Genomic DNA, 144,179 nt, shown 5'->3' with positions numbered 1-144,179 from the left:
CTTTTTTTTTTTGGTACCAGGGATTGAACTCAGGGGCAACCGACCACTGAGCCACACCCCCCAGCCCTATTTTGTATTTTATTTGGAGACAGGGTCTCACTGAGTTGCTTAGCACCTCCCTGTTGCTGAGGCTGGCTTTGAACTTGCAATCCTCCTGCCTCAGCCTCCCAAGTTGCTGGGATTACAGGCATATGCCACCGGACCTGGCTTAGAATACTATTTCTTATGTGCTTAATTAGGAGAACATGTAGGAAAATGTCCTTTTGAGTGAGTCTGACATTTTTATGAATCATCATTTTTTCCATTATAATTCTAAAATTCTGTAATTATTTCCATCTTATAATTTTCCGTTATAATCCCCAAATTCTATAACTACATTTGTAAGTGCAGAAGTATCACTTATGCCCAGCAGTAAACTATTGTAAAGAATTTACCTTGGCCCTCATCATGAAGAAAATCATATTAAATTTAAGAAACAAAATATACAGTCTGAGACAAGAAGATTGATTTCTCTGGGATGATCCATTTGGAGAAGTATTGCTCTTTACTTTGATTTTTTTACATCACGTTGTTAAAACAGAAATTGTCCATAATCAGATTGTGAAATGCCAAATTCATGAATAATATGATCTTTGAAGAAAATGCTTTTAATATTGTATTTTAAAAACAATGCTTTTCTCCGTCTGATTTCTGTGGGAAGCCTGAAGCCAAGGTCTGTGTTTCTTAAAGGAACTACTACGTCAGGGCACCTGGTGTGTGGGGAGGGGGTGCACAGGTACTGGATGCACCTGGGACCCCAGGGTGGGGCCCAGGCCTCTGGATTCTGACAAGTCTTTGGGCCAATGCTGTGCACATTTAAGTTTGCGCATCTCTCACGGGCTCCCTTTGTGAGCACTGCTGTTCACCTGGTGGCAGGTGCTTGATAATGAGAGGAATAAAAAGTCTCTTGATCTGTCTTGATCTGCCGGGGCCCCAGCCTGGTTTGCAGCATCCATCACGGGACTCCCAACAGGAGACTCCGAGGACGCTAACCCTGTTCCACACCTGGATGTAGATTTTGGGACTGCAGGCTGTGTCCTTGGAAACAGGTCCCGTCTCTTCCCGCCTGTTCCTCCTGCCTGAGACTTTGGGAGCCCGAGTCTCTGTGGGTCTTCAGGGGCCTAGTTACGGGGACCCAGGAATGAATGCAGGGAGGACAAGGTGCCCAGTGACACATGACCTGCCTCCTGCCGAGGGCTGCTAGACAGAACGCAGGACACCCAGTAAAACTTGAATTTCAGATCCACAGTGAAAAATATTCAGGTATCTGTATGTCCCAGATATCGGGCAGGACACACACTAAAAAGAGTGAATCCGTGTGGACCCACACCCTGTATTTGTGCTCAATGTGGCATCCACCACTTCTTCAATGGGTAAACCCAAAAAAGTCCCAGATTTTAGTCTCCACTGTCACAGACCCTGGGGAAACAGGGTTGTTCCAGAATCGCCGTAGGCCAGGAAGCTGTGGCCACATCCAAGTGCGACCGGAGCTGAGTTCAATTTCCACTTCCACAGGACATCTACTGCACTCTGGTTTGGGTAGGACTCTGCAGCCTGTGGGTCCTTGATTGATTCCGATGGAAACTGTTTTTCGTAGCTTTCTTTCTCTTTGCCACAATCGCAACCTGTGCTAATGGAAGGCTGGGCTGTGACTGACCGTTTTTCCCTCTGACAGAGACGTGGACATCCCGGACTGCAGTTGATCAAGCCCATGTTTTTAGCCCCAGCCAATTCTTCAATTAGAAGGTGGAGATAAGCTAGCCGTTACCTAGGACTTCTCTCTCTCTCTCTCTCTCTCTCTCTCTCTCTCTCTCTCTCTCTCTCTCCTTTTTATTTTTTATTTTTTTGGTTTTCATTCATCCCTCAGGAGGATATTTGGCATTGCTGAAAAGGGCCTTCCTTATACCTCAATGAACCATTTCTTTGTCTAAATCCATTTTGATCCTTATAATGTCTCGGCTTTTTTGAAAAGTTCCCTGAAGTTCAGAATCATTAGCAAAACTCAGAGGAGAATAAATGAAACATGGGAAATGATCAGAATGCAATAATAATAATAATAATCTCAAGAAGAAGATAGACCGGGGTAGTAGCTAAGATATTATAATCCAAACAATGTTATGGGTAATTTTCCCTTCGTAACCCGAGGACAAGAAACTTTATTACTATTTAAACTTCAATATTGCACCAATTAAATTTCAGCTTAGAAATCAGAGCTTCTGGTCTATGTTCCATTAAAAAATGTAGCCTTTCTTATGTTCCCTAAAGAATCATAGAAATAACTTTTTTATTCATTGCCATCGCTCTTAGTTTTAGCAATTAGGGGGGAGAGGAGAATATTAACTGCAGATGCCTGCTCACGCGCTGGTGATGTGGTGACGAACACATCTTAAACAATACTGTTTTCTTACAAAAAGTGGGAACGACAGCAAACTCATGGGCTTTTTTTTTTCTCCTTGTCGCATTTAACTTTTCTACCTCACAGCCCAGATAGCTTTTTTTAATCAAAGCAGGTAATGGAAGAACAGTCTGTACCCTCAAATGCAATCACATTTAATCATATTTAATATCCTTATTTCTCAGCTGATCAAACTTTAAAAATCTGTACGCTTTGGTTTGATTTAGAACTCTGAGGAAGTCTAACTAATGAAGAAGCACATTTCTTTGTTGTTCCATGGAGAGGGATGTGTGGGGAAGAGGCTTGGGCCTTGGGTCTGGACTCGGTTTGTCCCGGGGCCTCTGAGGACCCGAATGTGCATGAGCCCCGCTGGCCTCCGTTGGCTCAGATGTGGACGGGCCGTGAGAGTGCGCGCTCTAGGTTCCTTTCACTGTCCCTGGATGGGTGAATGCTTGGTGCGTGGCTCTAGCTGCCAGTGAGCAGGGCGCCCATGGGCTCTGGGACCTCTGTGTGCCTAGCAGGGGGCTGGCATACAGCAGGTGTACCATAAATGCATATGGAGCAGGGAGTGGATGGAATATGAGAACCACTCGGTGGTAAGTGTGATGGAGATGGACAAGGATTGACAGAATGCCAGGGGGAGGAGAAACAGCCGCTGTGTTTCAGCCACGGTCACAGCTAGTCACCGCTTCTTCCAACAACTTGGTGGTCCTGGTACCACTAGCACAGGGGGGTGTGGAAGGGACACACAGGCCATGCCACCCAGCGGCCCATGGCAAGGTGGGGAAGGCGGGAGAGGCTTAGGGCGTAACAGCAGCATGTGCAAGAGGCTGGGGAGCCACCGGAGGGCCCCCATGTGGAGAGGGGCATGCTGCCTGGGATGACCTTCTAAGGACACGGTGACGAAGGAGCAGAGTCCCATCAGATAAACACAGAAGGGAGAAGAGAGAGAACAGGAAAAAGATGAAGACAGCTTTGGGGGTGTGGGGGGAGATAGCAACCGAAAGCCAAGTTTCCAGATAAAGTTAGGGTGCTTGACAGAGTCGGAAATCTGTCCTGGTGCCTGGGCAGCGGGGCTCCTGACTGTGGGGTCTCCACGGGGAGAGGGTGGCATGTCTCCCCTCCCACTCCATACGGCAGGATGGTGCTGTGGTCGGTGTCGGTGCCTGGCTGAGGTTGCTCGTCTGTCCTGGGGGACAGGTGAGGAAGCCCCGGGCTGGGAGGTGTCAGCCCCTTGGTGTCAGCCCCGACCAAGACAGCAATCTGGTGTCCACCTTGCAGCTGCCCCCGGGTCTGCTCCTTACTGTTTTGTTTGTTTTTCTTTAAAAAATGGTTTCCTAGCTCTTCCTTTGCAGCAGAAGCCCAGCACAGGGGCTTTTAGAATCAGACAGTCCTTGATTCAAACAGAAGCCCAGTCCCTTGTTTCTTTGACCTTGGACAGTTGACTTTGCCTGGCTAATCCTTTTTTCTCATTGGAAAGACAGAATGAGATTACCCGACCTGGGAAGCTCTTCTGAGGATTAAAGGAGAAACCAGACACACTCTCCATGGGCTTCTCCCCACCCCCAACAGGACACAGGTTCTGTGAGCAGCCACCCTTGACCCCAGGGAGTTTCAACGCTGGGGACCCACAGAGTTTAGTCTCCAGGGGCTGAGGAGTCCTTCTGTGATCAGCATTTACTGAGCACCTACTGTGTGCTAGGAACAGAGGTGTCCAAAACAGACACTCGAGCCCTGTCCACGAAGGACTCACTGCCCTGTGTCCACCACACATTTAGGGGAAGGACAGGAAGGACTCAGAACCACACAGCTCTGACACTGAAATCTGCTCCATGTTTTTGATTACTTGACAATAAACGTGGAGTGATCCATCTCTGATTCCCTAACACGTATTAAAGGTCACAAACAGTGATTTTTTTAGAAGTTTCTTTCTGTTCTCTTGTACTTGGGGAAGTCTGCCTGTTATCTGCATGTTTCCCGGAGCTCACACGCTGCTTGGACACCAGGAAACAGGATGGCCCAAGGTGTTTGAGATCCGCGTCCCTTCAGTGGGCGTCTGTCCGCAGGCTGTGTCCCAGGTCACGGCGTCCACTCAGGTCCCTGGAAGCCGTCCCAGTGACCTCTGAGTGCCTGCCTTCCAGCGGTTGCTTCCGTGGTGGCTGGGAGGGTAGTCGGGACTTGGAATGTGAGCTCGTGGCCACAGAACGGCAACTAGGTCCCTGTCACCTTGTTTGCCTCCTTCACAGGGGACCTTGCTAAGCTGCCTAAAGTGGCTTTGGTGGAGGTCATTTCAGGCCATCAACTTACCCTGTGCTTGGGCTTGCCCAGGGCAGGAAGCACACGGCCTCTGTGAGTGTGCACATGTGTGTTGGTAGAACCCTTCTAGAAAGCTCTCCCTCTTTGTTGCTCATCCGTCCACTCCCACTCACTCCTGCACTTAGTCCTGCCGTTGCCCTTCTTAGCCCTGAGTGGCTTCCCACTGCCCCTGGGGTAGAGCCAACATCATGGGACTGCCCACTCCTGTCCCGCCTCCCCTCTCCGTCCCCAGTGTGCCACCTGCATAGCTTTCTGCCTTGGTTCTGCCTGCTCAGCCTGCCCCGTTGCCCTGGCACCTGTTCTGCCTTCTATGGGGAGTGGCCACACCCAGGTCACTGCCTTTGGGGTCTTCCGATTGGCTCTCTTTGTGGCTGTCCTCCCTGTGTGGTAGCATCAGGTTTGGGTGTCTGCATCCTCTAGGAACATGAGCTCAGATGGGGAGGGGGCCCCAGAGGAGGAAGTGGACTCCCTGGAGCTCCCCGAGGACCCAGGCTGGCTGTCCTCGTCATACTGGGGCTAGCAGAGCCTGGTGCTCATCGTCTGGTTTATGCAGTCACCGTGCAAGACTCTAACAGATTGGGTCTGAGTTTACACCAGAGGAAAGGGAAGCCCAGAGAGGTCAAGCAACAAACCCAAGCCCACACAGACAGTCACCCTGGGAGCTGCGAGAGCTTCACAGCAGGTACTTGAGTTTGTCCAGTACGGTCTTCTCCACCCCATGTGGACCCTGCACGCACTGACATGCTTTACATCAGAACAAAATCACTTACATTAAGACAATGGAAGTTTCAAGAGCCTCATCTTTTGCGATTCCTCTCAAAGACATTAGCTTGGGAAAATCTCATCTGGGCCTCATGTAACTTGACGGAAAGGGGAAATGTGACAGCGCCAGTTCTCTTGTCAAGAGGAGGCGGAGAGACTTCCCTTGCTCCGCGTCTGGGTGTGAGGATAGTGCTACAGAGCCCACTTCAGCCAGGGGAGGGTGGGTGCAGAAGGTGCCGGCCGGCTGCACGTTTTAAAGTGAAATATTTAGATAAGTGGAACCTCGTAGGGGTGAGGTCCTAAGCCCTCCGGAGATGGAAATCACCGCTCCTCACGCTTCTAACAGAGTCAATTATGCTACCTAAACGTAACAGAGCCCAGGACCTCGCTCCGTGGCTCTGTCCCTTTCTCTCCAACACCTTTGTCAAGGTGGGGACTTCCCTATAGAAGTGGAAGATTATTTAAAACGCTTCAACATGGTTCTATAAATTGGATGAAATTTTTTTAAAAATTCAAACCAACCCGCATGCTTTATTAATGTGATTGGCGGGGAGCGGCGCTCCGAGAGCGCGTCACAGGAAGCATCTCCGGTATTCCTGAAATCATCTCTATTAGATTATGTAGATAGGATCTATGAAAATACTTCCAAACCTAATCTGTCGAGACTTCAGAGAGCGGATAAGCAAATACTTAGATTTGCATTAGATTCTTGACTTTGAAATCCATTACTGTAAGTTACTTACTGACTTTGAGGGGCACCTGCTACCTTGGGGGCGGCGGGAGGGGCCACATCTGTGTTTGCAGGCGACTCCACGGGGCGTTCTCCAGGCCATTCAAACCTCTGCTGAAGGTCAAGTCCATCTTTTCATTAGGAAATGTGCACCCAGCGAGGAAGGCAAGCTGTGTCCCCACCAACTGTAGCCGGTGGCTCCCTGGTCACTCTGGCCATTTTCAGGATACAGGCTTTATCATATTTTTGTTTGGTTGAAAGAATTGAATCTGCATCCTCCCCCTCTCTCTCTTTGAACTACTTCACTTGCATCTCAGACACGTAACTATTTTTTATATTTACTTCTTTTTTGTTCCTGGGGATTGAACCCAGGGGTGTTTAACCACAGAACCACATCCCTGGCCCTTTTTAGTTTTTATTTTGAGATAGGATCTTGCTAAATTGCTTAGGTTCTCGCTAATGTGCTGAGGCTAGCCTCCAACTTGTGATCTTTCTGCCTCAGCCTCCCCACCCTCCACCCCGCCCCGGGGGTTGCTGGGATTATAGGCATGTTCCACCACGTCTAGCAGATATATATTTTTAAAAGTGTGGTGGTGTGTGTCCATAATCCCAGTGACTTGGGAGGCTGAGGCAGGAATATCTCAAGGTGGAGGCCAACCTCAGCAACTTAGCAAGATCCTGTGTCAAAAAATAAAAAGGGCTGGGAATGTGGTTCAGTGGTAGAGCACCCAGAGGTCAGTCCCCAGCACCACACACACATAAACAGTAAGATAAGGAAGTCTGGGGGTCCGGGGTGGTAGTGAGTGGTAGAGTGCTAGCCTCACGCATGTGAGGCACTGGGTTAGACCCTCAGCACCACATAAAAAATGAATAAATAAATAAAACAAAGGTAGTGTGTTCACTTACAACTAAAAAAAAAATTAAAAAAAAAAGAAAAGGAAATCTGACTGCTTCTTATTGATACAGGGTGCTTATTTATTTATTTGGGAGTGTGGGTGCACTGAGTTCTTCATTGGTGATCTGCTTTGCTTTGTTTAGTTATTCAACACTTAAAATAGTTCTCTACCCCAGTGCCAATAGACTCCTCCCTAGGGTCAGGTGCCACATATTGTAGCCCTGTGGGCTACAAGGTCTCCATCCCAAATGCTCACATCAGCCCTCTCAGTGTGAAACAGCTGAGAAAATACGTCCACAGAAGGGTGTGACTGCGCTCCAGTCACCTTTGTTCATGCATCCTGAAATCTGAATTCCTTATCATTTTCAGGTATCATAGAGTGTCATTGCTAAAGAGGTCATTCTTAACTCAGCCTGCATGGAAACAGGCTGTGGACACACCCAGCCCTGGCAGTAGTCTGGTACCCCTGCTGTATAAGTAGCTAGAAACACGACTTTTCTATAAAATATTTAAGGTCGATAATGGGGCTCTCAAGTAGTTCTGCTTCAGAGTAAAAACAGGAGAAATCAGGCAAGTCAAGACTGGACAGTAGGGAAGTATTCTGACTCAGATACAAATTGAATCCATTACATATTTACTGAGACTTTTTCTGCGCCCAAAGCTGTCCATGGGGAGCACAAGGGCATTGCAGGATTACTTGAAGTTGTAACTCTCAAAAGCAGGAAGGGGCTTGCAGAATCATTTCTGTGGCTGTGAAGACCCTTTGTAACAGATGTTAAAGGGAGGCAAGAAAATCTGCTGTGGCTAGTGGAGGGGAGGAGAACACTGTTCCTGCAAAGGTCAGGACTCTGTCACTTACGGACTTGGGCGCAGGCCGGCCATCTCCAAGTCACCCATGATACAGACCTGCAAGCTCGGTCTTGAAAAATAACTCAGTTGGCCTGGCAATGCATAGTAATTGAAGTGGACCTTTGTTCACTTAAGTTCATTCGAACGACCCTCTAAAAAGTCAGCAGATGAGGGCTGGGGAGATAGCTCTGATATATGTAGAGGTAGTGGTTAGAGCGCTTGCCTTGCATGCACAAGGCCCTGGGGTCAATCCCTGGCACCACAAAAAAAAAAAAAAAAAAGAAAAGGCCAGTGCCTGTGTGTACCAGTAATCACCACCACTGAGACGAGACCATGTCTAGAGCCGGACCCTGAAATACTACCCCGGATGTCCCATTTCACCCCATGTCATGCTCTAAGTCATGCTAACTCTCCACAGGGGCTCATGGGGCCAAAGCCCTGGGGACAATTCCACACGCAGCTCATTAGGAGACCTTGAAATGTTTCTCTTTTGACTGTAATTAAATGTCTAGGTGTCTCTTCCACCTGGAGAACTGTAGTCAAAAGCTCTGTCTAAAACACATGAGGTAGCAATATTTATAAAATGAAGATTCTGAGACCCACATGCATTTACATCACAGACCAATATGGCAGATTATAACATGCCCATATTTTAGGACCTACAGACTTTTTTTTTAATAGGAGGGATTTTTAAAGAAATGTTTCTTATAAAATAAGGACCCTAGACAGATTGAATTGGCCCAACGAAAGATGCAGAAAAGACAGAAGGAGACCTATGACCACATTAGCAGTGGCTTTCTGTGACAGGTGAGATTGTGACTAGGTTTGGAGTTGCCAGCCATGTGGAAAAATAAAACGCCATGAAAGACACCTTTCTGGGTGCCGGCGATTTGTTTTGAAGTGGCCCCTGGAGGTGCCTAACACAGTGCCTGATTGGAACCCAGAAGGCACGTCGTGATTTTAAGCTGGCTGTTCTAGATGGCTTTCTGTTTCTGTAACAGAATGCCCCAAACTGGATATTTTATAAAGAAAAGAAATGTGTTTCTTACAGTTCTGGTAGCTGGGAGGTCTAAGGTCAAGGGCTGCGTTTTGCTGTAGGAGTCCTGAGGTGGCACAGAGCGTCAGTCACAGGTGAGACGGAACAAGCAGGCCCAGGGAGCTCACTTTCATAACAAAGTCTCTGCCTCGGTCACCCGTCCATCCTGCGTGACCATAAGGCTCCCATGGCCAATCACCTCCTCAGGCCCCATCTCCCCAAACCAGTAACATCCCATTTTGGGGATTAAGCTTCTAACACCTGAATTCCAGGGCACCAGCCTTCAAATCATAGCACCAGTGAGGAAATAAGTAAATCCATGAGCCAGGTCAGTTGAGCAGGCCGGGGAGAATTCCACCACAGCGGCTTGATGGCCAGAAGGTCCATCCTCAGAACTGACCTCATTCCTTGGTACCTTGGGAAATTCAAGATGCTTCAGAAACCAGTTTTGAAGACCTTTGATCGAGGGGGATGGTGACTCCTTCCCAGGTGACGTGAGGGTCGAGTGGGTGTCGCAGGTGAGGTTCCTGGTCCACCCTGGGCTTAAGAGTCCCCATAGAGTGCCTTGAATCAGCATGTTAATATAGGAGAATCTGCCCACGGAGAAGTAGTCAGAGGGTTCAGCTGAGCACGATGATTTCTCCATGGCCACGTCGCGTGATTGTTCACAGTAGGCTTCACATTTCCGCATTGCCATGGTTCTGGGTTCTTGGAGTCACCCTTCAGAATTTCTTTTTAATGAATGAAGTCGAATATGATCTTTCAAATTAATAATGTCTCCGGAGCCTCAGATTACATTTTAAAATTCTATAACATGTGTCGTTTTTCATCTCATCTATTTCTGAGCTTTACCTTGTGTGTGTGTGTGTGTGTGAGTGTGTGGTGTATTTACCTGAAGATCTAAGAACTTCTTTTCTGTCGGTTTGCGAGGCCGGGAAACGGCCCTGAAGACCCTGTTAATGAACTAGCCGCTGCTTCCGGGCACCTCAGCCGCGCACGGCAGTTGCCGCTTTGGTTGTGCATTTGGTCATTGATTCCTGGTGGCTCATTACCTGCCTGCAGCTGAGAGCCTGCAGCCACTGGGTCCTGCCATCCCAGCCACTGTCCCAGCTCAAGGAGGAGGCCCTGGTGCCGTGGTGGTGGCTCAGAATTGGCCAAGGCACAAGTCAATTTGGGCCATGGAAGTCAGAGGGACTTGCCGAGGTCTTTGGGAAGTAAACTTCCTCAACCTTAGCACCGCGGGACGCTGGCTTCTGTCGTTTGCTCTGACTGTGACTGAGAAAGCGTGCTGTCCCCATTACTGTGGGCAGTGTCTGCATCAAGGGATACAAAACCCCTGGAGGACAGATCCAAGAGGGCAGAAGAGAGAAGGACACGAAATCCAGCCACCAACAATGTCCCTGATGGGCCAGGCCAGGTACAGACCTCCTTCTTTCCCCCATAGCCCCAAACACCTCACCGATCCGTCCTGGATAAGTCACCTGGAAAACACGTCCCAGGTGGGGGGTGAGAACTAAATGCTGGGACTACACAAAGCCCAAGATGGCACGGTGTGCTTGGAAGTGTCTTGCCTAAGTGACCTTTTCTTTGACCTCTTCATACTGCAGGGAAAAGCCGACCTCGGTTTTTAATAGGTGGAGAACTCACTATAGAGCGATCTGCAGAAGGGTGCCAGGGTGCCCCATAAGATTCGATTGTAAATAGTAGCTCTCTCTTATCCACCAAGGATACATTCCCAGTGGCTGCCTGAAGCCTTAGACTGGACTGATTCTATGTATACTGTTTTTCCTATCTGTACATACTTATGATAAAGTTTATGGATAAGGTATAGTGAGCACTTAACAATAACTAATAATAAAATAGAAGTTATAACAATATTCTGTAATAAAATTGCCAGCTTCACTATCCTTGCACTTTAGAGCCATATATAAGTCAAAATAAGGGCTATTTGAAAACAAGCACTATCATACTGCAACAAGATAGCTACTAAGTAACTCCCTGGCAGGTAGCATACACACTGTGGATACACTGGATAAAGAGATGATTCATGCCCCAGGGAGGATGAAGCAGGATGTCATTGCACTTCATCATGATACTAAGAAAGGTCTATGATTTAAAACCTTCGAGTTGTTTATTTCTGGAATTTTCCATTTGATATTTTAGACCACGGTTAACCATGGATAACTGAAACTGTGGGAAGCGAAGCCACGAATAAGGGGTGGAGGCCCAGGAGTTCCTGTGACCTGTTCAACCTATTTCTATATTTTTCATAGAGATCAAACATGATTTCCTATCTTATGGTATAGTTAAAATTGTAGTTTTCAGATTTTTTTGATCACCAATGAACTTAACTTAAATTCTATAAAATGAAAGCCATGCAAAGTTTTCTAATCTGATTCAGTGATTTTAAACCATGATATTAAAAAAAAGTATCCCTGGCACTTATTGACCTTGATCCTGTGTTTGTGTGAGTGTTTGTATGTTTCAAAAGTCGTTCTTGCACGAGCAGGAGTGGGGAGAATCCAGGGATACCAGCGAGCAGTCCATCTCCCTCCCACCTTCAGCTCTGTGTCTCTTGGATTCACGTCTATCTGAACATTTCCATGACAGTCCCACTTAAAGAATCAAGAGGCTCTTTATAGGCAGGTTCTACTTTTGAAAGCATCAGAAGGTCACTCTTATATTAAGTCCTCAAATCTGATTTTAAAGATTCCTGGTTTTATTTGGGTTGGAAGCAGACCTTTATCTGGCTCTTTCTGCCTGGAGACAGTCAGGACAAGAATCCGACAGGTGGACACGGGTGTCTCCCCTTCTCCCCTCACTTTTTCGCAAGCTCCAGGAACATGTCCGTGGCGGCTGGATGGGCTTCCTGCCCAGGCCGAGTCCTCGTGGCATTTGTCTTCCCTTGACACTCAAGGCCCTGCCCACCTGAGTCTTGTCTGACTCTCCAGCTCTATCCCTCACCTTTGCTCGCCACGAGATCCCTTTCCCCAAATCAGGGTGGTGCCACCTGATTCCACCCCTGGCCGAATCCAACTCCACCAGCTCAGTTCTCTCAGTGTCCCTTATTTCAGGTGTTACAAAGGTGCCCATCTATAGAGAGGCATCTCTCATGCCGTGGTCTGTTTTTTAGTTCACTGGATGATCTTTTATCCCCTTCAGCGCCTGCACAAGGTGTGGTGTCAGATAGGACAGGCGGCTTAGTCAAAGGTGATAGACCAGGTCTCGGGCTGGGGATGTGGCTCAGTGGTACAGCACTTGCCTGCAGACAAGAGGCCCTGGGTTCATCCCAGCACCACAGTAAACTAACTAAGTAACCAACTAACTAGCCATCCAACTAACTAAAACAGTAGTAGAGGTCTCAGATCCAATGCACCTTGAGAGTGGATTCCGGCCAGGCCACTGCTGGCCGAGGTGAGCCTAGGCCAGGGGCTGTCACAGACCTCTGTTGGCACTCTTCCACATCACCCTCTCTCCTCCTCTGACCACGTGCTCATCACTGTGTCCTGAGTGCCACCCTCAGGTCCATGGTGCCAGCCAGAAGCTCCCCAGAGAGAGAAGGTGCCTGACTTTGAATCCCTCACGAGGGCCAACTGCTTTCTGGCCCCCAGGCTCACCCGGGCCCTGCCTCCTCCTCTGAGTTGACCCCCTTCTCGTGGCAGGGTTCTTGCCCAGGGGCACGAGGGAGTGCTGGGTTCTCTACTGGCCTAGCTCCCCCTAGGGCCACCTCAGGTCGTCCTCAGTTTCTCTGGCCTGTCTCAGTCCACTTCATGGATCTCGGTCACTCAAGTCCAGAGCCCACCGACCAAGAGCTGGTGCTTCAGTGACGGGGAAGAGCAGCCTCCCTTTCCAGGTCCCTCTCCCCGCAATCCCCTTCCCATGTATGTTTCTATGCAGGCGCCCAGAGCCTGGTAAGCAGCTGATGTCCCCATACCTGTGAGCATCCATCCCACAGCCCCTCCTGATTCTGGAGGGTGTCCAAGTGGGAAAAGGAGAGATGTGAAAGAGATGGTGAAGGAGGTTCCCATCTACAGAGAAGCTGATGTTTTAGGCCGGGAGTCAGAACACAGCTGACGATCTACCCTGCCCTCCTGGGAGAGGACTTGAAAATGGAGGTCATGTGACCATAAGAGAGTACCCCCACTGGCTCCTGTCAACTGCTCTTCCGTTCCAGTCTCATCCGCATTTTATAAGGCAAAGTTTTGGAAAGGAAGTCCCTGGCTACCATGGGGTGTAGATGCTGCTGCATCCAGGGGCCGCTGTGTCTGGCAGGTGAGCTCTTGGCAGGTGTGAACTCAGAGCTGATGAACGGCCTCCATCCTGATGCAAGGTGAGCTAGAAAGGACAGGAGCCCTGGCTCTGGGTGCAGCCTCTGTCACCTGTGGGCAATCCCTTAGTGCCTCTAAACCTCATTTTTTCTCATGTGTTAAAGGGGGTGAGGGAGAAAGACCAGTGGCTCCTGCCACATCCCAGAGAGCCTAAATCTCAAAATCCTCTGCTCTCAGCAGACCGCCAGGCAGCAAGGGCACACTTACAAGATGCCCATCTGATGCTCGGATGGACACTTGATTCATTTCCAGAAAAATATACCGTGGTTCCATGGTAATTTCTAGACCTGCACCTCATGGCTGTAATCATCAGATACGATTTCCACAGCAGTCCAGCAGAGGTGAGCCTTCTCCATCCTGTGGTTTTCTAGCAGGTCCGCTTTCCCCTCCCTCCGGACCTGACAGCAGCAATCCATTCCCCGTCGGACCAGATCACTAGGAAACGCCATTCCTAATCTTCCCCTCTATCGATTCTGCTCAGTGGGTATTGGCAGCTTAAAAAGATTATGTTTTAATTGGGGACCAGATAGATGGCGTTTTAAGGTTTTAAGTTTCGCTCCGAGCCGTGCTATGGATTATTTGAGAGGTTGTTCAACACAAGGAGGACAAAGATTAATGTGTTGTCCTTTTCTTTGGGTGACCCTGGGTGCAAGTGTAGCTTGGGCTAAAGTGACTGAAAATCTTTTTCTATCGCGGGGCTGAAAAGGTTGACTGTGAATTCATTAGTGTTATCTTTGTTTAGGGTATAAAATCTCCACACCAAAGGCTAATGTGGAGTGCACGTGTCCTCCCGGCTCAGCAAACTGGGAAAATGGGTGGCAGGAGTGGGGGGCTGGTTTTGAGTGAGCAGTTTGGGGGGCATCAGTCAAGGCTCTAGAAGCTGCAGCTTCCTGTTTCCTTGTTCTTGCAGGAGGGTATGACAGTAATAATACTTAGCTGGGGACAAGGTGGTGGGGAAGATCAGATAGCATCTCTGCAAAGGCTTGGTAAATTGGGAAATCAGAATAAAACCTTAACGGGAATTTGTAGAGTGTTTACTTGGGAACCAGCCATTTATGTACAGGGTCTCGTGTTAATTGTCATAGCTGGTGGCATACCTCTGAGTTGTTATCCCTTTTCTAGCAAAGAGGAAATCTGGGTTAGAAAGTTTGACTAGGGAGTGGCAAGAGAGTAACGGCTAAGTCTGGTCTCTCCTGGAAGCCCTGGGTCTTGTCCTTTTCCACTTGGAAGTTTTGTAAGTATAACTGTCCCTTGGCTGTCATGGTCATGGTTATCAGCCTTGTGTGAGTCTGCTATCGCGACTGTAACAGGGCACATCACCCGGGGTGGCCTAAGTTTACAGGAATGTATCGTCTCACATGCTGGAAGACAGATGTCTGAAGTCACTGTGTCGGCAGGGTCCAGCCCCTGTAAGAGCTGTGACGGAGAACTTGTCCCCACCTCTGGCCCGGCTTCTGGTGGTTGTTAGCAATCTCTGGCACTCCTTGACCTGTAGACGCATCACCCATCTCCACCTTTGTGTCTGCACAGGGTTCTCCCTCTGCCTCTGTGTCCAAATTTCCCCTCTTTATAAGGACGTCAGTCATATTGGGTGAAGACCCACCCTAAGGACCTCATCTTAACTGTAGGATCTGGATCTGCAAAAACCGTATCCCAAATAAGGTGACCTTCTGAGGGACTGGGGATCAGGAAGACACGATTTAGCTCCTAACAGTCCTCATCTTCATCATCACTGCCACTTGGTTGATGGGACGCTCATCTGGTAAGTCCTGGGTCCATCCCAGTCTGCTGTGGCCCAACAGCACACCTTGATTTCTCACAGTTGTAGAGGCTGGCTGCCAGTTGATTTGGTTTATATACAGACTCTCTTCCTGGCTTGTGGATGGTCACGTTCTCACTGTGACCTCCAAGGGCAGAGCTTGCTCTCCTTCTTCTCAAAAGAACACGGGTTCCCATGCTGGGGCCTCATTGCCTCCCCAGGGCCTCCCCTCCAAATATCATCCCACTGCAGGTGAAGGCTTCAACAGCTGGATTTGGGGAGGACACAAACACACAGCTCTGAACCGTCTCCTCAGACTTTCCTCTGCCTTCTTAGTGAACCAGCGGTGCCTGTGGAACAAGATAATGGTTTGACAAGGTGTGTCCAGGAAACTAGTTACTATTCTCTCCAGTTGACCAGTTTCCACCAAAAATTCAGCACAGAGCCCCTGGCTGGCATTTGGCCTTCCCCAAATAGGTGAGCAGTTCTGAAGAATGGAACCGTCACTTTGCACAGCATCATGTTGAGGAGTGGTATGAACAGAAATTGCCCCACGATGCCTCCTCCCAGAGCAGACAGACACACAGTGTGCAGCCTTTGTCTGTGGGTGACCTCCACATGCACACCCTTCCCCTGATTCTCAGCCACTGGTGTTCAATTTCTTTCTCTGAGGATTCTCGCGAGACCTAGAGGTTTGGCTTCCCCACTTCCCCCCAATTTTCTTGGCATCTGTTTAGTCTTGCGAGAGCTGGGAGAGTTCTCTGGGAATTCTTGTCTCAGCACCAGTTCCTACTTTTTCACACAGGCTGTGATGGCTCTACTTTCCCTCATATCAGGGAGCCTCAGCGGACCTTAGGGCTGTCCTTTATCGGACTCCTTCTGTGGGTCACTGGACCCTATCTAAGGGAACCAGAGAAAGCAGACCTCCGTGGTGTTGCCAAGGGTTGCCATCTTGGTTTGCTCTCTGAGCTCTCTCTGCTTTACCCATGGAGTCCCCTAAGGCTCCTCTGCCATCTCGGTTCATTCTCTGGTGTAACCCTGTTGCAGTGGCAGGCTTACTTGGACACATGTCCATAAATCCACAAGACCTGGCGCTTTGGCATTTTCTGAAATATTCAATTGAAATCACTGCTGCTTTGCCACAATTGAGTTTCCATGATGGATAAGGCTTGCACAAAGACAAACGGAGAAGAGGGGATGAGAGAAGTCATTTCCCATAATGCAAACCTTGTGGTTCAAGAAACAGCTAAGCATAACAAGCTATTTATTCAGGATTAGCTGTAGTCATGGTTTGTTTCTATCCTCTCAGAGTTTATATGACATTTATATAATGTGCATAATATAATTACATATTTACATGAATTTCTCTTGTCTGTATTCATATATTTATTGTGAGCACTGCAACGTGCATCTGATTAATTTAAAAATAACATTCATGGAAATCCTTTTGCACCGGGCGACCCTGTTGGATATTCAACATTGGAGTGTGCCTAGCTCTTCTTTTTTTTTTTTTTTTAAATAACTTCTGAGGAGATGGTAAAGCTCAGTCCGTTTGGAAACTGTCAGAGCAGAGGTTGCTGAAGGATTTATTGGTGCAGTCTTTTTATTTTACAGACAGGGAAAGTGAGGCTTCAAGAAGAGAAGCGATCTGCTCCTGGTGTGTTGGGATTCAGGTCTCATGGTCTCTAGTTCAGCCTAGATACACACACATGCACCTCCATCCCTGAAATTCATGACCAAGGGCTTGTGTTCACAGTCTCAGTTTTTATCTTTGTGTTTCAGCACCAAGTTTGTGTTATTGAATTCTTTGCAATTTATTTAGTCTATTATTGCACAGCTGATTTGTATTATCATCATGGTCATTATCATCACCATCATCACCACCATCACCACCCTCACCACCATCTTCATTACCATCACCACCACATCTTCATTACTACCATCACCACCCTCTTCATCACCACCATCATCACCATCATCATCACCACCATCACCACCAACCTGACCACCATCACCACCATCACCACAATCACCACCCTCTTCATTACCACCGCCACCACATCTTCATTACTACTATCAACACCACCATCATCACCACCATCACCACCAACCTGACCACCATCACCACCATCACCACCCTCTTCATTACCACCGCCACCACATCTTTATTACTACCATTACCACCACCATCACTACCATCATCATCACCACCATCACCACTAACCTGACCACCATCACCACCATCACCACCATCACTACCATCTTCATTACTACTATCAACACCACCATCACTATCACCATCACCACCATCACCATCATCCTGACTACCATCACCATCACCACCATCATTACCACCATCACTACCACCAACATTACCACCATCACCACTATCATCATCACCACCATCACCACCATCCTTACCACCATCACCATCATTACCACCATCACTATCATCATCACCACCATCACCATCACCACCATCACCACCATTATCATTACCACCATCACCATCATCCTCACTACCATCACCATCACCATCACCATCATCATTACCAACATCACTATACCACCATCATCATTACTACCATCATTACCACCATCATCACCACCATCATCATTATCAACATCACCACCATCATTACCATCAAAGGAGTTATGGAGGAACTTTGTCACCTAAAAAGCTCTGAATCCTTCTAATTATGAAACCTCCAGAAATCCATGATTACAACCACTTTGTCACTCTCTTTTGAATTAATAAATTGTATTTTTGTTTTTTTCTCTTGCTAAGTATCTGTTTGCCATCTTATTTTTTTTTTTAGTTTAGAATTTTAAAAAGGCAATGTGAAAGTGTAAGTAAATGTAAAAAAACAATGCAATGCTGCACACAGGACACAGGTTGACTCTTCCCCGTGTGCTGGGTGCTTTTTCTGCCAATGCCATCTTATATTCTGTCTTCAGCATGTAACGTATACTCCATGAATATCTGATGGGGTCTGCGTTTCCCCATTTGGATAACATTTCTAATATTTGTTTTTAATTGTGGTGGAACACACATAAAATTTAATCATATTGAAATGTACCTTTCAGTGGCATTAGGTACAGTCACACTGGGCTCCCATCACCACTATCCATTCTCAGAACCCTCCATTTTACAAAACTGAACCTGGGTATCTGAGCTCCCCTCTCCCCCTCTCCCCCCTCCCTGGCTTCTGGTGAGTGCTGTTTGCTCTCTGACTCTCTGAATCAGGCTGCTCTCTGTGAGTGGGTCGTGCAGCACCCTGTTGGGGCCAGCTCATTTCACTCGGCAGAGCATCCTTGAGGTTGAGCTGTGTGGTAGCATGTGTCAGAATCTCCTTCCCTTTTAAGGCTGAATGATATTTCTATTATGTTTATGGTCCACATTTTGTTTAGCCATTCATCTGTCGATGGATCCACCGTTATTTTAATGGCCAAGTTGCATCTTACTGTTGCATTAATGTGTCTAGACCATTTCTTTCATTTATTCTTCTTTCCACTTAAAGCTCTGTCTCTGTCTGGTTTTCATTCCTCTTAAACTGGACTCAGGCAAGGTCTGGCCTTTCAACGCCTTCCTGAAATCTTGGAGCGTCCACCATGCGCCAGGTGCCGCACGGGGACTGGAACAGCAGGATTGGGTGAGGTGTGGTTCTCGCTGTAGAGGACCTCATGGTAAAGAGGGGCAACAGGATAAGCTAGTTGACCAGGGTCATCGGGGCCTGGAACATGACAGGCAGCCTCCCCGTTCTGTGTCCTGTTGTCACTTTTCCTCTCTGCGTGGCTTCCCGGGGTGTCTGCCCCTCCGTCTGGCACAGACTGAAGCCAGCCTTTAGCTAGGTGCTTGGCCCCTGCTACCTGGGCTCCAGGGCGCTGTCAGGAACCGGTTTGGACTGTGCAAAGCCGCGGCTCCCACACGCCTTCCCAAAGCATCCCGATGGACCCCGACGCGAATCCATCACTGCTGAAAGACGTTTCCTGCTGTTGTCATTGTCTGCGCGGCTCCAGCGACATGTGCTGGCATGTCGAGCCCCATTTAATCTCACTAATGCGTCCTTTTCCACAGGCAAGTCAAACCCAGGCCCATTCCAAATGAGCCGAGCTCAGCCATCACTTACCATAAGGAATCGCATTAAAGGCTAATGGGCACCGCAGACCTCGCGGGCTGGCTGAGCGATGGGCCTTCCTCGGAGGGCCTGGTGATAGCTTCTGCCCCCATTCAAACGAGGTGACGCTCCCGGCTCTTGACTTGAGGCTCAGGGGTTCCAGGGGATTCTCCACTGGTTCCGAGTACAAAGGGCTCTTCCCAGCAAATATCGGCAGGAGGCTGCCTGGGACTTTGCTCTATGTGCTCTCTCTTCTAGAGCCTTCTAGAGCATTCTAGGGTGGGTTCCAGTTTTCCCTTCACTGCTCTCTGATGTCAGGGGAAACACAGACTTTGGAAGCACAGTGAGCCCCCTCTGAGCAGATGCGTGTCTCTCTCTGTTTTTCCCTCCTGTGGCTGTGGAAGGACGGTTCTGTCTGCGAGGGCCTCCCTCAGTGGGAAACCAGCTGAACAGGGCCAGGAGAGAGAAGTGGACAGTGCAGCAGTTGTTTTTCTGTCCCACGGGGCCTACAAGTCCCAGCAGCCTGTGCCACGTAGTCCAGAAGGGTGCGCAGGCACGCGCGTGGCCAGGACAGCACTGGAGCTGGAAGCCCTGGCCCGAGTGACAGCCCCTCTGTAAAGGCGATGGGCATCCTAACACGCGTGGAACAGATCTGAGGAACACAGGGTGTTCTGCAAACCCACCTTCCCAGCAAGCCCTGGGGTCTCCCGGGGGTGGGGGATTCAGGCCCTCTGAGCGTTGGCAGTGTGAGTGACGGGAAGGACCCTGAGGCCAGGAAAGTGGCCTTATTCTGGAGTGGGTGTGGGTGACCACAACGGGAGAGGCAGGGCCAGAGAGTCAGGGGAGAAGCAGAAGAAAGATCCAACGCTGAGTGGGACTTACCTGCCGAGGAGGAGAGAGTGGGGTTGGTGGGGGGTCCTGCGGGGCAGCAGGCGGAGGCGGAGGCTGAGAGCAGAGCGCAGGGGACGTGCCGCAGAATGAGTGGAATCGCCTTCCGTGGTCTTTAAAAGATTTCCAAAAAGATTTAGATTCTTTTTAAAATTATTTCTGGCCACCAAATGGCTGTTTATTCACAGGCTACTCTATGCAGAGGCTGGACCTCTGGCCTGATTTTATTTGGGTTGCAAGTACTCTAAGAAGCAGGGTAGCCCATGGCACAATGACATTAATAACTCTCCTCTCTGAGCCACTACTGCCCAGCAGCTAGTTTTTAAGCTGTTTCCTAATTTAATTCTCATAAAGACCTTCTGAGGACAGTAATATTTCCTTTGCCTCAGAGAGGCAAAGGGACTCACCCCAAGTCACACAGCAGGGAAGTGCCCACAGGTGTCAGGGTGAGGGTTGCATTTTTTGAGGAGGATTGCATTTGATGGATGGGTGGGGTCTGCCAAGGAGAGATCAGGGCTCCTTCTCTGGAAAAAGACCTCAGAAGAATGTGGCTGAAGTGGGGGTGCGTGAGGGTTTCATGCCTCTCTCCTCTGGATGGGTCAGGACGTTAGCCTCCCACCTTTTCTTCAACCTGGGTGCTCTTGCTGCCCATTGTCCCCTTCCAAGTTTGGGGTGGGGGATGGAGTCAGAGGCGATGATCTGGCGAGAGCAGCCTTTAGTCTAGGAGTTAACTTCTTCAGCACGGTGACAGCTTTGGGACCAGCCTTCCACACATCCCACCACCAGTCTCGTGGCCATCAGCACCCCGGGGCCTTCCTTGGGAACTGAGGCTCTCAGGCTTTCTTCATCATGGACACTGACCATCACAGAAACGAACCCTGTCTGTCTTCTGGTTAAGCTCTCCGCTTACAAACTGGGATACCTCGGGGCAGGAACCTGTCCGACCTGGTCCCCTGGGTTGGAGTCTCTTCGTGGTGCCCTGACAAAGGGCTTTGCAGACTCTCTGCCCTTAATGGAAGGGCGACTCTACCTGGCATTGACCCAAGTAGGCAGCGCTGGGCCTGGAATGGCGGTCCCTGGCTGCATCGTGACCTCCTTGTCAGCGGCGGACCCTATTCACAGTGGAGGTCCCAAAAGACCATGTGAAGCTGTGAGATTCCAGTCACCTAGTGACATGAGTGGGCAGCCTGTTCCTCGCGTGCCGTGGAGGTGCTGGGGCATGGCTGGTCACAGCAAGTCCAGCACATGCAACTCTGGGCAGTGCCGACACTGCTTAAGGGACACCTGGTGGCCAGCCTGTGTGTTCACTGTGCTGACTTCCATTTTTCCCTCAGAGGGTACTCCTACTTAGATAAGGGTGTCTACTCTAAAGCCAGCGTGGGCCAGTTGCCGCCCGCAGGTCCTGGTTTTCACACATCTCGATGGCATCATTTTCTCTTGTGCTTAACTGACCCGCGTGGTGTTTGGCCCTCCCTGGCCAGGGGAGCAGGGGGCAGCGCTGTGTCCTGGCAGGCCATACAGTCTGGGGGCAGCAGGCCACACCCGCTGGGTCTGGGACACATTCCCCTTGGAGCAGCTCCTGATCCCATAGGAAAGAAGCCTGAGATCAGAGAGGTGGGGTGGCTGGGCCAGGGCCACGCCAGCCCTTGGGTGGGACCATCAGGTGCCCACGCAGAGTGAAGGGCCAAGAGGGTGCGAAGTCTGCAGCAGGTCACGCCCCACACCCCGCCTTCTCCTTCCTTCTTCTCCTCCTCCTCCTCCTTCATTTCAAAGTTACCCCTGATGTGACTGTGAAATAGCTCACTGCGAGTGTTTGAGCCTCAGAACAAGGTCATAAACGCTCTGTGGCTGGAGCCTGGGTTTCTTCATCTGTCCGTGGTCCTAGAGAGGAGGCTGAGAACACAGTGGGAATGTCACTCCTCAGCACCAGGCTGGACGCAGGCCCAGCTCCCGGCTGCCCCACCCCGAGCCTGGGAATGAGTGCTTGGCCTTGATGTGGCCATCTGTGAAGTGGGGACCATAAGTCTGCTCTGCAGGGCTGCGGTAAGGATGTGAGGACACGTCCCGTCCATCATCATACCAACTGACATACCAACATCATCATACCACTTGACTTTTGAACAGACATTCAATGAAAGTTACTATCACCATTGCTGCTGCTATTCAAAGTGTGATATCCCCAGTCTTCTATTTTAAAATGGGAAATGTCTGAGAATTTTATTCTGTGTTCCTTCTCTCTCCTGTTTTAGGGTGATCCAAGGTCTGGGTCCCTTCATCTAACTTTCAAACCTGGATGCGGCTGACTCTTGCCTTAGGTTAAGCAGGCCCCACGAGGACCGGCTCACGAGGTCCCCAGTCACTCTCAGTTATTCTGCAACTCCCTCCCGCGTGTGCCAGGCTCAGGGCCAGGCCTGGGTGTGCAGGGACCCAGGATAAACCCCTGCAGCAAGTGGTGGGCTGGAGCCAGGGGTCCATGGCCCCCGGGATGCCAGGTGGGAACCACACTCAGCCTTTTCTGAGGGAGGCCCGCTTCCTCTTGGTCCTCAGTTCTGTTGTAGTGGACCCAGGCCCGGTGTGTTCAAGAGCACATGGCTGGCCCCTTCTGGGGTACTTTCTCACTCCGGCTATCCCTCCCACAAAGCCCTCTACTCTCCTGGGAAGGAGAGTAACAGGAAGTGAGTTTGGGGGCAGGCAGGGGTGGGTATGGGCTTGCTCCCTTTCTGCCCTGCTCAGGGCCCACTGGCTGACCATCTCTCACAGGACAGGGAGACAGAAAGAGCACAGCAGGGAGCCCGGGAGACAGTGGAGAACCAGCCTTCTCAGGCCCTGCAAACCTTTCTCACCCTGTCCTAAGCCTTGGGGGAAGAGAGCAGATAGGTTCCCACCACCACTTATCACAGTATGTGGGACAAAAATAAAAATACCAGCTTCATCAAGCTCCCACTGTCGCTGGTCCTGAGCACCTCACCTGTGTCTCAGGTATTCCTCACACTCATCCTCTAAATTCTGTTATTGTGAATCGAGGCTTCCAGAGGTCAAGGGCTTTACCTGAGGCCATGCAGCTTGAACTGGGATTTGAACCCCGACTTTCTGGCTCCCTGAGGTTGGGACTCTCTGCAGGGGTCAGGTCTGAATGGCCCTGGCCACCGGGGCCTCTGTCACTCTGCAGTCTGCATGAGGTACACAGCTTCTCGAGGCCCATTGGCCAGGAGGCCTTCGTCCATCCTGGGAAGGGACTACAAAGGACTGTGGTTTTGTTTCCTTTTGAGTTTTGCATAATCAAGACGTGGGAGCCGTCCCCACTGTGCGGGATGGGAGCTGGGGTGATTTGGGGAGAATCCACCGTCACCCAGGGAGCCTGGAAGCCTCAGTTGCATTTGGATTCAGAGCACTTTGCTGCAGCCAGAGTGAACCGTGTGAGGCTCAGTCCTCGCTTTGTGAGTGTGAAAGTCTGGTATCTGTCAAATCAGATGTCCATGGCAGATGAAAATACAGATTAAGGTTATAAATACAGGTGACAGGACAGCGGTGAGATAAAAAGTGCTTCCCTGAGTCAAGAGGCGAGAAGGAACAGCGTGGTCAGGAAGCACCCCACGGTGAAGGGGCATTTGAGTGGGGGTTTGAAGGGATGAACAGGAGTTTGCTGAGCAGAGACTGCATCAGGGATCGGCTCCGGTCTGACAGAACGTCCTGGGTGGATCTGCATGCATAAGAGTGGCACTATTTTATTCTCTTTAATCAAGTGCTTTCATCAAGCAGCCTCTGGAAGTCTAGATGAGTGCTCTGAAAATCCAAAATATTCCTCTCCTTAAGTTCCCTTAAAATCTCTTTTTAGAATCAGAAAGGAGCCAATTCTGATTGATTTAGAATTCCTCAACTGCAGATGATAGTGATGGGAGATGCAAGTGTGGAAACTGAATGTGAGGTATCTGGGCTCCTTCAGCTCTGTATTTCCTCAAAGGTGCAGCCTGTGAGGGTCCACCCCAAGACAGGCCGCATCACGCGTGGGCGAGGGATCTCTGCATCAAGCGTGCCCCATGCAGAGGGCAGACCTGTGGGGCTGCCTCATACTACCCTTTCCTGAGAGCACCAGCCTTCGGCATCTTGCGTCTGCAGAAGTCCCCAGAGGTGCTGGGAGGAGGTGGGCAAGCACATGGCCTCTAAGCCTGGCACTACCAGGACTAGGTGTTTGCGGTCACCACAGGAAATTCCAGAACATTCCTCCGGCCCAGGTGAAAAGCCTGTTTGTGCTGCTGGCATCTGCATGTGGTGTTTCCTGCCCTGGTTGGTCAACAACCTCCAGCCCCGGGCTTTCCTAGCACTGCCCTCTGTCCCTGCTAGAAGATCTGTGGCCTCCTGCCCAGGTGATGACCAACAGGGCCGGGGTGGGAGAGAGGCCCAGCCCGGTTCGGCTTCCCATATGGACCTGTGGACATGTTCAAATCCAGAGGTTGAAACTCTAGTTGTCACTGGTTACTTGGCCAGTGTCCAGGTTGGCCCGAAAGGAAGCTCACCCAATGATCTTGGCACCCTCAGTGTTTGCATCAGGACTGCCAGATCCCTTTGGTGCTTGATTATCATGTCAACCCCTGGGCATCAGATGGCCTTGGTTTCTCTGGAAGACAGAGGTGAGCACAAGAGGCCCATCTCAGCTGGCCCGGCTCGTGGACTTGCTGCCCAATTAGGAAGACGCAGCCTGCTTCCTCGTGCACCCATTACAGGGCCCTTGGGGCATGGGGTTTCTGTGTGACTGTCCAGGGAACAGGGCTGTTGGAGCCTTAGGACCCCTTGTGTCCCTCAGTCAGTTTTTTCTGTGGTTCAGCCACAGGTTGGTTTCCCATCTGTGCCTTTGGCTAACAGAGATGTCCTGGAGCCCAGAATGGCCTGGAGCCAGGGCTGGGCCATTAGACCCCACTCCCCCAAAATAACTCCCCAGGCTCAAGCCTTCGATACCAGCAGAGGTGGGGTGGCCAGGGGGACAGTAAACAGTAGAGGTATCCTATGTGTCCCGTAAGCCAGATCCCTGCTGCAGACAGGCACTGCCGCCCTTCTCTAAATCCACTCCCTGTGGTCCCATTGTGGCTCTCGACCCTGTCTCATGCTCTCTGTCCCTGTCCCCTAGCCCCCTGCTGGGCCAGGGCAGTGGGCACTGTCAGGGCTCCCCTGAGTCCACAGCTGTGGCCACCTGCTGGTCCAACTCGAGGAGACCCACCCACAGGGTCTCTGTTGTGGCACCTTCTCTGCCTTCTGTCCTCTCTGCACATCCACCTGTCACATTAGACCTTTCTCCTATAATCCTGTGAGGCTTTAAGGCCACGACTTCAGCAAAGCAGGGACCTGCTGTGACATGGCTCTCACCAGTCCATGGGGACAACTGGGATTCCCATACTGCAGGTCCTCGCTGTGAAGTTAAGAAAGGTGACATCCCCAAAGAGCACAGAACTCGGACTGCTGGTCCAAGAGCCCGGGTGGGCGCACACATTCGCCTTCCCAGCCTCCTGGGTCTGCTGCAGAGCAACCCATGGAGACCTGAACCGGAGACCCCGCGAGGCATGCAGGCAGGGGAGGGGACAGCAGCAGGGGTGGCAGTCCTTTCTGCAACTTGGGGAGGCGTAAAGTCACACTGCCAGGGTGGGGGCCGAGGAAGGGGGCCGAGCAGCCTGGGCCTTGGGATCAGAGGGAGCGCCCCTGAGGGGTAGTGACCGGGAGGCTGAACACGCAGGTGTGGTTAAGGGTGGAAGCACAGTCCCAGAGGCAGGTGGCCCCACCATGTCACTTCTAAGAAAGACGGGGACACCGTGTCCTCAGAGCGCCCTGTCTGGAGAAGAGGAAGTAAGGGCTGCTTCACCTGGGGCTCAGGGGAGCCTCCCCCCACGGCCAGGACGGCCTGCAGGGCAGCTGACCAGCCCCAGAGAGGCCCCAGGTAAGGACACAGGGATTCCGGGAAGCAAGCGCCCACACAGACCACTCAGAACGAGTGTCCCCTCTGCCATGTAGCCACAGCCACAGGCCACCAGAGGGAGGGACACAGCCATCAGAGAAAGTACCTAAAGTGAAGCCGGCCTGTCTCATGCTCTCTGTCCCTGTCCCCTAGCCCCCTGCTGGGCCAGGGCAGTGGGCACCGTCAGGGCTCCCCTGAGTCCACAGCTGTGGCCACCTGCTGGTCCAACTCGAGGAGACCCACCCTGATACTTTTCTAAGCATCGGCAACAACCAAAATTATCCATTTGCTTCCAATTGCAGAAAAAGGATAAGACAATAAACACCTCCTAGAACCCCTCCCCGATCACGAACTGTTCAATATGCTTCCAGTTAATCTTTTAAATCCCAAACAAATCATCAAGAAACACTCAATTAGTGATATATCATTACTATTTTTCAATGCCCTTAAATATCCTCCCACAGTTTGATTTTTTAAAATGGTAGCATGTTATCTCATTATACAAATGATACACTTGTAATAATATATTTTTAAAAAATTACTTAGGTAAAAGAGGCTTTGAGATGAACACTTGGAAAGCATAGACAGAAACAAAAATAAAAATAGGGTCATTCATACCCCTACCAACCCAAGGATCATGGCTAATATCTTGGTATAAATAAATGTGTTGAAGACATGTAGATTATCAGACTGTGTGTACATACTGTTTTATAGCCTGAATTCAAACTAATGTCATTTCGGACATTTTCCTATGAAAAAATTGTCTTCTACAAAATGCCTTTAATGGCTGCAGATCTTCCACATCATAGATGAACACAACTTCTCAGTTATAGCTCATTGCATGCAATGAAATTGATCCCCAAATTCTGCTTTTATATAGCTTGCTGTGATAAGCATTATTGAGCATATCTCTGGTTGTGTTTCTGAGTATTTCTAATAGGATAAATAAATTACTAGAAAACTATTTGGGGCTGTTGTTTTGCTTTCCCATGGCGACCTTAACAAGTCACTATGAAGTTAGGGGCTTCAAACAACATCATCTTACGATGTTACAGTCCAGGGGGTCAGATGTCCACGATGGGCAGCGATCGAGCTGTGGCCGGGCCCTGTCCCTCTGGGAGGTTCTAGGGCAGCATCTTTTCCTTGCCTTTCCCAGGTTCCGGAGGCCACCTGCGCTCCTTGGCTCCTTCCTTCACTAGCCAGCCATGGCCAGTCCAGTCTTCCCATCACGGCATCTGAAACTGACTCTCTGGGATTACACTGAACCCTCGGGGATCTTCTAGGATCATGTCATGTTAAGGTCAGTTGATGAGCAGCTTTGATTCCATCTGCCACTTCAAGCTCCCTCTGCAGAGTCACATGTCACATTCACAGGAGCTGGAGATCAGGATGGGGCCATCTTCTGTTTCTCTCTGCCACAGGCCTGGGCATGAAAATGAAAAGATCAGCCTCCCCAAATGGTGTGACCATCTACAATTTCTCCTCACAGTACGTGTGACCATCTATTCCCTTCTCCTGATGCCTGCATTGAATGTCACCATTCCCCCAAACCACTGCCTCTTTGAATGTCTGAAGCAGGCACCTCGTTTGTTAATTTTTACTTCTTGATGATGTGATATGTAGATTTTTTTCCCCAAAGAGTATTGATTGTTGAGATTTCCCCATTGTGAATTGCTTGTTCATATCATTTGCTCATTTTTTTTTCTACGGGGGATGGATGATCATCTTTTTCATTTCAATTTATAAAGGAGTTTTTTTTTTTAATGTTAAAACGACCAACTCTTTATTTAGATCTATAGACAACATATTTTGTCCAGGCTTGAATCTGACTTTTTTTTTTCTTATATTTGAGATTCAGAATTTTAAAACTTTTCTCAAAAAACAGTATTTTTTTCTTATGGTTTCTTCATTGATTTTGTGGCTAATCATAGTTACCACGATGGTCCTTACCCCTTGTTACATAAATATTTGCCAATGTTTTCTAGTTTCCAGTTACATATTTGGCTCTTTAACCCACCTTGGAATTAATTTTAGTTAGGGATTGAAGTCAAGGGCCCCCCGTGTCCTTCCTCCTCTTGTTCTGGACGTGCGCCGTGCCCCTTGGTATTTCCCTCTCTGGAGCACGTGTGTTGGGTACAGAGCTTCACATATTTTTCTTTCTTTTCTTTTTTTTCTTCTTTTTTGCACAAAGGCACGGCTTTGCTGCCAAGATTTTGTTTTCTTTTTTGTCACAGGTGTAGCTATTCTACCAGCTTTCAGGGCCAACAAGTGCAACCCGTACCCTGAAAAGTGGGGCAGAGCCTTCCAGAAACCGCTGGGGGGAGGAGGAGAATAAATGTCCTGATTCCAGCTCTGTGGCACCGCGGGCTGCTGGGAGGCCATAAAGCTTTTTGGGAAGCTGCTCGTTGTTTATTTCCAGTTTCTTCCCCAGTGGGGACAGCGGGGAGAGGCTCTTCTCCAGGAGCGTGTGCCCAGTGTGGTCTTGGACAAGTGCGTCTACTGGACAGATGGTTCTCAGGCACAATAGCTTGGTGCGGTTTCCCACGATTGCTACTGTCCACGGTCACCACATCAGCACCGCTTTAGTTCTCCATAGTGGACAATGACAGGAGGAAGGCAAGGGACCCCTGTGGCCCAGTTGTGGCCTCACACCCTGCACCTGAGCAGAGAGGAACGCTTTCCTCACCAGGGCTGGGACCCCTGGTGGCCCAGCCCATCCCTGGGCAAGAGCCTTTCTAGCAGCTCAGATGTCCCTCATTCCTGTCCTTATTCATTCTGTGCATTTTTATAGACAGAGAGAAGGAAAGCAAAGATCCCTGTGTCATGGGACTCACGGTGGGAGACACCGGGAGGAATCCAGGTGGGGGACTCCAACGTGGTGCTAAGACAGAGAACCCTGGGCTTGGAGAGCCACCTTGGGGTGGCAGGTCTGGGAAGGTGTGTTGCCCTCCCGAACAGCTTCTCAAACAGTCAGGCCTTCCGTCCCTCTAGCCTGCTGACCTGGCTCCTCAGGTCTTAGTGCTAGAGGTGAAGCCCACAGGAGCCTCTGCAGGAGGCACCCTGGTCTCCCCCACCCACATCCCGCGACCCCATTTCATCTGGAGGATATGTGGCCCTGCAGTTGTCTCTCATAGTCCCTTCTTTATGGACACATGGTCTGTCTGCTCCCTAGGAACAGAAGGTCCATGTGGGCAGGCACTGAGCTCCTCTCGCCACGGTATCGCTACCAACGAGCATGGCCCCTGGCATGTGGTGCATGCTCAGAAAATATTGATTGGACAGATGGACAATGGGTGTCACGGAAGAAGCAAAATCAGTCAAAAGCACCCAGAGGGTTTGGAGCCATGAGCCCCAGTCCTGGGATGTGTTAGTGGAGGCTGTATGGGATTGCTTCTAGAAGATTCTACTCTCAACCAGGGGCCCACCCCAGGAGAGGGCTTGGGCAGCTGACTTGGTACCAGATGACCTCATTTCCTTGGGCGTCTCTAGGCATTTGGGATTGCTGATCACCCTGAGAGGGCCGAGGCTGGGGTATTCTGTTACAGCAGCCCAGAGAGGACGAAGACACAGCCTCATCCCGGATTCCTGTCCCTTGAAAGACTGAGAGAGGGAGAGGAAATATAAAGGGCAGCAGTGAGAGTCCGAGGAGACAGATGGCAGGTGGGAGCTTGTGAAGCAGCTCGCGGGCCTTAGGTGATACTGCTTGGGGTGAAACAGAGTCTTCATGGAACGATGTTGGCCCCGATGAAATCTAACTGGATTGAGCATCCTGGTCCTGGACTCCACTTCTTGTCGACTGGTGGTTCTCGGGGATGGGGGACACCTGGTTTCCTAAATAGAATCAAAAAGTTGAATCTCAGGTTTCAGGAGTCCTCACAAGTATTCGACAAGGGCCACTCGTCAATCTAGTTGGAAGGTTCTTTACAGGGCACCAGAATCTCTCCCCGAGTGACCATTTGGATCTTTTCCCCTCCAGGACCCAACTCACCTGCTCCTTTACCCACTTGGGTTGTGAAAAGGTGCTGAGAATTCCCAGCGGGCTCTTCTCTGTGTGCACACCCACCTGGATGCGGCCACGGGACAGGCTAGGCTGGGCGCCATGTACAGTGACCAAAAGGCACAGTGACATACCGAGACACCAACTCCTCCTCTTGCTGCACACCCAGTGGGTGGACTCTGGGTCAAGCTGTGCCCCTTTCACTCTGGATTCAGGCTGAGGTGAGGACTCGACCTGAAGGTCCTGGCCCTTGGGATAGAGGGAGAAGAGCCCAGTGGCATCGTGCAGAGGCTCATAAACTTGTGTCCAAGGGTGGTGGACGTCAGTCCTGCTCTCACTGGGTCCATCCCTGCAGTGGCACATGGCCACACGGAATCCAACAGGGCCAGGGCAGGGAGCCCGCCCTCCAGATTCCCACATTCCCTTCCTTCAGTGGCAGAGCCCCAGGGTTGAGAAGCCCCTGCGGTTCAGGAGAAGTTAGGACAGTGAGTCGGGTTGCATGGTGCTGTCCTGCTCTGAGTGCCGTTATCTGTTTCTACTCCGAAGCCTCCTCACTTAGCTGACCCTCACCTGTCACTCGGCATTCCACCATGTCATCTCCTGGGCTGCAGCCTGTCCCTCATTCTCCTTCCTTCCTCATTTGCATCTCCCTTTCAAAGTCACCTCCTCTAAGAAACCCTCCTGACCTCCTGTCACAGAGCAGCCAAATTCCCTGTGGTTCCTCCCGGCCTTAGCAGGATGACCATTGCCCATCTCTTTGGCTAGACCACATATTCCCTAAGAAGGGGAAAGTGTCTGCCCTGGTCCTTGGTACTTCCCTTGATCCAAGAATGAGGTTCAACCTCATTGAATGAATGAGTCGCCAAAACATCGTTCTTCATCACAGAATATAACTTTCCTGCAAAAAAAAATGTTTTAAACCAAAAACTGGTACTTCCACTGTGTGTCCTCCACCTGGATACCCTCCAAAACTCGACTCCTCAGCCTAGAAACCACCCAGACCTCGCTCCGTGGAAACATACACCTACCTGTGCTCACACGCGCTCCCGAGCGCTTTTCACACATTGCTTTTCTTTTATGTGAGCAGAATTCCCCTGTGCCTTTCTTTTATGAATTGGGCCCTTCTGTTTTATAGCCAGTGCTATGGCACTTACTGCACAGCCATATTATGGCCAAAGAGACTCTGTCTCTCTCTTTTTATTCCTTTTTACAGTCCTGAAACACAGGCCCCTGGAGGATGCTGTTGAACAGAGCAACGGCCAGTAAACCTGGCTCAGGCGTCGGTGGAACACTCCTCACAAAAGTGCATCGACACACGTTCTCACACATTGTTATCCTTCACCTTAACAAGCACACCCAAAAATAAGCCCTCTGGTTTCTACGGCTTGTTAGGTCTATCATCTTTTTAATTAATAGTGTTTTTACGAAGCCGTCTGAACGGTGTCATTTCCATTATCAGAAACGCACTGCCATTAATGAATAATTTTCATTTCTGATCCCTGGTATCATGCTAGCTGGTCTCCTGTTTCCATGCCTTCGAATGATAGCATCGTTTTCTGCCCACGATCAAATTTAATTTGGACTCTGATTATATTATGCTGTTGCGACTGAAGTGTCAATTTTTGTCAGGCAATTAGGAGCTATAACCTGTGAAGTTAAGTTTGATAGGCATTGTAATTGGATTGTTACAGTAATAGCCTGGAACGTTCCTTTTCCCCCTGCTTCTTTGATTCTTGATGCATACTCTCATCGTGAGAACAAAGACATTTGGTTATTATACAACCTCAGGATGTTTGAGACAACAAGATTGCAAGTTGAAGTTTTTGCAGTGAGCATACTTGGCTCTAACTCGAAATGTGGGACGCACAAAGTTTGAGGGACTTAGAAAAGAGCTGAACAAAGGGAAGGGATTACGAAGAGCATCGGGCAAAGAAAAGTTAACGAGCCTCAGAAGTTAGCCTCAAGTTTGAGGTTAAGTTGCAAAGAGAGAAACTGCAAAGAGCTTAGAAGCACCTCTCTTTTCCTCTCTGCCTGTCTCCCTTTCCATCTCCCTCTCCCCCACCCTCTCCTTCTCTCTCTCTCTCCCAACATACATTCCCAGAGCTTCTTTGCTGGGCCTGGCTCTATTCCAGGCACAGCATGAACAGAGGCAAGTAGACAATTTCCTGCCCTCCTGGCGGTCCCCTTGCTGGGTGGCCATGGACAGACTGACATATCTGAAATGCAGACAGACGTCCTGATTGCCGCGGAGGAAAGAGGCAGGGCAAGGAGAGCTCTATTTTCTTCTGAATAGAGCTCAGAAGAAAAGAAGGGGCCAGGCCACACGGACCTTTGGGGAAGGGCATTCTGGGCAGAGGGAACAGCAGTGCCCAGACCTGAGCAGGTGCTTGCCTGACCCATTCGAGAAGAGCCAAGAGGCCAGAGCAGGCAGAGCACCAGGGGACAATAGCGATGAGGTTGGGGGACCAGATGCATCTGGTCTGAGAGGCTGCTGGGCTCAGAGGGAGAGAAACGACACCCTTGGCTGCCAGAGGGGAGCGATCTGCGGGGCCGGGATGGAGGCAGCGTGGTGGGGCAGGCCGGCTGGGCTGCAGTGGTGACCGCAGGGATGGGGGCTGGAAGCAGGGCCGTGGCAGAGACTGCGGTGTGAGGCTCACACGGGAGAGGTGTCCAGGCTGCCTCCAAGGCTTCCACCTGCAGAGCAGCCAGTCACTGGGACAAGACCCGCAGAGTGAGCCTTTGTTCTGTTTATGTGTTTGCATTGTTTGGGGATCAGGATTCTGCTTCCTGCATATTAAGTTGGAGCTTCCTCGTGTATCAGGCGATGGTGTTGACGAGGTCGCTGGGTTGAAGGAGCGAAGCCCTGGGAAGTAGTAATTTAGAATCCTCTCTAAAGACGGAGCATCAAAGGCCGGGGGATTGGAGGAGATCACATGGGAAAGAGCAAAAAATTAGGGAGGCGGTGGCTCGTCGGACCATTCCATGTAGTTACAGTGTCCTGTGACTGGGGACAGTTCACAGTGGCATTTTTCACCCCTGGACTCCAATTTTCAGGTTTGCACCATTGACCGTGACCCCGATTAAAAACAGCACTGTCTGTTATCTCTCTCTGTAGGTGTCCTACGTACGTAATGCCTAGCACAGAGCTAGGCCCAGGGAAGACACCAGCTGTTGACTTTCCAGTGCCATTTCCAGCATGCCAAGACTCAGTCTCCCTGTCTCTGCCTTCACCTCTCCTGGCGGGGCCGCAGGCCAAGGGGAGGCCAGCAGCCTGCAGACCCTGAGTCCCCCACACCTGAACGTCACTCTTACGGTCTGGCTTTGGGCTCTCAACGCTGGAGGACTAGGGAGAGGTGGTGGTGAGGAGGCTTCCAGGAAGCAGAGCGCGCTACAGAGATGGGGGCTGGGGAGCAGGAGCCGCCTGCGATTGGCTGCACGGGCTTCGGAGCGCGGTCGGGGTGGGCTTGCATCCTGTCCCCACCGCACACGAGCCACAGCACCTTGCCAAGCAATTTCTCATCTGTGGAATGGAGAGAGTGGTGACCCCCTTACATCATGTCTGGTGAGAAGTGGACATTAGTGAGGTCACTGGGTCTGCGCTGGCACTCGTGATGCTGATCTTCATGACTCCTGCTCCATACCTCAGGGGAGGCAGCCTGGCCTCTGGCTTGGCCTACCTTTAATCCACACCCTTCTTCCCCCAAAGACATGGCTTAGCTCTGCAGGTCCTGGGACTGAACCAGCTGCGCACTCCGAGTGAGAGAACCCAGGCCTTCCCTTCATGGGCTCCTTGTGTCTCTGCAGTGTCTAGGAGAGTCTGTTAAGAGCCTGAGCAAGGAAAATCATGGAAGGCTTCCCAGAAGAGGTGCCAGAGGCACAAGGTTTTGCAGTGAGATAAGGGTTCTAAGCCTGCTCAGGCTGCTATAACAAAAATACCATAGACCTGGTAGTTTACAAACAATGGGACTCTATTGCTCACAGTTCTGAGGGCTGGGAAGTCCAAGGCCATGGTATCAACAGATTCAGTGTCTGGGTGAGGACTGGTCTGGTTTATAGATGGTGATTTTTGATGTGTCTTTTCATGACCAAAGGGCCCAACAAGCTCTTGTGGTCTCTTTTTAACAGATACTAATCCCACTTATGAGGGCTCCATCCCATGACGTGTTCACCCCCCCAAGTCCCTGCCTCTTAGTACCATTGAGCTGGGAGCAGGTTTTAATCTGTTAATTTGGTGAGGGGGGGGGAGGACACCCGGATCACAGCAGAGGGGAAGGTTAACAGTTTGATTCAGGACCCTAGGGAGTCAGGGAGGGCCTGTCAGAAATAAGCAAGGGCAAGAGAAGCTGGAGTGGCCTCCTACCCTCCCTTCTGCTGTGACTTGCAGCCGACGGGCAAGTCCAGTCCACACCTGGCTTTGCTCAACTTTTGAGCTAAGACTAGTTTCTACCAGGAACGTTTGCAATTGATTTGCTGATAGGAAACACCACCAAATATTAAACATAATATCTAAAAGAAAACATAGAATTCCACCCTCCCCATGTCTAGGCCTGTGTGACAATAAAATCATAACTATGATGTCTTTAATTTCACTAATAAAAATTCAAGAAAAAATTTCCTCTCCTTGTTTTATTTTTGTTCATTTCATTTATTTATTTATTTATTCGGTACTGAGGATTGAACTCAGGGGCACTTAACCACTGAGCCACATCTCCAGCCTTGTTTTATTTTTAATCTCAAGGTACGTTTTCACTAAGTTGTTTAGGGCCTCCATAAGTTGCTGAGGCTAGCCTCAAACTTGTGATACTTCTGCCTCCGCCTCCCGGGCTGCTGGCATTATAGGTCTGTGCCACCATGCTGGGCTTCTCTCCTGCTTTATAAGTATTTTATTGGTGTGATATCTTCGATTTTTGCTCTTTGACCTGCAAAAGCCAAACTACTTACTATATCTGGCCTTTTACAGAAAAAGTTGGCTGTCTGCCAACTTAAGCCCTGGGAGAAGAAAGCATTTCCGTTCGGGGAACGCCTACTGTGGGTGCCGAGGACTGGGCCAGCATGTGCAGACGCACCCATATGTTTTTACTCTCTTCTTGGACTTTGCAAATCTCACAAATGCTGAAAGGAAAGGCTAAGAAGTCAAAGAGCCTTCTAAAGTCACAGGGCGGGAGACGGCCCAGGAGGGATTTGAACCAGCCCTTCTTGTCCCAGAGCCCACCCTCGGTCCACCCCTGCCAGCTCCCCTGGGACCAAAGCGAGGCCACTCTAAGACACGTAGATGAGGAAGGCCACGCTCCTCTCACAGGCTGCTGTGGGATCTTCAAGCAGCCATTCTGGGCCAAGTCCCCGGGTGCCTCTCGGGTCTCCTGTTTCTGCCTTGGAGTTCGGATGTGGCCAACTTAGCTCTCAGCACCACTTCCTGTGCTCCCTTTAGAGACCCTGGTCAGAACAGAATCCTGAAATCCCCTCTGCCCACTGTAGACCTGGCTGAGGGTGGAGGAGGGCCCGAGGCCGAGCCTTCAGTGGCACTCGGGGTGGCCATCGGGACGTTGGTGACCTTGGCCACTCAGCTGCCAGCCCTCAGCCTGGGGTGGAAGATGCCCCCCGCCCCCCCCTGGCTGGGAAACAGCCCCCAACAGGACCCGAGCTGCTGGACCTGCAGTTTCCCCTGTGACACGGCCAAGCCAGAATAAATTTGAGAAAACCTAATGGGAAAGGAGAGAACGCTCCCATTAAGAAGACAAATCCAAGCGCCTTGGCGCGCCTGGGATACCCGCGTGACAGTGTGGTCATCTTTATTAACTTTCCATCCCGCTCAGATCTCCAGCGCCTGCACAATTATCATAGCCAGGCGATCGATACCTCATTAATGGCGAAGCTCTGGGGAGGACTCGCCAACCAGGCCCTTCTGAAGTGCATCCCTCTCTTTCTGGGGTCTCTTGATGGCTTGTTCCTTCCAGATAAGCAAAACCCTCCAGAGCTGGGGGTCTCGTCCCCCAGGGCGTGGTCAGCTCTGCAAACCCAGCACCCTTGCCCTCCCCTGATGAACAGAGCCTGTCCGATGTTTCCCATTTCTCTCTGATGTCAGAGATGTTTTAACCAGCTGGGGGCAGAATTACATTCTGGAAATTACAGGGGATGAGGGAAAAAAAAAAGTGGATATTACAAATACAGTAGTCTTTCGGATTCTGATCTTCACTATTAATGCATTATAAAACAACTTTAAAAATCCTATCAGGAGAAGTGATGTTTGAAGCCACGTTATATTTTAAAAGTGTCAGGACACGGGCAAGTTTACATTTGACAAGCAATTTAAATATTTCAATATATTTTATATCTTTAAAAAAAATTGCCAGGATCAAAACCTAGATGGAACTCTTTCATTTGGTACCTGGGTAGGAAAACATTGAGTTACAAATCTTTTTGACAATGTGGAATCCTGGGCGTTGCATAACCATTTTTAATCTTCTGAAATATTTCATTGCCTGGGAAAGCAAATCAGGATCTGGTATTGTGTGCTTTTAAATTCATTTGTCTTAACACCCTTTCACTTTCTGCTTCTGCTTTGATGGTCTGATTACTTCTCTACATAAATACTAGCCTGAATTCATTCCGGGTATAAGCCTTATCTCTTTTCTCCGTGGTGATGCGGGACGCAGAGGGCTTTTCCCCCCTACGCTTTAAAGTGAATTTAGTAGTGAATGGTGTCTACTGGCTCAGAAAAGCCCATTTGTTTTTCCCTATAATCAGAACAGCGCAGACAACGGAGCCTAGCGTTAGCTCATTTCAGGTTCAGATTTATTGAGCACCTACTACGTGTTAGGTACCCTGTTGGAGAGAAAAGGTACACATTGCTGTCTTTCATGGCTCGCCTCTCTGAGCTCATTTAATGGGGCTTGTTGCCTGCAGTAGGAAAGGTGACCTGGCCCCTGCACAGGGCAGTAGTTGGGGTTGGACCTCTGGTCCTCTGAACCCAGTTCTTCCTTGCCCAGGACCTGGTGAGGTAGCAGTGAGCGGGTTTGGGAAGGAGAAGTCCCGTCAGGTGTGGTAAGAACAGAGCTGGGGGCCCTGGAGCCTGAGGAGTGGGTGAGCAGTGTGTCCCGTGCTTTCTGTTTCCTCCTGGGCTCCCCTCCAGCTTGCTGCTGGTGGCCGGGCTGCAGAATGTGCTGACTCTGCTTCTGGGTCACTCTAGATTGCCCCTACAGTCATTTTAACTTTTCCAAAACTTCCTTTGTGAACCCTTCCCCTGATTTTTCCTTGGCACTGTCAACAACCAAATGGTCTCAAAAGCAAGGAGAGGCCCCGCCACCCAGGTTCCCAATGCTGTGACAGGGCAAGGGGGCCCCAAGGACAGCCACACCTCCTGCAGCAGGGACACTCTGAAGAGCTGCCCCAGGACACTTTAGCCAGGGCAGGTCCCAGGTGGCTGTGGAGCTGCAGACAGAGAGACATCATGTTTCTGGTCACCTAGCCGCATCCTGGAAGCAGAACCGTTCCACCTGGAGACGTGCTGAAGGCAGGACGGCCAATCTTGGCAATGAAAGCGCAGGACGTTCAGCTCCATTGAGTTGCAGATGTTCAACTGAACTGCAGACTGAAGAACTTGCTTTGTGCAGCTGAAATTCAACCTTAACTGGGCCACCTTCATTAGATCTGGTTCCCCTATCAAAGGGGCAGTTCTACTTTGCTGCCGCGGCCGGTGTCCTAATGGGGCTCTACTCTGATGCAAAGGACTAGATAGATCAGCCCTTTATTGATTTATTGTTTTGGTGGTGATGGGGGTGTTTATTGATCAACTGATTTTCTTTTTCAGCACTGAGGATTGAAACCAGATCCTTGCAAATGCTAGGAAAGCACTGAACTGTATCCCCAGCTTTTTAAATTGTATTTTGAGATAGGGTCTCCTTACATTGCCCAGGCTGGCCTTGAACTTTCGATCCTCCTTGTTCAGCCTCCTCAGTAGCTGGGATTATAGGCATGTGCCACCACTCCTGGCTGGCAGAGATTATCATTATTTTTTACTTTTTGGTTCTGGGGATTTAACCCAGGGGTGCTTTACCACTAAGCTATGTCCCCAGTCATTTTTTTTTTTTTTCATTTTGAGACAGGGTCTTACTAAATTGCTTAGGGCCTCTGTAAGTTGCTGAGGCTGGCCTTGAACTTGTGATCCTTCTACCTCAGCCTCCCCAGTCGCTGGGATCACAGGCCTGCACCATCCGCATGCAGCAGCTGTCAGAGACTATTTTAACTGGAAGGGTGGCTTAGGGGGCTTTACTACCCAAACCCCCCCCAATTTTTCAGCACTCCAGCCCCCAATCCACTCCAAAAAAACATGTAAGATCACGCTTCGCTTTGGATAGGTTCGACAGCTTTAAAACCACACCCCCAACCCCCCTTCCAAGCAGAAGGCCCCTCCAAATCTCTCCAGAAATTTTGGAGTCTTGAACATGAAAATTCTAGTAGGAGTAGGTCTCGCTCAGACCAGTTCATCCCCAATGGGTGCACCAGGCCAAGGTCCATGGCTGCCCACAGTGGACACAGCCAGTCACCGTCATGGAAGGCTGCATGAGCACATTCGCCCGGTCACAGACACTGCCAGAGGACCACTTGCTCACGCTTGCCCTGCGGATGCCAGCTGAGGTGCTCCTTCTAGGAGGCTCCTCTCACCCCCCCACCTCCGGGCTCCTTCCTGCAGCCAGGACGTGGAAGCCCTCCCGGGGCCCTCAGCAGGCTGGGCGACTTCCCACCAGAGCTTTGGCCTCCCATGTGATTGTCTTACAACTGGCCTCTGCCTGTCTCCCTGGACTCTGGACCTCGAGGGCAGGGAACCCTCCTGTCCAGCGCTGTGTCCCAGAGCCTGGCAGAGGCTGGACTGGAGCAGGTGCTCAGGGGACACTTGCCAGTGACCAGTGGAGTGAAGGAACACGGGAGAAGGGCGGCTCAGCAAATGGGGGCATCGTAGAGGCTTTTAACGACACCATAAAACATTTTTGATACAATCTTCGTGAAAAGTTCTAGATCCCGAATTGTACCCACAGAAAAACTTTTTTTTTTTGCAAAATGTCCGTGCAGGCAGGCCTTAAAAGTCACTAAGGGACCAAACTCACGTGCCAAGGCAAGGACAGCTATGCCGAACCCACTCCTGCAGGGCCAAAGGCGAGCAGTTCAGCGCCCCAGTGGCAGCTGCCCTGTGCAGGACTCGGTCCAGCCAGACCCACTGCTCACGCCTGCAGGCTCAAGTCACAGGTGAAGACCCCGGACGTTCTCAGAGGTGCCCAGGATTCTTTACCTGAGGGCTCCTTGGTTCAGGGTGAATGCTGAGTTCTCACACCCAGAATGACCGTAGGAAGGTCAGAGCGTCAGATGGCAGGTCATTTTCCCTTTCCTGACCACTGCCACTCCTCGCCCCTTTTCCCACAGGGAAATTCTGGCTTCTGTGTTTGCTCAGCAAGAGAACGAGCCTGGGGCCCCCTCCCCTGCTGACTTCCCTCCTCGCTGGGGACCATCGGGTTCTGATCCCTTTCCCCCAGCCTGGAGGTCATTGGCTGGCTGATTGGGACAGCCCTGGAGGCCAACCTGTGGCAGTGGTGGCTGCTGGGTAGGCTTTGCCTGGGGGCTGGTGTGTCTGTTCCGAGGTCTCACCCAACCTGCTCCTCGTTTCCCCTCAAACCTGTTGGGCCCCACTGTCCTCCACTGGAGACTCTGTCCCTTTGTTATAGAAGGTAGGCAGGTAAGTTTCTGCTAATTTAATGAAAATCAGATGCACACATGGATTAATTGGGTAAGCAGGCAGCCACTCCTTGGATCCTTCTAGAACCTCCAGTACCATGCACGGAGGCGTGGCCTGTTTCCACGTCCCTCCACCCTGTCTTTCTCTGACCTTCGCTAGGTGTGGGCCAGGCCGCAGCTGGTGTGTTTCTCAGCCTGCTGCCCAAGGACGCAACCTTGCCCCTGGTTCCGTAACTCCCCGTCTCTTTCCATCATGGCGTCCACTGCCCCAGGCTTTCCCAGCCTTTTCCTGTGTCCTCACGCTCTGCCTCACCGTCTTTCAAGAACTTGCCTTGGCCTGTAGGCCAGTGACAAGCCCTAGCCGGGGCCCTGGACCTGTGCTGCCCGTCACTGTCCCAGGCCTGCTGCCCGTGCCTTCCCCTGGACGCCTGCTCCTCTGCGGCCCATCTCGTGCTTTTCACCCTGAGCCGGTCCATTCCTGCTCCGTCTTCCAAGATGCTGGTGTCCCTGACAGATCTGATGTCCTGGGGTCTGTGGTTCCCCTCGGTGGGCTCTCGTGGAGCCAACACACCCCACCCCCTGCTCTGCCAGAAGCAGTGTCCTCTGTGTCCTCTGCAGAGCCTGGTAAGGGAGGTGAAGCCAGCACCCAGAACAGGCACCTGCGACCCACGGCGGAGGCCACAGCGCCTGGGGCGGAGGCGGGGGCTCAGGCCCCACAGGGACCACTCTGCTCTTTGGAGTCACCCTATTGGAATCTCTTCCACGTGTCAAAAATACCAGGGTCCCAGAAATGTGGCCTGGACGCCAGCAGCTGCAGGCAGGAGGCCCGGCCCCCTGCGTTCCTGCCGTCTGGCCTCGCACAGGTCCCATCTCCGTCCAGGTTCTCTGGGGCTGGGCGACCTTGACCTTCTAGTTTTCTTTCTTCCCTCCTTTTTAAAAAAATCAAAACACAAGAAATTCAGACCAGAAGATGCACCCGAGGCATTGAATACAAGCTCCACCCGTGATGGGGACAAAGTGCCCTTTAAGGAGCACCTACTGCATACCAGGAGCTTTGTACCCCTGGCCCCACCTCATCCTCAAAACAGGGCCAAGCGCGCCTTCACCCGCCGTCTTGCTGGAACGTGTGGTTCTTCCACTCAGAAAGTGCACCGAGGCCTCCACAGCGCCACAGAGCCCTAGGAAACCGCAGGGGGTAGAGGGTCCCCCTGTCACCAGGAGCAGGGGACCTGGCTGCATCTACCCGATTACCCTGCAGGCCACCTCCTTCCTAAATGCACAGAGGAGAAAACTGACCTTTGTGCAACTGGCCCGATGATGCTGTGAGGAAGACGGACGTCATGGTGGCTGGGAGGGAGGCCCCAGGGTTGAACGAGGTCATTATTTGTGGGGTCGATTCCATATCAAGTCGCCCAGGATCAGGTGGAATTTATATTTTGGCTCCTGAACTATTTCTCTTTAAGGCTGTGGCCATCGAGTGTAACAAAAACCCCCGTCGTGTGGTTGAGGAGGCTGCGGACGTGAGCGACCCCCAAGGCCTCAGGGATCAGCCTTCGTCCCTGCTAAACACAGAAGGCGCATATGATTGCTGATGGGAAACCTCCTGCCCTTTGAGCGCACACAGGAATCAGAGTTTTCTTGAAGAACAAGGTGGAGGAGGGTCCGCCGGTCGCCCCTGTTCCTGCCCAGGATGCTCAGCGAGGCCCTTCAGGGGTGAGGGTCAGGGCCAGGCCCGCAGTCAGCCTTCCACCCAGTCTGCAGGGATTTCCATGGTAGAAACCCATACATCTGCCAGTGCCTCTGCCCCTGCCCGTGAGTGTGCAAAGCTCTTGCACACCTCTGTGGCTTGTGCTCACGTCTTCTACTGATTCTCAAGCATGGCCATACACAACTGGCCTCTCAGGGTTTCCTCTTTCTCCTGTGACTGGTTCCTCCACTGTCCCAAGGTCCAGAAGACAAGCTGGCATTTAACACCCATTAATAACTACCAGCAAGGGACGGAAAAAGGGACAAACACAGGACAAACACGGGTCCCCAGGGGACTCCATATGTGGACCTTCACCCTGCACATTGCTTTAAATGTCATGTCTGACTTTTATTTCAGGTTCCTACAAGCCATATGATGCCACTTCATTGCTTCCTGCTCAATGTCTAACTTGAAATATTTTATTCAGAGTTCAGAATGAGGAAAAAGGCTGTCTCTCCAGGGAACTGGCAGGGTTTGTGGCTTTCAGACAATACTAGTTATTTACTTATTTTTGTTTCCCTTTTTTCTTTGGCCACCAGGAAACTCAGAACCCAGTGCTAAACTGGGTCATGGCAACCGTGATGAGGCTTGTTTGTTAAAATCACATTTTCTTATTTCAAGTCCTCTCTTATTAATCTTTTTTCATGTTGGCCATTTGAGCTGCCTCAAAGCCTTGTGTAATTGAAAGACGCAGAGTATAAATACATCTGATGAGTACATTTTAAAAATAACCTCATGGAAGAATAACACTGTGCTATTTCAGGATTCGTGTTCTAGGTTACAGATTATCTGAGCATCTGGGGTTTCCTGACTATCAACAACGGGGATCGGAGCCTTCATATCTGAAGCCACTGTGCCCCTACCTCAGGTCCCACTGAGTGGTAGGTCCCGTGTCCATGCAGGATGCCCTGACCTGCCTTCTGTCCCTTCACCCCTGCACGGGCCACGGGCCAGGCTGCAGAGGGCGTCTGCCCAGGGCCACGGCTCTCCAGAGCTCTCTCCTCAACGCCCAGGACTACGTGGAAGGAGAGGCAGGGGGGAGGCGAGTGGGAGCACAGCAGGGCCCTTGCCCCTCAGGAAGCTGGGTGGCAACGTGGGGTCTTAACCTGAGCCAAGCCCTCTCTCTTCTCCTCTCTGTCCTTTCCCGGCTGCTCCCATCCCTGTGCATCAATCATGTAAAACTCCCTCTTCTTCAAATGTGGAATTCCCTTTCCTCCATTTCTGGCTCCATCCAACTCCTATTCATCCTTTAAAACCCCAATGACATGGCATCTCTTCCCCAGGAGACCCTGCTGCTCTCGTCTCCTCCCTTCTCCTCGCCTCCCCTCCCCCTTCCTTCCTGTCCACTCCTCCCCTCCCCTCCCCCTTTTCCCTCCTCCCTCGCTCTCCCCGCCCCCACCCCCCCCATGTTACTGGGTATTGAAACAAGGCCCTCCTGCCTGCTAGACAACACTACCACTGAACCACATCCCCAGATGTTTTTATTTTATTTTTTAAATTTTGAGACAGGGTCTCACTAAGTTGCTTAAGGTTTCTGAGGCTGGCCTTGAATTTGCAATCTTCCAGCCTCAGCCTCCTAAGTCACGAGGATTACAAGCATGCACCACTGTGCCCACCATTGTCCCCACACGTGCACAGAGTGATTCACTCTTTATTATTATTAATATTGTGCCTGAAGAATCAACATTTCCGGTATTTGGATGGAGCAATCAGCCTCTGTGTGTGAGGGAGGATGGGTTTCAGAGCCTGGCCACCCAGAGTGGAATCTCAGCCCTGCCACTTAGTGACTGGGCAAGGTGTTTGACGTCTCTGTGCCTGATGTCCACACCTGCAAGATGGGGTAACAAAAGTGTCCCCCTCATCCGAGCATGGAGAGGCCCGTGTAGCCCCTGGCATGTGATCCCTTGGTCCTGCTGGCTGTCCTGATCACCTGCTTCTCCTGGACTCTCAGGGTGGGGTCGCTGTCCCGTGTGCTTGGCTTCTGTCACCCTTTCCAAAGGTGGCTTAGTGAAGTTCCAGCAAATGGCCACCGAGTGCATCACCGAGTAGCGGCTGGATGATGAGCCGTGTTCCCTGGAGGGAGAGGTCTTTCCTTCCAGTAAAGAAGCCCAGCCTCGTCCTCACCGGGCCCAGGACAGGACAGAGCAGCAGGAGCCTGCTGAGTGCCCTCTGCCCTTCAGGCCCCCTTCCCACCTGCAGGATGAGCCCCGGTGACAGCTCCTCCCAGGTCCCGCTGCATGTGCCCTGGCCAGGGAAATGTCCCCGACGTAGCCAATGCAGAGATCTCCAGAGAGCAGGGCCATCGACAGAGGAGAAGCCAGTGGCTCCCTTGAGGCCTTCAGAGAGGAGACGGATGTAGAATCGATGTGGGTTTAAGCTGCAGGGGTGACGGCCGGCTTCCAGCACCCTCCCGCCCAGTCTCTCCCCCACAGGGAGCGTGGCTGGGCCTGGGACCCTGAGGACCAGGACGCCCATCCAGCATGGACTGAGCTGGTGTCAGCCTCACCCCTGTCCCTATGAGCCCATCCAGGGGTGGAAAGGGAGAGAGGGGTGGCTCCGTGGGCAGCCGCAACCCACCATGTGAAATGTGCAGGCCGGAATTTCCCATCAAAGGCGCCTCTGTGGAGGGAGGTGCTGGGACAGGGACGGGCTTGACCCTGTCACAGGGAGCACAGAGGGCCTCCTGGAGGAGGTGGAGAGTGGGAGTCGGCCTCGCTGTCAGAAATTTCTGAAGGAGTAAATCAACCACGTTTGTAAACACTTTCCAAGTTTTTCTAAATGTCCTCCGTTTGGCCTTCCCAATGTGGATCCACCAAGGTATGGTGGCTTCTGGCCTTGCCCAGGGTGGGAGTGGGTCCAACTGAGGCTCAGAAAAGCCCTTGCAAAGGAACCCAGGTGCAGACCCAGCTGCAGCTCTTGTGCTTCAGAATCTACTAGATTATGGGCGTCGCAATATTAGGCTCGTCCAGTGATTCACAGCCCCTAAAATGCCCCCCTGGTCCTGATCACAATCAAAATAGCATCTGTTCCTCTTACCTGTCTTGCACAATGTTAAAAAAAAAATCTAGAAAGATTTTCCTTGAAGTGAGCTCCCCGATGGCTTTCTGCACCAGCGTCCCCAACACGGAACTTCTGGGGTGGCAGAGAGTTTCTCCTTTATGCTGTTGGATCACAGATCATCACTTAAAACTGTTAGAACAAGGAGTCCCCCAGCCACCGTCAGAGCCCCGGTGTTTGAAGAGATGTCCTGCCTGTGCGTTTTCCACAGCTGGAACAGATCTCTTTGGGAAGGCTCTCGATCCTCGCTGGTGTTTGGAAAACTACAATTGAATTAGTTAAAGTGTAATAAAGTGTGGGGAAATGTCGAGATATAAGAACCGAAAATAAAGATAATTTAATCATTAAAATTGGCTCTGGTTTTGAGGACATTCATTGCTATGGAGATGGGAGAGCAGATTCCAGCTTGCATTTTAATGGTGAACTTAAATAAATCCGAGTCCTGGAGAGAGAAACTGCTCGTGAAGCGAATCTGAGCTAATCAGCGAAATAGCTCCGACTTGGAGTTGAAGCCCGGTCGTCGTTTGCAGAGAAGAAGCGGAATTATCCAAGCCCTGTCTGGCTTTTGAATTTATTTTCAAGTTCTTTGATTTTTGGAGTGAAGCCCAAACTCTCTCACCAGGCATGCGGGGCCCTCCACACTGAGGGACCCACTTCCTTTCTGTGTTCCCAGAGCCTGGACCATCCCTGCCCTTGGCCCACATCTCCGGCATGGCCCATCTCGAAAGCCACCGTCCCCCATCTCTTGGTAGCCTGTGCTACCTGGGAACTACTGAGGGGGGTAGTATCAGGAGGTGACAAGGAGCGATGACTCTGCAGGTCAGACCACCTGGGGGGCGAGTCCCAGGTCTAACATTGGTGAGAATCAGTTTCTTCACCTGTAAAATGGGGGGAAGAGTGGCATCTGCCCTTAGGGTAGGTGGGTGCCCCTGTGAGGGGCCCGAGCTTCCCCCCCATGCTGGGAGGCTCTAAAGTGCTCACTGTACATTGCCCTGTGACGCCCCTTCTATCTCACAGAGGGCCATTCATGGACACGGTTCATTTTCCCACTGGATTTAGCGGCTTGTGCGAGGAAAAGAGGACTTTCTTCTCTTTGCACATAGTAAAATGTTGAGTGAATGAGCCTAGTCAATAAATAGATTATCTGCTAACAGCAGCCCACAGAAACCCGAGGAAAGTGAGTCGTTTCTCTCTGTATATTTATGCATGGCTCTCGTGTTCTTTCTGGTCTGAGGATAGGGAGGACATTCGGAGTCCCTGTGTGCCTGGACTTGACATAAGCACTATTATTTGCATCCTCATCTGCTCCTTCATGAGCCAGAGTAATGCTGCCAAGGATCCCAAAAGAAGGTTTCCAAATCCCCTGGCAGTTCAAGGTGGTGCTTGTGTCCAGGACAGCTTCCTCCACGCAGTGACTCAGGGACTCAGGTTCCTTTCCTCTTATGGCTCCGTGGGGGAGGTGGACGCGGTGTGCAGGGTACAGCCTTCTCCAAAGCTTCAGAGACAACGAGAAAAATCAAAATTCACACTGGAACACAAGGTGGTGGGGGGCTGAGTAGCTCCTTCTAGGGCCCTGCTGGTGCTGGCTATGATGGGGATCAAGAAACACCCCTGGAATCTCTGCCGACCTCCATGTCCAGTGACATCGTGCTGGTCACGGCCATGGTGACAGCATTCGGAATACACAGATCAAAGCTTTGGTTTGGTTTTCAGTGAGCTGGGGGAGCAGCCCGCTTCTGGCCTCTTTGCAGTGCTGGGAGGGGGACGTGAAGGTGGAAGGGCAGCTGCTGAAAGGTCCAGTCAGGACCCTGCTGTAGGAAGAGGATCGGAGGCTCCGGCCTGCTGCCCACCTGCCCTTCCCTGGACACAGAGCTGGCAAGAGTGGAGCTGGGAAGGGCTTCAGGGCTCCTGACCCCAGCTAGCGGGGCCGGCCAGCTGCCTCCGGAGCCAGGACAGGGACTTGCAGGATGGTTAGAATTCTGTTTTAATGTACACACGTGCCTACCCTCCCCCACGCTCCTTCAGAACGTAGGAGAAAAGAGGGTGATTCCCCCCCCCAACTCAATTTGATTAGAATCGAAGCCACTTTATTTCCTCTTTGTCATTATTAAAAATAAAATTTCCCTTCTTTGTCCGCGAATGGTTATAGGAAACATTGTTGAATGGGATCCCACGGCTCTGCGCATTGTTCTAGGACTATTAAGGCCCAAACAGCATTCTCATTTCCTCTCTCAGAAAATGTGGTGGCTGACTATTTTTTACTGAGTATTTTCCCAGTAAATCTCACTGCTAAATTGGCCACTTTATTCATGATGATTTCTTCAAATATATCATTCTTGTGGCACAATATGAATAATGAAGAGGAATATTTTCACACACATAGAGGCTCTGAATAAAACGAATGGGCGAGGCTTTACGCAGAGCCCAGAGGGGCTGCCTCCGCCCTCGGCTTGCCTCGGACCGACTGAGGACCGCTCAGCCTGGGACTGGGACCCTCAGCGCTGGCAGAACTTTCCGGGTCTCTGGCCTCTGTTCCAGAATCCAGCGCTGGCCTGAGCATGGAGACCACCTGGCTGGCTCTCCTCGCCTCGCCTCAGGCAGCAGCAACTGACCTGTGCTCAACCTCTCCCTGAGAGGCAGCCGGAGCTCCAGCTAGACACTGTCTGGGAGCCACTGCCAGGATTTGAACCCAGCTCTGTGAGGCCCCAAGGAAGCTAACTCACCTCCCAACCCCTGTCCCCTCACCTTGAGAACGGTGCTAATTGTAACTGCCAGAAGCACCCATCTGTAACTTGGCAAACTGATGAAACTCCGCTGGCAGGTTCTGAGGGCCTGTGTGACTTCATCCCAATGATCATTATGATCATCACCACTGCTGTCATCTGCCACCTGTCGGGAGTCCATGTGGCAAGTCCAGTGATGCCCTTTGGTCTGCTATCCTGACCTTGCATGAGACGGGTCCTTGCTGTGGCTGATGTTGGGACTCCCCGCTGGCTCCCCATGACCATGAGAGGCTCCTTCAGGACACGCTGCTCTTCTCTTCCTGCCCTGAGAGAGGCGTGGCCCCAGGAACCAGGAGCACATCCTCCAGTGACTGGCACTGACCCTGCAGGAGGGCCTTGGAAGTCGTAGGCCAGTCGCTGCTGACGAGCGGCCCCGTGGCCCCTGCACCCCCACATCTGCTCCCAGGTGCTGCCTTTCTGAAGGTGCATCCTCTGGCCTGGCTGGGGGTGCACTTGAGCAGACATGGTGGTCACCCTGGCTCCTCCAGAGCGATTATCCCTGGTGTCCCTGGAGCAGGTGAGCGTGTCATGGACCCTCCAGTGTGAGCCCTCGGGGACCTTCACTGACGGGACAGGAGTGTTTCTCCAGGGTCCAGAGGGAGCACAGTGGGGGCCAGAGCATGGGCCACACACCATGCTGCCCCTCCACCACGGGGGGTGATTGGCCTCTGGCACCCTGTTCCCTGCAGGTGTCTGTAGGCTGCAGAGTGAGTGGCGCAGGGAGCCGAGGCCCGTGCATCTGCCTATTGCATATTTGCTTTGTATTCTTAGTCCCCAAACCTTGACATGTAGACTCCCTGTGCTGGCTTGGGCAGCAGCCTGCCAAGCTTCCTGTGAAGCCGCTGCTGCTCAGCTTCCTCAGTCTTCCTCCAAGAGCAAGTCATCCTGCAGCAGATCCGCTGGAAGACCAGAGCGTGGCACGCCAGGCAGGGCGAGTGACGAAGGAAGGCCACCACCTCAGAGCCGCCTCCAGCAGGTGGGACGTGGACACCAGGCCTCCTCTTTGGAAAGTCCTATCATCGCCATCTCTCCTGGTTCCATGACACACACATGTGCACACATGTGCATGTACACACATGTATGCACAATACATGCCTCACATGTCATGCACAAACATGTCTCACACACGTACACACAACTCCACACATACATATACATACCCACACATGAATGCATATGTTCACACATAAATATATGCACAGCTCTACACATCCACATGTGCACACACATTCACACACATGCAGATACTTATCTAAACATGCATGTGCTCGCTCATGAACACACATGCACACTCACATCTATACATGTGCACACAAGTGCATACACATGTCCACAAACCACACACCTGTTCACACACATACATGTACAATATACATACACACATCTGCATATGCATGCACATGCTCACACATACACATGTCCATACTGGTGCACACGTGTCTACACACACGACACACATGCTCACATACATGCATCTGGGCAGAAGACACAGCACATGATCCTCTTTTCTACTTTACAGCATCCAGGACACCTTTCTTGTTTCCTAATTTTTTTTTTTGAGTTTAAAATTCTTAATAGCACGGGAAAGGCAAGGTCTCTGGAAAAAGAGCAAAACGCCTCAAGAAAAAACAAAAGCAGGCTGACATGATGGAAAAGAGGTAAAAATAGAGAGCTGGAGTGAGACAGCAAAGGGAGGAAATCAAACAGAGCAGGATGATGCACTTACGTGGATTTTAGGGTAGAAAACCACAAAACTGACATTAAAGAAATTTGAATCAGTGATGTGAAAACACACATGGCCATCATCTGAGAATGAAGATTCAAGGTAACAATCATGGGAGGGTGTTTAGTCAGCTCTGTGTCACCGTGACCAAAAGACCTGATGAGAAGAGGGAGGAAATATTTACTTTGGCTCCTGATTTCAGAGGTTCAGTCCGTGGTCGGCCAAGTCCATTGCTCTGGGCCTGGGATGAGCAGAGCATCATGGCGGAAGGTGTGTCAGAGGGAAGCGGCTCAGGACAGGACAAGACAGGAAGCAGAGAGAGCTCTGCTCACCAGGGACAAACTACAGACCCCAAGGGCACAGCCCCAGTGACCTATTTCTCCTGCACACCTATCTGCCTACAGGTACCACCCAGTTAACCTGTATCAGTGGATTAATCCACTCTAGGTCACAACTGTCCTAATCTGATCACCTCACCTCTGAACATTCTTGCATAGATGAGTTTTAGTTATAATCACAAGATGATAGAGAAAAAGATCAATTATTACACCTTTTATAGAAGAAACTGAATTGATAGAAATAGAAGTTATAATAAGGATGTTTGGAGAAATTTTTTTGATCCTTCTTCTTTTCTTTCTTCCCCTCCCTCTCTTCTCCTCCCTCCCTCCCTCCCTCTCCCCTCCTCTCTCTCTCTTTCTCACTTTTGTGGTGCTGGGGATGAGACCCAGGGCCTCATGCATACTGGACAAGCACTCTACCACTGAGCTACACTACCTGCCTAAAATTTTTCTTAAACTGGAAAAGAAAACTAAGAATTCTTGTGATTTGGTGGCCTTGTTTTAAACACATTGATATTGAGAATTAAGATCAAGAAAGAAAAGTGACTTGGTCAAATGTGGAAGCTAGGAGGTTGAGTGGTACTCTTTCCATTTTCTTACCTGTCTGTGGTGTGTGTGTCGGGGGCAGGGGTGGTACACACACATGTGCACATGGTGTGGGAAGAGAATGGGAGATGCAAACGGACCTAGAGGAAAAGACTCCGCGGGAGACAATGATTCCAGGGTGCAACAGGCCCAGGGTTGAGGATCAAGACTCCAGGTCCAGCACGCCTTGTGTTGGCTCCATCAGCCAGCCAGGCGACCCTGAGCACACCAGCCCCCTCTTGAGACCCAGTTCTCTCATACACGTGACAGTAAAATATAGACTCATGGGATCAGGGCTTCTTTATAACCTTCTCCCGAGAGTTCCATGAGATGACACGTGCACAGCTCCCAGTAGAGTGGCAGGTGAAGACTGAGCACTCCAAGGGGGTGCCTTCCATTACTGATGTTAAAAATGGCGGTAGTGGGGATTGAGGGAGAGCAGGGCTGGACGTGATGGTCTTGGTTACAGAGTAAGACAAGGGTGATGTCACCTGGGAAAGCCACACCCAGGATCTACCGTGGAAGGAGAAGGGTGTTAACTAAACATTCAGCCTTTCTAGGGCTGGTTCTCACAGCTGGCAAGCTGCAGTGTTGACTCGAATCCAGACCCCAGGACACCCAGTCCCACACATTCCCTACTTAGAGCAGACACCCTGTTGGCCATTCCAGAGGGAAAATTCCACACACTTTTCGTTATGTTTATATACCATTACTCTCTTCTAAGTTAATGAATCTTTAAAGGGTATATCAAGAGTGAATGAGTTGATTGATAAATGAGCAAATGGATGCATAAATGAATGAATGGATAAATTCTGGAAGAGATAAAATAGATATTTCTCATTAAAATTTCAATGACCTATTAAATGTGGGATCTCTGGAGTCTTGTCCTTCCAGCTGACCTACAAAGCAATGAGGACATGCCACTGTAGAAATGCCAAGTGGTATCCACATTCTCCACTCTCACTTATCTGGTGGCTTTAAGAGAGAACATCAAGACTGAGCCACTCAGGAATCTCCCCTCACCTCTTATGATTATTATACGGGACATTTGTAGAATTATGGAACATCTTTGTTGGAAAAAGACCACAGGAGCTTTTCTTCTCATAAGGACACAAGGCTGGCACCTGGTGTGGCACCAACAACTAGGATTGGAGGTCCCCATGGGTGTGATTGGAGGCAGAGTTGGGAGGATTTAAGAAAGGGGCATGTATTTTATGTGACAGCTTCTGCAAAGAACGTGTTAGTAGGCGTGACCTGGTGTTGAAGAGGGTTTGAAATTCCACTTGCACGCTCCTGTGCTTAATAATTTTTGATCATCACCTCTTCCGTGAAGCTTTCTCTGAGGTCTTTGCCCATCTCCACCCTTGTTCAGACCAAATTGGTCACAGCCTACACTGCACCTGATAATTTTTAGATAATTGCAGTGTTTTCTGAAGTGTCCATACAGATACCTTGGCAACTGAAACTGAGTCTGCATGATTTTTGTAGAAGAGAGTTTACCAGAAGGCCAAGGTAGGGCTCCATGAGCTGAACCACAGAGTTTTCAAAGGTCAGGAATCGGGGCAACTCTGGGGGCCTCGGTGGAGGAACTACTGCTGTTGGCATGTGTGAGCTTGGACCGCTTTCTCTTTGTGTCACCGCACAGATTGTCTGTACCTGCTTGAGTCACCTGCCCTTGCCTTGGCAGAGACAGCAGAGTCCCTCTCAGGCCTGACTTCTCATCCAAACCCCCCATGGGGAACCCATTTTCCATTTGCAGAAGAGGGGGACAGGCAGAGAAGGGGCCTGTGCTGCTCCATAGCGTGATTGCTGACATGCAAGGGGCTGTGGACGTCTTGGGAGAAGCTGTGCCTTCCTCAGACATGGAGTTAAGGCAGCAGAAGAGCGTGACCAAGAGGACGGAGGTCCTCACCCAGCAGAAGCAGATGCCCTTTCCAGTTGTCGGTGCCAGATGCCTCAGGAAGCAGATGTGACGCCCCCAAAGAATGGGAAGACTGGTACCAGCCCAACAGAGCTCATCCCCCTAAACTCCTTCTGAGGCAGAGACGTTGGACTGTGACATTGCAGTGTGACACCTTTTGGTATCTAGAAGCAATGAGGGGAGGTTAGAGTTCCCAGAACTACCAAAGCTAGGGTCTCTCTCTCTCTCTCTCTCTCTCTCTCTTCTTTTCCTTTCTTTTATTTTTCCTGCTGCTGAAAATATATTCCTGGTCATTAAAATTCTGCTCCTACCACTTGCAGCAAATGACAGGGAGCCCCAGGTACGGTCTGCGGAGAGCCTGTTTGTGAGAACCCTGGAAGAGCACCTTCCAACACTTTGGGGCTTTATGAATGATTTACGTCTGGTGCTAAAGTTCACAAATGAAACGTGGGGAAGCAGATGCTTCATTCCTTGGCTGGGCCGTGCCTGCCCGTGCTGATGGGGAATTGAAAACAGCGAGGTCTCGTAAATCAACAAAAGCTATTTTGGTACCTCTTGATCTCCATTCTGAACATCGGAAAGGCGTCCAGACGAAAGTGGTGAAGTTCGTCCTCCAGAGGCCCTGTAAGTTTGGGAACAGAGGGGACACGTCCACAAGACAAGGAGAGAGTGAAGGTGGGCTGAGGGGAGGCACGGGCCCCAGAGCTGGTGTGAGCGCGAGGCGGGGAACCCGATGCTGGAACTTCCATGGGCCTGGTTCCGAGGAGCAGGGATGGAAACCAGGGGCTGGGCAGGACAGCCTGGGCAGGTCCAGCATTGCTGGGGCTGCTGTGGTTTGGAGAGTCGATCTGGGTAAAGGGGGATGTGGAATTGCAGGTTAAACAGAACCAGCATCTGGAAACGGACTTGAGCTGGTAATTGGAAAATCATGGTAAGACTCGTGGAGAAGACAGGGGTCCGGAGTCTTTGTGCTTCTTTGCCTTTCTCCCCCCCCCTCTCTTTTCCCTCCCGCCTTTCCTTCTTTTTCTTCCACACAAAATATGGTCTTAGGAGAAACATGGTGGTTTTCCCTGCAGTGCTGGGGATGGAGCCCAGGGCCTCACACATGCCAGGCTGGCACTCTGCCATGAAGCCACACCCCCAGCCCTTGTTATTTTATTTTGAGACAGGGCCCCACTAAGTGGCCCAGGCTGGCTTTGAACTTGCATTCCTCCTGCCCCAGCCTCCTGAGCAGCGGGGGTTGTAGGTGTGTGCTTCTGCACCTGGCACCGGGTGACTTTATTCAAGAAACTACAGCTGTCTTCAGGGCTCTATGTTGGGCCAGGCCTATGGAGTAATAGTCAGGATTATTTTTTCATCTGGGAATTCTTCCCTCTACCGTGGGTCTGATCCTTTGGAACTTCTCCTCTGGCAACTATGAAAAGTCGAGTCTGCCACCCCAAACCTGCGTCTTGCCATCTTCCATGTTTCTTTTGTTGCTTCACACATTATTGGATCAATAGAATTTCAGATTTCTTTAGGGTAGAGGCTTTGGGGCAGATACTTGGTCTTAAGAGCAAAGACTATTTTTTGTGGAGTGAGGTTGCAAAGCCTAGTGGCCCCCAAGCATCACGGAAGGGACATGGTACTGGGCTCGATCCGTTCTCTGCAGCCCGCAGGGATTTTAAGCATCTGGCATGAGGGAGGAACTAGAGTGGATGCCATTGAACTTGATAAGGACAGTCCCTCCCGGCAAGGGACTCCCAGGGACAGGACCGGCTGCAATGATGAGGGGGAGAGCTGCAGACTGGCTTGAGATTCCAAGCACACTGAAGCCCAAAGATGGGGGCTTCCTGGAGGAGGCGCCGTAGAGCTGGGCTGGGGAGAGACCCAGTTTAGGGAGCTGGTGATTGGAAAGGCGGGAGACACACTGGCCAAGACAAAAGCATCCCTGGTATTTGCATTTCTTCTCTTCCAGCCAGAAGAATCACGTTTGCTATAATGAAGCAGAGATTTCCTAAATGAATTGACTTGGGCACCGTAAGAGTTAAAGTGCACCTGACTCTGCCTAACTTACATCCATCGAGGAGTTTATTCATTCACAGTTTCTAGCTGGTTGACTTTTATAAATGAAGCAATAAACACAACAATATTAAATATGCATCTCTAATATTTCTTCACATTTATTTCCATTGCCGTCTCTCTGAAGTACCCGCTGAATTCTTTGTTGAGGTCCCCCCCTCCACAACCCGCTTTGTATTTGATCTTCTCTGTGCTGGAGACTTTGATTTACAGATCCCACTGTACTTGGTTTAATAAAAAAAAAAAAACAACCAAACCAAACCAAACCAAACCAAAACAACAACGCCATTTCCAGCTCCATGTGGGAGCCTGGCTATGTTTCTCTGAACACGAGTTCTCAGCCCATTTTGAAAACTCCAAGCTGGAGAGACCACAGTCTTCTAAAGTCAGCCAGAGTGGGACATAATCTGTATGGCTTGAAACACCTAAGATGAACTATTGGATTAAAAAAAAAATTACGCAGCTGCTACAGTAGTAAAGGAAATGTGATCTGGTAATTTAACACTTAATCTCCTGATAGTTCTCTAATATGCAGACCCCGTCCAATTTTCCTAAAAGAAAAATCTCAGATTAAAAAAAAAGTATGTATATATATATATCGTTTGCATTTTACTATAATTAGGAAGTTTTTTCCTGATCCACGGAACACCCTGCACCCCTCTTTACCCAGGGAAGTTGTTAAAAGCAGAAAAATGAGGCTTGGAGTCTCTGTTAGTTACCATTCTGTTCAAAATGTGTCCCCACCTCGTGTAACTTGCTCGTGTCATAAAATACAAAGGAAAGTACTTTTTATGCCAAATATCAGAGAAGTGCTCTCTTCTCTATACTGCACAAGTCACGGGAACGATGTGTTCATTTTAAATTCCATTCATGTAGGTTCTAATAAAAGCTATTATAAAATACAATTGTGTGGAGACAAAAAGAGAGATAATATCACTATAGCTCAATATAAAATTTAAGTAATTAAGACATGAAAACTATTACACAATTTACTACAAATGCAGCAAGAATAATAAGATGTTTAACCCCATCCCTCCCAAGTCCCCTCGGTCTCTCCCTCTTGAGCACCTAGTGGACACCCAGGTACTGACATGACGCCACGTGGCTGTGGAGCGGGTGAGGGTGGTGAGAAGAGAACATGGCTTTTTCTTTTCCTTTGTCTATGGAGTGAGAGGCGGCCCTTCTAGAGTGATGCGGTCTCTGCTGGGACCAACTGATCTGATCTGGAGAAAATGTGACATCGCCCCTCCTGCTGATCAGCCTCGCCAGGCCACCATTAACCAATGACAGGCTACGTGACAGCAGAAGGTCCCCAGGTGTGGACGGAGCCTGACCTGAGGCCCCACAGACCCGAGTTCAGATCACTACCTCACCCTGTTACTGCCTGCCAGTGTTGTGACCTCAGGTGACTTTGAGATCCGCCATTCTCCAGCGTAAATGGGCAGTCTGAGGACTTCTCTGCTTTGTCAGGTGCTAACCCGGCACCAGGACGGTGGGGATGGGAGATTCTTGCTTCATGGTTGGAACAGAAGCAACGCAGAGGTCTGGGAGCCTGTGTTCTGGTTTTCCCTGAGGGGTGGCAGGTGTCTGTCCCACATCATTTAGACGGCACCAGAACACTCACACCATGAACCGGAGAAAGAACATGTTTTCTAGATTTTCTGATATCCTTAATGAGAAAGGGCCTGGGTCATGTGAGCAGGTGTCTGTCCTGTCCCCAGCAACTTCACCCATGGTGAGACTTCTGAAGGGAGAGAGCTTGGGCTGGGTGCCCCTTCAGACAATGATATCTCAGGAGAATATAAGATTTTTTTCTTTTTAATTGTATTTACTTTCCATAAAAGGCAAAGATGTGGTTCTTCTTCTAGGGCAGTGTTATAAACTTTCCTTTCAAAGTAAGTTTACTTCGGATGCACTTCAGAGAGGCGGGCAGAGAGCCTCTTGCTGATGTCACTACACTGCCTGCCACAGAGAAGGTGCCCAGGAAATTTTTGGTGAACAGGCAAAGTAACGAATAGTATGTGGATCTGGACAACACCCCAGGGACTGGTACTCATAACTGCTTCCTATCACATGCACTGGAATGAGCTACTTCTATTAAGATTGTTGGACGCCGAGGGTGGGATTCTGCTGTCTCCTGAACATGTGTCTGTGCTGTGGCTCCTATGCCTGAGACCTCTTTCAGCACGTAAGGTCCTCGTCCCGGCCTCTTCCCCCGACAGAAGTACCTTTTCTGCGTCTCTGTCAACTCCCCATTCTCCAAAGCTCACTCTGGGATCTCCTAGGGGTTCACCTCTGGAAGCCAATGCCAGTGTCTTATGCTAATAGTTCACTGTCAGGGAACTTGTAGGGTCTTCCTGAGCCCCTTGGCCCCAAATGGTAATAGGCAGAGCTTAGATTTCAACTAGACCCCTCTAACTCCACCCACCTAGGTTCTCCCCTATATCTGGGTCACCATCTTTATGAACACCATTGGGCACCTACTTTGGCATCCCAAGAGCCTCTTGGAGGTGCTCAGGTCAGAGTGAAAGGTGACACTAGGCAAGATCCCAAACAGTGTATGTGTGATATATCCAAAATGGCACCCCAGGCTCCCACGTTACAGCCTGCAGATACAAAGCCCTACCAGGATAGGACCAAGGTGCAGGAAAGACTGACAGGGGCTTCCTCCTCCTGCTCTGTGCTCTTGTGCACGACTGTTTGCAGAGTTACCCAGGAAAGATGTGGCTCCTTAAAATAAATAGCTGTTGTTCCTTGGAGGAGCAAGGGATCACCCGTGTGCCAATCTACCTTGTCCTCGGAAGTTGGAGAATCAGAGGTACCCAGTGAGCGACATTGTCAGTTACACATTCTTACCAGAGGGTCTTTTTTTTTTATTACAATGTTGCCAGTAGAATCTTGAGAATTTATAAAAGCATGAAGAAATCATTTTTGATCCTACATTCCCTTATCACTCCTTCAGGTGTTTGTGGCTATAGCCATGGGTTTTTTTTCCTGTGCTTATGTAAAAATAAGGATATTTTTAAAAACCTTCTGACCATGTTGCATGTTCTGCTTTGGAATCTACTAGTCATCCTTAATAAATTATATAGAGTCTTTTAAATTATTAAATATTACTGTACCCCCTACCCATAACTTTCAAAATATGTTTTAGTTGTCAATGAACCTTTATGCTATTTATATATTTATTTGTTTGCTTGTTTGTTTATTTATTTATTTATATTCGTGCTAAAAACTGAACCTAGTGCCTCACACATGCTACCCAAGAAAGGGCTCTAACATAGAGCTATGACCCCAGCCCCACAACCCATAATTTTAAAGCAATTTCCTATTCATTCTATATTTAAGTGCTTTTGTTTTTTCTATGGATGTTTTAAGCTGACGACCCCTACCCAGCCCTTCCTCCCCTTCTTCCCCATGTGACTGAACTGCATTGCACCAGGGTTTGCAGAACCATTCAGGGACACCTGTCCTCCTTTGGCATTAGCAGCCTTTCTAGCCGGTGTCTGCTGAGGTCTCCACTGGGCCGATGAAGCAGGGAGTGGGCAGACCCAGGAGTCTACCCAGTCCTGCGTCCCTACTGGCCGGAGGCCAGGAGCCAATCAGGTGGGGTCTCTGACAGACCCTTTTCTCATGTAAGTCCAAGATTGCTACCTGCCCCAGTGACATCATGCAGAGCACTGTGACCACAGCGTGCTGCGCTCCCATCACTAGTTGGAGTGAGGCTGTTTCGATGCTGAGTGCGGTCGGTCTGGAGTTACGATGGGACTGGTGCTGGAGGGCTTTGCTCTGGGCTTTCCTGCTTAAGCAAGGCCAGGTTCTCCCTTTGACAAAGCCACGAGCTCCAGTTCCCTCCCTCCCCCTTTCAGCCACCAGGCCTTCCGTCGGCCGGCTTCTTGGCTCTCTGGGCACCCTCCTCTTTCCATTTGTGCCATTCGACTCCAACCCCGACGGCCTACTGCGAGCCGTAGAACCTGGCCACTGGCTTCACCCAGGTCCTGCTCCACGTCCCCCAGTCTGCTCTGCCCCCACCTCCAGGCCATCCCATGGGTGTTGCAGAAGAAGGGACTCTTGCCTGCTCACAGCACTGCAAGAGGAGAAGCCATGCGTTGGTGGCCAAGGCTCTGCAGCATGACCAGCTGCACACTACGGTCACCTGAAAGCCTTTTAGAACTCACTGTGGACCCAAGCAGCCATTTTTATTCCAACTGGGGAGACATGAAGGTGAAATTGCAGAATGAGAAGCTCAAGGTGCTGGGACAGGAAACTGCTGTCAAGCCCCTGCCCGTCAGAGCTCTCCAGCTGCGGTCTCTGGGCAAGTCCAAGGGTCTCGCCTGTTTTATTTGTGAAATGGGAATATTAGCAAGGAAACAAACAATTTCTTGAGGTGCCTTTTAAATAGACTCTCCACATATGTAAGCACCTAGGAAGAGTAATAATTATATCTCAGATTGATAGGCGTGTAGAATAGGTATGAAAAATACAATTTTTGGTGCATGATGTCAACAAACCCATAAGGTGCTATATCAGCTAAGAGCTGTGCTCAGCTGTTACAACTCAAAATAACGGTGGCTTTAACAGTTTAGGTGCTGTTTTCCTTCCCTATTGTATGAACTCCACAGAGCTGTATTGGTAAGTTACACTGAGTCAGTGGCCCAAGACTTTTCCAACTTTCCGCTATTCTGCCCTGGAGTGTGTTACTTCTGCTTCTATGGTTTCCTCATGGTCACAAGATGGCTTCTGAACCCCTAGCCATCACACTCACATTCTGGGAAGCAGAGAGAAAGAGGGGAAAAATGCAGGGACAAACCTCCCAGTCTGCTTGATGCCCAGACCCCACCAGATATTGTCTGCCTATGTCTACGGCCATTCCATCTGCAGGAGAGGCTGCAGAAAGTAGCATCTGCCTGGACGCTGCTGCCCTCAGTAATCCCAGAGTTCATCTGCCCTGGGAGGTGCTGTTACAGACGATCTCACAGAGGAGTTAATCAGCTAAGCCACTTACCAAGGTCAAGGTCACCTAGAGAGGGAGTTCAAGGTCACCTGGAGAGGGAGTTCAAGGTCACCTGGAGAGGGAGTTCAAGAGTTGAGTCCAGAATCTGGCCACGGCTAATCCGGACGCTCCATGAGCCTTCGAGGACAGAGCTGTTGCAGTTCCAGCTCAGCGTTTGACCCACCCACAGTGGGGCAGGAGGCTGGGGTCAAGGACTGTGGAGGGTTAGATGAGACCACCCATCAGTAGGCTCGACGGAGCATAGAGATGCTCAACAAGCCAGAGAAGACTCTGCCCGGTCTCCTTCTGTTCTGTACCACTTCATTGGGCAGTGACTTCCTAACAGTGGAGGACCTTCTGGGCAGGGGGCGGGGGCTGGCCATGACTCGTGAATGACGGGAGAAACACTGCTTCCCCTTCAGGTTTTCAATGGCACGGCTCTCCCCTGTGTATCCCTGAGGGGGACAAACCCGGTGGCAGAGGGGCCTTGTGATCTGTGTGCATACGCCTGTGTAAGTCTGTGGGCCTGTGGACACATGTGTATGTGCATGTCTGAGCATGCTGCTGTGTACACGTGTGTACCCAGGTGTCTGAGCATGCTGCTGTGTACACGTGTATACCCAGGTGTCTGAGCATGCTGCTGTGTACACGTGTGTACCCAGGTGTCTGAGCATGCTGCTGTGTACACGTGTGTACCCAGGTGTCTGAGCATGCTGCTGTGTACACGTGTGTACCCAGGTGTCTGAGCATGCTGCTGTGGACACGTGTGTACCCAGGTGTCTGAGCATGCTGCTGTGGACACGTGTGTACCCAGGTGTCTGAGCCTGCTCCTTGGGGAAGGCAGTGTAAGAATTTCTCAAACCACATAATTCAGGTTAAAGCACTTTCAATTACTTCGAAGTGGATGAGGGGAAACCAGGAACATCTTTGATATAAGCAATAGTTACGAAGACACATGTTTTGTTTTGAGAAAAAAATAATCTCCCACCAAGTGCTGCTAAGAGACACAAAGCAAAAGACAATCACGTAATTCTGAGATGTCCATGGGGTGGCAGGGAGGGCTCCCCCCGAGATGTCCTCCAACTGCCCAGATGTGATGCTCTAGACCCACAGCCAGGGCATCTGGGTTGGCTCAGCTAATCCTGATACTCACGGTTCCCAGAGGTGACCAGGTGAAATGTGAGGTGGTCGGTCTGGGTTTCTTTGTTTGCTGGAGACGGCCTACCTACCCAGCAGGCAGACGAAGGCAGAGTCCCTCCACTCCCAGCTGGTCCCCTTGACCAGAACCCAGGCAGGAGCCTCAGGGCTGCTCCCAGGTGGGCTCTGCCTTCCTGTGTGTCCATGCAGGACATAGTGGTGGAGCCTAGCGCTCCTGTCCTCTCCAGGCGCGGCCCACCCCGGGGTCTTTGCACTGGCTCTCCCCAGCCTGCAGCCTCCCTGGGAGTTCTAGGTTCTCCTCTTTGCCTCAATCACATCTCTCTCAAAGGATCCCAACCCCCACCTCTTTCTTTTCACCTATTCTACAGGCAATGTCGATGTGCACATTGTGTATAAATAATGTGTATATAACACGTATGGTACACCCTCACACGCACAGGGTCACTGCTGCCTACAGCACGATGCATTCTGAGAAATGTGTGGCCGAGTGACTTTGTCCATGTGTGGCCATCCCAGAGTTCACTTACACAAACCAGTTCTTACAGGTCACTGTCTTGATGTCTCTTGATTTCACTCAGAGACGCAGTGATCCCGAGGCACATGAGGTGGCCATTGAAGAGAGGTGGTGGACGTTCACGGCACCTCTTCTTCTAGCAGAAGGAGTGCCCTCTAAAGTGATGGGAGTGGTCTGTTATCACTATCGGGTAGCAGGTGCTGTACATGATTGCACGTGCTATCCTTTTACACAACTGGTGTCACAGTGGGTGTGTTTACACCAGCATCGCCACAGAGGTGTGTGGTCATTGTGCTAGGTCATTGCAATGCCAAAGGTGTCACTAGGTGATAGGAATTTTTCATCATACAGGGCCATCATCGTGGGGGATCATACACTCGTGTGTGTGACATCTAAATACACGTACCTTCACCTGTCCATTTCTTTTCTGTCCCTCCCCTAGAATGTCAGCTCCACAGGGCTTGAATGTGGGTGAAGTCACTAGCAATACCCGGCACGGCCCTTCTGGAGGACTCCTCCAGTGGGGACGATACCCACCACCATACACGTCACCTGTCCTCACAAATGCACCTGCCTCGCCTCTTCTTGGGACTCTCGGCAGGCAGGCAGCCAGCTCCTTGGAGAGCTGTGCCTTCCCGGGGTGGCTGAGTCCTCTCTGATGGTGCTTCTGTGGTCAGGGCCAAGGCTGCTCTCTCCACAACCCTCTTGCTTCTAGTGCAGTTTTGCCTGAAGCTCAGGTTCATTCTGTGTGTGCGATGGGCTAGGCTCTGCACAGAGGGCACGGCGGGCATTCACTTTGCTACTTTATCCCTTTTTTTGTACTGGGAATTGAACCCAGAGGCACTTGACCACAGAGCCACATCCCCAGCCCTTTTTATTTTTTTGAAACAGGGCCTCACTAAATTGCTGTTGAACTTGGGGTCCTCCTGACTCAGCCCCCCAAGCCACTGGGAATACAGGCGTGCATCACCACGCCTGGCTCTTCTGTTCGCTCTCTAAGTCACAGACTATAGAAACCAAGGCTTTCATGTCGACTGGGCAAATTGTGTGTCTGAGCATGTGTGTGTGTGTGGCCTCCATAGCCGTATTTATATCCAAACCCCAACTGAAACCAGAAGTTCAAGAAGCAATACTCACTTTTCCTATGTGAAAAGTCCTTTGATATTTCCAATACTACTTAAAGTGTTTTTAAAGAGCTTGCTAGTCGCCATCCGCTGATCCCAGGGTTGGCATACATGGTCCTCAGGTTGAGTGCAGCTTGCCACCTGGTTTTGTTAATAGTTTCTGTTGGACCCTGGCCACATATTTGTTTATCCATCATCTATGGCTGCTTTCCTGCTCCAAAAGCAGAGTTTCAACAGACAAGGACCCTTATGCCTGCAGAGTGTAAAATACTATCATCCTTTAAAAAGAAAACCTCCCCCCAAAAAACCAAATCAAGTTTGCCAGTGGTTGCATTGAAATGACTTCAGATTCACAAATTAGAAAACACTGTATGGAAACACTGTACTGGCCATGTCCTCTGACAAGGGTCCTTCGAGGGAGCCACCATGGCTCTCACCATTGCCAGGTGAGTGAATCGTGTGCTAGGCCTGACGGCATTCAGGGCAGCCCAGAAGCCAAGCTGTGGTGGTCCCTGACCTGAATTGAGCTCTTCCTGGAAGGGCGAATGTGGTGAGCGTTTGTTAGTCAAAGGAAAGGTGCATAAATTAGACGCCTAACTTTTTTTTGAAAGTTTCTTATGGGTGACTTTGGAAGGACTGCGCTGGCCTTGCTCCCCACACCCGCACCCCAAATCAACAAGACAACGCTGCCAGGGAGCATTTTGAATAGGGTGCAGCTGTGTGGAGAGTCGGTAGCAGGCTGTTTCAGTTAAGTTCCCATGACCAACACAGACCACGCTGTCCAGTGGGGGTCAGCATGGAAACCTGACCTACTGCTCCGAAATGCACTCACGTGCGATAGACCCGCAGACTCAGAGGTGGCTCCTGAGACTCACACCTGCTACCTCTTCCTGTGGAGCGTGGGCTGGGTCTAGTGACTGCCACCTGATGGACAGAGGACAGCAAAGGTGATGGCAGATCATGCTGGTCACACTGGGGATTAGGGTGCAGAGGAGTCTGACTTGGGTCCTGCCCTCTTTCCCTTGGTGGCCCACTTAGGAAGATGAAGCAGGTGGGGCCTGGTGTCAGCTGCCCCGTGGACGGTCCCTGGTGGCAAGGAACTGAGGCCCTGAGTGGGGGACCCCAGCTAAGCCATGTCTGCATTTCTGGCCCTATAGAGATTATGAAATGACCAAGGTGTGGTATATTCTGTGACCAGTTTTAGATAAATTTGTTATGTAGAAACTCTATTTCCTTGTAATTTGTATTTCTGGAATCCCTGTCAATCAACAGACACGTCTTCAGCACCTCCTGGGTGCTCCGTTCTGTGAAAGGCGCAGCACCCGGATCATAAGACTCCTGTCCCCAGGGAGCTTGCCATCTGGTTATCGGGAGATGTCACAACCCCACTTGTTTTCCTAATCACACAGGTGGATTTTCAGTCATCTGCCCTCCATCCAAGATGGTGCCCCACGGACCATATGTATGTATTCTCCTCAGTTAGTGTGGCTTCTCCGATTTTCCATAGATTTTCATGGCATGGATCCCATCTTGGCTGTCCAGCTCAGAAATGCTCCACCAAAGTGGGGAACCAGGAGGCCTCTCAAGGTGGCCTGGGACTTCTGTGGTCTAACTCCCTGAAGCCACCACGTGCTGGTTCAAAAGGAGCCGTGAGCAAGGCCCCATATTACCACAAATAATTTGGTTTCTGAAAGTCAAAAATGAACCAGATGGCTTTTTAAGAAAACAGGACACACATCAGATTCCAATTATATTAAAATGATGACCCAATTTAGGAAAACACAAAGTGTCATAAAAAAAATGTTTAAATAAACAAAATCTGCATATTTATGAAACTATAATATTCGCTGGGCTCCTCACTCTGGATAATGAATTTCTGAACTAGACGGATCGCATTCCAAACTTGCCGCCGGATCCCGGCTTGGAGAAGCCTGCGGTACTATTTGGAATTGCAGACTCTGAAGGGGGAAAAAAAAATATTTAGCATGTGCTTCGGCAGCCAACTCAGGGAAAGGAAAGGTCGGCTCTGAACGCATGTGATACATCCGACTCAGATGCGACCAGGAAGCGTCCTCGCGCCCGGCTTTGCTGGCTGATCATCCTGACACCTCTCCCTGGCGCCAGCCTCTGTCACCCGCAAACCTCCACCTCCACTGCAGACCCGGTGCCGCCGGGTTGGCAGGGAGCGCTTCAGATTTATCTATTTATTTTTCTAGATAAATTAAAAACTCAGGGGGCACTTAAAATAAATTAGCAACTGCTCCTGACGGCGTCTTGCTCGCGGTGTGGCACGCTCACGATTTTGGCAAGGACTGGGTCGCCTGCCTCGCCATCTTTTCCCACCAAGTACAAACTGCTAAGGCAACATTGTGTGCTCCTGCGAACAGGCACGTCCCTGGAGCAGCTATTAACCCAGGCCAGGGTGGCCCGGGGAGTCCCGTGTCGCCAAGGGCTCTTAGGGGCACGCACTCTCTAGGGCATCTCTGCCAGACCCGGAGTGGCCAGGGAAGAAGGCCAGTTTGTCCCCAGTCGTACTGGAACGCTGACATGCAGTGCTTTTGGATGGAGCTTCATGTCACCTATCCCAGGCAGCACATTTCCTTTAATTTTACGAGTGGCATTTTTGTTTTTAAGAAAATTGTTTTTTTCCCCATAGAATGATGGGCACCTCACTTCTTTCTCGGTATTGTTCGTGTGAATTGAATTGATGATTATTTACTGAGCTGCTTCTGTGCCTGTTGCCGAAGACTGGCTGAGACCAAAGACAGCACCATCCCTGTCTTGCTGGGGTGGCATTGCTGACACTTATCGGCAGCAGCAGGGCAGCCTGAGGTCAGCCATCGCTGCGCAGCATCCAGGGACACAGAGACCAGCACCTAGGAGCCCAAAGGCACGAGAGGCTGTCCTGAACGTTGCTCAGTGGAATGGACCAAGTGGGGACATCAGTGTGACAGCTTGAGGCCAGAGTGCTCTCTCCCTGCACAGGCAGTCCCTCCAGTGACCAGACCAGCACCTGCACCTGTTGGTTCCTCAGAGGGGCCACAGGGCCCAGAGCTACCGGCCTCCTTCCTCTGTTGTCAGCCAGATAGCTGATTTGAACCTTCAGTTCTCCTCTCCTTCAAGAAAAATGGAGTCTGCCTCCCTCCCTCCTTCTCCCTCCCTCCCTCCCTCCCTCCCTCCTTCTCCCTTCCTCCCTCCCTCCTTCTCCCTCCTCTCCCCTTTCTTTCCTTTCCTTTTTTGGTCTATGAGGGGGGAAAAAATAGTTACTAATCTGGATAATATTAAATGAGAAAAGGGTTTTACTCCCCTTCATGATGCGATATTCATTTATATTAATCTCCGCCTCCCAATAACATTTTTCACATTCATCATCTTTGTGAGCAAAGGATTAGATGCACATTTAAGAATCTAAATGCACTGTAGGGTAGAAGGCTCGTTCTATTATTATATTCGAGAATCATTCCTTTTAGGTGAGTAGCTTTCATCAAAAGGGCCTATTTCTTTCTTAAATTAATAAATCTGCTGTCAGAGAAGTCCTTTGTTAGGAGAACCCGTGTCACTTCCTGAGTATCCTCAGATGATCAAGTCAGGGGCTCCTGTTTTTGACAATTTTGTTGGCGGCGTCTAATTTTATCACAACGTAGCACCCTCCAGAAAATTATTTTAAAGTGCTTGTTTCTCATAGCTTTTTCTTTTACTTTTTAAATTCTGGATTTTTTTTTTTCCTTTGAGTCGTGACAGGGTTGGAGGGAGGTACTAATTGTCTCTTTGCCAGAGTTTAAGTGCAACATTTTTCATTAGAATCGAGCAAATGTTCATCTTAAAATAGACTGACGACGGGTCAAGCTACGCCCTTCTCCTCCCCCCCCCCCCAAATGCATTAGAGTCAGGGCTTTTTATTCCCAGATCAGTGTGGCTTCTTATCCTTGGACTTAATTTAGTGTAAGACTAATATGATGACTGTCTCTTCATTTATTTCTCTCTCTCTCTCTCTCTCTCTCTGGCTTTAATAAAATTAGAATTAATTTAATACAATGCAATCTCTCGATTTTTTTTTTTGGTCAAGCATAGAAATGCCAAATACAACAATATGCTTTGATTTTTTTTTTGCCAGTGGTAAACTATTGTGCAAAATAATTATATAATACGCAAGAACATCTGGTCTTTTGAACTGTAGTCACTGCTGAATTTAAACATTGTACGCGTTTGACAAAATTAAAGGAGTTTATTCTTTGTTTTTCCTGGGCTTTAAATAGCAAGCCGCAAATAGTACTTAGAGTTATCGCTTCTGGTTCATTTTGAATATTGTGTAGGGAAACTCATTCTGCATTCCCTAAGACTTTCGGATACCGGGGGTCTACGAAATGCGGGCTCAAGGTTATAATGCACCGTAGTACGTTATTAAAACAATGACCCAAACCAAATTAAAAGGGTGAGAGCATATTAAATGCTTTCCTCTCATTTTACCCACAACAATTCCTAAATGCCACTAGACAATTAGGGCAATTTTGATATCTTTTGTAGAGTAAAGTAATTAAAATTATTACTGCCACTTTTGTAATAAACTCGTGTGAGTTTAAAAGTCTGTCCCGGCTCTCTTTCATGATGGAGACATCATACAATCTGTAATTGTGCTATTAAGGAAGAGAGAGCTAATCTTTTGCATTTGAAGTAAGCCTTCATCTTCAGCCCAACAAAGCCAGACAGATCAGAAAAGAAGCAGAGACAGCGTTTAAGGAAATTAGTACAAGTGTCAGTTAAAAGGTAAAAATTAATGCACTTATTATTGAAATATGGTTGAAACCTACGTTCTTTTCATTTCTTTGATATTTCCAAGGCATAAAACATTCAATTAACTTTCCATTGTGTTTGGGGGAGAAAGGCAGAGGGCTGTCAGAGGAGTGCTCGGGGTGTGGGTGGCGGTGGGTAAAAGATAGGAGAGCACAGGCTCCGGGGCCCAGAGCAGGAGGCCAAGACCACTGTCACAGAGAAGCCTCTGCCGTGGAGTCTGTGGCCCTGAGGCTCCCCAGGGACTGCAGGCTCTGAGTCCCGTTTAACCGGGAGATTTAGAAGTGAGCATGTTCAATTCTTTACTTATGATCACAGACAAAGGGGCGATCAGAGTTGTCCTGAGGTTTAGAGAGTGGACTCACTCTTCATCACGGGGACAACCATATATATACATTAGAACGGTCAAACAGAGAAGTGACTGTAAGTATTTGGATTATAAGTAAAGCTTTCCCTTTTGACTGTATTTTTCCCCAAATTTCTACTTTGTGCTTTGACTGTTACAGTGATTGTAACTAGAGAAAAAATAAAGTTGATTTAAGATAAGGAGCAATATTGGGTGGAAGGAGGAGGACAACTATGGGCTTTGGGGTCAGAATGATTAGTGACCGGTGAGTAACCAGTGTCCGAATGCTGTGTGACCTCGAACAAGTAGCTTAACATCTCTGAGTTAATATTCTCTTCCTCTATATGGCAGGGATGTGGTTATCTGCTTGTTAGCAGCTAATAAATATGAAAAGGCTCCATCCAAAATACACATAGCAGGCACTCAGTAAATGTTAATTTTTTTTCACCCTGGCATGGCACTGCCCCCTTTTTCACCTCTTTAAACATGAAAGACAAATCAACGAGTATTTTCTGGCACTAGAAGACAGTAAGATCAGTATTCAGTGGAACTCTTTCCTGCTCCCCCGTAGGCACCTCTTTTCAGGGCCAAGTGTTTTATTTGGCTTTGAAATTTTTCAAGTTGATGCAGTAGGGTAGATTTACAAGGCTACTCTCAGAATATCAAAACTCCTTAGCTGAACAATCATTATTTGACAATTGCAATTCAAGAATTTTTTAAATTGTATAATGAATCAATCTTCCCAAATTGTATGCGTGTCAAATTGTGATCAACTTGCTGTGAATGGGCTCGGCAAAAGCAGGCCTAATGTTTAAAGTGGAGATTAGCGGGATCACGCACACTCATTTGTCTCTATCATTAATGAAACATTGTTTTATTGTCCTGAGAAAAAGACTCTGGCACATATTATAAAACAAATTCTCATGGAGCAACACTCTTGAAATGATTTCCTTCATCTCGCCCAGGAAGTAGGAGCTCTGCATCCTTGAATCTTGGCCCCCTGAAGGACCCAGGGTGGGCACCTTGTAAACATTTCAAGTGAGAGGAAGCAGGTATATTCTCTAAACTGGGACTTGTCATGGTGTGGAGCTGATGACTTTCTTTTGTTTGTTTGTTTTGTTTCGACTGCCAGGGGAGCATTCCACCACCCAGCCTGGCCCCCGGCCCCCGCTAATTCCTTTTGGGGGAAGGAGCTGATCCAACCTGCGCAGGTCACTCTTGGGATCATAAAGGCTCCCAGGAAAGGGGGACCCAGCACCATTATGTTAGGGGAGACTATCTCAGGGTGATAGTAGGCGCATTCTGTTAGGCAGTCTCCATTTCTACCAATGATGTTGAGGAAGTTCAGAAATCCACCCCCAAGGAAAGAGAAATCCCTTGCAACATTTGTGTTACTTTGTATCCAACTCTCCCCAGGCACTTAAGGAAAATAACTCAGTTAATAAAATCCCAAGTCACTGATGTGATTATTATTCTTATTAATATGCATATGATAGGAGTTAGTGCCAGAAGGACAGATTGATGTTTTTGCAAAAGTAACAAACAATGAAGGTGACAGCCACTATCACCCCTAGATTCAACAGTGCTGGGCTACTCTCTTCCTTCTCCTCTATGCCGATGGCCGGGGCTGCTGTTTTTGGTGGAAACGCAGCAGCAGAACTACAATCAGGAAAATAGAACTAATGGCTGAAAGAAAGCATGCTCCTGTCTTTGGGGACTTTTCTAATTCCAGCTCTGCTCTGAAAGGAACCGGGCAGGAGGGGGAAGATGCGAGGGTGCTGGAGAGTGGGGAGAGGGGGAGGGCACCCTGCTGATCCCACAGCAGACGTGAGAGGATGAAGGGGCTCTGATAAACCACCTCCGGTCCAAGGGTAGACCCTGCCTTGTGGACCTCTAGAGTCTAAAGGAGGAGACAGTAGAAATGGAAGAAAGCTCAGGGAGGCTGGGCCGACAGCAAGTACCGAAGGCGTGGCCCTGGGTTGCAAGTCCTGTCGCATCGGCTGCTGCGCTGGCTCCTTGGTCCTTCCCCTCAAGGTCAGCAGGACTGGCCATCTGAGATTCCCCATTTAGACACAAAGGGGCAGAGAGGTGACTGGTCCTTGCCCAAGTTTACGTTGCCTATAAGGGCCCAGTCAGTGCCCAGAGGAGCTGTGCCATTTCAGGAATTGGCATTGAGCTCCCTGGGATTGAGGGAGGCATTTTTTGAAGCCCCATAAATGTTCCCAATAATAGTAAGTTAAGTATCAATAGCTTGAAGGGATCTTTTATGGTCTGGAGGAGAATTTCACCTTCCCCCAACCCCCCTCTCCTGCCTTCAGTACCCACCGCATCAAAAAGCCTAGAACGTCCGAGGCTGCAGCCACCTTGGAGACGTCTCATTCAAAAGTCCCAGGATGGTTACCTGGGACAAAACTAGGGTCTGCTCCCCAGCCCTCTCCCCAAAGAACTATGAAACTGATTGTGAGTTGTAATCTCTAGTGCTTGCTTGTGTTTTTCTGGTGGAAGCAGCTTTGCACGTATGTGTTCTTGAACTTGATCCACAGAGGCTCAGAGGAAGACCAACGTAGCATCAAGCCTATGGCTCTGCCCTTTACCAGCTCTGTGACTCGGGGAAGAAACTGGACCTCCCTGGGTCAGTTTCCTCTTCTATGCACTGAAGTTCCACCTCGCTGGGGGCTGATGAGAACCCGTGTCCATGCACAGAGCCTGAGCCAGCTCACGGGCACCCGGTCGGTGCTGACCACCACGCATCTGTGTCATTGTCTCCGCTGTGACTATGGGCAGGGCAGGTTTAATAGCCCCGTGACAGATGTGGGCGAGGAGGAGGGTTGGGCAGTGTCCCTGTTTCTCAGTTCTAGTCCAAAGTTTGTTCATGGAAACAAACGCTGACATTGAAAGCGTTTGGGGGGGGGGGGTCCAAATGCTCTTGGGAGGGGACAAAGGTGTTGGGAAGCCAACAGGAATGGTAATGGAGCCCTTGAATTTTCCTTCTTCACCCAGTTTCTTCCTGGCAACGAGGACCACGGAGCCTTGCTTTCTTACTCCCTCTGAATACTGAGGCTGCGCATGCGTGGAAAGACCCAAGCCGGTATGAAAACAAGAAAGATGAACTGAACTGCTCAGACTCAGGGCCGCAGGGCAGGATCGCAGAACAGGAGACCACAGGAGGTGGAGCGTCGGGGACCGAGAGAAGCTGGGAGTCAAAACGCAGAAGAGGAACAGACCTGGGGCAGCGTGGCTGGCTCCGTGGGCTGGTTTACATGGGTGCTGCTAGGCCCCCAATTGGAGAGGGCAGCCTTCAGCCCCTTAGCAAGGAAATTAGAGCCCATGTATCCCATTTCCCGTCCTGCAGGAGGGCAACTTGTGATTCTAACCCAAGAAAAGTGGAACTCTCCTCCGTCCTTCTCTCCCTGTGCTCAGCAAAATGTGCATTGACCTTGGACCTGAGGCCAAAGCTCAGGGTTCGAGTTCTGGCTTCCATACCTGCTCGCTGAGTGATCTTGGCCAACACAATGTCTCTGGGTCTCAATTTTTTCATCTGTCAAATGGACCAGAAGGGCAGAACCGTGGGCGCTGGACACTCTATCCACTAGACCGTTACACACGGATTGTTGGGATAAGTTGGGTGGGCACAGCTCTTTCCCCTTGGCACTGCTGAGTGTTCAGGACTGAAACAATATTGCTGCTGGACTACCCCCTTCCTGAAGGCCCTCTGTGCCTCTTTGCCTCTCGTAGGGAAACAGCACAGTGTGCAGTCTAGAAGCTGTAGGGCTCACTTTGCTTCCTGTCTAGAGAGACACGTCAGGTGCCCTATCACTGTGTGCTTAGAAGCCATGAGGAACGAGCTGGGGGACTTGGAACCTGTCCCTCACAGATCTCTGTGACTCAGTTTCCTTATCGTCCAGGTGGAGGGAACCCATTCACTCCTCCAGTGTGGATATGATGAGTGATTAAGGGTGTGAGGCATTTGTCATTTCTGGGGTTGGCCCAGGGGAAGTCCCTGATGAGTGCTGTTCATGTTGTGATCATTAGAAATTATACTTAGAGGTGGGCCAAGCTCTACTGTTAAGCCCTCAATAAGTGGGCATTGTCCCCATGCTTAGATCTCTGTCCACACGGCGCTCTGCACCTGGACCTTATCTTGACTCCCCCCACCCCATGACTGCATCCACATCTGCATAAGGAAATGAGTGAGCTCAGCAAGCAGATCAAGCAGGTCCCCAGTCTGCAGTTGGGACCCAGAACCTGTGAAGCCCCAAGTCTCTGACTGCAAACCTTGCTTTCGGCCACTTCTCCGTGCCATCCGTCACATCAACAAGATGTCTTCCAATGATAACGAGAAAAAGAAAGAAAAATAAAAAGAGGCCAGGAGCAGGGGTGCCTACCCGTAATCCCATGGCTCAGAAGGCCGAGGTGGGAGGATCACCAGTTCCAAGCCAGTGTCAGCAACGGGCAAGGAGCCTAGCAGCTCAGTGGCCGAGTGCCCCTGAGTTCAATCCCTGGGACCCTCTCCAAAAAAAAAAAAAAAAAAAAAAAAACCAGAAAAAAGAAAAGAAAAAGAACAGAAATCAAAATGAAAGAAGGAAAGAGCAAGACCGCGATTGCTTTTCTTTTTTTCCTGTTCAAGAAGCTCAATACATGGCCCAGGGTTTGTCATCTGCATTTCCATTAACTTAATGTTTTTTGGAGCAGAGGGGACAGGAAAATGGACTTTAAAATGTCTAGCTCCTGTATGGCTACCTGTCATCTTCTATAGCTCTTCATCATTTTAACACTTAGAGTTCTTAGAAAGAAGAGTTTTTTTTTTTTCCTTAAGATTCGGAAATAATACAAAGCAGCTATTTTGGGGGCAGATTACACAGCCATTGCATGAGCAGCCATCTCCATGAGCTTTTCTAGGAAAGTTACTGTATTGATGCAGATTGAAACCAGATATGGTCAGGAGACACTCCCCCTGAATTTCTTTTGTCTTTGTTTTCTTCTCTATTTTATCTTCACTTATAGCTTTGATAACAGGACATGGCCTGCCAGTCTGATTCAGATTGATATCATTTTTGCATCTGTTCTGGGAGGCGGATGACAAATCCCCAATTTCAAAACAAATTTTCAAATATTTTAAGAAGTCAGATTTAAGATTGCTCTTTATTCTCTTAAATTTTTAAGAATCAAACTGTGACAAATGATCTACTTGGCAGGAATTCTTTTTAAAAACAAGTTTATGTGATGGAACACACGGTCCCCTCCTTCTGCTCACAAAAGCTTCCATATCCGCTTAATTTTACAACAATTTTCAGGGTCAGGTTTCAGCCCTTCTAGGCCCTTTTCTACCAAATGTAGAAATTACAGAAGAAATCGAGCCACACATTTCCTCTTGAAGACTGAGCGTTAACGTTCTGGAGAATATATTTTAAGAGCATTCTTTAGACGAGAGGTCAGATGTTTCTCCTTGTGCGGGGTTTGGTTTATGCCCCTTTTCAAAAAGCTATTTTCAGTTTCCCGAATTGAGCACAGGTTTTTCTGTAAAGAATCTAAAGCAAATATGAGATTTACCTGGCATCTGTTTGGGGACCCAAGTTGAGCCATGTCGTAAGTTTGTTTCTGGTTGTTTTTAACTGTGGGAAGGATCAGCGCTGCCCTGTAATTTAGGTCTCCTTGGCAAAGGAATGCCATTCTCACAAACTGCTCTGAGGTTCTCCCTATTTCTTCGTCACTCCATTGTCTGTGCCGAGTTATTCACTTCAGGCTGCTATGCAAGCAGAAAACGGAAAAATCGTAGGTATGACATTTGCTTTTAAGAAGCAAAATTTGCTTTTTCCAAGTCCATTTCCCACCTCGGGAAGAAGTATCAGAATGAGAAATACCAGTGAGTCTATTGTGGAAGAGGAGAGTCTTCCTAGGTTTTTGCTCCATTTATTGAAAACTCCGATGCCCCAGGTTCTAATTTATATTGCAATTCACCCAGTGAACTGTAAATATAATGTAAAGTTTTTGAAGCTTAACTAACAGCTATAGGATAATAGCAGGCCAAGATTTTAGAAGCATTTTAAGCTGGGCTCCAAGAAAATGAAGAGGTGACAACTTGCAGAAAGCTGGGAACTTGCACCTCTTTACACAACAGACCCTGCGGGACCCAGGGCTGTGCCTTCCTTTGGCCACCAGGACCCACACAGCTGCCTTCTCAGCCTCCTAGTCCAGGGTGCCTCTTGGAGGAGAGCTTCTTTGGAAGCACTTCATTTAGGGAGACAAGCTAGCAGTAATAATGGCCGTGATCATAATAAAATCTTTGACATTTAATCAAAGGTTTGGAAAATGGCTTCTAAATTCCACTGGGGTAGAAGTTGGGTTCTGCTCTCTGGCAGAAGCCCAGTACACCAGAATGCCACCCGACTAGCATGACTAGGTTTCTCAGACCTGCAGAAGATTGGCAGCATGATCTGTGGTGTCCTAGTTCTGCTGTTGCCCAGCCCGGGTGCTCTGTGTGGTCACTCCTTCTTTTCCTTAGCCTCTGTGCTTTCATCTGTAGTATGGGAATGAGGACGGGTCTGTCTCTAGTGGGCACTGTGCCTTAGGTACTGCTAATGGTAGCAAGGCTGTCTGGGACCTGGGTCAAGCTCTGGTGTGGTCACTATCTCACCAGCCTTGACTTATGCTATTGTAAAGGTAGGGGCTGAATTCTGGCCTCTGATGTGTTTCCCAGGGCCTGAAGAGGGACACTGGGAGATAAGGAAGGCTTCCTAGCCATCTCACACAATGGGGATACATTGCCACTACTAGGATTAAAAGATGCCCATCACATAGTACATCAGGGCCCCACAGGCTCATGTGCTGGAAATACACCATGGTCATCTACTCATTACTCTGCCTGCCCAATTTCATTGCACTATTTGTGTAAGAAGGTTATTTTGTTGCTTGGATTTACCTGTTTGGCATTCTCTCATTTTAAAAAAAAAAAAAGCAAGAGCTTTAAAAAAATTAAGCTCTTAAAATTTTATGAGCGTATCTGTAAATCAAACTGGAACTTTTTTGCTACTTTGGGAACCTGACTCCTTCTCTTTCTGAACAAAATGCTCAGGAAGCCCTCGCTGCCCGGTCTGCGGCAGGCAAGCCACAGGAGGAGACCACCCAGGCAAGGGTGAGGTGGCACCGACGCCCGCCGAGCCACCTGTTGCTGCGACGCTGAGGAAACTCTTGGCCTTTTCACAGCGGAAGGCCAGGCGCAAGGAAGCCCAGACCGCAGCGGGAGGCCTGGGGGCTGCAGCGCTTCCCTGGCCGCCAGGCGGGGCGGGCCCAAAAGGTCGGTTGGGCTCAGAGGGCACCACTCGGCTCCGGATTTTTCATTCACCTCGTGGCTGGGAAGAACTTAACTACGACAGTTACAAGAAAGATTTAAAAAGCCAAGGGAGGCCAGACCTGGCGGGGCAGAGGGGCAGAGGGCGCTCACCCGGGTCCACCCTATCGCGTCAGGATGGATCCTCCTCCGGGCCAGGTGGCGCGCCCTCCCCGGGCCGAAAGCGCAGCATCCCGGAAGGGCTTCGCACTGGCTGTCTGGATCCTTTGGGAGGTTCTGGCCCTGGCCACCATCCCCCAAGGAGCCTGGTCCCCTCGACTGGCGGGAGTCCCCGCTCCCCAGCCTGGTTGGCAAATGCAGCCAGTTGGGGGGTGACATCCGAGGGTCAGCGCGGGGGCGGCCAGCGCCGAGAGCTCCCAACCCACACGCCGGGGCCATCTGCCCAGGAAGCGCCACACACACTCCGAAATCTGCCCATGACGTCCTAACATTCCCAACTATTTTTTCCCCTCTCTTAAAAACAGCCTCATTTGTCAAGATTTGGTTTTCTTCTCCCTAACAGATCCCTTCTCCAGACTCGGAGCCGCAGGAGGTGGGCGCGGACGCCGGCGCAGGCCTGTGCGGGGCGGGGTTCGCACCCGCAGCCGCCGGCTGTCCCTGAACTTCAGAGCCGCACGCCTGGCGGGGACGCAGCAGAGTCCCGGGGCTCTGGAGCTGGTGTTTGGCTTCTGAGCGACCCGCGGGTTTAGCTAAATTCATTTTTTTTTCGTTCTTCCTTTCTGAATCTGCCCTTCTGCCTCGCGCGCCCCTAATCGTCCCCGAATCTCAGACCATTGCAGGCGGGCGCCGGCGGGCGGTCGGGACGCCTTTGGGGACTTGCTGGTCTGGGCCCTCTGCAGGGGCGCTCCAGGCCTGGGGGAGGCGACCCGGGAGCCAGGTCTGCAGATCAAGATCTGCGGGGCCCCTGCCTCTGCTTATCTCCAGGGCAATCCGCTCTTTTGGCTTCCTACCTTTCCACCTGCTCTGCACTGGGGTGGGTTTCATTTTGGGTAAAGTTAATTGAGGTCTTCCTCCTTTGTCTAGATCTGGGTTTGGGTGGGGATGGGGGCGAGCTTCTGCCCTGTCGTACCTCACCCTGGCAAACACCATTTGGAGAGAAGTCAGAGTCCTGTGTCCCCAGTGCACACCTCCACCATGTCCCAGTGTGTGCTTGTGGGAGTGCACTCCCTGCAACCCTGTGGAATTTCAAGACCTCCTCCTTGTATTGAGTTGCAGAGCTCCGAATGGCTTTCTTTGCTTCCAGGAACCTCCCTTCCCACCATTCAACTGGACCTCCCACTTAACCAGGAGATAAGCAGGGGCACAGTTAACCTGGGCTCCTGGGGGTCCTTAAAGATTGCTAGAAAGAGCTGGAAGGGTCTCTAATTCAACTTCTGCTCCCAGCTCTAATCCTTCTAGGATCTACCCCACCCTCAGGCTGTAGTTAAAAATCTCACTCTCTCCTTGGAGTCAAAAATCCTGGATTGATATTCTACTGCAGCTTGAGTTTTTAGGCAAATTCCTTAAATTTCATTGTCTTGATTTTCTGTTTATGAAATTGAAAAATAAAATCCAACCCAAATCAATAATGCCACACTGCCTCTGCTCAGGGTCTTAGGCAGGATGTAGATGGTCATGTATTTGTAACCACTTTGAAACTTGAAATCACCCTAATCTGGGTGATAAACAGAGAGACTCTTCTAAAGATAACAGCACAGAGAGTGTGGGGCTCTGACTAATTAGCCTAAATCAGATTAAACAGGAAAGGCAGAAACCTTGTTTGCAGTTAACAAGGTTCCTGGAAGAGTTCTAACTCTGTTCTGTTCTTTGCAGAACTTTCTGCAAATCAGCCTCAGAACTTTGAACCTTGACTGAGTCCCTGAGTGGAACAAAGTAGACTGTCATGGTATCTCAGCTCCCCAAAGCGTCCAAAGGATAGAGATGCTGCCTCTTTCTTCCGCTATAAAATGCGGCCGGTGGCACCTGGATCATGAGAATCCTAGCAGAGATTCCCAAGCGGAGCATTCTGCTGCTCAGAGCATGGAGCCGAGGTGTGGCTTCATGGATGATCTCCTCTGAGGTAGGCTGCATTGTTTTGATCATTGTTATAGGAGAAACGGAGGCAGAGAACTGTGGCACGGCTTTGACACTAAGCGAAAGAACAGGAATTCCAACCCAAGCCCGTACCCGAAATCTCTTGTGTGCAGAGACCAGCATGAAGCCAGTGCCCTGTGAATGAAGGCACACTGCCCTGTCTTGGGACAGGCTAGGCTTCTCCTGGCCCCACCACCTGCTATCTTCCTTAGTTGACTTTAATTTCAAGATTGGTGGGGGAAGCCTATGGCATTCGTCACCAGAAGCACTTTTATTAGAGCTGAAATCTCCCAAGCTTGCATTTGCTAATTTTAAACTCTTTGGACATAATGAATATGGATGGATGGTAGCTTCCCATGAATATGGAGGAGCGGGGCGGGGGCGGGGTGCTGGTGGATGGATTGCTATTTAACATTAACTGCTGGTAACCCTGCTTCCTTTCTGACTTCCCTGCAATATTATCCAGAGAAGGGTCGGCCCCGGTCGCCTTTTTGCAAAATACGATTAGTCACTTTTTGCCACATGGGCCTGCCCTGGACCTTATTTGCCATCCTATATAATTATTAGAAGAATCTTCTAATTTTATTTGAAATTCTAAGTTGACACTTATGTCAAAGTGCCATGACACAGTATTGTGTTTAATTTCTCTTTCGTTAGCCTCATTTGGACTCCTGAAGAATTATATGCAAAGGGAGCTTCTCCCCGGCTCCCTGTCTGAGTCTCGCTTTTACCTGTTAGAGTCGTTCATTACAGCTTCGAGGGTCACGGGAAGGCATGTCCGGGGGACTGCTGCAGTGTCAGCTGCACCCTGTGGGTTTCCAGAATTCTCTTTTTGCCTTGCTGTTCCCTCTTCCTCTGGCAAACCCCTGCTGGTTCTCTAAGGCTTGTTTCACGTCTTCCTTCCTCCTTGCAACCTTCCCTGGCCACACAGGAGTTGGCCACTTCCTCGTGTGTGCCCCTCGTTCCTGTCTCGGTCCTAGGATTTAATGCCCTCTGCTGCAAACCAGTTTTTATGCTCCTGTTCAATGCTGGCTGGGCTCTGCGTCAGGCTTCTGGGTTCACCTTCTGACCCCCTCACTCACTAGCTGTGTGACCTCATTTGTGTAACAGGGGCTACGATGTCGCCTGCTTCTGCAACATTCGCATTGAATGTGATGCGTTGCTCCGATCACTTTAGCTCACCGCAGACACTCGGGAAATATTCAGTGTGATTTTGACGTTGCTTGTCTTTCCTTATAGGCCAGGAGCTTCTCAAATGCAGGAGAGGGCCCCTGGTAGCCCCATTTCCTGGACACACAGTGGTTGCCATTTCTAACGCTTAGCATGTGAAACATATTTAGTGTTTTCAGAAAGAGCGAGAGGCAGAGTTAGTTAATGGAGCTACCGGGTGTCGAGGGTCATGATTAGTTGCCTAGCATTGGGGCAGCGTTTCCTTCAAGGCATTGTGCCGGCTTCTGCTGTGGCCCAGGAAGGGCTTGGATGTCCAGCACATGGCTGGAGTGATAAGCGCACGTGTAAGCCACACTATGGTGATAGAGGCACCCGTGCCAGAAGACAGTGACCTCTCTCATCCTGCTACTCCTGCCCCACTGGCCACTTACGTATCTCCGTGCAGAATCCACTGTGCCCAGAGACTGTAGACACTGATGAAGCTTAAACTGAAGGGCCCTGTGCTTGCAAGGACCTTCCATCTGTTCACAGGTCACAGGTTTCAGAATTCATTTCTTAAAGAGTCGTCCTAGACTACCTGAAGCTTCAGGCTGCATGATGCCTGGATCTGCCCCATTTGTGACACCATGTGGCCTAAAGGTATTTTGTGACTCCTTAGTGCCAGGAAGAGTGAGCGCCCACCGTGAGCCACTCAGTGTGTAGTGTGTGCCAATCAAAGCACCTGCCCTGAGCCATACGGCGTGTGCATTCATACCACGTCAGGTCCAGAGTTCTGGTGCAGGATGGAGTCTGCTTCACCATCAGAACAGGTCCCACCTTTAGCCCCATTTCTTGTTGGAGACCAGCTGGGCCACTTGCTCTTCCCTGAGTGGACATCACTGCCCTACTGCTCTGTCTTCACGCCTTTCACCAGACTTCTCTCTGCCTAGGATGCCTTCCCCCACCATCCAGCTGCCTGGCGGACAGTTTGAACCTCCTTCATAGACAGACTCCTTTTCTGGGGAATGTAGAGAGTGCAGAGAAGGAAGTGTGGCCGGCAAGAGAGAGATTGGAGTTTTCACATTCTGTCAACCAAAAGATAGAAATTAACAGATTTTCTGGTTTGGGAGGAGAAAGAGATTATTGGGTTGGACAGAGAAGGGTCCTAAGCCTGAGCTTGAAACCTGAAGGCATAACTCGACTCACTATGTTATATCTACAAAGACATCTGAGTGTTTTTAGGTTTTGGTCCACCTTGATTTAAGCAGTATTGAAATAAAATTGGGACCATTGTAGTTCACAAGCAATATCCAAGTATTTACTTTTTAAGCGTTCACTTCTAGAAACTATGGCTCTTTGTTTTCAAAAGTCGTATATTGCTAATATCAAATAGCATTTTGAAAGAAATCATCAACATCCCATGAACACTTAAAGTATTTGCTACAGACCCAAAACTGGAAAATAATTCTTTTCTGTTCTTTATGAGCCACTTACGCCTCAACCCTTTGAGAGGATGGCATGTAAGTTAAATTTTCTTTGATTCCAGCGTGTGACATTGCAAAAATCAAATGCATTGTTTTTTGACAAGGTTTGAGGACTAGAATTTAGAAAAGCTCTCGGTATTGGGGGTGGCTGAATTAATACTATTGAAATCGTGGTTAAAAAGATTGATAAGAAGGGTTCATTCACTAAAAACTATAATGGCAGATGTAATAATGACGGCATTCATCACCCTTCAAAGGCATTTATTAAGCGCCCACAGGTACTTGGCAGTCTGGCGGGCGGCGCCAAGTTAGACAGACGTGGTCCCTATTCACGGAAGAGCTCGCCATTGTGTTCCTCCTTTGTTGGGAAACTTCCCCGCTTGTCATTGGGGCCTGAGAGACACTCCTTGTCATTATTTATGCTGCCTAGTTTTGGATTGGGGGGGGATTTTCCCCCTTTCTTTTAATCATGCTGCACAAAGTGGTATTTTTATCCTCTAGAGACGCTGTTGGTGACTTGCAGGTGGGATGGCCTCTGGGAGGACCCCTGCTGCTTCTGGAAGCAGGTAGGGCTCTGCCTGTTCTTGGTGGTCACCTTTGGTCCCGTACGCTCTGTCCCCCCAGCACTCCCTCAGCACCCAGCTGCCACTCTCCCCTCATAAGAGATGGGTGGTTTACTGGCTGGGTCTGCACTGCAGTAGGTCAGTGCCTGGTCTTCTCGGGTGGCATTTTTATGTGGTGCCATATGCTGGACTGCCCATGTGCCCTGTGAGTTCTGCAGACTCCAGTGACTAGAAGTTGACTCCCCCTGGCAAGGTGAGCCAGGTGGGGTTCTCCTTGCCACTCCCCCATGAACGGTGCTACATTCAGCAGAGCACTGACCTGCAACCAGGGGCTCTCTGGTGAGCCGAAGCAAAGAAATGCACCCCATTCATGATTTCCCTTTTTTTTGGCTCAAGTTTACTTTTACACATGTTAGTGGGGTACCTACTGTGTGCTGTTTCGATACATGTATATGTGGGATAATGTTTTAATCAGTTTAAACACAGCTATCTCCTCAAATATTTATCATTTCCTGATGGTGACAGCATTCAAAATCCTTTCCTCTAACTTTTTTGGAAACACATAGAGCATCACTGTTGTCTGTGGTCACCCAACTGTGCAGCAGCACCCCAGGACTTCTCACAGTCTGTGGCTCAGTACCCCCTGGTCACCCTCTCCCCACCCTCTCCCTTCCACCTACTCTCCCAGCCTCTGGTACCGCCATGCAAGATTGGGGGCTGGGGAACACCTATACTGAATTTCCATTTCAGGTCATACCCTTGACTTTGGTGGAAAATTGATATACAATGATATTGCCCAAGGTTTCCCACTAATGTCCCTCAAAGGAAGAGCTGAGTTCTTCGTGCCCTTAGATAGTTTCAAGATAACTTCTGTTCTTCCAAGTTAACTGGTGGGCTTATTGGTGGAGCAATAGGAATCAGCAATACAGCAGGTTTCTTGTATCAACTTGGCCAGCGGGATGCTCAGACATATGCAATTGCTGAAAAAGGAAGTTTCTGGTATCTCGAATTTCCCTAACAGTGGGGTCTTTATACTATCCCATTTCGTTTGCTTATCTTGTTCTGTGCATATATTTTTCTTAAAAACTGCTTTAGGTTTCTTTCAAAGTTGTATATGTGACCAGTATATATATAGAAACCAGTATATTTATATAATATATATGATATATCTGACTCATATATGTCACAAAATTTTATGTGTACTAGTTAACCATATATAAAGTGTGGCTACTCGTATGTCTGTATGCATATGCATTCGTGCACACACCCACATATACCTGTATGCACTGATACCATTCATAATTCATCCAGTGACATTTACTGTGCATCTACCCATTACCAGATGGCATTGCGGTGACGAGGACCTGACATGAGCTTCCTCCCACCAGGCACCTCTCCTTTCAGAAGAGCCCACTGCCGTGCTGGTGACGTCACAGGCTCACATGCTTCTGGAACAAGGGAGGCCAAGGATCTTGGGGTTGCTGTTTCTGGGCTCTGCCCTCCCCCCTCTCCCGAGTCTTCCCCCGGCCTGTCTCTGTGCTTCACTCCTCTCCTTGTCCGTGGCCACCTACAACTTAGTTGCCTCAGCAGCACCTCATTTGGCATCCTTTCATTGGTTCTTCTTTTATATCTGTCTGGTGTTTTTCTACACTTGGTCTTTCTCTCTTGGGCTCTCTGGGGTAGACCCTCTGCCCTGAGGACAATAGCAGTCGCAGGTCACAGGGAGTGCTTACTCTGGGCTGGTTTTGCTGTGCGTACTATCTCATTTAAACCTCACAGGGCTTCAAGGTCACCTGTGTGATCAGTCCATGTTGACTGAGGAAACGCTGCTCAGAAGGCTGCAGCCACGTGCCCAAACCCACACTGCCTGCTCGGGGCAGTTTAATTACATCCCTGCAGTCCCATGGTTCCTGCCTGCCCCAGCTTTCTGGCTCTCGGGTGCCTGGTTCTGCCCCCGGCTCTGAGTTCATTTTCTTGCTTCTGGTTTACTTCCCTGAAAGGAAGTGGCCTCTCAGCATTCGGCTCCTTTCTGCTCTGGTGAGTGAATCCTCGAGCTAGTGGGTGGGCCTGAGGCTGCCGGTGGCCGAGTCAAGGGAGTTATGTCATGGATCTCCAGGGTGGTGGTGGTCAGACTGTCCTGGGACTCAGTGCTTCCATTCTGGGCAGCAGTTTCCAGTGGCAGAGGATGGAGGTCTTCAGATCTGTTAGCTGATGAGGTCTTGAAGTTGAGGAGAGATTCAGGCGTTCGGCCAGAGACTGGGTGCTTCCCAAGTCTGTCATGGCTGAGAATCCACGACTCCTTCCCTGTGGGTGTTCTTCCTCCCCAGGAGTCCTCAAGCCCAGGGCCGAGTCTGTGGTCACAAGCAACAGAAAGCCGCTCCAGCTGGCCCACGCGTCTCTGTCGCACCTGGCACCCTGGAGTTTCCTGGGTCCATTCTGGTTGTACCTTCTCCTTTCTACAGTCTCCAGAGCCGCGTTGAGCACTGAGAAAATGTTCTGTCCATTTGTTGGCACTGTTCCAGGCCCTTCCGACCCACCGGTGAATGAGACAAGTCCTACCTTGGTGAACTTCACATTTTTCAAGGAGAATGAGGCAGAAAATAACAAACATGATGAATATGGAATTGTGTGGGGTGTTGGAAGAAAGAAATCAGGTCAGGGTAGGTGGGTGGAGACTGCTGATCTGTGGGATAGAGGTGGGGCTGGGAGGGACCCTGTGGCATTAAGCAGCAGATAAGGAAGGACCTTATTGGGAAGGGAGCAGAACCAAAAAGGATATGGGCAGGAGCCAAAGGGGTATCCATGGAGGAACATTCTAGAAGAAATAGCCAGATCAAAAGCTGTGAGTTGGGAGTGTGTCTGGGGTACCTGAGCAACAGTTAGGAAGCTGGGGTGGCTGGAACCCTAACTGTGTTTTTTTCCTGGAGTGTAGAAGGGAAATCTCCTCTTTGGTGGCCACTTCTGCTTCATGTTTGCCTGTCTCACTATTTGGAGAGGCCAGCCTGTCTCAGTCCATTCGGGCTGCTGTAACAAAATATCTTAGACTCATAAATGGCAGAAATTTATTGCTCGCCGTTCTGGAGACTAGAAAGTCCAAGATCAAGTTGCAGGTAGATTTGGTGTCTGGTGAGGGTTTGCTTTCTGCTTTAAAGATGGCGCTGTCTCCATGCACGCTCAACATGGGCACGGGCAAAGGGCTAGCTGAGTCCCTGAGGCCTGGCCTGTAAGACTGCCCATCCATTTGCAAGGGCAGAGCCCTGTGACCTAGCCACTCTCAAAGGTCACTCCTTTTGGTGCTATCCCATTCTATCCCACTGGGGACTTGTCTTCAACATGTGAATTCTGAGGGCACATGCACATTCCAACCAGAGCACAGTCCTAAAGCAAACACTTTGTTTTAAATCTGAACAGTTCTGTTTCTTGAAGAGGACAGCCCACCAAGGTCCTGGCCGCATGTCTTCCGAGGGAGCTGCTCCTGTTTGTAGATAAATTTCAAAAACACCCCCTTCCAGGTGCTGTCTCCGAAGCGCATGTTGGAAGCCTGACATTTAAAATCCTGGAAACCAAACCTCCAGTGTCTTGTATCTCTTTGGAAATGATGAATTTCAAATGAACTCGAGTTAATGTAGTGCTTGTGAAGGGCGCCAGACAAACCGTGTTCAAAACTGTAGACTCTCCACAAAACAGGTCCAGCAGAGCCGTGCCTGGCAGATGGCGCTGCCCTCCCCGCCATGCGGGAGCCCGACGTCGCCTCTTAGCGTGAGAAGGTGAATTCTGTTTACTTCCCCTTTGCCGTCTCGCCGGTGGGTGACCATGTTATTTCCAGCAAAGCATCTTAGCTCGTGTGAGTTAATAATTGGATAGCTAATCAAATTTCTAGTCTAATTGGGATGTTTGGTGTCAGTGAGCTGCAGCTGGGGGCACTTAGAGGATGTGATCTCTACGTGTGAATTCTGAGTAGTTCTGCTCCCTGTGTGGCCACATGAGCGTGGTCCCTTGCACAAATACTGGTCGCGGACCACTGTCTCTCGATGTGAGCTCTGTGGACAGCCTGGGCTGGGCCATCTTTGCTTGTGCACGGTAGGGTGTTCAGCCTTATTCCTGGTCTTTATCCACTGGATGCCTGAAGTACCTTTCCCTGTTGTGACAACCAAATATTTCCAGGCATTGACACATGTGCTCCAGGTGACAAAATCATTGTAGACCATACCAGCACCTGGGTTACAGGGATCAGCCCCTGTAGTTACAGGATGGTTTCACAACCAGGGCACCTTGGATCCCACCCCCGGGGCGGTGGGGGATTATCTTTTATAACAGCAAAGATGGCGACGTGCACGGCTCCTTCTGATTATAGAAGCAGGACTGTTTGTTTTAGAAAACTTAGGAACAAAACAAAGCTATAAAATTAAACCAAAATTCATCTGGGTTCTCACCAGCCATCAACAAACTGCTATTAGTGGATCTCATTTTTTTCACGTATCCATCTGTGTATCAATAGGTGTGCTTTTGTTATGAAAATAAAATCATGCTTTTGAACTGAATTCTAATCTCTTTCCTTCCCTGTATGCACCCAGACATTTTTCATGCTATTAAGTATTCTTACCTGTGATTCTAATAGCTGCATGGTGTTACAGTGTGGAGATGGACTGTAATTTACTTATCAGTCCCTGTGATTGGCATTTAAGTTGTTTCCGGTTTTATTCTATAAATTCTGAGTCCATTTTCACATTTAGACACACTGGAATGCACTGGGAAAAAGAATGCTGGATTTTGGCTGGGAGTAAGGGTGGGAGGGACGAGGGGAGAACGATGTCAAGTGTTTACTTTCAGCCCCGTGGACAGACAGAGATAGCCCCTGGATGGGGTGGGACGGAGGAGCTTGGTGGGGGCTTGCTTACTGTGAGAGTGGGTTGTTAGGCCTTTGCAGATGTCCTGTGGCCAAGCAGATATGAGGATCCAGGCTGGAGAAAGAGCCGTGTGATCTTAGAAGTAGAATGCAAACAATGTGTGATATTTAGATTTCTTAGTAGCCACCATAAAAAATAAGGTAAAGCAATAGATGAAATTAATTTTAATATTATATTTAACCCAGACATACAGACTCTTCTATCAGTGCACGGTGCTAGCCAAATTCCAAGTACTCACAGCTGTATGTAGCTTATGACTACTACCTGGGACAGGGTGGCTTTGGCCTGTCATGTCATGGCAGTGTTCTCTCCATCACCCTGAGGACATGTGACAATGCCTGAAGACAGTTGGTTGTTGCAACTGGAGAAGGTGCTACTGGCAACTGGTCACTAAAGGCCAGGGATGTGGCTGAACATCCTACCATGCACAGGGACGCACCCCAAGCCAAGATGACCCACCCGCGTTGTCCACAGAACTAGGCTGCGAGACTGCGGCCCACGGGCAGCATTTGTACAAGATCCATGCTGTTCCTTCGTGGACATGCACAGGATTGTCCCACGGCATCCTCAGCAGCCCTGTGAGAGAAGCAGTTAGCCGTCTCTGTATCGCTAATGAATTGGTAGAGGTCTAGAGAAGTGGGCACATTTTTGCCCTGGGTCACAGAGCCAAAGAGATAGATGGCGGCTACACGGACGTTAAGTTTCAGCATTTACCCGAATGGGCAAAGCCATCCAAAACGTGTGCTTAAATTCAGTTCTTAGTGAGTAAATATAGCACCACCACACACACACACACACACACACACACACACATGCACACGCACACACACACACACATATATGTATATATTTATATGTGTATATGTAGGTACATATGTATGTGTACTCACACATATGTGTCTACATATATATGAAAATACATGTCCACATATATCTATTCAACTTGGCTCTGTTGTCATGGTCAAGTGCAAGACCGTCTAATGGGGAATGCTTCCTATTGACCGTGTGGTCTTGGGCCAGTCTAGCACTCTAAATCTTCATCTATACAGCAGGCACCCAGCTAGCTCATAAGAATAACGTGGGACTCAGCATGTCACTGCGTTTGAAGGCCCTTGACCCCACTTCACTAGCTGCTGAACAATGTCCTTGGTTTATCTGCATCATCAGTAGAAGAGAGGACCTGAGGCCTGATTTGGAGGGACTGTGGGCCCCTCATCTTCTTTCACAGCCCCCAGCCATGCGGGGCCCATGCTGGTCCACAGACTGCTGTTTCTTGAGGGCTTCTGAGAAGGGGAATTGCCAAAACCCCCTCGTGTGTTGGTGCCTTGGACTATTTGGGGATGTAGGATCTCCGAGGCAGAGGGATGCTGAAGAGAGGCGGCGTCCAAAATAGCACATTAAAAAAAAAAAAAAAGCGCGTTTGCAGGGGCATTTCAGTGTGGCAGCGGAATGCTAATTGAAATCGGACTCTGCCAACAGGAGCTTTGGAAAGAGCCCAATCAGGATTAGACTAATTAAGACATCTTTAAAATTGAGCAGGTTGGCCTGTCTTAAAGAAGAATTGAACCAAATGAAAACTATATGCTAAGGAATGTGACTCTGGAGGCTCGAGAAGCAAAACAAACAAGAAAATAATTAAAATAATTCTGGTGCTGCCCAAGAAGGAGGAAGAGAAGCCAGTGTCCTGGGCTCTGCCCCGCAGGGACCTGTCACTCTGGAAGCTAAACGTCCTCGCGTGTGGCCGGCAAGGGCAGGTTGGTCAAGTGGCTGGGTGCTTACATTCCTGGAAACCTTAAGAAGCGGCCCCTTCTTTAGCAGGAGATCTGGGGTGTTCTATAGCAAGTTCCCCACGCTGGGACCCCGAGTCCAAAGGCCAAAATACTTATACAGAGCTCACTTAGAATTTTGATATGTAACATGTGACTTTTAAAATGATTTAATGTTGGTTCGCAGTCTTTGTTTCCTACTGAGCCAATCAAGAAGGCTTTATTTTAATGTGTTACTAAATAAAGTAGTAGTTCCACAAAAAGCACAGATAAGACGCCTAATTTTTAAGGTTGTGCTAAGTACTGAACTAACATGACAGCCTATATTTAGTATAATGATTTATTTGCTCTTCCGGAGAGCTAACAATTTACCGTAAAATTTCGGATACAAAAGGTGAGGTTATACCAACCACATCATATAATCAATAGCGTTACGCGGTACGTTGGAAGATTCCAGTCCTACCGAAAAATATTTTGACAAGACTTAAAACGGTTAAAACTTAATCGTATTTGCTCATTATTGGAAACAGTGGTATGTGTGCCGACTGTACCACAATAAATATTTCTGTGATTAGGAAACTTGTTATAGTCCGACAGCAAGTTTCTCGAGCCTTAAATTATTTTTCATAATCTGTAAATAATGTTGACATTACTTTGGCATTACAATAAATATTAAGGCTATTTGGAAGTGAATCTGCTAGTTTAGATTCCTGCTTAACAAAACAAACTTATTTATATTATTGGCACATAGGATAGGGAGACATCCACAGGCCCCCTGCGTCTGGCAAACCGAGCGGCCATATTTCACATTATCATTACATTTGTTTTGGGGGTTCGAAAGTCATATAATTAATATACTAATAAACTATTTGTAGAGCTATTTTTCAGAAGCACATTACCAAATGTTCTTAAATACCATAATAACCGAAGGCTTATTCACCATCTAACAGCAATCGATAATAAAACCGTCCAGCGAATGGTTTAGCTGTTTTTATTAACAACAAGTAACGCAAACTTAGAACACGGAGAGGAATAAACAAGGGAGAAAATTGAAGTTTTCAGAGTAATTTTTGCTCACAAATGAGTTGTGATTTGTGGGAGAGATAGGGAAAATGCTCTCTAGATACCGTGGCTGGGCCGGGATTCCCACCCCAGCAGCAGGGCTGCTTTTCTGCACTAAACAAGGAGAGGAAGGAAAGCGGTCACGGACAAGGGCACAAAAAGGTCGCCTTTGAATCGCAGTTTTTAGTGTTGGAAGAACTGCCCCTGTCACCGTCGCCCTGCCTTAAGCCAATCACCTTGTCCACCCTGGTTTTGGAGAAGACCATCGAGTTACCACAATCCTCTGCCTGCGTGTTGGGGAGGAAGGGTCCTGTCCCGGCTCTGCCCTCTGCTTGGCCTTCCCCTTCTGGGCCTGCATCTCCTTTCCAGTAAACACGGCATTGTCGTGGTTGAGCGCTGTGTCACTCACAGGAGCTCTGGTCCAGGGCTGCAGGTCAGTGCCCGAGCGCAGCGACTCGGGGTACCCTGGCTGCTCAGTGAGGCTTTGCTGAGGCTCTCCTCTCCCCGGCCCTTGGCTTGGGACTGTTTTCTGTTTGGAACTCACAGTTTGTAAATTGCTTTCTCACCGATGGTCCAAATGCATGGGCCCCTCAAACACCTCTCCCCCTTCCTCCTTCTATTTTTTTTTTTTTCTTCTACAAACTTTGAGGTATATCCTGTCTTGTTCCATGCCCCGCCTCCTCCTCCCTGAGAGCCTGGGCCACCGTGGTGTGTGTCTGTCTCACTCCTTCCTCTTTCCCTCCTTCACTCTGTCCACTGCCAGGGCCTCTTGGCTGCTTCCCAAAGCCTCAGGCCCTCCGCCCTTCCTCCGGTATTAGGTATCAGGGTCCCCAGCCTGGACATGCTTGCCCACTACCCTCTGCTCGCTTGCCAGCTCGTACAGGTCGTGACTGGCACCACCCTCACAGGGGGTCTTCCCTGGACCCTGAGATGGCCCCCCCATCCCGTGCTCTCCCCCTCTGCTCTGCTTTATTTTAATTTGTTGCGTCTGTCACTCCCTGTATCAGCCTGAGTGCCTCTGTGTGGGTTCACTGTCCCTTCTCTTCCTCTGGAGGGGACAGACTCCTGTGAGCACAGGGACACTGCCTGTTCTGTCACCAGCAGAGGCTCCATAAATGTGACTTGAGTGCTGCACAGGTCAGATTAGGAAGAGGTGACTCCTACTTTACGTATCACAAGACCCAGGTCCAGAGAAGCTGTTGGCTTCCTCAGGGGACCACAGCAAAGAGGTGACAGACAGAGGTTGGCCTCTGTCTCATCCGGGCACCTTTGCTCACCCTCCCCGCTTGGTGGCCCTCCTGTGAGACTCCACTCTAGTTCTCAGGAGCACTTGGCATGCACCGGTCAGCAGGCCCCGTTGCTGTAAATGCCAAGACTGTCTTCTCCGTGGAGACCACGCACGTCTGTTTGGGGATGGGGTCCCTCTGCAGGCCTGTGGCCTATGAGCTCAGGGTTTGCTTTATGATCTGCATGTTAGAAGCCATCTGGGGTCAGACCTGACTGGTGATCTTAGCTGCCGCAGAGCGTGTTCCGATCCGATCCGGGAGGACCAATGAAGCCAGGAGCCTGCAGCTCCTCGGTGCACAGTGTGAGCTCCAGGCGCCGGCCACCCGCTGGGCCTGGCTCCTAAGGGGGCTTCGCAGACCCCGGCCCTCTGGGATGCCCTCAGGGTGGAATGCGGCTCACCAAGGGAGGGACTTGAGCAGGGAGAAAAGGGGGCAGAGGAGGAAGGGAGAAAGTGGCCCTTAAGGCAGCCCTGCTGGGAGCTGAGGAGTCAGGACAGGGATGGGAAGGAGCAGAGACAGGGTGTGTTGGGGGGTCACAATGGGAAGCCCACAGCCCAGCGTGATTCTGAACAAGATGCCACCTGGGGGGCTTCTGGAGTTCAACTCAGCTCTTTATCTTGACTACAAGATAAACTGTTGATGCTTTTATACATATATATATATATATATATATATATATATATATAATTTTTTTGTGTGTGTGTGGTGCTGGGGATTGAACCCAGGACCTGGTGCATGTGCGGCAGACACTCTACCAACTGAGCTATATCCCCAGCCCCTCCATGCTTATATTTTAAAATCATGTTTGTTTTCCTTATTAGGGACAACACATATTTATTATGGAATACTAGAAAAAATACAGGAAAGTTTAAGAAAAAATATTAAAATGTTCTATAAACTCACCATCCAGAGATCCTTATGAACACTCTGATGTATTTCTTCTAGGTATTTTGGTTCCTTTGTCTGTGTTCATATACAGGTTTTTTTTTTTTTCCATTCAGTCTCATTAAATCACCAGTAGTTTTCATTCTCGTTTTAGTAACTGGGTAATAGCCCTGGGTCAGGTGTATCATGATTTAATAAACCATCCCCTGTGTTTAGGTGACTCCCCCTTTTTCATGATTATCAAGAGGGAAATAAGAACTCTCGTTTTGTCCATGAATCATGACATTTCTGATCATTTGGAGGATCAAGTTCCCGGAAGAGGAAGTCCTGAGTGAAACTTGTGACGACTTCAAGATCTTAGTGTGGTTGTCACAGGATTTTGTACCCCTTGACTTCTGTGACTTCCTGTTTTAAGAATCAAATGGAACCTACCTGGACCCACTCCATGGGATGTCCACTCTGCCATGGCAGGTGACCCTCGGGGCCCATATGAGTGGCATCATGACATCACCAACCTCGAGTGGGCCTTAGAGCTGTGGAAAACCTGGAGCCCCCCCTCCCCAGGCTTCTCGAGAACTGCGCTCTGCTGGAGATGGTGGCATAACACTCAATTTTAGAAAGATTTTCATCTGCTTTGGGAAATAAAGTCTAAACACGTATTTTTGAAACTGCTGTAAATTTCACTAAGCTACAATGTTTTCCTTGGAAGTCTAGGACATATGGTTAGTCTTCCAGTGTTACTAGTAACAAAGTCCTGAAAATATTAACTATTTCATTCTTCTGAGGATAGTGTAAAATTATCCTTTATTTTCTTTTTTGCCTCCCACACTTTGGTTTTAACAAAAAAACGAGACATTCCTATTATAAGTAATTACAGCCCTTCTGTTACAGTCTTTCAGCGCCATAAAATTAGCTATTGTACTAAATAATTAGCACATGCCATTCAGAATATCCTAAAAATTATACGCAACATCAAGCAGGAACTATACATTGACACTTGGCCACGCTCTCGAGAAAACTGCTCAATGAAAATTAGGTATTGGCAACAGGTGCCTTGAAAACAATTTATTAATCGTTTGAAAAAAAAGAAAAACCAAAGCATTTGAATGACGGCATGTAAAAGCATTTTAAAGTTCGGAATTGTCTGAACTCTGACTTCTTAAACACAGTCTTGCGGCTTGAGCACTAATTGCATCCTCCAAGAGAATTCCAGCACGGACTTCAGTGATGATTTAAAACTCATGCTCAGTCTGAGCAGAGCCTCCTGCAGGCCAACTGAGATGGGCAAATGAGGACCAGGTCCCCCGAAAGCCTGGAACCCCCACACAGAGAGGCGGCCACCACAAGAGTCAGTACTGTGGGCCTTGCTCCTTTAATCAGCAAGGATTCTCTTTGCATTAATTCTGTTTTTTAATGCTTACCGAAATGCGGCTATTTTGAAAGGTTTCGTGGCTTTGCCCTTGGATAAGGATCTCAAGGCTTTTACAAATTCGAGATGGAGAGCAGAGCTTGTATGATTTCATGAAGTAATCATTATCCAGGTCTTCGTGGTCCACAGCAGCTTGGCTTATTGAGACCATGTGTTGTGGAAGGCTCAGCTTGAATATCACATTGTAATTTTGACTGGACTAATTCAGCTCAAATTAGAGAAGAGTCTGATTTCTAGAATGTTCTTTTAAAGGCAGATTAGTTTTGGTATACATGTAGAAATGGATACTAAACTGACATTCAGACTTAGCAGAGGTTTGATAAGAATCAGTCATGTATTCAAAATTGAACTAAGAATGGGGAAAACGAAAAAGAAAGAATAACATTACTAAGCGAGAGCTGATGTAGACAAAATGGAGTTAAAATTTGGTTATTTAGTGCAAGAGAAGCCCCGAGGGTGATCTAACAATTTCAGACACACTATTTTTATAAAGATAGCATGCATATAGTAACCAAGGCTTAAAACACAAAAAAACCTTGATAGCACTATGAGAAGAGATTAGCAAACCTACAGAACCCCTCCAGCCCCCTACTTATTGATTCAAGAGGAAAACAGTTGAAGGAGGTGCCTGAAAAGTGGGACCTTATGGGCATCGTGGTGCCATTTCAGCCCCACACTGAAAAATGCACATGGTTTTGAAGCACACCTGGAATAGTTCTGGAAGTCCACCGCTGATTCTCAGCTTTGAGTTTATGATGGAATTCAGCTGGGATCTTGGAAAACAAATAGACATTGTGATTTGGTTGGAACAGGGCATAGCCAGGCACCAGGAATTTTATTTATTTTTTAATTGCTTTTATTTTTTAAATACATGAAAGTGGAATGCATCACAATTCTTATTACATATATAGAACACAATTTTTCATATCTCTGTGTATAAAGCATGCTCACACCAATTCATGTCTTCATACATGTACTTTGGATAGTGATGTCCATCACATTCCACCATCATTGCTAACCCCCTGCCCCCTCCCTTACCCTCCCACCCTCTGCCCTATCTAGAGTTCGTCTATTCCTCCCATGTTCCCTCTCCCTATCCCACTATGAGTCAATCACCTTATATCAGAGAAAACATTCACCATTTGGATTTTGGGGATTGGCTAACTTCACTTAGCATTATCTTCTCTAACTCCATCCATTTACCTGCAAATGCCATGATTTTATTCTCTTTTACTGCTGAATAATATTCCACTGTGTATATATGCCACATTTTTTTTATCCATTCATCCACTGAAGGGCATCTAGGTTGGCTCCACAGTTTAGCTATTGTGAATTGAGCTGCTATAAACATCGATGTGGCTGTGTCCCTGTAGTATGCTGTTTTTAAGTCCTTTGGGTATAGATCGAGAAGAGGAATAGCTGGGTCAAATGGTGGTTCCATTCCCAGATTTCCCAGGAATCTCCATACTGCTTTCCATATGGGCTGCACTAATTTGCAGTCCCACGAGCAGTGTGTGAGTGGCCCCAGGAATTTTAGAACCTACCATAGTACTAACGTGGAGCCCAGGTGGAGCCACAGTGCTCCCCACAGCAGCCTGAGCAGACCTCAAGGGCTCCCTGTAGCAGGCCACTCGCCAGCGAAATGCACTTCTGTAAGAACCCGGTGACAAGCATTTTTCCAGAAACAAACATATGTTTGAAATTTTTAAATTACTCTCCTGAACAATTTATGGGACAGAAAATTAAATAAAAGAAAATGATAACTTAGAACCAATGACAAATACATATAGGTATCAAATATGTAGAATAGAGTGAATGATATACATAGAAATCTACTCAAGATTGGCAAGAGTCAACATGAATGGGAAATAAATTTAAGAAAATAGGAAAAAAAACCCCAGCAGACTAAACCCAAGAAAACAAGTACTAGTATAAATTAAATAAATAGTGGATAAGCATACACTAAGAGAGACTCAAGACCACTGTTCTTGGAGATCATTAATAAAATAGAAAAAAAATCACAGTTAATTAAGAAAAATAGAGAAGGAACAAATAGATGATTTTAGAAATAAAAAGACGGTGCAGAGGTTAAATTGATGAAGATATTATGAATTAAACATGTATGCCAATAAATTTGAAGTCCTCAATTACATGAATAAAATACAAGGAAAAATATAACTTATCATAACCGACTTAAGAGGAAATGGTTCTAAGACCATTAAGGAAATTGAATCAGAGGTTACAAATCTTTTCACAAAGAAAGTGGTGGAAGCTGATCACTTGAGAAGGGAGTTCCACCAAGTATTCCTGGAATCAATAATTCCCTCCTAAGGAACAATTTGGAGCCCATTTTATAAAATGGTCCTCACCTTATTATCAAAACCAGAGCAAGAATAGCAAGAAAAGGGGAAAATTACATATTTTTGTGTAATTATTATTACCTCATTCTTGGAGGTAGATGCAAAAATGTTGCCCAAAATATTAGCAAAATGAACTCAAATAACAAAGCATTTAATACACCACAAGCAGCTGGATCCCTCCTGGAAAGTCAGAATTCCACTGGGAAAAGTCACTGGAAGTTACTGCATTAACCAATCAATCTTAAAAGATGATGAATAAAACTCCACATTATCTAAAATATTGTGATCCAATTTTACAACAGGGAACTTTCTTAATGTGATAAAGGATGACTAAAAACGTCCTCCAGCAAATTCCCAGTTACTGGTAAAGATGGAGAGCAATCCCTTAAGGCTGGGTCAGAGTTGATGATGTCCAAGCAGCCACCTTGATTAAGGATGTACTGAGAGTGTCACCCCAAGGAAAGGCAGTGGAACTCTAAAGGCTGCTCCCGAGGAAATAGCATGCTGCTGTTTCAAGATTTCTTCCTTGTCTGCACAGAAAACACCAAAGAATACACAACTAGATCAGGGGAATTAATGAGAAATCTACATCAATAGAACATAAATAGATAAATATAAATAGAATCTAAAAGTCAGTTGCATTTCCTCAAATCAGCAAGAGATCTTTGGAAAAGTAAGCAAAAATCTACTTGTAGTATAAGATTTAAAGAATTTTAAGGAATTTTATACATTGATAAAATATGAATCAATCCTTTATGGAGAAAATGACAAAACCTTAACGAAATAGACATTACTTTATCAGATATATATTGTTCTCACTGCTGTAACACACCACCACAAACTGGGTATTTTATAAGCACCAGAAATTTACTTTCTGTAGATCTGCAAGTAGGGAAGTCCAAGATCAAGGTGCTGGCAGATTTGGGGTCTGGTGCAGGTCCGCCTCCTGGTTCTTAGCAAGTGCCTTCTTTTTGAGGTAGTGGAGGGGGAGAGAGCTCTCGGAGACCTCTTCCATGAGGGCACCAATCCGTTCATGAGGACTCTGTCCAAATGGCATAATTACCTTCCCAAGGCCTCTTCTCCTGATACAGTCACCTTGGGGCTTAAGATGACAACATATGAATTTTGGGGGGTCAAAAGCATTCAGTCGATAGCAGAAAGGAAGACAGTACTGTTAAGATGTAACTCTCCAAGCTGATGTGTAGATTTAATGAATTTCTGTGAAATTATGTCAGGAGGATTTTTTTTCTTAAGATAGCAAACTGAGGATTCTAAATGGCGTACTGAAGAAGCAGGGACCAAGAGGAGTCAACACACTCCTGCTGTGGTTTGGACGTAGTTGGTCCCCCAAGAATTCATGTGTTGGAGGCTTGGTCCCCAGGGGCCTGGTGCTGGGAGGTGGTGGAGCCTCTAAGAGGTGGGGCCTGCAGGAGGTCCTCAGGTCAGCTGGAGGTGTGCCCTTGGAAAGGGCTGTGGGCTCCAGTCCCACTGGCTTCCGCCTGGCCATGTTACCTCTCACTCCCACATCCCCGCCACGATGCCAGCTACCAGGGTGTCATCTACCATTCAGCCCTTACCAGAGGCCAAACTAATGAGGCCACCTGTTCTTGGCTTTTTAACCTCCTAAACTGTGAGTTAAATAAACTTTTAAAAAATAAAGTTAACTTGCTTCAGATATGTCATTATAGTAACAGCAGCAACAAAGACCAATCCACTACTATGGCCAGTACCGTGCAAAGTGTAGCGCCATGTGGCTAAAAATATCCCCATCCTCCAGGGGTACAGGTTCTCAGACCAAGGACAACTTATAGATGAATTACTGCAGGACCCTGGGGAGGGGCAGGACGCCAGAGATCTTGTGAGGTCTTGGCGATGAGAGACCAGCTGAAGTTTAGCAGAGTGAAGCAGGTGTCTCCAGCTGCTGGGAGGAGCACAGGTATCAGAGGCGAAGCAAGGAGCTGGGAGAGCAGTCCCAGGTGCTCAATGGCAAAGAGGAGGGAGGCAATCTCAGAATGGGAATGAGTGGAGTCAAGTTGGCCACTTGTTGCTGTATCATGCAACAATTAATTCTGATTATTGTGTATGGGCAAGGCTCAGCTGCAGAGAAGAAAAAGTCCCTGTTGTATCAGCCCTCTGGATGCATGATAGCGCCTCTGTCACAGGACTGCACCTGCAGCCAGAAAGATCTAAATGTGAGCCAGCCCACGATTACTGTGCTCCCTTCATTGTCCTGTAATGACAGGACGCCCATCAAACCCCCAGTGCCCAGCATCCTCTGGCTCAGTTCCCTGCTCTTGCCTTCTTTTCTGCCTTCCCTTTCTGGGGAGAAGACACACAGGTGCTCTTTCAGTTGTCTGAAAAGGTTTTTGCTAATTCTCAGCCCATATTCTGTATAGAGCAAAAAGGTCATTTCTTTGGGAAATGGTGATAGAGTTCATTAAGGTTAATTATAGAATTAAAATGTCATTTGTTATATGCTCTTGGAATAGCATCTGGCACATAGCAAGAACTCGATAAAGTTTGGCTTGGTTAGAGGAGATTGTATTCAATTATAAGTGCACCTGTGAGCTCCCAGTCAATCGGCTGTCCATCTTCAGTTTGGGTACCCCTAGGGACAGAAAGCCCTCTAAGGTGGACCGTCTAGTGGTAGGAAAAGCGGCTTTACATGGAACCTGAACGTCCCTCCCTGAAGGCTGTGTCCTGTGCTCCGGTTGGACCGCTAAGCTCAGGTAGCGGGAGTTTCCATCAGAGCCATCCAAGCCGAGTTTCAGTTTGGACCCAGAAACCGCCTTGGTGTCCCAATTTGGAATTGGCCTATGAGTTTTTAAAAGTTGAATCCATTGATATATTTTTGATTGTAGATTTTACCTATCATCTTGATTTCTGGCCTGCAAAAGGCTGGAGCCAGGCTGTGGTCTGTCCTGTTAAGAAGAGGCACAGGTCCTCCGCAGGGCTTTTAGCTAGGAGCAGGCTGACCATGAGCCCCGGGAAGCCTGTGAGACCCAGCAATGCCCACACTATGTCAGACCTCACTCACTGAAAGAACGTGGCTCTGTATCCCCCAAGCTTCCCATTCCTGCCCTTCCTACCTTCAGTGGCCCCAAACCCTCAGACCCCTTTGCTTTCCCAGATCATCATCTCAAGGAGGCAGAGAGAACTAAGCGGTGAACCCCAGGAAGCAGCTGAGTTTGAGGTCCTACAAACTTCTCTGGAGTTGTGGTGTTTGACCTTTGGGTTCCAGGCTCTCCTGGGACAACTGGAAGACCCCTGCCATTTCTGATGGTGATGCCCTCCCTTCCTCCCTCTTCAGTTCCCAGCCACATGGGAACTATTGGGACATGGATGGTCACAGGGTTAGGAAGAAGCTACAGAGAAGTCTGTTTCCACAAGTCTCCGATGCTGTCTGGAGGGTGCGGTCTCATCCGTCGCTCGTTTGCTTGTTCATATTGTTGATAAATTTGTCTGTTCTTTCTCAAATATTGGAGGGAAGATCTGTGGCCTCTCCCTGGAGATAGAGTTCCTGCCCTCACACCCTAAGGGTCTGGTTCTGGGTTGTTTAAGCAGAGCCACCACCTGGACTTGTGGACAGTGGACCTCCGGGGTCTCACCTGTCTGGATGCCTCCTCTCCCTAAGTTCTAGGATTCTGCAGAGGGGAGGCCCTCTGCGGCCTTTCCAGGTTCCACTGGGCGGCTCCTAGGCTTGACTCCTACCTGCTCATTAAGCAGAAAATTTCCAAAGGGCTGCTTTGTACTGATCCAAGGGTAGCAGAAGCTCTGGAGGGAGAGAAGCTAGCAAGGACATTCCTTGACTTTGGAATTATGCACATTTCTTGAGGGTCAGGGATTTCTGACAGGCCCCAGCAAAATATCACAGGTGGGCAGAATTCAGCTGCAGAAGACGTGGACGTCAATCAAACCCTTGCCATTCTTGATTGGCTGTCAGCTCTTCTTCTTCTTGCAGTATTTTTTTTTTTTTGGTGGACCTGTGAGGAAACGGGAGATTGAATCATTTCTTTTGATCGCTTTTCCCAAAGAGTTTTTTTTTTTTCTTTTTTTTGGGGGGTGGGGGTCAGAAATCCAAAAAATGGTTAAAAGTTCATTTTGCAATTTTTTTTTTCTCGCCAACAGAGCACTATATAATTTGGTTGCAGCCCCTCAGGCAATGGTTAGACCCCACTCGGTTTCACAGGGATTTATGATACTTGAAGAAATTCTCGACATGCCACCCGAGCCGCCAGGATCAGCTTTCCTTTTGCATTCTGTTGTCAGAGGTGCAGCGTTGAAGCAAAGCCCTGGGAGCAGGCGTGGGGTCTCCAGGCAACCTGGCCCGAAGAGAAGTTCCGGGGAGCATCAAGGACCCTCGCACACCTTCTGGAATTTCAGGACTAAAGCGACTCCAGGCAGCTCCTTCCGAGGTCCTGGCAGAACAGCTGTGGGCTGAGCTGTGTCCTGTTCAGAACCTAGGAGTTGTCAGAGGTAAAAACATCCTTCGGTTCTGCTGAAGTTAATAAGTCAAGTTAAATCATCCACATATGTGGAAACAGAAGATTTTCAAAGCAGCGCCTTCATTATAAAAAATGTGTTAAAATTAGTAACTATTTTATATCTTGCCTATTTTCCCCATCCAACCTAGTTTTTTTTTTTAAACATCCAAATATAGATTTTGCAATATTAAGGTAGAGATGCACGAAGGCTCAAAACAGAAATGAAATAGGGTTCACTTTCTTACCCATGGGGCGGTGAGCACCCTGGACCATCCTGACCCAGTGTCTCGGGGACAGTGGTCGCACTTCAGTTTGAACCCTCTCCCTCCCCTTGGCAACAGCCTCAGTCAAGGTCTCTGGCTCCGGGTTCATGTCCTGGAGGCGCTCCTGATCTTCCTGGCTTCAACATGAAGCCTTGGGAGAGTGTTTCTCGTACCTTCTCTGAAATCAGGTTGTCATGCCAGGAACGAGGTGGGCTCTCTCTGAACGTTTGTGGGAGGGATTGATGGATAAAATCCCTGATTGTGCCTGAAGTAAACTCATGGGGCTCTTCCTATACTGTAATATGATTCCATGGAAACGGGCGGCCTTTGACCTGAAACGTGGGCTACGAAGGCGTCGCGCTGTCCCCTGTGGCTCTCAGTTGCTTTCCCCCTCTTGTGGGCTCAGCACCCCTATTTCCATCTGGAGAACTGACCTTCACCTGTTGTAGGTGCTCATGTCGGACCAACCCTGGGCGCCTGTCCCATGTGTGAATATGTGAGGACTCTAAAGCTTGATCTTGGTGACCCGGGTTCTCTTGTGGGAACAGAGTCTCCCTCTGTCCTCTGTTCAGAGACACAGGTCAGAGGACACAGCTTATTGGTGCCCCCCTTTAGGAGGAGACCCACGGGAACAATTTCCTTAATGCTCTCTGCTCCCCTACTGAGGCTCTCACAGGTGATATTGCTGGTCAAACATGGGGAACTCTGTGACATTCTTTTCCTTTTTCCCTCTCAGGGCTCATTTTATTTTCATAGTGTCCAAGTCCCATGACAGGGATTTGAACATCGCCTTTTTCTCTGTCTGCCCTCAGACAAGATGGCAACCTCCCCTCGGGAGATTCTCTTCCCTTGGAGAACTAGTCACACCTCTCCTAATCTCCTTCCTGGGCTCGGAGAGCCTCTCTGCTGCCAGAGCTTTAGTCCGTGCTTCTGCACCTACGGGGCCTGGCCGTAGCCCCCACCTCCACCAGACTCTCAGGGGGCTCACCGTTCCAACTGTGCCTCGGGATCCCTTGCTGCCTGTCCTCGACTTCCAGCAGCCTGCTGGCTGTCCAGGTGTGTCACCCCTGTTTACAGTGCTGCTGGCTCTGGGCAGGTATCTGCTAAACTTCCAGGAAAGACCTGCTACTCCTCTAAGGGACGGTTAACCGTCTGTCTTCGGAGTTGTTCTTTCGTTTTAGAGACGGCCTTCCAGACAAAACCACAGGAGCCAGCTGAAGCCAGACAGAGCCACAGAGCCCCCTTTCCAATACCCCGGAGCAGACAGCTCATTGAGATCCTAGAGTGCTCAGTTCTCTCCCTGGCCAGTCCCGTGAGCCACTTGAAAGCCTGGAGAAGGATGATCTAGAACCACACACGCTCCGGGACGTGCGGCCTCTGTGGTGACGAGTCTTCCTAGAAGGTGAGCATGTCTTGTTGAGGGAGACACGGCTTTGGAAGTTATCCCAGTGCTCTCCCTACTTGCTGCGAATAATAGACCCGCCTTGCTCTTCTCCCCCGGTTGTGCTTATGGGCTCTGCACCCACCAAGGGCCGCACCATGGTGCCTGCTGCCTTGCCAGGGCTCTGTGGGATGGACATCCCATTCAGCAGACCTCTAGAAAGAGTTGGCTACCTTCTGGCTTTCCATTTACTGCTCGTCCAGTTGCGGTCTGGCTTCCTCTGGTGTCACTTCTCTAAGGCCACCCCTTGCTGGCAGTCAAGCTCAGTAGGAACAATTTAGAGGAGGGGCCAACTAGGTGGCAGTTTTTTCCCCCAGGCCTCAGTGGTACCCACAGAAGTCACTGTCACTTGGGGATAGTCCTTTACAGAATCTTTTCAAAGACTGCCTCCACCTGGTGATCAGAGCTGGCCAAGGATGGACAGCTCTCTAGCCTTCTGGGTCAGCCCGTCCCTGCAGTGGGAAAGCAGAGGCCAACCTCCCAAACAGGAAGGGGACAGACAGGTGCTGCTCCAGGTGGAGGGAGGGAACACAGAGGGAGGTGAGTCAAATGCTGGCCCTGACACCGACTAGAAGAGGAGCCTGGGCCGGCCTTCTCTGGACCTGCAATAAGCTAAAGAAACCTGGCCGCTGTCTGGGAGCCGTGAGTTCACAGAGTGTCATGAGGTCTTGTCCTGGTTTTAGTCTTGTGGAACTTGGTGGATATTTCAAGCCCTGCCAAACTGACCTGTGTCCATCCAACACACAGAGTGTGGACTTGCAAAGCAGGATGCTAGCTTATTAGCTTTCAGTTATGATTCTAATTAGGTGGCGGAATTTATTTGTGCATTTGCTATACAAGGTGCCCTCTCTTTGCCAGACACCAAATTACTGTCTACAACAGGGGATTGACTTGGCTGGGAAACCCAACATCTCCTGTATTCTGCAGAGAACGTTCAGTTCCAGGTGTTCAACTCGACTCAGGAATTCAAATTAGACAGGAGAAGTGGGTTTCCGAGGGACATTCACCATTGGTTAAGCGCACAATGGTTCAGTGGCTCCTTTCCAGCTCTTTCTGCCTTGAAAATGTTATGAATTACAATAAAGATCATTTCTCTCAAGCAGCTCCTTCATGATAGCCATGCATTTAAACAGGGCTGTGCCTTTTTTCAAGGTGTTTTTACATACAGTCATGATAGATAGCAGGAGAGAGATCTGTATCTGTCACTCATTCACTCAGATCAGTCACTGAAAGCCCATCATTCCAGACTTCCAGGTATTCTGGTTGTCTCTTGTTGCCTAACACACCAATCATTTGTTTTGTTCATGAGTTTGCGTTTTGGGCAGAACTTGATGGAGGAGAGAACTCTCCATTCAGCATTCTTGGGGCTTCAGCTGGGAAGAGTCAAATAGCTGAAAGGCAGAATCCTCCAGAGGGTACCTTGTATAGCAAATGCTCAAATAAATTTTACCACCTCATTAGAATAGTAACTGAAAGCTCATAAGCTAGCATCTGGTGTCAGGCTGGGACAACTGGAAGCCTGAGTGTGGCTGGGATCGTCAGCCTGGGCACCTCACTCAATGGCCTCTCAATGTAGCTTGGGCTTCCTCACAACATGGCAGTCTCAAAATAGCCAGACTTCTTGCTTAGCAACCCAGGGCTCAAAAAGCAGGTAGTAGTTCAGTGCATAAGGCAGAGGTTGAGTACCTCTTGGGGGCCTCACCTCTGAAGTTGTGTCTCCTCTATTGTTATAATCTCTCTCTCTGTTGAGAGAGCATCCACAGCATCCAAGCAGTATTTAGAACGCTGTTTTAAAACCCCTTCACCAAGTGCCCAGATCAGACCCTGCTGAGAGCCACGGCCGAGTCTGTATGGCCCCTGGCATTTTGCCAACAGTATTGATTGACAGGCGAGGCATTACTATCCGCCTCTGCCGCAACTTTTGAGTTCTCGCACTATTTTGGAGTTCTCATGGGGATTTCCGGGGATTCCCCGAGAGTTCCCATTGGTTGGGGAAGTACAGGAGGAGGAATTTCCGGGAGAGATATTTCCGGCTGGGGGTTCCTGGACAAGCCTCCTGGCGCGTTCGGGAGGATTCCCCGGGAGCTGTGTGAAGTGTTTTCCTGCAGTTTAAAAATAAAGTTTGTTCCTGCTTCAGTGGCTCGTGATTTGTGCCCAGCCAGACTGCGGCAAGACCCAGACTTGCTGACTCTGAACCAGACTGTTAGAGTCTGGGTCTAATCTGGGGGTATGCATGCTAGAGGATGTAGTCATGGGTAGAATTTGCTTCTAGTCCTTTTAAGTGTAGGTGTGTGATCTTACACAAGTCATTTTACCTCTGAAATCCTAAATTCATTATCTATAAAATGAAGAAACCATTCTAACCTTAGTCTAGTATTACGATGATTCAATTAAACGAGGCTGTAAAACCCTAATGGGGTGTTGGATATAGAACAGGTGTTTGATAAATGAGAAGCTATATGCACATTTAACAATTATACAATATTATTATTATTATCATCGTCTTCGCCCTTGTCTGAGTCACCTGAGACATAATAAACCTCAGATATATTCACAGTGTCCTGTTTTCCTCCGTGGTTCTGACTCCCAGCACGGGCTTCATCCCTGGGCCAACAGCACGAGCCCCTCCCTGCGTCTCTGGGGTCCTGGGGAGGGGCTGGCCTCCATGTTTGCTAACCTCTGCTTCCTTCCCTTCTCGTTTGGTTTCTTGGCTCCTTCTGCCATCTGTACAACCAACTTGCTGTCATACGGGGCTCTGCTTGAAGTATGCAGGACGGTGCCCTTGTCCCCAGGGGTCTCTGGGCTGACAGAACCTGGGCACTGTCAGTTAGAGAAGAGGGCAGAGCCATGGACTCCTGTCCCTCTCCTTCCTCTCCTTCCCTTCCTTCTTTTGTTCCCACTTTCTTTTCTTCCATTTTTGCTTTTTTCTCTTGCAGAGTTGGGACCATTATGAAGTACCCTTTGCAACGTGCCATTCTCACGGTGATTTGCTAATGCAAGTAACTCCAATTCATTTTTAAAAACAGTTACATAATAACCCCCATTCAGGGTGTACCCTGTACATCCATCTATTTCACTATTCACACGACAGGGTTTGGGGGTCAGAACAACAAACAGCTACGCGCAAACCATATGTCTGCACATACATTCTTGTAGATTTCTGTTTTCGTGGCTTTCAAATGGACTTCCAGGGGTGGGATTGCTGGATCAAGGAGTATGTCTATTTTTAAACGCAGGAAAAAAATCATCACCAGATTACTTTCCCTAAGGGCTTTAATAGCTTATTTCCACAATTCTTTCCCGCTGAAATACCTCGGTACTTTTGTTTGGATAACTACCACCAGGCCTGGCGCTCTAAATGGCTATTCGGTGAACCAAGGGTTCAGAGAATGGGGTTAAGATGCTAAAGGCGGTGCCCCGATTTGTTGATGGATAGAGGCTTCATTATTCATGGGTCTGTTCCTATCCCCCACATTCTATGAAAAGTCACCCTCATAAAAGGCCCCCTCTCTGCAGAGTCGTCAGCCTCTCCCCCGTGCGTCTGTGTAGGTGTCCTTGATACACTTTATAATAAGGCACTTGAATGGCTGATTGCACTGTACGTGTGGCCTGTCGAGGTGGCTGCCACTTCAGCTGAGGAGTTTCCTCGGTAATTTACTAATAACCGCAGGTTCCAAGAGGCCAGCCCGAGACTAATGCATGTGAATCCCAAGCCAGGCTTGCAGGGGACCCCATAAAGGGGCCAGATGGAAGGGCAGGCCACACAAGATAGACCCGGGGGTGCCCAGTGAAGGAGGGCACTTCATTGATTACTTGGGCCTTCTTGGCCGGCCACAGCTTTGAGTTAAAATCTGTACCCAAGTGAGGCTGTGTGTTGGCCACTTTGAATTCCTATTGTTCCCAGAGTCTGAAAACCGGCCCCTGCTTTCTGGTCCAGCCACATCCTCCTGCCCCAGGTTGCACTGCTGCTCACGGAGACCTTGGCTATTCCTAAAGGGTTCCTCTCCTTCAGGACGGATAGAGTGCCTGGCTTCGCTCTTTCCTTGTCCACACTGATTACCAGTCAATGTTAAGCACTTACCAATCACTGGACATCCCCATCATTTCAGTACTTAGATAGTTGATTTGAAATGATAATTATTTTATAGTATACTATTAGAAAACATTTTGGAATGCTTATATTCTAAGCACTATGCTAGATAATGCATATTTATACTATGATATTTATGGTAATTCTACAAACAGGAATAATTATCTGTTTAACAGATGACGGTATGGAGGCTCAGAGCGGTTTAGTGACTTGTCCAAAGTCACTCAGGCAGTAAGTTGCAGGCATGGGCTCTAAATGCACATTTATTTGGCTTCAACTTTCATGCTGCTGGATGCCCTGTCCCCTCTCCTGTCCAGGGGACTCACACTAATGGCCCTAACTTGCCTTCCTTTGCAAGGTCTTGGGCCATCTGGGCCACCTCACCAAGGGCTTTCTTCCTGTCCTCCTCATGCAGTGTAGTGAGTATCCACCTTCATGTCGCTGGTTACTGACCATCCTGCATGGTTGCTGGGAGACAGGGAGTCCCTGCAGTTGCTGGCCCACGCTCATCTCATGATTTCCTCTCTTCCTCCTAAGGCTGCCCAGGTGCAGGACTTCTCACTACTTCTCCATGTGTCTCTCCTGCCCTGCCCAAGGAAAAGCCGGACCTGCACCAGAGCCATGTCCTGATCTTTCAGCGTTTGCACGTTTTACGGTATGCTCACACACACTGGGCCCTCTTCCTTATTGTGAGTCCTATTTCTCAGTCAAGGAGACTGGCGCTTGTAGAGAGAGGTGTTCATCCAAGTGATTGATTGGCTGCACAGAGAGTCACACTGTGCACCGGGGATTCCTATCCAGAGGTGATTTTACCGCCCTCTCCATCTGGAGACATTTAGCAAAATCTGGAGACACTCGGTTGTCACCGCTGGGAATCTGGGAAGTGTTAGTAGGTAGAAGCCAGGGCGCTGCCGAGCACTCTGCAGTGCAGAGCACGGCCCATGACGAAGGACGACAGGACCAGTGTCCACAGGGTGAGGCCTTCTGCCCTACAAGAAGGACACATTTTGTCTGGTCAAATCTTTCTTGGGCATGTCTTAGAGGTGTGATTTTTGCATAATACTCATAGGAACGTTGAATGTTCTTATCCTCCTAAAGTCTGAACCGATACAACTCCAAACTCCCAATTGTCCTTGGAAGTATAAGGAAGACACAGGCTGTCATCCTTCACACAGCAAGTTTTAAAAGTTTTAGTAAGTTTTTTTTTTTTTTTTAAGAATATATATGTTTATTAAGTTCTTTCCTGTTTGGAGAGACCAAGGGCAGTAGTTGGTTTTATGGGACAGAATTTCTAAGACATGGGCCTGGTGTTTTAAATTAAGCTTGGACGCTTGTTTTAATGATATGGTTCATATTCTAATCCAAGCAAAGTTTGGATCTGGACCTTGTTCCATTAAGAGCTCTTGGTCCTATACTTACAACCAAATAAAGATGCTGAATGAATACCTTCACTTCTGCTTGTCCAAATGGGGGCACATCCACGGGTAAAATCGTATGATGTCTGGGATCTGTTTTAAAATATTTCAGCAGAAATGAAGGTGGGAGAGGGTACATGGAACAAGATCACTGAAACGTTGGTGATGGCTGCAGCTGGGCGTGGTATGCTGGGCTTCAGGGAACCATTATTTCTACTTTTTGTGAGTTTGGAAATGTCCAGAATAAAGTGTTCAGAAAATGTGCACCATGGCCATCTGTAGAACAACAGGGACTTGCAAATACAGTGGTACCCATTCTTCACTGTGTCGCTGTGGATTCAGGCGATCACTGAGCAAAACTCCATGCAAATGTGCACATCATTGCTAAGGCCCCAACTGTTTTCCATTTCAGTATTTTCCAGAAACTTCAACAATTAAAAGTGACCACAGTACGAACAAAAGATTTGAGCAGACACTTCAGAACGGATGCTCTGTGAATGGTCAAGAGGCCCCCAAAATGGCTCTGCCTGGGTCATTAGGTAATGCAATTAAAGCCACCATGAGGCTCCATGGCGCCCTGGCTGGAATGGTTCCATGGAAAAGATCGGTAACTACCAAATGTTATCGGTGACGAAGAGCAACTAAAACTCCCTGAGAGTTTTGGTTGGAGTATAAAATGACATGAGCATTTCAGGAAAAAGGTCTGCTTCCTATAAAACTAAATAAATACCTTCTTTATGACCCAACCACTTTACTGTTAGGTGTTTACTCAAGAGAAATGAGAACATAGACCCATAAAAAGGCCTGTACAAGAATCGTTCACAGTGCTTTATTCAGAATAGCCCCTGACTGGACACATTCCAGGTGTCCATCAGTAGGAAAATGAATGAGCAGACAGACCTAGATTCATCCTATAAAGTAATACACAGTAATAATAATAAAAGAAAATGAGCTACCAAAACAAAAACATGGAAGAATCTAAAAAAGAAGACCTATTTTGCTGAGTGCATAAGGTATGGTTCTTTCTTATGATGTTCTAGGATAGGTAAGACCAGTCTAGGATGAAAAAAATCAGAACAGTGACCCCTCTGGGGTTTGGGGCCGATTCTAGTTGGAAGGGCAAAAAGGAGCTCTCTGGGGAGATGGTGAGGTACCGTAGCTTCGTGAGAGTTTGGAGTTCATAGGTGAAGATTTCGTCAGGCCCTGTTACTGTCTGGGTTTAGCACTGGGGAGACTCTCCTGGCTGCCCAGCAGGGCCGGGGAGCCCAGGCCAACCTTGGCAAATACCCCAGTTTGAGACAAAGTTGAGGGTCTGGGGAGGCCCAGCTGACTATGATTTCCACAGCAGAGTGCTGGAGAGGAGAGAGACACCACAGCCAATCTACAAAGGTAATCCAGCAGCTGCCTCCAGTATTTAACTTAATGATCAGCATGTGAGCCTGTGGTCAGGAAAAGAATGACCCACGGGGTAGAAGCACCAGTGTGTGGTGCTCACCCAGGCCTGGGAATGCCACCTCTTTCCACTAGCCAGGTGGGACAGCTCCTCACTCAGGGCACCAGGGGGACTGTGCGAAGGGTTGGGGTTGGTGGAGAACAGAGCTGAGGGCTGTTCTCATCCCACACTAGAAATCTTAAACACAGGCCTTCAAGGGTCATCTCAACCTCATCCCACCCCAAAGCTCAAGCATATTTATAAAAATACAAAAATAAAGGAGCATCAAAACAGAAAAAAATTCACAGTGCATGTCATCCAAAGATTACCAGGAACGCAACCAGGCAGGAAAGAGGTACCTGAATAGGGAGAAAGATGGATCAATGAAGAGACCGAGAAGGAGCACAGATAGTAGAACTAGCAGAAAGGACATGAAAAGAATCATTGGAACTATTCCATATGGCCAGAGAGTTCCATGGGAACATGGAAATATAAAAAGATGAAGGATCAAATATCACGTGTAAAATAAAAAACACACTGGATGGTGTTATTAGGTGGGATTCAACATCCACACTGCATAAAAAGATTAGTGAACTTGAAGACATTGTAATAACAAGTATCCAGAATGAAACACAAAGAAAAAGATGATTAAAGCGAATTAACAGAGCACCTGTGAACTGTGGGACAACTTTAAGCAGCGGGTTCCACGGGTGATTGGAATCCCCAAAGAGGGGGAGGAAGAGGCAGCAAGAGGCAGGAAGAGGCGGAAGACTGTATCCACTGGAAGGAAAAAAGACCATAGGAGTCCTTGTGGCTCACACATTTATATAGGCAAATATGTATTTCTCTTAATATTTAAATCTATTTAAAATATAATTGAATGTTTAGGGAATAATAATAATAATGTCATGGTGTTGACAACATATATAAACATATTTTCAAACTGACTTGAAATTTCAAATGTAACTTAATATTTTCAAAATGACTTGAAATTTCAAATGTAATTTAATTTAAATGTGCTATTCAAATTTGAAATATCAATGTATTAAACTTGAAGTACAACATCATTTGCAAATGCAAACATTTTTTGAATTTTCAGATAACTATGCTGAATAAAAAGATACCAGATAAAACCAGAATTTATAGTATACATTTCCATTTATATAAAATTCTAGAAAACAAAAACTATAGTGGAAAAAAGCAGCTTCATGATTACCTGGGAAGGGAGGAGAGAAAGAGCTACCAGAGGTTGTAAGGAAGTTTGGGATTGATGAGTAAGTTTATTGTCAAGACAAATTGAAACTTTTCAAAGTGTATATTTAAATATCATCAGTTATTGTGTGGTAATCGAACTTCAAGAGGGCCTTTCCAAAAATTTTAAAGGCTTGTTCATTTTATTGCATGTAAATTTTATCTAAAAAAAAAAAAAAAGAGCCCATGCTGAGTACTGATCTTCAGTCAAGGACAAGCCCCGGTGCAGGGTACCCATGGGGGCTACTTCATTTGAATGGTCCAGCCACACGGAGGGAGGACAGCATGGGATCACACAAGCACAGACTGCTTTCTGATCCTAATCCACGCCTCCACACCCACGATTTCCACGCCACATCCGCCACCTCTACCCGCAGTTGGTACCGCCCTGTTTCTTTAGTGGAATGGAACCTCCAGAGGAGAAGGCCTCTGCACCACCTTTGGTTCCTCCTCAAGGTTGGAGCCATGTCGGGCCTTCCCTGGGGTTGCTCTGAGTGAGTGTTTTATTTAGGACATGCTGGGAAAGCCCTCCATTCAGAAACCAGGACACATTTGTAGCCTTTTTCAGGGTCACTCATGAGCTCCCAGCTGTTTGCTCTTGGAACACCGCCCCCTTGTGGAGCGGGCCCTCATTACTCCACGTGTCACCCACGTGGTCACCTATCTTTACCGCCAATCATCTTGCAGGCTGAAACCCACGTGGCCAGGGTTCTCTTTGGATGCTGCATCAGTTTGTCTGCTTGGGTTGCCGGACTGTGTGGCTCAGACAGGAGAAGCCTGTGCTCACAGTTCAGGAGGCAGGAAGTCTTAAGATGGAGGTGTCAGCAGGGAGCCTTGCTCTGCGGTCTCTCCCCTTAGCTTGCAAATGGCTTTGCGCATGGATGTGCTCATGTGCCCCTGGGGTCTTCCTGTGTCCCTCTCATTACAGGGATATCAGAAGGATTGAAGTAGGGCCCAACCTATGGGACTCAGTTTAAGTTGATCACCTTTTTAAACTACCTATCATAGCCCTCTTACCTGTGGTTTCACTTTCTGCAGTTCCATTTACCTGTCATCAGTTGTAGTCTGGAAATATTAAATGGAAAGTACCCCAAATAAATAATCCATAAGTTTTAAACTGCACACTCCTCTGAGTAGGGTGATGAAATCTCATGCTGTCTTGCTCCATCTTGCCTGGGAAGTGAATCATTGCTTTGTCCAGCATATTCACGCTGTTATACTATCCACTTGGCAGTCACTCAGAAGCCCTCTTGTATTAACAAGTGGAGTATCCAGTGTATCCATGCTGTATATGCTATCCACCAGGTAGTCACTCAGAAGCCCTCTTGATTATCACGTTGACTGCTGAAATATTGCAGTGTTTATGTACAAGTAACCCTCATTTTACTTAATAGTGGCAACTTTATTACAATATGTTGTTATGATTGATTTTTATTACTAGCTCTTGTTAATATTTTATAGTGCCTAATTTATACATTAAACTTGACTGTAGGTATGTATGCCCAGTGTAAAACAGTACAGTCAGGGTCCCATACTACCCATGATTTCAGGCAGCCACAGGGGTGGGGGAGTCTTCTGATGTATCTGCTATGGATAAGGAGGGGGGACCGTGTCTCCAAATGCAGTTGCACTCTGAAGTGCTGGGTTAGGGCCTCAACGCAACTCAACCCTTGACAGACGTGAAGGACAAGGCCTGCACATTGTCCCTGATTTTGGACACGCCCTGGACTGTCAGCTGTGTAGCCAGTTCCTTGCGCAAATGGGTCCTTCCCACCCGGCTCCGTCTCACTCCCAGTCCTGGAATGTTCCAGTGGCCTAGGTGCCGAACACCCCGATGCTGCCCTTGACTCCTCTGACATGGTCTCCACTCAGCAGGCCAGGGCAGCTTCTAGACATGGGTGCTCTCTGTTCACACAGTTACCGTCCACCCCTCTCGGCCCTTCAGGGTAAACCAGCACCAGGTCCCCACTCAGCTGACTCAGGGAGACCGTTTACATCCTCCCAACGTCCCCTAGCACAGCCCCCTGGCCGGGCTCCAGCCACACTGGTTTTCCTTGGCCTCCCACCAGCCTCTCTTCCCAGGACCTCCAGGCTGGCTGTGTCTCTCCCCTGCACCTCTCTGCCCTCATGCACCCCCTGAGGGTGACACACCCTGTCCACTCCAAGTCCCAGTGAGGACCAGGTAGGACCCTCAGGGATTGGCTTAGTTACATCTTGTGTGGTTTTTTTTTCTTTTTGTACCAGGGATTGAACCCAGGGGTGTTCAACCACTGAGCACGTCCCCAGCCAATTTTTTTATGTTATTATTTTAAATCTTGAGAAGGGTGTTGCTAAGTTGCTTAGGGCCTCACTCCGATGCTAAGGCTGGCTTTGAACTTGCAATCCTCCTGCCTCAGCCTCCCGTGCCACTGGGATTGTGTTTTTCTTTACATTGTTTTCCGGGCTGTTGTTGAATCTGCAGTTGGGTATTTTGTTGCCCCCTCCTCTCCTAAACTGAGCCTTTCATAAAAGGGGAGAAAACGGATTAACTTGCTCACAGGTGTAGCCCCAGCACTAGCCAATGCATTGCACATACTAGGTTCTCAATAAATATTTGCTGGATGAATGAAGCCACAGAAAGCTTTAAATCCACTGACCCCTCGCCTTTTGCCAGGGTTTACAGATCACTCATTCTACTCTCCCTTTCATCATTTGATTCCCGACTGGAGATTTCATCAGTTGGATGACAGGAAATGAACGAGGAAGGGGACCAAAGAGTCCTTTTCTAAGCAGCCCCAGTTAAGGTCAGAGGAGGGGGAGGGGGTGGGCAGAGGACCAGGTTAAGCAGGGAGCCGCGTGCATTGATTAGTTGATGGATACTCCTGCAGCCCAGCTGCCCATTCATTAGCACGGGCGGGTGAAGGTTGGATGTAATTTTAAACAACAGTTTGAGGCATTTCTATTCTGGTTCTGAAGCAGCTCAAATATTTTATGAGCTTTTAAGATTGGGAGAAATTAAAGCAAGTGTGTAATCGTGCTCTCTGTGTGTATAAATATATACACATATGAAATTTAAATATACTCACACAAGATCTTATTGTAGAGAATCTCATAAATCTAAAAAAGATAGGGAGTCTAAAAAAACCCTACCCATATGTAAACATAATATGAAAATATATTCAGTGTTAATTTCAGAATTTATTGCAATCTGCAGTACATCTTTAACAATTGCACATACACTCTCCCAAGAGCGAGAGTGAATTTTTTAAAAATGAAATATTTTGCATAAAATATTTTGATATTTTAAAAAACCAATATAACTTTTAAAAACCATAAAAGAAATGTCTAGCAGGAGTTGTAAGGGAATAATTTTTTTTTTTTTTTTTTTGGAAAAAATCATTTTGCTATAGTTTCTATCCTCTGAAAGGAGGACGGCGGATGTACTAGATAATTATGTACTTTGGGATCATTAAGGGGCTTTTAGCAAATAATTTATCTGGTGTTCAAATGGGAATGTAAATAAATGAGTAATTTTTCCTTGTTAATTATAATTCTTGTGAATTACAATGTCTAGGCACCTCTCCAGGACCACAAATCCACCCTTGAGTCGGAAAATCCCACCAACGATGTTGACATTGCGTTTGATGAAGTTTTTTTTTTCCCTACGAGTAATCATTATCTTCAATTTTAGACCATTTCAGAAATAGAAACTGACAATAAAGGTGACTTCTGTTTTGTTCCATTTCTTATATGCATTTTATGGTTTATAATATGTTTCTATATCTCAATGAAGCTGTTTATAGCAGAGGTGTTACTTTTTATTAAGTACATATTATGCATATCTTATTACAACTTGCTACAGCTGAACATCTCTTAAAAGATAACTGGCAAGTCACTCTCTGCCTCTGCCAAAATGAAAAACAAAGGGGGTACATTTCATTGTGACTTAGGCTAAGAAATTCTACCAAGTATGAACAATTGTGATTTAGATCTTATTTAAGATTTCAAAGCGTTTTGCCACTGATTTGGTTTGATTACCATATTATCCAGTTATGTGCATTAGAAAATGTCTATGCGATGTGGCTTCTGTAAATGATCTTGTGACTTATGCACTCCTCTTCTTTTAAAAACCAAATGCAATTCACAAAAGAGGCTTATGGATTTGCAATTAAAATAGGAGTGTGTTGCTTGAAACCAGAGAGGGTGCTGGAGTTTGACCTTACATTTGTATACAGTAGCAGGTCCTAACAGGAGACATGCCTGTGTGCTTTTTTTTTTTTTTTCAAATTTAAAGGAAAACAATTTGCAAGAGTAAACAGGGTAAGTGGTAAGTGATAGTATTTTGAGGATTTGGAGGAGTTTGCCAATGCTAATTTGAAAAGGGCGCTCAGAGAAATCCTAGCTCAGGAGGGAGGAAGCCACAGCCTCTATTTCAGCTCACTTAAGGTGGGTGGGTGTCAGAGCCCCCAGGATGAAAGCATTGAGGACACCCCCTATTTGGGGACCACCTACCGTCACTCAGCGTCTCCTTGGTACTATCCCACTCACTTCCCAGCAGCTACTTGGCAAGGTCACCTACATCTCCATTTTGACCTTGGCTTGCTCAAGGTCATACAACGGATAGCAATACAGACTGAGGCTGTGTCCAAGAAGCTCTCTTCCTATCTCCTGCTCTCTATACCAGCAGCTTGCTAGTGGAATTAAAAAGGAATGTAGCCAGTGCTTTTTCTCTGGCACCCCCCAAAATTATAGGGGTGCACTCTTAACCATTCTCTACTATATTCAATCTGTGGATCAACTTCTGTTCTCAGTTCTCAGGGAAACACCCCAATGCCTACCCAGGGCAGTTGACCACTGCTGGCCAGGGCTGTTCCCTGGCAGGCCTGCTAGCCCCTATCCCACCAGGTGGTCTGATGCCCTACCCAGAATCCCTGGATTTGTTCCCAATCCTCTTTGCTACAGGTGTTCCCATTCTTGTGGTGAGCTAATTTAAGTAAATTCAACATATTTCATGTAAAACAAAGAAAGACTGTGCAAAAGAGAGCTGTTGCTTTTGTGAAACAGAAGAGGGAGGGTCTCAGAAGGTGTCATAAAGGAAAGTTACCCCATAAGCTGCTGTCCACTTAGGTACAAATCAGGTAAGGGTTAAGGAGAAATGATAAAAATTCGGGAGGATTCCGAGTACTGGTTTCTTGGCATGCAACTCCATGTTCCAGCTACACCTGAAAGCAATCCCAACTGGAGACAGGCATTACATTATGGCCACAGTCCATGGAAACCAGATCACAGGGCCTCAAGCTCAAAGAAGAGCCCAAGGTCTTAGAGCAAAAGTTTGGCAAATTAAAATGAAGATCTTGAGGGGTGCCGGATTTTCTACTTTAGTGGATTTTTCCTATTAAAGGCCCAATTAGTCATCCTGATAGGAAGGGATCAGGGGCTTTGGCTTTAATTTCAAAAATGGTAATTCTTAGCTCCTACTGGGGGCTTACTCTGGGAAGGCATTGTGCGGGTCGGCATCCGGCATGAAGAAGAGTGATGGGAATGCTGGTAAGAAGCCCCCCTCGGCTCCTCTTCCTAGGCTCTGCAGCCCCATTCCTGTGACGCTCTCCATTGTGCAGATGAATCTGCCACAATGTGGACAGTGCCCTCCAGGAGTTCAGGCCACTCCTGATGACTAGGCAGTAGAGCAGGTGGAGTCAAAATAGGTTCAACCTATAACTCCACCACTGAGGCACCTCAGACAGGTCAGTGATTGCCTTAGAGCCATAAGTGGCCAAGTAGTGAAATTGGGAGATGGGCTGCATCTCAAGATTCCTTTGGGTCCACCCACTTATCCACCCATTCATCCATCCATCCTTCCATCCACCCACCCATCCATCCACCCATCCATCTACCCACCAATACATCCATCCATCGTACATACATACGTATATCCATTTGACCACCATCCAACCATTCCTCCACCTATTCATCCATCCATTTGTTGATCTTCCCATTCATCCATCTGTCCATATATTTACCCATCCCAACCATCCACCTCCTCATCTCTCCCATCTATTCAACCCCTTACCCATCTATGCATCCATTTATCTGCCCATCCATCCACTCAGTCCTCCCTTCCTCCCCTCTTCTACTCTTTTCAAAGAAAACTGGACAATGCAAGGGCTTTGAGGGTAGAGGGATCCTTCTTGTCTCTGTGGTGGAAATACTGTGTGGTCACTGTCCTCACTACTAATGCAGTGTTTAGTGTATTCCACTGGGATACCCTTAGTCAGGAGAGTCTTCTGTTATAAAACCCATTTAAAGCTTTAAGCCCAATTCTATTGGACTTTCAGTAGAGTCACTTCAGGTAGTCAGGACAAGTGTCTATAGCCACTGCAGGCAAGGACACTCAGCTTACCAAGTTTGCCAGGACCTGGGTGGCAAAGAATGTGAAGTGAGGTCCTCAGATTGGAGTTCATTTCTGCTTTAGCTCATCCCTTACTTACCACCCAACAGTGTGGACCTATCAGGTCAGGAAGAGGGCTCCTTCCAGGTGTAAGGCCGTCTTTGGTGGCCACCGCAGGGCCATCCCTAGGTACCAGCCTCCACTCATGAATGGGAGGATGGCTTCTTATCGTGTAAATGTACACAGCGTCTGAATGCTGTGTGCAGGAAAAAGTCCCCATTCATAGCCTAGGAGACAGCTGGAAGTGATCTCAAATGCATTATGCATTGTGATTGCATTGGCAGAGGGGTAAGAAATGTTAAAGTTTTGTTACAATAATAATAACCATTGTGACAATACGATTTGTTTTACTGACGCCCATTTTTTTGGCAACTCTATCGTTATAAACACAGCATGTGACGGTACTTTAATGAGACTGTAGAAACTTACGCTTGTTGATGAGAATATATTTATCCAGCCAATCCAGGCCCTTAGTTCCCGTATGCTTCTCTCTCCACAGCTTGAGCCACGTGACACTGTGGGACTAGCGTCCTCCTCCCAGGGGGGCCAAGCCTGTTTGAATGGGAGGGTTCTGGTTGGGGGTGGGGGTGTCTACACCCTGACTGCACAAGAGAATCGCTACATGCACCTTTTAAAAGTGCCCACACGTAGGCACTGCTCCTAACAAGTGAGTCACATGCTCTAGGGACAGGGACCAGGCATGGGGAATATTTGGAAACTCCCTGCCTGATTCTAAAGACTGGGGACTTCTGCTCAGGCTCCATGCATCCGAATTACTTGGGGATCTTTTAAAAACACAGATTCTCAAGTGGTAGGCCTCAGGCAGGGCCCGGGAGAGAAGGGATGGGCCAGGAAAAGTGTGCAATTCTAATAAGGCACACTGGTGGATGCCGAGGAGGCCCAATCTTGAGCCACGCTTTGGGTAACAAGGCTCTTGCCCACCGTCTACCACCTGAGGATTATGTTGGCATCCAGCCTTGACTATAAACGGTTTTAAAAGCTCTGGTCTGATCTCTCATCTTCCAGGAGCGAATGCCAACGTCAGCTGTGACCGACACTGACCGCATCGGAAGTCCCATGGAGAACATGCCCCGGGGGGCTGAGCGAAGGTGGGCAAACGTCTGACTTCCTGGAAGAAGAATTCCAACACCTACACCTGAGTGTCTGGCCAAGCTCTGGAAGGAGTTTTCAAGCAGATGTTTGATGACGCATGGAAAGAAATGAGATGGTCACTAAATCAGTTCCAATGACAGTAGCACATCATGGTCTTCCCCACTAGTTTTTCTGGACAGAGTCGCGGGAAGGCTGTGGTCATGGTCTGTCTCACGGCATGTCTCCGGGAGCAGGACTTATTGGGGGGCTCTCCACACCTCAGCTCCTTGGTGGTCCTGCCTCTGTTACTCAGGCAGCAGCAAGCTAACTTGGAGCCCCAGGAAACTGAGACTTGGGGACATAAATACAAACATCCCCGGCCAGCTGCGGGGCAGGGAGAGCTGGGATTCAAACGCAGGTCTGTCTCCTTCCAGAGGCCACTTGCTTTCCCGATCTGCTTCAGGGCAGGGACGGATGGTTGAGTTAACTAGAGGAAGAGATGAGCCCAACCCAAGAAGGAGCTGCTGCATGTGGGGGAGGCTCTGGCTCCTGGGTCTGGATGAACAGGGGACGGAGACCCCGACCTGGGGACATGGTGGACACGAATACTGCAGGGCAAGACCCTTCGTGCTCAGTGTGTGCGGGATTAGGTAAGACGCCTTTGCAGGGCACTTAGGAGGGTACCTGGCGCATAGTAGGGACCCTCTATGGAGCAGCCCTTTTTACAAATGAGCGGGATCAACGTGGCGGAAGGTTCCTTCCAACTCGAAGCTGCCCTTCCCCTTGGCTCTTGGACAGTCCGAGGTGCCGCTTGCTCTGGTTGACTGCCGGCACCCCCGGGCTCTGCGAATCCCAGCCTGGCGCCTCCTCTTCTCTTCTGGGCCTCTCCCCATCGTTGGCCTCATCCATGAGTCAAATGAAGTTCTCTCCTTCTTTGGGGAGCCGCTCCGGCCTGTGCCGACACCTTCAGCTCCTGGTGTTGGGTGTCCGCCACCCAGTCCACCACTCAGGGGTGCCCCTGCTCTCTGCTGTTCCCGGCGGGTTTGTCTCGTCCTTTGGGTGGGTGACAGGCACCTTCGGGAAGGAGCATCCCAGGACACCAGTGCTCCGTGCTGTGAATGGGTGTCGCGCTGCTGAGTGGAGGGAGCTTTAGTCTAGAGCGTGATCTCTTTCCTGCAGGTCTCCATTTCCACACCTGGTCATGGTCTCAACCTGGTGAGAGGAAGGAGTAGAGGGAACCGGCGACTCCGGGTTCCCATCGCATTCGATCCTGGATGGGGTCATTCTACACACCTCTGTTCGTTGTTCCACGTGCCCTGGGAGATGCCAGCTGACCCTGCGAGCTCTAGCCAGATGCCACGTGTTCTCTACCAGGGACTCATGGAGTGGGTCAGCAGGAGCCGTTGCCATCCAGATCTGTCTGTTTACAACTTTAAGATAAAACACAAAACCAAACACAGTTGTCACGGCCACGTAGTGCTGCCCCACTGTGCCAGGTGGCGCTCACCCCTGTGTGCCCACAGCCACCTACATGAGTGCTGCCCAGCTGACGTCCAATGTCCTCACGCTCTGGTCACTACGTGTTTATCAGGAGTGAACATCACCGCGCGGAGCCTGAAGGCGCAGAGCTTTAAAGCTGCGTTGGTGATCCTGTGCGTTCAAAGACACCGCACTTGGACCTCTCTGCCGCTCTCCGGGGTCCAGAACATCCGGACGCACTGGCCTTCCTCCCCTGAGTTTCTCGGACCAATCTTGGGTGCTTTGGTTCCTTCCAGAGTTCCGGAAAGTTGACTGTCAGATGCGATGCAGGGGACCCCACGAGCGCGGCCATCATCCATGTCACTGAGACTCCTCTCCTGGTGGGTATGAAATCACCAATTCAGAACAGGATCAAGGGCTTCCTTGCACACATCCTGAAGTACTGATGTGTTAAACATTCATCATGCTGCGCTAAGCCACCATCTTGTTCCCAAAGTGATTCCAGCATAGACAAGAAGCAGTGAGCACCAGAGGTTCAAGTGAAAAGTCAGACTATTATGTCTAAGTACGAGGCACCAATAAAAAATCTTAAATTAAAAAAAAGTAAATTTAAAAAAATTTAAAATTTAAAAAATCTAAGCAGACAAACAAACAAAAACCACATTGTGCTTAGCACTGAGATGTCCCCTGCCCTCTTTTCCTCCTGCAAAGTGAGGAGAGAGCATCGTTTTCTGGCCCGAGTCCCTGCGCATGAACACGTGGGTGCTTTGTGGGCACCTGGAGCTGCCCGTCAAGCCTGCGGGGCGTTCTCAGGATGGAGACTCGTTACTGGACTTGTCACCCGGGCCCCGGTCCTTGGAAGGAGGATGCACCTTGTTCTCAGTCACCGTGTTCTGATAACTGCCTCAGCAGGGACCTGTGGCAGCCAGGAAGGTTGGGGTGCACTGTGGTGCCAGACGACCCCCGAATCTCAGTGCCTTAGCACAGGTTCACGTCTCGCTCACACTCGGGGTTGCCAGACTTAGCAAATAAAACAAAATTCTTAGTTACATTTGAATTTCAGATAAACAACATTTTTGCATGTGTGTGTGTGTGTGTTTGTGTGTGTGTGTCTCACACAATATTTGAAATGGTGTGTCTCTCTGAAACTCAAAGGTAACTGGGCATCTTGTACTTTATCAGGCAGGTCATCTTCTGTCACAGTGTGGTCACCCTAGCTTGCTTCCCATGGGTCTGTGGTCACCATAGGTCCTTACGGGAGGGAGGCAGAGTCAGGGGAGATGTGATGAGCAAAGCCAAGCCAGCAGGATGGGGCTGTGAGCCAAGGAGTGCAGGCGCCTGTGAGCAGCTGGACCAGCCGAGGAGCAGGTTTTCCCTGGAACTCCCAGAAGGAACACGATTCTGCTGACACCTTGATTTTAAGACTCACATGACATCTGACTTTCAGAACTGCGGGGTAATACACTTGTGTAACTAGGCCACAAATGTTTGATATATCAGCAACAGGAAACTAATACATCCATGAAGAGTCACTGAGACCTGAGCCTGTGTCCATGTCGCCAACCTCATGGGTGCCTGTCTCTGAGGTTTGTTTTTTGGAAAACAGTGACAGGGACGAGGTTTATGTCAGAGTGAGAAAGCAAGGTGGCACAAGCTTCCAGGACCAAGGCCCGCTGGGGACTTGCAGGTGACCAGGGCAGGGCTTGAGCGGGGTTCCCCGTACCTATGTGGAGCAGACATGGCCGTCTCTGTGTGAATTTGAGGACCTGCTGGCCCAGGCAACGCTCAAGCAGTGTGTCTTCATCCAGGTGAAAGCAAAGGGAAGGATGGCCCTCCTCCTTGGGGCAGCTGGGCAGGTTCCTCATCAGAGCCTTGAACCAGGCCTCCGAGGTGCCAAGCACAAACCATGCTCTTGGTCACCTGAGAAACCACATTCAAGGGAGGAGGATGACTCAGATATCCTGGCTGCGCAGGGCCAGCAGGACAGTCCAGCTACCAGTAAGGACCTTGTCCCCCAAGGAGCTGACAGAAGGCAGAGGACAGGTGCCAGGTACTTCCTGCCTGCAGGACTTCTCAGAGCCTTTAGCTTGCTGCTGTGCCTCCTGAGGCTTCAGGATGGATGGGGCCATTAGATAGAGCCACACCACCCAAACCACCCCCCACCCCCAGGCCATACGGGTTTGTTAGTTAAAGAGCATCGCCGCACACTGAGGTCCTTGGAACAGGGTTTGGGAACCAGTTTTCTATTGCTGTCCCTTTGCTGGAAAAGTCACGCAACTCTGTGAGGAGTCAAGTCCATGATCCCCCCCGGGGGGTTTTTCCCGGAGTAAGTGGGTGGGGGGACACTGGGCAAACGCAGGGTCCAGGCGTTCTGCTGAGTACTTTTGATGCTAAAGTGAGGTAATTGAAATCACACTAAAGTTCAGAAACCTCATTTGTGTACAGGAGTCTAGTGCCAATTTATCCATTCCTACACTTGAATAATACAGAGTTTTATTCAGTACTAATAGTGTGGGTCTAATTACATGTTTTTCACACATGTGGAATTAATGACACTAAATATAAAATAAGTAATCTGGAAAATTAGTCTTTAGGAGTTTCATCTCATATTCAACACAAAAACACTAATGCCTTTGAATGTTTTTCTCCCATACGCAGGACAAGTAATATTTAAGAAACACATAAATGAAGACAAATGTCTTCTCTAGAACTTTTTATAGGCTAAATTGGTTGGAGGTGTTATTTCATAATTACATCAAATAAAAACTTGAGCAATTTAGTCCAGTGAGCACGGCCAAGTTATTAAAAAGTGATTTTTTTTCATTCCACTGAGTACATCCAACAAACAAACAATATGCAAGCATGTGTGAGCTGAGAAGGGTTGGCCCTGTGAGTGGCCAGAAAGGCGCCAGGGTCAGCAGGACCCAGGGCCTGCCTTCTAGAAGCTTCTGATCACACGATGGGGCAGGACGGGGGTACCTTGTATCTCAGAGGGTCCCTTCCTGTTGGAAGTGACAGAATGCTGAGTTTTGTGGTTTACTTACCTGAGAAGCTGAAGGGTAGAGCTGACTTCAGGCGTGGCGGGACACAGGTGTGAGTGCAGTGGCCTGTCTCTGGGTGCTCCCAATCCTGTGCCCATTCCTCTCTGCCCCGGTCCTGGAAAACAGGACGCTCCCCAGTTCCCATCAGCCAGGACACCCTCCAGGTACCTTCTACGACCGCCTCACTCCCCTAGTTGGACTGGCCTGGGTCACATGTCCACCCCCAGCCAATCACCCAACCAGGAAGCTGCGGTGCACTGACCAGTTTAGGCCCCGGGGATCCTCCCTGCACACTGGACTAAGGGAGGAGAAGTGGGGTGCCCAGTGGAAGGGCCCTATTGCTGAGCAGGCCAGAGGTCCATCTCCCCATCTCCACCACGTACGGAGGGGCAGAGCTGGCCACGACAAACGCGGAGAAAAAGAGGAGCCGCGGTATGGCCCCGAGAGCTGCGCTGGGGGAGCTCTGAGTGTGGGTCGTGTATATTGAATGATTAAAGGTTAATGTTGGACAGGACGCAATTGACCAAAGCAACCCCATCAACAAAACAAGAAGCAGTGGAAGAGACCTGGGAGAATCTGAGAGCATCACTGAGCCTGGAACTCAGAAATCCAGAAAGGCAGGCGGAGGCCTGTGGCAAAGAGGGTTCAGGGTTAGATCACAGAAGGTCTACATGCCATGGAAGGAGGTCCCTTTCCCAGGCATCAGTAGGGCTGCTAACAAGTGGACATGACAGTGCAGAGTGTAGCACCCCCAAGCTGCCTTCCGTCCTGCGGCGCCTGCTCCTTGCTATCAGACTTCCTGAATCCCCCTGAACTTCCTACTAAAGCACAATGTTAATGGCTGAGTGTGTGTAAAGAGGGTTCGTGGCCCACTGACTTACACAGATGGAAGTGCTGCCCAGCAGCAGCCAGGGGAGAGGGGCACCCCTTGGCATCCCCTTCCGCATCTGCGGCTGCTCCCAACAGCGCAGGGAACAAGACCAGGAGAGCTCTTGTTCAGCCCGAGGGAAGGTCCGAGTTCCGCATCTGCAGTGCGGCTGCTACTGACCGCGTGTCTCCTCCGCACGTCACCAAGCCCGGAACTGCAAGGCGAGTCCTTGCAGCAGGTCGGATGAGCTCGGTCCACATTGGCGAGGACGATGTCCTGTGCTCCCTCCAGGAATCCATCCCCCCACCTTGAGAAATAATTGGGATTCAGAGGTTACTCTCCTTCAGAAACCAGCCCACACAGACACCCAGGGTAAGGTTTGGTTAAATGCCTGGACTCCCTGAGGTCTGGTCAAGTTGGCACGTGAAACTGACCATTGTAGAGCATGAGACCTGCAGGTATGGAGCTTCACAGGCACAGGAAACAGCAGTGCAAAGGCCCTGAGGTAAATCCTGGCCAGCATGCTGGAGGACCAGTGAGGAGGTCAGTGGGTCGTGGAGGAGCATCACATTCAGAGGTCAGAGAGGTGGAGATGGTTGGGGTCATGGCAGGGTGCAGGGTAGGAAAGGTCTTCAGAGAAACTTGACCCCTGCCCTCTGTGAACCTTCTCCTCAGCACCCACCAGGTAGGAGGCCATTCATTCATCTGGATGTTTGCCTTCCCCATTAGACTCTCAGCCTTTGGGGGAATTGGGTCAAGAACTGATTCACCAGTGTCCTCAGCGCCTCTGGGGCACCTCACAGGAGCCGAATGCCCTCGCTGGACATGTTTCGTAGGCCCGTCTTTTGATAGCAGCTATAAAACCTGAGTGGAAAAAAGTATAAATGTCCTTTACTCCAAGGTTTTGCAGTGGAATCCGTCTTGAGCCCACTCACTTCCACACACCTCGTTGGGTTGGGTCCTGGGCCTTCAGATACGAAGAGCAAAGATAGATGCCCGATGAGCAGAGGGTGGACGCCAGGTGCTGCTTGGTGCCCAGGTCCTCGCGGCAGGTCCTCTCAGCCACGGTGCCCGTTGAGTGCCAGGGTGTCGGGAGCCCACAGAGGGAGCGGGAGCTGGCCCCACTCACCCAAGACGACAAGTCTGGATTCATCACTCAGGCAGCAGCACACGCCGTGGGCTCTGCAGCCACTCCCCATGGGGGGCCGCCTCTCTGCATCCCCCTCTTCTCAGCCGAGGCCAACGTGCCCATTTGCCCTGCTCTGATTCGTTTGATTTCTAGTCTCTTTCTAATTCTCATAAAGCAAAACTATAGCTTGGTTGTTTCTGCAAAAATTGAAACTTGCTGCAAAATGAAAAAGAGATGGAAAACTACCCTGGGTTTTGCCAGTGGGGGTAAGCCACTCCCAGCCGCTTGGTGGAGGCGGATACCTGTGATGCGCACAGCTCTCTGCAAACCCAGGTGCACCCCTGGTGTGCGTCCACCCAGCTAGACCACCAGACACCAGGGGTCAGCCTGGTGCTGCTCTCTGCCTTCCAGCAGGCCCTGTGGATGTGGCCCACTAAGAACTTCTGAATCTATCTCCCTTCTTCATCTCCACCAGCATCCCTACCCCCAGCCCAGATGTGACCAAGTTGCTGGCCTCCTGTGCCTGGCCTCTGGCACCTCCTGGCTGGTCCCCTATCCACTCTCACCCCTCTGCTGCATCACGCAGTGAAGGATCTTCAAAATCATAAATCTGGTCATTCCTGCTTAGAATCCTGCCAGGCTGCCCCAGCCTGCTCTCAGCTGCCTGTCCATCACCTCCTCCCTCTCAGCCCAAGCCCGGTTGCCAGTTCCTGCTGGACCTCTGGTGCTTCCTTTCTTGTGCTTTCCTGAAGGTACACCCACGGGATTTAAGTGGCTGCAGAGTGCCCCTCGGTGCAGGTGACCATGACCATTGGGCACGTCATCTGCTGTTGACGAGGCTGGTCCAGCTTTTAGCTGCGATGGGCAGCAGTGCGATTGACAGCCTGTGTGGGCAGTAAATTGGTCTCCTCTGTCCAAGGAGGATATGGAATCTCGTGTCCTGACCCGCGGGGTCCTGGGGGTGCCACGTGATCCTGCTACAGTGTGTAATGGAGCACACGCCTTCCCATCACCACCCGGAATGAGAGCTTCCGGTCCTCTCCAGCTGGACCACTAAGAAAGTTGGGAAAGAAAAACTGTTCTTTTAATTTTCAGTTGTTTGGTTATTAGTGTGACCATTCAAAAATGCTCCTGATGGCTACTGATTTTCTTCATTCTGTGGGTTGCTTTGTTCTGAGTCTCTGTTGGGTCCCTATTGGGAAGTGCTTAGATTGCTTTTCTTATTGATTTCTGAGAGCTGTTTGTATAGCACAGATATTACCTTTGTCTGTGATATGCATTTTTTTTTTTTAACATTTTCATGCTGCTTAACATGTTAATCTTTTAAATTACCTTTTCTTGGTATTTTTTTAATGAAATGATGAGAAAAGCCCTCCCAACCTTAAGGGTATGAAGAGAAGGAAGGAGGAAGGAATGAAGGAAGGAGAGACGGAAGGAAGAGGGAAGGAGGCCCTGGCACACCAAAGCAGCCTCCCTGGAGGCCGCTGCTGCAGGTGTTGAGGTTGCTGAGAGCAAGGCTTTGTCCCTGCAAAGCCATGAGCAGGGTCGGATGATCCTCTCCCAGTCCCGACTTTCTTGTTTTCCGCTTTCTAATTCTGAGCAAATCATCTGACTTCTCTGATCTCCTGGAGCCTTGTTTCAGAAATGCCTTGTGCCTACCGTACGGGAAGCTCAGCTCCCGGTACCCGACTGTTCAAATAAACACCGTGTGTTTTCATGGCGTCGGGCCCTAAGTCCTCTTGTCTGTGTGTGGTGTTCTGAGGAGCAGCCTGGGATTCCTTCTGTGCCCTTTCATTCCTTCTGTGCCCTGTGTGACGCAGAGATGGAGGTGACTTCCCAGCCCAGAGCTCCTCAGGGCCACTCCAGTTCTCTGTGTCCATCGCTCTCAGCCCTCACCTGGGTTATGACGGCTTGAAAGAACCTCCTTCAAACTTCAGAGGGAGCACACCCACTTCCTGTCATGGTGGACCCGCATGGCGAGGGACCACAGTGGGTGGGTGTGGAGACGCCTGCTCCCACACGCAGGTGAGGTGGCCCAGGAAGCCAGGTTCAGGCAGAAACGTCCTGACACGTCCCCTTCACAAACCACCCACCTGAATTCCTCGAGCTAAACCGGCTTCCAGTGCAAGAGCAGATCCGCTTTTTTCAAGTAAGTGGTGAAACTTATTTTTCTAATTATACCGCTCCTCTAATGTATAAGACGTGATTCATATATAATCACTGTTTTAATGTTTTATTCCTTCCACAGGAAAAAAACTGATGGGAATAAAATATCAATATCCTCCTTAAAATTGACAGTTCATTCTGACATGTAATTTAAATGAGGGGCGAGATATCAATTAGAAGAAGGTGATGCGACACTTTTCTCTTTTTTTCCCCTCCCATTTTATGTTGAGAGGGATTAATGGAGATGTTTGAACCTTTTCTTCCATCATGAAACTAGGCAGGGAAAAAACCAGTTTAACACTGGTTTATGTCAAGAGAAATGTCGGAGAGTAGAGATACTATTTTAAAATACTTTTTAAAAAAATTAAATATTTTTTAGTTGTAGATGGACACAATAGCTTTATTTTATTTGTTTATTTATATATGGAGCTGAGGATCGAACCCAGGGGCTCACGCATGTGAGAAAAATGCTCTACCCCTGAGCCACAACCCCAGTCCCTAAAATACTTTTTATTCATTTTATAATGTTATCTAAAGCATTATAGCCTCTCAGGTTAAATATTCATAACTTGGTGAATCTTTGCCATGTATTTCACTTACAAATGACAGTTGTTTGTTTTAAAAAATGACATTTGAACACGCTGGTCACTATATATATATAAAGGGCCCTGGAAAGCTCAAACAAGAGGCACCCAAGAGATCTGATGTAGATTAGAGAAAGTGAGTTCGGGGACTTGGAAATACGCAACATTCTGGAGGTCATTTCACGAAGAATTCTCTAGGCCAGTGCTTCCCCCATTTGATTTAGCCGTGGTGTCTAAAAATCACGTTAGTCTTAATTTCCTGGATCAAATAGTGCAAAATGAGAGTTGTAACATATATATCAGGAGCAGACAGGAACTCTTTATTTCTGGGATTCGTTTTGTTTAAATGCTAATTTTAGCTTTACATTTCCCCTCGTGTCTAAATCAATTTCTGCTTCAGTGAGAACTTAATACCTGTTTCACAAATCAATGAAGGAATGATCAGCAATGAGATGAGTGAATGAAAAGATGGAAGGACGGAAGGATGGATGGATGGAAGGATGGATGCGTAGGTGGGTTGGTCAGTAGGTGGGTAAATGGACTGATGGATGGATGGATGGATGGACAGGTGGTGGGTGGATGGATCAGTAGATGGATGGATAAATGAGTCAGTAGACTGATTAATTAACGGATGGATAAATAGCTTGATGATAGATAAGGGGTGAGGGTCCCCAACTCAAAGATAGAAAGAAATAATTTTGCATAGAGGCTTTTCCAACTCAGGGGATGGCTATCAAATCCGTGTTTGACCATGTCAGTGTGGGATGGAGAAAGAGGTGTGGACTTGGGAGGATTCTCCTGACCTGCCTGTCCCTTCAGCCAGCCTTCCTTTGGTCCTCTGAGCTGCAGGCTGTCTGAGGCTGGACGTGCCGTGGTTTCTGTGGCTGACTTGTAGCTTCTGTTGCTGTGACTTTTCCTCCGCAGGCTCTGAGCTCCTGGAGAGTGGGCCTCCTCCCTGGAGCACGGTGTGCTCCTCAGGCCTAGCCCAGCCTCACGCACCACCTCACTGGTGAAGAAGTTGTCCCTGCAAAGCCATGAGCAGGGCCCGATGATCCTCTCCCAGTCCTGACTTTCTTGTTTTCCGCTTTCTAATTCTGAGCAAATCATCTGACTTCTCTGATCTCCTGGAGCCTTGTTTCAGAAATGCCTTGTGCCTACCGTACGGGAAGCTCAGCTCCCGGTACCCGACTGTTCAAATAAACACCGTGTGTTTTCATGGCGTCGGGCCCTAAGTCCTCTTGTCTGTGTGTGGTGTTCTGAGGAGCAGCCTGGGATTCCTTCTATGCCCTTTTCATTCGGCACATGAACAACAGCCATGTTTGATTCACCTGGAGCCCAGAGGAGACCAAGGCGGTGAAACAGGATGCCCCAATCAGGTGACCTGGTTTATGTGCAGTGATGTCACTTGCGGGTTCCAGGTCCCTAAGCCTCGGTGTCCCGTCGGCACGATGGGACTCACAATAGTCTCCAAATGGTATTTTAGTTTTCTGGATTAAATAAACCATGCTTGCCTCGTGTCAAGTGCCCAATAAATACCCACATCGATGCTGCTGATGCTAATAATGATGATGGCTAAGTTTTAGGGGCACGTGGCCCTCAAGCCCAAGAACAGACGAGGGTGAACTCTGTCCTCAGTGCAGGTCAGAGAGCAGCCCTGACTGTGATTAGCACCCACATTTGCCTGTGGTCCTGGAAGCTTCTGGAAGCGGCCAGTTATCGTGCAGATGTGCTTTGGAGGAGTGTCTGCCCCACCTGGGGCTGGCTCGATGTTGATCACTAATCTCAAGGACAACCACACCGCAAGGCTGCCAAGACAGATGGTGAGCCATGCAGGGTTCCCCACAGCAGGGAAGACACGGTGGGGGACTAACCGTGTGCCCTGAAGGTAAAGTGTATCTGGGAGGGATCTGGAAGACCATGCTCTGCGGTCGGGTGGGGTCAAGCTTGGGTAGGTGACATGACCTTGAAGGAGAGACTCACGGGACAGAGGGGAGGGGAGAGCAGCCTGGGCGAAGCGTGCAGCTCGCTTGGTCTTAGACTCCCGCTGGCTTTGGGTTGTACTAGAATCAAGCGGGCAGGGCCCCCACAGTCCCGTGGGAGGATGGCCTGCCTAAGGGATGCATTCCTTCCTGCAGACCACACACTAATAAAGAGAAAGCCATTTCTGTAACACGCAGGACCAAGTGCCAGCATGCTGGCTATATAAAGAGTTTGGACAAACCAAGAAGAAACAAAGGAGCGCTGATGTAACTGTAGTTGAAACAGGAGAGTGAAATCTGCCACCCGGACCTGCTTCCAGGGCAGTGACCTGGACAGTGGGTCACTCAGGCCCTGCGTTTAGAAGGTTCCGAGCTTGGCTTGAGGCTTCCACGTGCCTGTCCTGAGACGCTGAGTGCTTTTGGAGCCGGGCGCCTCTCCCTGCTCCTCTTTTTGGCACTGAACACTGCACATTATGTAAGGGCTCTGTCTGCAGTCGGGAAACTCGAGAGACGAGATGGGTGCCTGGAGAGACTCGGCTTGTTGCCAAGCCGGGGCTGAAGGGTGGATTATGAAGGATAAGGACTGACGTTGACCACACTGGTCCAGGGTCACACGGGGGCAGGCGGCAGGGAGATGGGCACGTTAGGTTAAGACACCGGTGGCTCTAACCCAGCTCAGCCTGCCGTCTGTCCACCTGCAGCCTCCCCGGGCTCCGATCACCCCACTGACCCGCAGGGGCCCCCTCGTACTCTCTGCCACGCCCTCACGTCTGGGGTATCACTTCCTCGAGGAGGAGGCCGCACCCAGCCCCACTCTTGCAGCTAGGAGGCAGCCTCACTCTCTCTCCTGCCACCTCAGAGCCTGGGATCCCAGCTCTGGGCCAAGAGTCTGGAGCCCTGACGTCCTCAAGATGTCATCCTAAGGCAGGTGTGTCTTTGACAGTCAGACATCGTCCCTGCCATCTTTTGGGATTTGACTGTGCACATGTATCGGGTCAGGACCCCTTAAGTGGCAAGTGACATAAAATAAACGGAAAACAGTTTAAGGAGAAGAAAAGAGAGAAAATTTATTAGCAATAGCAGGGTCTCCAAGGGGACAGGCGCACACACACACACACACACACGCACACGCGCGCACACAATGCATGTGTTCACACATACACAAACACACACACTCACATGTAGCAGTGTGTATGGAACTCACTACCTGCACATCAGCAAGGGATAGTTCAGATTAATTGCTGAATATCTGTATCGTCAAATAGTATGTAGTTATTAAAAATTAAGCTCTCAGAGGATAATAATAACCCATCATAATGATGAAAGCTGATGTTCCAACATTTATTGAGCACCTGCTGTGTGCCTGGCAGGCTTGTAAGTCCCTTGTTCAAAATAACTTCTTCCATTTAGGATTTTTAAGGATATTTAAGGATGTGACAAACTGCTAATACTACACTGATTGGTGGGAAGAACCAGCAGACTTGTTTTGACACAGTGAGCTCAGGTCTATAACCTGGATTTGCTTTATCTATTATGTTTTGTAGGGACATATAGAAAATTAAGCCAATAGATTTATTATGTTGGATACATTAAATCTAGATATCAAGACTGCAGGATGTTTTTTTTTCTTTCTTTCTTCTTTTCTTCTGTATTTTACAAATTATCTATCATGAATATGGAGTCTATTAGTTTTATAATTAGTATACAATCAAATATCATTGAGATGAAAGTAAGAAAAAGAGTTATTTGTTTTGAGGGATAACTTAAAAGGAAAAAGAGAAATAAGATTGAATATATGGCTTGGGACCAAAGCTTGGAGGGTTCAGAAAGTCAGAGAAGACTGTATTTTGTCTGAAAAGCAGTGGGGAGCCATTGAGTGTTGGTGAGAGAGGTAGTGACAAATCCAAAGTTCAGAGTTCTCTGTGACTGCACTGAGAATGCTTTCAACTTGGAGATGGCCTGATGCGGGGATAAGGGCCTAAGTGCAGAAGTCTTAAAGCCAAAGGACCCTGTGGCGTAAGTGGTTTTGAGGGGATGATCTGTAGTATCTGGCAGAAGAGGAAATTGAGAGGGCAGAACGGGTGCTTCCAGGGCTCAGGAAGATGCAGGTGGGAGGAAACAGCCCTGGGACAGTGACCTGTGCCGCCACTGGATCCCCCTCGCCTCTCCTTGGGCTTCATCTCAGCTGTCCCCTCCTCTTCCTCCAGCAGCCACTGAGACTTCATGAAGTGACAGCGCTGCCCGTCCTGAGCAGGGAGACTGTCCTGTCCTCATGGCTCCCTGATCCGGCCAAGCAGCACTTTCCACAGTATTTACGTGGTGTCAGGTGCCCTGAGTGATCGAGAAATGCCGTCAAGTATAAGGCGGAACGTGGCGGGTCACACACTCACACTACAGGGTCTTCAGCTCGGGGTTTGAGCACCCGCGGGTTCTGCATTCCCCAGGCTCCTGGAGCGAGCTTCCCCCGGGGACCAAGAGACAACCGCTCCCGAGTCAAGCAGAGTCGGGGTTCTGGGGACACCCAGGGCGGATGGCCCAAGACGTCTTCCTTAACGTTGGGTCTTGGGCCAATACAGGCAGCTGAGAAGCCTTCTTGGCCCTGGGGCCCTTATGCCAGCCATGCTTTCCCCCGAACGCGGAGATGGCGCAGCTGTGGGGACTGTCCACTCGTGCGTTTGGACAACAGGGAGAGCGTTGCTTTTGAGATGAACAAGTTTAAGAACAAAGGCGGGAACGTCACTCGATTATGAAAGCAGCCCAAGTGCTTGGCCTTAGAAGACAGGATCCAGAGAGTGAGACTCTTCCCAGGCGTCACTAGTGGGTGGCCTTGGCTGTGGGCTCCACCATCCCGGGACTCGACTTGGAGAGTATGGAGTGGGACCAGAGCAGCGGCTCACCCCTGTGGGTGGTGTGCCTGGGCTGAGGTGGTCTGGCGAAGGACACTCACCAGCGGCCGCAAGTGCCCAGCGAGTCACAGCCGTCACCTGTTTCCTCAGACTCCCCGACTCCTCCCGTCAGCTGCAAAGTGGTGTCTGAAGACTCTAAGTCCCAGGTACTTCCTGCGCTCCCAACACACCTCACAAATGCCACTTATTTGGAAACGTCCACCACCCTTCATTAGGTCTTCATGAAGGTGGCCGGGTCCCCGTCCAGATTCCAGTGGGGAGAGCACAGCCCTTGTAGCCGCAGGCAGGGCCCCCAGATCTCGGCCCTGGCTGGTGCACCCAGGGCCTGTCATTTACCTTCTTCAAATTCCAGTTACCGCAGAAATGTGAATCACGGGCCGCCCTCGAACAGCAGCGTCCAGAGGATTACATAAAGCACGCCTTTCCCGGCACCTGGCAAGACGCCCCGACACAAAGAAGTGCTCACTAAATGTTTATTGAATTTTAAAATAATTGTGATTGATGGCCACTAGCATTACCATTTTGAATATTATCCCTAAAAGCCCTAAACTCGAGTGCTTCTTGGCACTGCAGATCGCGATAATTTATCCTTTCTATTAAAAGTCTTCGCTGGGAGCAGAGACCTTCCTGGACTGGGGTTGGCGGGCCCCGTGTTCTTTGCTACTGGCTGTAAATCCATCTGCTTGAGGCCTCTTCCCGGACACAGGAAAGAATGTCGGGTCCCCTGTCTTGCCCCAGTTGCCTGCTGGCTCTCTGTCCCTGTGACCCTGAGCAAAAACCACTCTCCTGAGAAGGGATGTTTAAGAACTGTCTCTATAACACTGCCCCTTCCAAAGGGAAGTCAGGAAACATTGGCGAGACTAGTACACAAAATGGTTTTCTAAACTAAAGCACCGTGCCAAAGAGAAGCTTGTTTTCATTTCATTCAGAGACAGAAATATTTTACTTCAGAGTGTCAGTGTGGGATTAGGGGCCGCAAATATATTTATACCTTTTCCATATGATTGTTTTTGTAAATGCACAGTTTTGGTGTTAACATATCCGAGAAAGGATTTATCAGTAAATTCTGACCTGGTTTTAATGAAACTCGTTCACATATCCATACACCTTTAGGGAGCTTCTATATGCATTCCTTGCACCCTGCTCCATTCTGATGGCAGAAATAAGTGAGACGAGTCCTCCACCCTCAAGAATTACATTGTTCCATTTAATAAGACAAGAAAAAATTTCAAAGTTTTTTTTTTTTTCCCGATTGCTTCCATTTTGCATACTTTATGCTTTTATCCAGATAAAGTGACCACCCGGGGGGCTCTGTACCTTGGCTGTGAATGACAAAGTCTGTCATACTCCTGCCGTGCAGAATCACGGCACGGCGGCGTGGCTTGGCTCCGCGCTTGCACGAGGTGCCACGCGTTTGCGAGTGAAACCTCCCCCAATAGAGATGCTCGTAATTCTATTAATACGGTCTCCGCCTCCATATGGCAATGCGATGCCAATTACACCCTTGCAGACTCGAGGAAGGAGGCCATCTTTCCTGCCCAAGAAGCACCCTTGTTATACAAACCCCTCACCCAAAACGGGACGTTGGCGACCTGCTCCATGAGGTTGATATCCTCCAATTGTTTCATCAGGATATTCTCGGTGGTACTCAAAAGCCGAAGTGTTGGAAAGAGGGTGGGGTATTTATTTCCCCCTTTCCCATGTGAAACCTGCAATGCTTGGGAGCCCTGTGCAGGCAGGGCTGGCCCTAGCCTTGACAGACGCAGGCCTGGGTGGCATTTTTGTTGTTGTTAATTAGGGTGGTGGGTGCCCAGCTCCATCTCCACCGAAACAAAACAGAAAACCTCACCTAAAGCAATGCAAAGCGCACATATTTATTCTTGAGCTCCAAACGCGAGTACTTTGTCTCAGTTGTGAAACTCCCGACGTGGTGTAAAGGCGTGCAACACGGCTGAGTGCCTTCCTCCCCAGGACTCCGTGTGAGGAACTTCCAGCCCCCAACCCAAAGAATTACATCGGCACCACATGTCAAAACACAATTGTAATCGTGTAGCACAATATTTCATAATTCTGAAAATGTTTTAAAAACCCATTGTATTTCCAAAGCCTCCGAAGTCCTTTTCTGGGTTAGCGTTTTCTTCTGTACTAAACCTGCCTTTTTTTTTCCCCCTCCTTTCTGATTTCCATATTTCCCAATAATTATTAAGCATTCTTATCTCCCAGGCAGGCATCTCTGATGTAGACGCTGGTGACAGTGGCAGCGGCTGCAACTCCTGTGAATCACTACATTTTAAAATCGAGTGTTAAAACATGTGACCCAGCTTCCTCAAGTTAGCAGATGGCCTGAAGAAAGGCTCCTTTTCATTTTTCAAGTACACAAGGATCATATCTACAGGAACGTGTGCACAGGACAATGGTGTGCGCCACGAGCGGTTACATTCAGTTCCCCGGGGGCACCTGCGAGGATGGGTGCACCCGTCCTGGACATCACCTGCAGACGGTCAGAACAGGTCATCGAGACGGCCAAGTCCAATAATAATAATAATTCTAAGCAACGGTAGCGACGTCGCCGAGGAATGGCGGAATAACTGCCTCCTTCCTTCCCAGAATGGAAAAGTTTGCGAAAGCCATTTAATAGAACCGAATATCAAAACATTTTAACTTTTTCAAAGTTTCCAACATTAAACAATTAGGAAGGCACGCAATTAGGCCGAGCATTGTGGAGGATGGTCACTTTTTGCATGTCATGTGGCTTTAAAAACAAGTCAGATAAATGATGATGCCATTAAAACTGAACTAATTAAAGAAAGCTTCTTTTAAGAACTCATTAACTGCAACCTCATTTGCATAATGATGCATATTAATTAAGTTTTAATGAATCTGAATTTGCACCAAGCCTATTCATGTTGGCTTTGAAACAAATTGAACAAATTAGTTAAAAGCTTTTTGGAATCTACTTTTCACACCAAACAGGATATGAATGCAATCATCTCTACAAAAAAGAAATATTTTTCCTTTAATTTAATTCAAAGGTATGCAGGCCCATCTATTAATTATTTTTAAATGCAATCGTTTGCACCTTTTCTTTGGAAAAAATCAACAAAATTACTTATTCTTGAATGAGGAATATTATAAATGTAGGTGGTGGAGGAAAATCATCACGGCCAATTTCTTGGCAATATGTTGGAGATATTTGACTTTAGGGTACATTTGGTTTATTTAATAGCAGGATTAAACATCGAGGCGTTAATTTCTGGGCATTCGGAACGTCTTGGGTGCAGCAGCTAAAATGAGACATCTAAAGGTGGCGGATCTGGTTTTTCGGGATCCAGGCAGCCGTGCTGTCTTACTGGAGCCACATCCATTTCTAAATCTGTTTCTGCTCCATCATAAATCTCCTAAGTAGCATGGGAAAAAAATTAAACATTTACAGAACATGTGTTCTTTTCCTCTGGATTTGTGCAAATCCTAATTTTTTTATACACAAGAAGCAGAATTCAATTTTAACAAGTTTTCGTTCAGCTCATAATAAAAACAAGAATTACAGCAGCAGCACTATTGATTTGCTCCTGTTCCATTGTGTCTTCATCAAGAATGAAGAGATTTATGTAATTACTGCTGCATCTTTTGTTGTTTGAAAGCACTTTTTTTGTAAGTCAGCAGATACAAAGGATGGAAGCGCTTTTATTGTCGCGATTACAAGATCATCTCTCCCCCCTTGTTAAACGGCTTCCTCCCATAGGTGCTCTGAAGGGGTGGACAATTAAGATGATGTTGCACCCTGGGAATGCACCTCCAAGAAATGTGTTTACAGGTATTCTTCTGCAGTATTTTTTAGACCATTTATCTCTTCTCCTCTCTCTCTTCCGTTCCTCCCCTCGGCCATTTCAGTTCCCAGAGAAGCGATCCTTGGCACCAGGGCGATGCCGGAGCAAATTCCCGGCAGCAAAGTACCGTGAATGCTTCTTAGATGTAGCGGGACAAAACAGCAACACTCCAGGTTGCTCTCTCCTAATTACTTTGCTCCTGTTGGAATTTACTTGTGCATGGGTCAGCGATCACTTTTGACTGTTTTTGTGAAAAATAAAATTAAAATCAGTTCTCGGCTGCCCTCTTCACCCTGGTACTCATGGGTGGATCTTGCAGGCTACTGGGGACTGCCTTCTCCACCCAGGGCTTCACTTAAGAGATGTTTTTTTTTTTTTTCTTTCCTTTCTGGAAGGCAAAGTCCGGTTGCACCATGAAATGTGTGCCCACTGACCAACTTCCTGCTCCGACATTTGTAGAAGACATTGCAAATTCTTTCTCTCTAACAAGAAAGAGGGTTTGTCATTTATCAAAACGAGATGCAGAAGCAAGACTTTGAACATGCAAAGAAATTTTAAAAAAAACATCCACAAATCGTGTTGGGGATGATTTTAAAATTAACCCCTTTCCCGTTTCCCATTTTTTTTTTTTAATTAGAACAATCCTGCACATCTTTCCCAGCCATACAGTCACAGTCATCACATCGGGCTACAGCATGCCCTCTGATGGGAGTCTTAGCGCAAGAGGAAAGTCACTTAGGGAAAGCCTGTGTCTGCAGCCCTCGGCTGGGAACGTGTGCTGGGGGATCCATCAGGCTTTGGACCAAGCACAGTTCCTATATTTTCTCCTCACATTTGGCTTATACTTTCTGAGCATCGTCGGAAAGGGAAGGAAGCGATGAGATATTTTAAATACCCTCTGATGGTCACAAAGAGACAGCCTGCTTCCAGATCACCCCCATCCTGAGTTTTAGGATGCTGGTGAGCCAGGGAACCGGGCACCACCATGGGAGCCTATAATTAAAATAATAATAAAGGCAGTTGTAATCTTCCAGGCGGGGCTGTGTTTAGGGAGGCACACAACCTGGAGCCGGTGCCTACACTGCCCCCTAGCTGGAGGATGGGGGCCAGGGCCAGGGGAGGGGATGCTCCAATTTCCATTCCCAGCCCTTAAAAGGACTTTCATTTTTAATTTTTAAAGACCCCAAACAAAACAAAATAATGCAGGGAAGAGGTTTCCAGCTGCTGTGACTCCTCCCCCCACCCCCCCACCAAAGGATGCCTAATCAAACCATTTCCTGTCACAAGTCTTTAGAAGGTAGCATTAAAAAAAAAAAAAAGTGCAAATTTTGCGTGGAGAATTGGCTTCTTTGGGGGAGAATTTTGACAGAAAGCGCCTTCCTTGGGGGAGGTCAGGAGTCACTGGTATTAAACTAGACAAGCTGGTAGCGGAGTGTTAATGGCCACAGCCAGCAGATGTTCTGTAATTAGGGGAGATGTGAATGACAAGACTGGAGAGGTACCGCACCCCGGCGGGCGGCACGAGCAGCTGCTGTTACCGCTTCCCCTGTCACCATGTACACAAGTCAGACCAGCCCCCGTGAGGCTGCCGGCACGGTGACAATTAGAAAAAAATCGTATTAGATTAAAATAAGTAATATATCATACAATTCAATTCCTTCCTCCCAAGAATGGGGAGAGGGACCCGGGTCTGCCTTGGTCCAAGGGAAGCGGAGGGCCACCGAATTTCAGGAATAGGCAGGTTGTGCTGAGGTGGGCTTTGGAGTCTCCTTTATTATGATGATGATTTAGCTGATGCGGGGAGCCAGCCTTTTTAAGAGGAGGGATGGGTTCTTTGCATCCTGTCTCTGGGTCTAGGCATCCAAGCTGGTTACGAGGCCTCCCTTGTACGTCCCCCAAAGATCTCTCAATTCCTTCCCTTTCTCTCCAGCCCCATGGCTTGACCCCCCTTCTGGCTTTCCTGCACCCAGGACCCCCTCCCCAGGGAGGATGTGGCCCTACCCTCCAGATCTCCGCAGCAGCAGCTCAGCATACCACTTCCTGCTTTAAGGACCCCTGGGTGCTGTGCCCCAGCAGGGAGCCAACCAGAGGACCACACTGGTGAATGTGCCTGTCCCTGCAAAGGGCTCAGGGAGCACGGTCCATCGCAGGCTTACAGAGCCATTCCCCGCTCTCCACTGCCAGCGCCTGAGAAGGAAGAGTTTGTGCCCCTTATGCTAAAACTGAACTGCAAAATCAAAACATTTCCTTTGCTTGGATGTGGCGTGTTTGGGTGGCCCTGAAAAGGGAGCAAAATCAGTTTTCCAAAGGATTGCTTAAAGCCTGCAGGGTTGGGGCCGCTGCCACGGCTGCCTCCAAGCTGGGTCAGCATGTGGAGTGATCCCAGCAGCAGGGCCAGCCGCCTGACCCAGAGGGCACTGGGCTCAACTTGGAGGCCGGGGGGAGGCTGGCAGACCTCAACCTCCCTCAGCCTTGACTTGTTTTTCTTTGTAATAGAGATGATACCACTGAACTCTCGAGGCTATCCAAGGAGGGGACGCGGTGCTTTGTGACAGTGTTGTATTAGCCATGTGGGCTTCATTTCCTGGAATGAGATTGTGGGCCTGGGAAGCATTGTGTACGGGTTATAGAATACCTGGGTGTCCCCTTGATGCCTTCGTATTAAGATGGGAGGAAGCAGGTGGGGGAGTCTACTTAGCCACCTTGGTCTGCTTCTTCTGACTTTGATCCTTTCCTGAGTACTGTCTCTCTCCTCCTGCCCTTTGGTGTAGGGTTCATGGTCCCCATTCTACAGGTGAGGAGCATGAGGCTCAGAGAGGTTAAGCAAGTCACCCAGTGCCATCCATCATGAGAATGGGCTGGGATGTGAGTCCCAAGCTGCCTGGTGCCAAAGTCTGCTCTCTTTGTGACATGATACTACTGATAGAGCCTGGATGGGGATGCTATCCTGTCCTTATCCTTCAGGTGTGAGGCTGAGATGTCACTGCCTGTCCTCAGAGATGGAAATAAAGGATCCCTGGGAAGTATTTCAAAACACACCAGGAGCAAGAAGCTTGCCCTCTGTTCCTGCATCTTTGTCTCCTTCTCTGCTCCGCTGGTTTCTCTAGATGGCCCGTCTCCGTCTCTCCACTTGTCCCCCGGCTCCTCTTCTTGTCCCTTGCTCCCTCTTTATCTGTCTCTCCATCTCTCTCTCTTGATTTCTAATTTCCAAGCCTGTGAGCTATTACAGAAAGCATAATGACGGTTACACTTGTCTATGGCAATATTGCTGTCTAGCTTATTGCTTTGTAAAGTACTTCGGGAGCCTTGAAAATGAAAGGTGTTATGTAAAATGAAAATCGATTCTAATTCTAAATAAACATCATTGCTGCGAGTTTTCCTCAGATGGCATTGTTTCATGCTCCGTAACGACAGTGGCTCAGAATGCCCTCTGATGTTTAGGAGATGTATTTGGGCATCCCAATGTCGGGACGGGGCGAGGTCTGAATCCCATCTCAGCGTGTCCCTATGATTCTATTTAACTGCACCTGGTCACACTTGTCTCTGTTCATTGTCTCCGGAGGGAAATGATTTTCATCCATAGGAGAGACTGATACCACTTGTAGTTTATGTTCAGGTGATTAGTGATTAAGCGCGATTTATTTCCCCGATAGACATCTCTATCGGCAACCACCATCCGGAAATGGGAGAGAAAACTTTGCTCCGCAGATAAACCGTCTTTCACTTTAGGAAACCACTTGCTTCTTCCTCCCTTGCTGATGGTGTAATTTATAAGGACACACGCACTACAAAAAATGGAAGTTTGAATCATTTCTACAGAGAAGCTCATCTTTCCAAATCAGAAATGTCATAAAAGTTAAAATGCCATAAGAGTGTGTTCCCCAAGAAAGAAATAATTTTCTTTTCATTGAGAACACTGGAGGACATAATATACTTCTTGAAATTCAAATTTTCATAGCAAATGCAATTTATCCCTCCCTCGGATCATTCATCTTCCTTTAAGGAAAGGTAACTGGATATTACGTCTCTTTTTTATGTTTCCACAAAATTATCTTTCTAGTGCTTGTTTCCTTAAAAACACACCTGCAGTGTGGGGAATGGGAACAATCTCATCCCGGGGACCTGCGATGGAAACTTCCGGCATTGAGAAGTCCCGAGGAGCTGGCTGGAGTTTGCTGTGATAACTCAATCCAAAGTCCATTTGCACCCACGGAAAGACCCAGGGTCCTTATAGGATTCATGGCCTTGATTGTTTTTTTTTTTCTTTCCCCCCCTTTGAATTTTATGTCTGATTAAGTAACCAGGAGTGGCTCTGCTGGTGGTTTGGGCCTTGCAAATGCTCTGAATGGGAAAAGCTGGAGCCAGTTATCGGTGACGGGATCTGAATGCATTACTGATTTCTGTGACCCTCTGGCCAAGCCGTCTTTCTCACATGCAAATCTTGAATATCATCAGGTCCCCTCCTTACAAGGCTCCCCGTGTCCCATTATTCACGTTTGAACCCCTTAGCTGGGTGACAGAACTGTGGGAGACTGGAAGGCCCTCCTTAGAGGTGTAGGAGGGACTCGGATACAGATGTGGCTCTCACCTGGAGCAGGAGACAGGGGAGCAGGCCCCTGGGCTCATGGGCTTGGAGAGACAGGATTAGGCCAGCCGCACAGCTCCTAAATGTAAAATTTGGTCCAACCCCAGGTTTGTCCAACTACCACATCATCTCCTGAATGTTCGTGGAGAGACTTTTTAAAAAATCACAGTGGCTTCCTGAACACCCCTTCTCCTGTTATAACTGTTACTTGCTGATCACAGAAGTTTGGGGAAAATTGCAATAGTATAAAGAAAACAAATTAAAATTATCTATGCTATCCCACCACCTACAGCCGATCACGATGAATGCAGCGTGTCTAAGCCGAGGCTCTGGCGGTAGCTCTTCCTTCCAAAGCTGCAGTGGTCGCAATCGTGTTTTTTGTAATAGTAACCAGCATTTATAATTTACTCTCTGTCAGATACTACTCCGCGTGCTTCATGAAAATCATTTCACACGGTTCCTGCAGTAATCCTGTGAGATAGGTTCTACTCTGTCTCCCCTGTTTGACGAGGAAACAGAGGGGAAGTAGCTGGCTGAAGTTGGCAATAGCAGATCCACAGGCAGAGCTGGCCGTGCCAAGCCGGCCTCGCCCTGAAATCCCGCTCCTGCAGGCTGAGCTTCTCCAGAGCTGCTTGTTGTATTATTTTTTTAATCAAATGATCTTAGGATCAGTTTCACGGCCAATCATGCCTGTGTGGCCTCATTTCCAGGCATCCCTTGTTGCTGGACACTCGGGTTGCTTCCCTCTTCGAGGGTCACCTTTGTGTATGTACATCATCATCCAAAACCAAGAGTATTTCCTTTGGAAAAATTCCAAGGAATAAAGTTATGCATCATATAGCTACTGCTGCTTTTTCTTCTTCTTCTTTTAAAATCACTCTCCTAAAGCTAAAATATCAGGCAGTATGGAGACACCAAACACTGGATCTGAAGGAATTCTTCCAAGGTATTAGCTCTACCTGCTTATTTACAGGTGTGGAAACTGGGGCTCGGGAGGAGCTGGTGACTTGCCTGAGGCCATGTGTGACAGGCTTTGTGTTTGGCCATCTTTCCAAGACCCCACCTCGCGGCCTGTCTTTCCCAGTAAAGGGACCAAGACTTGCCTTCACAAAGCCAACTGCTCCTACTTGCTCAGAGCAGCCAGGAGAGCTGAGAGGTCAGAGTGTCAAGAGCGGGCACTGACCCTGATGTCCCCAGCCCTGCCCTGGCTGCCATCTCTGCCCCAGCCTGGACGGGGACGTTAAAAGTGGGGTCTTCAAAGATTTGCACGGAGTTCTGATCCTGCTAATCTTCTGTGGATGTGCTCTCTAGTCTTTGGTCTAGTGTTGCAGGGGCCTGGCCCCATTTGCGCCCTCCCAAATCCCAGAAATGGAGAGAAGGCGAGGCACAGCCCCTGCCTCCAAGGAGCTCCAAGTGTCCAAGTGATGGGGAAGCCGAAACCAAAAGACTCTTGCAACCCGCGCACCAAATTCCATTCTAGCCCTCCTAAGGGAGGAGAAGAACGAGAGGAACTAGGAATTTAACTCAGAGAGGGGGCCAGGAAGACTTTCTCCTTCTGTTCCTTAGTTTCTTACTAATTTATTAATGTGGCTACTCATTCATCCAATAGTAATTTGTTGAACATTTGATAAGCTGCTAGCCATTTTCCTATAAATACAGAAACAGACCTGGGTTTTCTGGCTCCAGTTTCCATGGCATTTCTTTTTTGGTGGGGTTCTGCTACCATCCTCTGAAACAGATCAAGGAAGCGGAGTGGGTTTCTGCCACCGCATCCGTCCAGGTGGAGTCGGGTGCTCGGCGTGGAGGAACCCACACCAGGCTCATTCATCAAATACTCTGGTTAATAGAGAGTTCTCCTATATGCTATGTATGAATTGCCAGTTTTCAACAGAATTATGATACAACAGAATATGCTGGAACCATGCAACTCATAATTGAATCTGCTTCCGATGTGACAGAAGTCACCTGAAGGGCTGTGTTTAAGAGACATCAACCTTGGAATGTCGCAGCTGCAGAAGGCAAGTCAGGGCCAAATGAGAGGCTCTTGGCTCTCAGGGAGCTGCTGTGTTTGAAAAGGGAAAAGTCTAACCCTCTGAAAAACAAAAATAGACACACCTTAACCAAATCTGCTATATAAAGCTGAAAAACGAAAATAGGTGCACCCAATCAAGTTCTCTATATCAAGAGGTAAATATCCTCCCTCGGGACGGCAAGCGTGCGTAGTTCAGGATCCTAGCCAGAGCCCTGTGTGTGTGTGTGTCTAGGGGAGATGTGTTGCAGGGCTGGGGTGGGGGGGCAGTCAGTGGAGGTCACATTGACATCCTGAAGCTATTTATTTATTTTTCTTCCAAAGAGAAAAAGACGTCATTGTCTTTTAGTTTTCATTGCAAGCGGCCTTTGGCTATGACTTTTCTGTGTTGCTCTTTTCCAGGGAATTGCAGTTAGACTTAATGGAAGCGCTCACCAAGGGGATCTGGCTTTCAGAACTCTGGGCCCTCAAGACTTGACGATGCTGGGCCTGCTGAATGTCAGAGATTCTCTGCACCAAGCCTGGCACTGGGCTGAGTGTCAGGAGCAGTCGGAGTCCCAGGCCAGGTGGTGGATTTGGAAATCTTGCCATCAAATTTCCCTCCTGGGGCAACAGCACATGGTAGTCTAGTAAGGCCCTTGCTAAGTCAGCCTTTCTCCAGGGACCCGTTTTTTTTTTTTTTTTTTTTCACTTTAGAGTGTATTCTGACAGAGGCATCTCGAATTCATAGTGCAAACTGTCCCTTGTAAAAATCTCTGGCTTCCTGTCCTCCAACTGGTGGTTCATACACTGTCCACTGTTGTCTCTTCATTTATTCCACAGGCTTCCTCCAAGCACCTGGGCTGCATCTTGGCAAGGTTGGCCCAGATAACGGGGGTGGCCTGGAAGCCCCTGGGTTGGAACAGCCGTGTGTGGATTTAGAAGTCTCAGGCAGAGTTGGGCGCAGTGGTGCACGCCTGTTAACGCAGTTGCTCGGGAGGCTGAGACAGGAGGAGCACAAGTTGGAAGCCAGCCTCAGCAAAAGTGAGGAACTAAGCCACTCAGTGAGACCCTGTCTCTAAATAAAATGCAAAATAGGGCTGGGGGTGTGGCTCAGTGGTCGAGTGCCCCTGAGTTCCCTGGGATCAAAAAAAAAAGAAGTGTCAGACATCAGACAGAGCCCCTTGTAAGTTATAAGTCAGGTCGACTCCCTCCCTCTGTACCTGAGAAGCAGCAAAGGAACCCCGACTTCTGCTGGGCACGCACAGCCTGAAATCCACCTGGCCTTTCCTCCTCGTGAGTTGAGTCCTCTGTTTGTGCAGAGATTTGAAATTATTTGAACCTGGAGTATGGTCATTAGAATAGGCTCCTTTCCTGAGGTTTCAAGAAGTTGGCCAGAGGTCCATATGGGTTTCTAAATTTTGCACAATGGAGAAAGTTCCAGCACTTCTCAATTGTAAGTTGTTGGTCTCTCACGACCTGTGGGGAACCTGCTCTGCTCCTCAAAGTGAATGATTTCTGAAGAGAATGTGACGCTCACCAGGGCAGGGGGCGAGAACCTGGTGATGCCTCTTGCAAATACACCAGAGGGAAAGCCCTGGAGAGCAGTCCCACTGCCCTCTTCCTGTGTGTCCCCGGCCCCTGGGATGGCACCTGGGATAGGTACCTTCGGTAGGTATTTGCTGAATCCTTGAATGAACAAACGGATAAATGAATGAAAGAAGTGATTCTTCAACAGCTCTGCTTATGGGGATTGCTGTGGCCAGGGTCCAGGTGGCTCAGGTGTTGTCACTGTCATGCTGCGTCACACACCACCTGCCCTGTGTGGCCCATAGCCGTGAGCGTTCGCTGATTTAGTTACTCTTTGCTCCTTGGTCTATCACTCAACTTCCAGGGAACGGGGGCCACTTGGCCAGGCTCCAGGTGGCTTTGGAGGGCTGGATGTGGCTCTAGGCTTCCCGCATGCTCAAGTCTGGGCCATAGGCAAACTCTTCTGGCAAATGGCAGGCACCCAGGCACCCAGTTAGCTGTGTGAACAGAGGCTTCTGTTCAAGACCCGCCTTCCACAAGCCACATGGCCATGCCCCTCACAGCCAGGTGGAAGGGAGGATCTCAGAACGTGACTCCATCACAAACCTGCAGGGAACACCTATGTCATGGTGTGGATGTGAGCTGCCCCCAAAAGCTCTCGTGTAAAACAACGCAAGAGGCTCAGAGGAGAAAGGAGTGGGTTGTGAGGGTTTTAACCCCATCCGTGAATTAATCCCCTGGAGGGGATAACTGGGTGGTAGCTGAAGTGGGGGTGTGGCTGGAGGAGCTGGGAGTTGGGGTGTGGCTATAGGGTATATTTGTATCTCGAGAGTGGAGTCTCCCTCTCTGCGTCTGATCACGGCAAGGTGAGCTGCTTCCCCTCGGCCACTCTCTCCCGCCACCATGTTCTGTTCACCTCCAGCCCTAAGAGATGGAGCCGGCCTTCCATGGTCGAAGACCGCTGAAACCTGAGCCCTCAAATGAACTTTCCTCCTCTACAGTCATTCTGCTCAGATCCTTTTAGTCACAGTAGTGAAAACGCTGACTAAAAACCTCCAACAGACACTAAGCTTCCCAGTGGTCAAAGGGAAGGAGGAGGGATACCCCGATGTGGGCTCCCAGTGACCTCAAGACACAAAGGCCCATGACTGCTTCGGCTCCCTGCAGCCTCTAGAGCAGCCAGCCCTCCGCCATCGCTTGCTTCATTATTGGAAGCGTTTTCCGAGGACCTGGTGTGCGTGGCACAGGACTGGGACCTGTGGCCTGTTTACCTCTCTGCCCTCCCCATGGCCTCTCTGGTAACCCCTACAGTTAAGCAGTGACGCTCTGAGCCGCTCTGTCCAGAGGTGCTGTCCATGACTTCCGTCCCCCCGGGGGCTCTTGGGTTCAAGATAAGCTGGAACTCCACCTCCCCACCAAGTCAAAGATGCTTTGCTGCCCTCTGTGGAGACACGGAGGCTCAGGGACCCCTCAGAGATTGGCAGGAATTACTGGAGACACAGGGGTGGGGACCTGCAAGATCCAGGGCTAGAGAAGCACCTCACACACGCGTGGCACAGAATGTCTGAGCTTGAAGGGACCCCGGTCAGAAGGATCTAGACTCGTGGCGATGAGTGGGGCGGGATGGAGAGGGTGGGCGAGGGTGAGGGTTGGGGGCTGCTCGTGCTGAGGATGCTTGCTGCTCTCACCCAGGGCCTCGGTCACTTTTATGAAGGGCTGGCCGAGGTCACACTTTAGAGATCATAGGAAGGCCACTGTGACTCACAGGCACATGGGGTCAAAAAGTTGGTGCCTGGAAGGGGCAGGGAATCCAGCCCTGGTGGAAGGAGCTGGGCTTGGGCAGGGACCTCGGGCCCCCCAGGCCCTTCACGACCTGTCAACCTGGTGTGGGGGATGTTTTAACACAGATGCCCCTGCCCCCAGGGCCAGAATGCATTTGCCTTTTGTGTCACCACCCCTGCCTGTCCTGGCACTACCTGTTGTGCACGAGTTGCTATTGGCCAGGGTCATGTGAACACCCAGGGCATCTCTGTCCCCTTTCCTCCTGCCAGTTGGGCTGACCCAGAAGTGAGGTCAAGATAGAAGAGTGTGCTTGCCGACTGCGTGTCCTTGGACAAGTCACACAACTTTTTGAGACTTTAGTCTCTCTTCGTCAGGCAGATGTGGAAGCCACGGATGTTGGGACATGTCAGTGGAAGAGGCTTCATGATGCAGGCGCTGGCCATGCTCCCGAGACCCCAAGCTTGGTCACGGTCCTGATCATGCGCAAGGTGCTCTCTGTACTTGCTGGGCAAAGGTCCCTTCCACCACCTCTGATCTCAGGAAGCTTCCGTGAAGCCATCTCCTCTGCCTTTCAGCTTGTTCACTGCCTCTTCTCTCTGCTTCTACAGACGGGTGGACGGCATTGCTGGCTGTCTATTCAGTATTCATTGGTTCATTTACCTTTACTAAAAACTCACTTCTTCAGATCCTCTTGCAGCTGAGAGTGACCGAGTGAGAGTTCTTGCCAGTACAGGCAGAGTCCCTGGCAGAATGTCCTTCCTTTGTCCATTCCCCCCTTCTTCCTGTCTAGAATACAGATGGGATATCTGGAGATGAGGCAGCTCTGTTGCAACCAAGAGGCAAATGCACAAGAACAGAAACTCGTGCACCCAGAAAGTCTGGTAGGGAGAGGGAAAGCAGCTAGACTCTCTGTGGCAGTACCAAGTCACCGTCCTTTGCCTTGGTAGCCTGTTGACAGATCATGGTTTCTGTAACCTGCAGCTGATCACATTCCTGGCTGATACAGAGGTTTGTACCATTAATCCTAGGTCACCAATGACTGTTTATGTCTCATCACCCCAACTACGGTGCTCAGACTGAGGGCAGGAAACAGGCCTTCTTTGGCCCTGATTTTGGCACAGAATAGGTGTTCAGTAAGTACTGCCTACCAAAAGGACTGGATTCCTGGGCCGTA

This window comes from Marmota monax, unplaced genomic scaffold (assembly GCF_021218885.2).
Source record: "Marmota monax isolate L192 unplaced genomic scaffold, Marmota_monax_Labrador192_F-V1.1 WCK01_AAM20220418_F8-fsc00017, whole genome shotgun sequence".
Lineage (NCBI taxonomy): Eukaryota > Metazoa > Chordata > Mammalia > Rodentia > Sciuridae > Marmota > Marmota monax.
Note: the sequence above shows the minus strand (reverse complement) of the source record.